This window comes from Drosophila virilis, chromosome 5 (assembly GCF_030788295.1).
Source record: "Drosophila virilis strain 15010-1051.87 chromosome 5, Dvir_AGI_RSII-ME, whole genome shotgun sequence".
NCBI lineage: Eukaryota > Metazoa > Arthropoda > Insecta > Diptera > Drosophilidae > Drosophila > Drosophila virilis.
In genome coordinates this window covers 317213-454221 of record NC_091547.1, presented here as the reverse complement: position 1 = coordinate 454221, position 137009 = coordinate 317213, and the positions used below count along the sequence as shown (strand labels likewise).

General features: G+C 41.1%; 20 protein-coding genes and 1 long non-coding RNA gene across 43 annotated transcripts; 10 read left to right on the top strand and 11 right to left on the bottom strand.

Annotated features, from left to right (window-relative positions):
* Nucleotides 1-32273: 32273 nt before the first annotated feature.
* Nucleotides 32274-44714, bottom strand: egl (Egl_like_exo domain-containing protein). 4 transcript variants are annotated; one of them, XM_070209779.1, is made up of 8 exons: nucleotides 44059-44714; nucleotides 42330-42572; nucleotides 36149-36394; nucleotides 34221-36087; nucleotides 33742-33840; nucleotides 33432-33681; nucleotides 33288-33352; nucleotides 32274-33225 (listed from the first exon to the last, which is right to left on the bottom strand). In XM_070209779.1, the coding sequence occupies exons 2-8, from the start codon at nucleotides 42493-42495 to the stop codon at nucleotides 33003-33005; spliced, it is 2916 nt and encodes a 971-aa protein (XP_070065880.1). In that variant the 5' UTR covers nucleotides 42496-42572; nucleotides 44059-44714; the 3' UTR covers nucleotides 32274-33002. The 4 variants fall into 4 exon arrangements, with proteins under 4 accessions (XP_070065880.1, XP_002059308.2, XP_015024277.1 ...); XM_002059272.4 differs by having other exon boundaries at nucleotides 33288-33376; nucleotides 44059-44713; XM_015168791.3 differs by having other exon boundaries at nucleotides 33288-33376; nucleotides 44422-44713.
* On the bottom strand, nucleotides 38170-39126 carry LOC26530755 (proteasome subunit beta type-4). Its single transcript, XM_015168889.3, has one exon. It carries the CDS (start codon nucleotides 39003-39005, stop codon nucleotides 38262-38264), a length of 744 nt encoding a protein of 247 aa, XP_015024375.1. The 5' UTR covers nucleotides 39006-39126; the 3' UTR covers nucleotides 38170-38261.
* Nucleotides 44715-48338: 3624 nt separating the features above from the next.
* Nucleotides 48339-51551, bottom strand: wun2 (wunen-2). The gene is made up of 6 exons (XM_032435664.2): nucleotides 50508-51551; nucleotides 49404-49555; nucleotides 49128-49343; nucleotides 48889-49068; nucleotides 48649-48825; nucleotides 48339-48580 (listed from the first exon to the last, which is right to left on the bottom strand). Exons 1-6 carry the CDS (start codon nucleotides 51004-51006, stop codon nucleotides 48563-48565), a joined length of 1242 nt encoding a protein of 413 aa, XP_032291555.1. The 5' UTR covers nucleotides 51007-51551; the 3' UTR covers nucleotides 48339-48562.
* Nucleotides 51552-52212: 661 nt separating this feature from the next.
* Nucleotides 52213-64165, top strand: wun (wunen). Of its 2 annotated transcripts, none has more exons than XM_002059270.4 (7): nucleotides 52213-52420; nucleotides 55094-55592; nucleotides 60894-61045; nucleotides 61655-61867; nucleotides 62700-62879; nucleotides 62941-63117; nucleotides 63911-64165. In XM_002059270.4, the coding sequence occupies exons 2-7, from the start codon at nucleotides 55292-55294 to the stop codon at nucleotides 64022-64024; spliced, it is 1137 nt and encodes a 378-aa protein (XP_002059306.1). In that variant the 5' UTR covers nucleotides 52213-52420; nucleotides 55094-55291; the 3' UTR covers nucleotides 64025-64165. The 2 variants fall into 2 exon arrangements, with proteins under 2 accessions (XP_002059306.1, XP_015024252.1); XM_015168766.3 differs by lacking the exon at nucleotides 63911-64165 and adding an exon at nucleotides 63222-63381.
* LOC138911304 (uncharacterized) lies at nucleotides 55791-56678 on the bottom strand. The gene is made up of 3 exons (XR_011416813.1): nucleotides 56418-56678; nucleotides 56098-56355; nucleotides 55791-56040 (listed from the first exon to the last, which is right to left on the bottom strand). It is a non-coding gene; the product is annotated as an uncharacterized lncRNA (long non-coding RNA).
* A 500-nt stretch (nucleotides 64166-64665) lies between the features above and the next one.
* On the top strand, nucleotides 64666-65236 carry LOC6635987 (dolichyl-diphosphooligosaccharide--protein glycosyltransferase subunit 4). The gene is made up of 3 exons (XM_002059269.4): nucleotides 64666-64780; nucleotides 64957-65072; nucleotides 65135-65236. Exons 2-3 carry the CDS (start codon nucleotides 64972-64974, stop codon nucleotides 65154-65156), a joined length of 123 nt encoding a protein of 40 aa, XP_002059305.1. The 5' UTR covers nucleotides 64666-64780; nucleotides 64957-64971; the 3' UTR covers nucleotides 65157-65236.
* Nucleotides 65093-65951, bottom strand: l(2)k10201 (lethal (2) k10201). Its single transcript, XM_002059268.4, has one exon. It carries the CDS (start codon nucleotides 65912-65914, stop codon nucleotides 65234-65236), a length of 681 nt encoding a protein of 226 aa, XP_002059304.1. The 5' UTR covers nucleotides 65915-65951; the 3' UTR covers nucleotides 65093-65233.
* Nucleotides 65952-66123: 172 nt separating this feature from the next.
* Nucleotides 66124-67132, top strand: LOC6635985 (ceramide-1-phosphate transfer protein). Its single transcript, XM_002059267.4, has 3 exons — nucleotides 66124-66326; nucleotides 66379-66596; nucleotides 66653-67132. Exons 1-3 carry the CDS (start codon nucleotides 66187-66189, stop codon nucleotides 66952-66954), a joined length of 660 nt encoding a protein of 219 aa, XP_002059303.2. The 5' UTR covers nucleotides 66124-66186; the 3' UTR covers nucleotides 66955-67132.
* Nucleotides 67133-67288: 156 nt separating this feature from the next.
* LOC6635984 (probable multidrug resistance-associated protein lethal(2)03659) lies at nucleotides 67289-72295 on the top strand. The gene is given in 6 exon segments (XM_002059266.4): nucleotides 67289-67759; nucleotides 68017-68247; nucleotides 68455-70702; nucleotides 70770-70920; nucleotides 70997-71945; nucleotides 72003-72295. Coding segments are annotated over 6 exon segments (3921 nt in total). The 5' UTR covers nucleotides 67289-67682; the 3' UTR covers nucleotides 72268-72295.
* Nucleotides 72296-76884: 4589 nt separating this feature from the next.
* unpg (homeobox protein unplugged) lies at nucleotides 76885-82118 on the bottom strand. 3 transcript variants are annotated; one of them, XM_002059265.4, is made up of 3 exons: nucleotides 78948-82118; nucleotides 77466-77704; nucleotides 76885-77397 (listed from the first exon to the last, which is right to left on the bottom strand). In XM_002059265.4, exons 1-3 carry the CDS (start codon nucleotides 79804-79806, stop codon nucleotides 77023-77025), a joined length of 1473 nt encoding a protein of 490 aa, XP_002059301.1. In that variant the 5' UTR covers nucleotides 79807-82118; the 3' UTR covers nucleotides 76885-77022. The 3 variants fall into 3 exon arrangements, with proteins under 3 accessions (XP_002059301.1, XP_070065660.1, XP_032291571.1); XM_070209559.1 differs by having other exon boundaries at nucleotides 77466-77726; nucleotides 78948-79348; XM_032435680.2 differs by lacking the exon at nucleotides 78948-82118 and adding an exon at nucleotides 78261-78618.
* A 31-nt stretch (nucleotides 82119-82149) lies between these two features.
* Nucleotides 82150-83332, top strand: Nacalpha (nascent polypeptide associated complex protein alpha subunit). The gene is made up of 2 exons (XM_002059264.4): nucleotides 82150-82270; nucleotides 82498-83332. Exon 2 carries the CDS (start codon nucleotides 82504-82506, stop codon nucleotides 83158-83160), a length of 657 nt encoding a protein of 218 aa, XP_002059300.1. The 5' UTR covers nucleotides 82150-82270; nucleotides 82498-82503; the 3' UTR covers nucleotides 83161-83332.
* Dgkepsilon (diacylglycerol kinase epsilon) lies at nucleotides 83320-85671 on the bottom strand. Its single transcript, XM_002059263.4, has 4 exons — nucleotides 85284-85671; nucleotides 84196-85212; nucleotides 83789-84106; nucleotides 83320-83733 (listed from the first exon to the last, which is right to left on the bottom strand). Exons 1-4 carry the CDS (start codon nucleotides 85446-85448, stop codon nucleotides 83596-83598), a joined length of 1638 nt encoding a protein of 545 aa, XP_002059299.1. The 5' UTR covers nucleotides 85449-85671; the 3' UTR covers nucleotides 83320-83595.
* Nucleotides 85672-85856: 185 nt separating this feature from the next.
* On the top strand, nucleotides 85857-88794 carry LOC6635946 (uncharacterized). Its single transcript, XM_070209558.1, has 3 exons — nucleotides 85857-86043; nucleotides 86097-87056; nucleotides 87129-88794. Exons 1-3 carry the CDS (start codon nucleotides 85947-85949, stop codon nucleotides 88592-88594), a joined length of 2523 nt encoding a protein of 840 aa, XP_070065659.1. The 5' UTR covers nucleotides 85857-85946; the 3' UTR covers nucleotides 88595-88794.
* A 144-nt stretch (nucleotides 88795-88938) lies between these two features.
* Nepl10 (Neprilysin-like 10) lies at nucleotides 88939-91180 on the top strand. Its single transcript, XM_015168888.3, has 2 exons — nucleotides 88939-89483; nucleotides 89570-91180. Exons 1-2 carry the CDS (start codon nucleotides 88947-88949, stop codon nucleotides 90917-90919), a joined length of 1887 nt encoding a protein of 628 aa, XP_015024374.3. The 5' UTR covers nucleotides 88939-88946; the 3' UTR covers nucleotides 90920-91180.
* A 2057-nt stretch (nucleotides 91181-93237) lies between these two features.
* Nucleotides 93238-101301, top strand: Dh44-R2 (Diuretic hormone 44 receptor 2). 11 transcript variants are annotated; one of them, XR_011416936.1, is made up of 12 exons: nucleotides 96839-98542; nucleotides 98975-99092; nucleotides 99149-99350; nucleotides 99403-99499; nucleotides 99563-99656; nucleotides 99722-99882; nucleotides 99940-100050; nucleotides 100115-100300; nucleotides 100366-100490; nucleotides 100667-100717; nucleotides 100918-101031; nucleotides 101160-101301. XR_011416936.1 is itself a non-coding variant. In XM_070210091.1 (11 exons), exons 2-11 carry the CDS (start codon nucleotides 98261-98263, stop codon nucleotides 100803-100805), a joined length of 1515 nt encoding a protein of 504 aa, XP_070066192.1. In that variant the 5' UTR covers nucleotides 93238-93557; nucleotides 97882-98260; the 3' UTR covers nucleotides 100806-100823. The 11 variants fall into 11 exon arrangements, 6 of the variants coding, with proteins under 6 accessions (XP_070066192.1, XP_070066189.1, XP_070066191.1 ...); XR_011416935.1 differs by having other exon boundaries at nucleotides 100918-101051; nucleotides 101160-101298; XM_070210091.1 differs by lacking the exons at nucleotides 100918-101031; nucleotides 101160-101301 and adding an exon at nucleotides 93238-93557 and having other exon boundaries at nucleotides 97882-98542; nucleotides 100667-100823.
* Nucleotides 101160-114799, bottom strand: fdl (fused lobes). 2 transcript variants are annotated; one of them, XM_002059260.4, is made up of 6 exons: nucleotides 114473-114799; nucleotides 104641-104823; nucleotides 104035-104582; nucleotides 103239-103974; nucleotides 102857-103175; nucleotides 101160-102770 (listed from the first exon to the last, which is right to left on the bottom strand). In XM_002059260.4, exons 2-6 carry the CDS (start codon nucleotides 104802-104804, stop codon nucleotides 102516-102518), a joined length of 2022 nt encoding a protein of 673 aa, XP_002059296.1. In that variant the 5' UTR covers nucleotides 104805-104823; nucleotides 114473-114799; the 3' UTR covers nucleotides 101160-102515. The 2 variants fall into 2 exon arrangements, with proteins under 2 accessions (XP_002059296.1, XP_015024276.2); XM_015168790.3 differs by lacking the exon at nucleotides 114473-114799 and adding an exon at nucleotides 113161-113192.
* s-cup (stanley-cup) lies at nucleotides 107202-115870 on the top strand. 2 transcript variants are annotated; one of them, XR_011416934.1, is made up of 4 exons: nucleotides 107202-108049; nucleotides 109898-110048; nucleotides 110712-112690; nucleotides 112827-115870. XR_011416934.1 is itself a non-coding variant. In XM_070210087.1 (4 exons), the coding sequence occupies exons 2-4, from the start codon at nucleotides 107676-107678 to the stop codon at nucleotides 111786-111788; spliced, it is 1602 nt and encodes a 533-aa protein (XP_070066188.1). In that variant the 5' UTR covers nucleotides 107258-107575; nucleotides 107665-107675; the 3' UTR covers nucleotides 111789-112176. The 2 variants fall into 2 exon arrangements, 1 of the variants encoding a protein (XP_070066188.1); XM_070210087.1 differs by lacking the exon at nucleotides 112827-115870 and having other exon boundaries at nucleotides 107258-107575; nucleotides 107665-108049; nucleotides 110712-112176.
* Nucleotides 115520-117959, bottom strand: achi (achintya). Of its 4 annotated transcripts, none has more exons than XM_002059258.4 (8): nucleotides 117691-117959; nucleotides 117114-117640; nucleotides 116904-117052; nucleotides 116458-116847; nucleotides 116269-116370; nucleotides 116015-116106; nucleotides 115793-115954; nucleotides 115520-115731 (listed from the first exon to the last, which is right to left on the bottom strand). In XM_002059258.4, exons 1-8 carry the CDS (start codon nucleotides 117803-117805, stop codon nucleotides 115601-115603), a joined length of 1668 nt encoding a protein of 555 aa, XP_002059294.2. In that variant the 5' UTR covers nucleotides 117806-117959; the 3' UTR covers nucleotides 115520-115600. The 4 variants fall into 4 exon arrangements, with proteins under 4 accessions (XP_002059294.2, XP_015024272.1, XP_015024273.1 ...); XM_015168786.3 differs by having other exon boundaries at nucleotides 116015-116094; XM_015168787.3 differs by lacking the exon at nucleotides 116458-116847.
* Nucleotides 117960-118123: 164 nt separating this feature from the next.
* On the top strand, nucleotides 118124-120549 carry LOC6635941 (uncharacterized). 2 transcript variants are annotated; one of them, XM_070210084.1, is made up of 3 exons: nucleotides 118124-118212; nucleotides 118512-119240; nucleotides 119300-120549. In XM_070210084.1, exons 2-3 carry the CDS (start codon nucleotides 118568-118570, stop codon nucleotides 120472-120474), a joined length of 1848 nt encoding a protein of 615 aa, XP_070066185.1. In that variant the 5' UTR covers nucleotides 118124-118212; nucleotides 118512-118567; the 3' UTR covers nucleotides 120475-120549. The 2 variants fall into 2 exon arrangements, with proteins under 2 accessions (XP_070066185.1, XP_032292523.1); XM_032436632.2 differs by having other exon boundaries at nucleotides 118135-119240.
* Nucleotides 120550-120686: 137 nt separating this feature from the next.
* On the bottom strand, nucleotides 120687-122328 carry LOC6635940 (uncharacterized). The gene is made up of 3 exons (XM_002059256.4): nucleotides 121280-122328; nucleotides 121077-121210; nucleotides 120687-121017 (listed from the first exon to the last, which is right to left on the bottom strand). Exons 1-3 carry the CDS (start codon nucleotides 122206-122208, stop codon nucleotides 120827-120829), a joined length of 1254 nt encoding a protein of 417 aa, XP_002059292.1. The 5' UTR covers nucleotides 122209-122328; the 3' UTR covers nucleotides 120687-120826.
* A 117-nt stretch (nucleotides 122329-122445) lies between these two features.
* Polr2E (DNA-directed RNA polymerases I, II, and III subunit Rpb5) lies at nucleotides 122446-123302 on the bottom strand. The gene has a single exon (XM_002059255.3). It carries the CDS (start codon nucleotides 123224-123226, stop codon nucleotides 122594-122596), a length of 633 nt encoding a protein of 210 aa, XP_002059291.1. The 5' UTR covers nucleotides 123227-123302; the 3' UTR covers nucleotides 122446-122593.
* Nucleotides 123303-137009: the final 13707 nt, after the last annotated feature.

Below are 137009 nucleotides of genomic sequence, written 5' to 3'. Positions count from 1 at the left end.
TGTATACAGGGCTAACATACAATATATAAAGTTTTAAAAATAATTAGAATAGACTCTACCAAATATTTAATGGTAATTAGCCATCATCATTCGAACATTCGAAGAGAAATATTGAATTTAGGTAGTTGACTTTTAGTATTTATACTAATATTCACATATACATTAACAGACGACGAAAAGTTGGATATCTTTGTTTAACCATGAAAGAGTTTCTATTGCTATTTTGCTCCTATAGTCAAAAATTTGGCTCACAGGTAGAATATCAAGGTTTGCTGAACGATATATAGCATGGAGCTTAACTTCGTCTTTGCCATATTACGTGAATGTTTTAAAATATCTGAAATAATTAGTAGAATTAGCTATCACATAAGTGTATAAAGACAAAGAAAACGAATGTTTTAAACAGGTTTCCTGATAACGAATACATAAGTTATATACGAATAACCTAAATATAAAGCTTAACGTAGTTTAATGCGAGTTAGCACCGCTTGTACATAAAGCTAACGAGCTATATAGCATTCAAAGATGTGATTTTAACAAATATATATACGTAAACGTATACCCTTGCATATAAATAGTTATACAAAATGGGGATATATATATTTGACATAGATATATGTAGATAATACTTTTGCAAATAGGAACTTCGATTTCATTGTCTCATTTTTTTCTATGATTTTGATAAATGGAACGAACAGTGCAACTCATAGGTGAAAAATGCTCGTATGTCTGTTTATTATTGTATTTACAAAGCTCAAAATATGCGAGAAGGCTGTTAAACTACTTATTAGGTTACGAAAATAGGATAATCAATATAAATAAATCTTTACGTCTGATTAACTTTGTGACTGTTTGCTTAGGACTTCCGTAATTGTAAAAACTACTGTATCTAAGGGGTGTATCACTCAGAAATCGGACTGTATTTATTTAATTTCTTTTTTATTTTAATAAGGAAATTATGGGCAAGTCTTAAGTCTTTTTCCATCTCAGAAGCTCGGCCAAATAAAGCCCGATAGAGGGCAGATTGGGAGAAGATACTCGCGTAGGTGCCACCAAGAATCCACCAAGATCAACGAGTTATGTCGCTTTGAAACGTCATATCATGCGTGGCCGCATGTTGATGTCTTAGCTATGTCGCATCAAAACGACATAACTCCGCCGTTGATCATGGCGAGATCATGTCGTTAGAATGCAGATTTTTGGGTGGCAATCGATGGTCGGCATCCGTACGAGTAGAAAGTGGTATATCATTCCGAAATCGGACTTTATTTAGCCGAGTTATGTGCATTTTATTATTTAATCAAATTTTTCTGCAATGAGCCATTGTGAATAGGTGTTATGTGATCAGCTCGAAAATATGCAATGCTTTGCTTTAGTTCTTCGTGCACAACCACACGATTTTTTTTGGTATATTTATATGGCTATATCTCGGCCAAATAAAGCCCGATAGGGTCCAAAAAGAGATGGGCTACTCGGGGAGGTCCGTAGAAACCGCCAAGATCGACGGCGAGGTTATGTCGCTTTGAAACGTCATATCTCCATGATTTTTGTTAGATCGGCGGAGCTATGTCGCTTTAAAACGACATAACTCCGCCGTTGATCATGGCGAGATCATGTCGTTAGAATGCGGATTTTTGGGTGGCAATCGATGGTCGGCATCCGTATGAGTAGAAAGTGGTATATCATTCCGAAATCGGACTGAATTAAGCCGAGTTTTTTTCATCATATTATTTTATCCAATTTTTCTGCAATGTGCCATTGTGAATAGGTGTTATGTGATCAGCTCGAAAATATGCCATGCTTTAGTTCTTTGTGCACAACCACACGAATTTTTTTGGTAAACTTTAAATGATCTCAGCCAAATAAAGCCCGATAGGGGCCAAAAAGGGAGGGGCTACTCGGGGAAGTTCATAGAATCCGCCAAGATCGACGGCGAAGTTATGTCGCTATGAAACGTCATATCTCCATGATTTTTTTAGATCGGCCGAGCTATATCGCTTCAAGGCGACATAACTCCGCCGTTGATGATGGCGAGATCATGTCGTTAGAATGCGGATTTTTGGGTGGCAATCGATGGTCGGCATCCGTACGAGTAGAAAGTGGTATATCATTCCCAAATCGGTCTGTATTTAGCCGAGTTATTTGCAGATCGACGGCGAAGTTATGTCGCTTTGAAACGTCATATCTCCATGATTTTCGCTCCATGATGTCGCTCCATGATGTCGCTTCAAGGCGACATAACTCCGCCGTTGATCATGGCGAGATCATATCGTTAGAATGCGGATTTTTAGGTGGCAATCGATGGTTGGCATCCGTACGAGTAGAAAGTGGTATATCATTCCGAAATCGGACTGAATTTAGCCGAGTTTTTTGCATTATATTATTTTATCAAATTTTTCTGCATTGTGCCATTGTCAATAGGTGTTATGTGATCAGCTCGAAAATATGCCATGCTTTAGTTCTTTGTGCACAACCACACGAATTTTTTTGGTAAACTTTAAATGATCTCGGCCAAATAAAGCCCGATAAGGGCCAAAAAGGGAGGGGCTACTCGGGGAAGTCCATAGAATCCGCCAAGATCGTCGGCGAAGTTATGTCGCTATGAAACGTCATATCTCCATGATTGTTTTTTAGATCGGCGGAGCTATGTCGCTTCAAGGCGACATAACTCCGCCGTTGATGATGGCGAGATCATGTCGTTAGAATGCGGATTTTTGGGTGGCAATCGAAGGTCGGCATCCGTACGAGTAGAAAGTGGTATATCATTCCGAAATCGGTCTGTATTTAGCCGAGTTATTTGCAGATCGACGGCGAAGCTATGTCGCTTTGAAACGTCATATCTCCATGATTTTTTTAGATCGGCGGAGCTATGTCGCTTTAAAACGACATAACTCCGCCGTTGATCATGGCGAGATCCTGTCGTTAGAATGCGGATTTTTGGGTGGCAATCGATGGTCGGCATCCGTATGAGTAGAAAGTGGTATATCATTCCGAAATCGGACTGAATTTAGCCGAGTTTTTTGCATTATATTATTTTATCAAATTTTTCTGCAATGTGCCATTGTGAATAGATGTTATGTGATCAGCACGAAAATATGCCATGCTTTAGTTCTTTGTGCACAACCACACGAATTTTTTTGGTAAACTTTAAATGATCTCGGCTAAATAAAGCCCGATAGGGGCCAAAAAGGGAGGGGCTACTCGGGGAAGTCCATAGAATCCGCCAAGATCGACGGTGAAGTTATGTCGCTTTGAAACGTCATATCTCCATGATTTTTGGGTGGCAATCGATGGTCGGCATCCGTACGAGTAGAAAGTGGTATATCATTCCGAAATCGGACTGAATTAAGCCGAGTTTTTTGCATTTTATTATTTTATCAAATTTTTCTGCAATGTGCCATTGTGAATAGGTGTTATGTGATCAGCTCGAAAATATGCCATGCTTTAGTTCTTTGTGCACAACCACACGAATTTTTTTGGTAAAATTTAAATGATCTCGGCCAAATAAAGCCCGATAGGGGCCAAAAAGGGAGGGGTACTCGGGGAAGTCCATAGAATCCGCCAAGATCGACGGCGACGTTATGTCGCTTTGAAACGTCATATCTCCATGATTTTTTAGATCGGCGGAGCTATGTCGCTTCAAAACGACATAACTCCGCCGTTGATCATGGCGAGATCATGTCGTTAGAATGCGGATTTTTGGGTGGCAATCGATGGTCGGCATCCGTACGAGTAGAAAGTGGTATATCATTCCGAAATCGCTCTGTATTTAGCCGAGTTATTTGCAGACCGACGGCGAAGTTATGCCGCTTTGAAACGTCATATCTCCATGATTTTTTTAGATCGGCGGAGCTGTGTCGCTTCAAAACGACATAACTCCGCCGTTGATCATGGCGAGATCATGTCGTTAGAATGCGGATTTTTGGGTGGCAATCGATGGTCGGCAGCCGTACGAGTAGAAAGTGGTATATCATTCCGAAATCGGACTGAATTAAGCCGAGTTTTTTGCATTTTATTATTTTATCAAATTTATCTGCAATGTGCCGTTGTGAATAGGTGTTATGTGATCAGCTCGAAAATATGCAATGGCTTGCTTTAGTTCTTTGTGCACAACCACACGAATTTTTTTGGTAAACTTTAAATGATCTCGGCCAAAGGAGGAAGTGCGTAAGGAAGTGCGCTTTGAAACGACATATCTCCATGATACTTTTAGATCGGCGGAGCTATGTCGCTTCAAAACGACATAACTCCGCAGTTGATCATGGCGAGATCATGTCGTTAGAATGCGGATTTTTGGGTGGCAATCGATGGTCGGCATCCGTACGAGTAGAAAGTGGTATATCATTCCGAAATCGAACTGAATTTAGGCGAGTTTTTTTGTATTTTATTATTTTACCAAATTTTTCTGCAATGTGCCATTGTGAATAGGTGTTATGTGATCAGCTCGAAAATATGCAATGCCTTGCTTTAGATCTCTGTGCACAACCACACGAATTTTTTTGGTAAACTTTAAATGGCTATATCTCGGCCAAATAAAGCCCGATAGGGGCCAAAAAGGGAGGGGCTACTCTGGGAAGTGCGTAGAATCGGCCAAGATCGACGGCGAAGTTATGTCGCTTTGAAACGTCAAATCTCCATGATTTTTTTTAGATCGGTGGAGCTATGTCGCTTCAAAACGACATAACTCCGCCGTTGATCATAGCGAGATCATGGCGTTCGAATGCGGATTGTTGGGTGGCAATCGATTGTCGGCATCCGTACGAGTAGAAAGTGATATTTCATTCCGAAATCGGACGGTATTTAGCCGAGTTATTTGCAAATCGACGGCGAAGTTATGTCGCTTTGAAACGACATATCTCCATGATTTTTTTAGATCGGCGGAGCTATGTCGCTTCAAAACGACATAACTCCGCCGTTGATCATGGCGAGATTATGTCGTTAGAATGCGGATTTTTGGGTGGCAATCGATGGTCGGCATTCGTACGAATAGAAAGTGGTATATCATTCCGAAATCGGACTGAATTTAGCCGAGTTATTTGCAGATCGACGGCGAAGTTATGTCGCTTTGAAACGACATATCTCCATGATTTTTTTAGATCGGCGGAGCTATGTCGCGTTAAAACGACATAACTCCGCCGTTGATCATGGCGAGATCATGTCGTTAGAATGCGGATTTTTGGGTGGCAATCGATGGTCGCCATTCGTACGAATAGAAAGTGGTATATCATTCCGAAATCGGACAGAATTTAGCCGAGTTATTTGCAGATCAAAGGCGAAGTTATGTCGCTTTGAAACGTCATATCTCCATGATTTTTTTAGATCGGCGGAGCTATATCGCTTCAAAACGACATAACTCCGCCGTTGATCATGGCGAGATTATGTCGTTAGAATGCGGATTTTTGGGTGGCAATCGATGGTCGGCATCAGTACGAGTAGAAAGTGGTATATCATTCCGAAATCGGACTGTATTTAGCCGAGTTATTTGCAAATCGACGGCGAAGTTATGTCGCTTTGAAACGACATATCTCCATGATTTTTTTAGATCGGCGGAGCTATGTCGCTTCAAAACGACATAACTCCGCCGTTGATCATGGCGAGATTATGTCGTTGGAATGCGGTTTTTTGGGTGGCAATCGATGGTCGGCATCCGTACGAATAGAAAGTGGTATATCATTACGAAATCGGACTGAATTAAGCCAAGTTTTTTGCATTTTATTATTTTATTAAATTTTTCTGCAATGTGCCATTGTGAATAGGTGTTATGTGATCAGCTCGAAAATATGCAATGCTTTGCGTCAGTTCTTTGTGCACAACCACACGCATTTTTTTGGTAAACTTTAAATGGCTATATCTCGGCCAAATAAAGCCCGATAGGGGCCAAAAAGGGAGGGGCTACTCGGGGAAGTCCGTACAATCCGCCAAGATCGACGGCGAAGTTATGTCGCTTTGAAATGTCATATCTCCATGATTTTTTTAGATCGGCGGAGCTATGTCGCTTCAAAACGACATAACTCCGCCGTTGATCATGGCGAGATCATGTCGTTAGAATGCGGATTTTTGGGTGGCAATCGATGGTCGGCATCCGTACGAATACAAAGTGGTATATCATTCCGAAATCGGACTGACTTTAGCCGAGTTTTTTTGTATTTTATTATTTTATCAAATTTTTCTGCAATGAGCCATTGTGAATAGGTGTTATGTGATCAGCTCGAAAATATGCAATGCCTTGCTTTAGTTCCTTGTGCACAACCACACGAATTATTTTGGTAAATTTTAAATGGCTATATCTCGGCCAAATAAAGCCCGATAGGGGCCAAAAAGGGAGGGGCTACTCGGGGAAGTCTGTAGAATCCGCCAAGATCGACGGCGAAGTTATGTCGCTTTGGAACGTCATATCTCCATGATATTTTTAGATCGGCGGAGCTATGTCGCTTCAAAATGACATAACTCCGCCGTTGATCATGGCGAGATCATGTCGTTAGAATGCGGATTTTTGGGTGGCAATCGATGGTCGGCATTCGTACGAATAGAAAGTGGTATATCATTCCGAAATCGGACAGAATTTAGCCGAGTTATTTGCAGATCGAAGGCGAAGTTGTGTTGCTTTGAAACGACATATCTCCATGATTTTTTTAGATCGGCGGAGCTATGTCGCTTCAAAACGACATAACGTTGATCATGTAGTTGATCATGGCGAGATCATGTCGTTAGAATGCGGATTTTTGGGTGGCAATCGATGGTCGGCATCCGTACGAGTAGAAAGTGGTATATCATTTCGAAATCGGACTGTATTTAGCCGAGTTATTTGCAGATCGACGGCGAAGTTATGTCGCTTTGAAGCGTCATATCTCCATGATTTTTTTAGATCGGCGGAGCTATGTCGCTTCAAAACGACATAACTCCGCCGTTGATCATGGCGAGATCATGTCGTTAGAATGCGGATTTTTGGGTGGCAATCGATGGTCGCCATTCGTACGAATAGAAAGTGGTATATCATTTCGAAATCGGACAGAATTTAGCCGAGTTATTTGCAGATCAAAGGCGAAGTTATGTCGCTTTGAAACGACATATCTCCGCGATTTTTTTAGATCGGCGGAGCTATGTCGCGTTAAAACGACATAACTCCGCCGTTAATCATGGCGAGATCATGTCGTTAGAATGCGGATTTTTGGGTGGCAATCGATGGTCGCCATTCGTACGAATAGAAAGTGGTATATCATTCCGAAATCGGACAGAATTTAGCCGAGTTATTTGCAGATCAAAGGCGAAGTTATGTCGCTTTGAAACGACATATCTCCGCGATTTTTTTAGATCGGCGGAGCTATGTCGCGTTAAAACGACATAACTCCGCCGTTGATCATGGCGTTAGAATGCGGATTTTTGGGTGGCAATCGATGGTCGCCATTCGTACGAATAGAAAGTGGTATATCATTCCGAAATCGAACAGAATTTAGCCGAGTTATTTGCAGATCAAAGGCGAAGTTATGTCGCTTTGAAACGACATATCTCCGCGATTTTTTTAGATCGGCGGAGCTATGTCGCGTTAAAACGACATAACTCCGCCGTTGATCATGGCGAGATCATGTCGTTAGAATGCGGATTTTTGGGTGGCAATCGATGGTCGCCATTCGTACGAATAGAAAGTGGTATATCATTCCGAAATCGGACAGAATTTAGCCGAGTTATTTGCAGATCAAAGGCGAAGTTATGTCGCTTTGAAACGACATATCTCCGCGATTTGTTAGATTGGCGGAGCTATGTCGCGTTAAAACGACATAACTCCGCCGTTGATCATGGCGAGATCATGTCGTTAGAATGCGGATTTTTGGGTGGCAATCGATGGTCGCCATTCGTACGAGTAGAAAGTGGTATATCATTCCGAAATCGGACAGAATTTAGCCGAGTTATTTGCAGATCGACGGTGAAGTTATGTCGCTTTGAAACGACATATCTCCATGATTTTTTTAGATCGGCGGAGCTATGTCGCTTCAAAACGACATAACGTTGATCATGTAGTTGATCATGGCGAGATCATGTCGTTAGAATGCGGATTTTTGGGTGGCAATCGATGGTCGGCATCCGTACGAATACAAAGTGGTATATCATTCCGAAATCGGACTGACTTTAGCCGAGTTTTTTTGTATTTTATTATTTTATCAAATTTTTCTGCAATGTGCCATTGTGAATAGGTGGCAATCGATGGTCGGCATCCGTACGAGTAGAAAGTGGTATATCATTCCGAAATCGGACTGAATTTAGCCGAGTTTTTTTGTATTTTATTATTTTATCAAATTTTTCTGCAATGTGCCATTGTGAATAGGTGTTATGTGATCAGCTCTAAAATATGCAATGCCTTGCGTCAGTTCTTTGTGCACAACCACACGAATTATTTTGGTAAACTTTAAATGGCTATATCTCGGCCAAATAAAGCCGGATAGGGGCCAAAAAGGGAGGGGCTACTCGGGGAGGTCCGTAGAATCCGCCAAGATCGACGGCGAAGTTATGTCGCTTTGAAACGTCATATCTCCATGATTTTTTTAGATCGGCGGAGCTATGTCGCTTCAAAACGACATAACTCCGCCGTTGATCATGGCGAGATCATGTCGTTAGAATGCGGATTTTTGGGTGGCAATCGATGGTCGGCATCCGTACGAATACAAAGTGGTATATCATTCCGAAATCGGACTGACTTTAGCCGAGTTTGTTTGTATTTTATTATTTTATCAAATTTTTCTGCAATGTGCCATTGTGAATAGGTGTTATGTGATCAGCTCGAAAATATGCAATGCCTTGCTTTAGTTCTTTGTGCACAACCACACGAATTATTTTGGTAAACTTTAAATGGCTATATCTCGGCCAAATAAAGCCCGATAGGGGCCAAAAAGGGAGGGGCTACTCGGGGAAGTCCGTAGAATCCGCCAAGATCGACGGCGAAGTTATGTCGCTTTGAAACGTCATATCTCCATGATTTTTTTAGATCGGCGGAGCTATGTCGCTTCAAAACGACATAACTCCGCCGTTGATCATGGCGAGATTATGTCGTTAGAATGCGGATTTTTGGGTGGCAATCGATGGTCGCCATTCGTACGATTAGAAAGTGGTATATCATTCCGAAATCGGACAGAATTTAGCCGAGTTATTTGCAGATCGAAGGCGAAGTTATGTCGCTTTGAAACGACATATCTCCATGATTTTTTTAGATCGGCGGAGCTATGTCGCGTTAAAACGACATAAGTCCGTCGTTGATCATGGCGAGATTATGTCGTTAGAATGCGGATTTTTGGGTGGCAATCGATGGTCGCCATTCGTACGAATAGAAAGTGGTATATCATTCCGAAATCGGACAGAATTTAGCCGAGTTATTTGCAGATCGAAGGCGAAGTTATGTCGCTTTGAAACGACATATCTCCATGATTTTTTTAGATCGGCGGAGCTATGTCGCTTCAAAACGACATAACGTTGATCATGTCGTTGATCATGGCGAGATCATGTCGGTAGAATGCGGATTTTTGGGTGGCAATCGATGGTCGCCATTCGTACGATTAGAAAGTGTTATATCATTCCGAAATCGGACAGAATTTAGCCGAGTTATTTGCAGATCGAAGGAGAAGTTATGTCGCTTTGAAATGTCATATCTCCATGATTTTTTTTAGATCGGCGGAGCTATGTCGCTTCAAAACGACATAACTCCGCCGTTGATCATGGCGAGATCATGTCGTTAGAATGCGGATTTTTGGGTGGCAATCGATGGTCGGCATCCGTACGAGTAGAAAGTGGTATATCATTCCGAAATCGGACTGAATTTAGCCGAGTTTTTTTGTATTTTATTATTTTATCAAATTTTTCTGCAATGTGCCATTGTGAATAGGTGTTATGTGATCAGCTCGAAAATATGCAATGCTTTGCGTCAGTTCTTTGTGCACAACCACACGAATTATTTTGGTAAACTTTAAGTGGCTATATCTCGGCCAAATAAAGCCCGATAGGGGCCAAAAAGGGAGGGGCTACTCGGGGAAGTCCGTACAATCTGCCAAGATCGACGGCGAAGTTATGTCGCTTTGAAATGTCATATCTCCATGATTTTTTTTAGATCGGCGGAGCTATGTCGCTTCAAAACGACATAACTCCGCCGTTGATCATGGCGAGATCATCTCGTTAGAATGCGGATTTTTGGGTGGCAATCGATGGTCGGCATCCGTACGAATACAAAGTGGTATATCATTCCGAAATCGGACTGACTTTAGCCGAGTTTTTTTGTATTTTATTATTTTATCAAATTTTTCTGCAATGTGCCATTGTGAATAGGTGTTATGTGATCAGCTCTAAAATATGCAATGCCTTGCGTCAGTTCTTTGTGCACAACCACACGAATTATTTTGGTAAACTTTAAATGGCTATATCTCGGCCAAATAAAGCCCGATAGGGGCCAAAAAGGGAGGGGCTACTCGGGGAAGTCCGTAGAATCCGCCAAGATCGACGGCGAAGTTATGTCGCTTTGAAACGTCATATCTCCATGATTTTTTTAGATCGGCGGAGCTATGTCGCTTCAAAACGACATAACTCCGCCGTTGATCATGGCGAGATTATGTCGTTAGAATGCGGATTTTTGGGTGGCAATCGATGGTCGCCATTCGTACGATTAGAAAGTGGTATATCATTCCGAAATCGGACAGAATTTAGCCGAGTTATTGGCAGATCGAAGGCGAAGTTATGTCGCTTTGAAACGACATATCTCCATGATTTTTTTAGATCGGCGGAGCTATGTCGCGTTAAAACGACATATATCCGCCGTTGATCATGGCGAGATCATGTCGTTAGAATGCGGATTTTTGGGTGGCAATCGATGGTCGCCATTCGTACGAATAGAAAGTGGTATATCATTCCGAAATCGGACAGAATTTAGCCGAGTTATTTGCAGATCGAAGGCGAAGTTATGTCGCTTTGAAACGACATATCTCCATGATTTTTTTAGATCGGCGGAGCTATGTCGCTTCAAAACGACATAACGTTGATCATGTCGTTGATCATGGCGAGATCATGTCGTTAGAATGCGGATTTTTGGGTGGCAATCGATGGTCGGCATCCGTACGAATACAAAGTGGTATATCATTTCAAAATCGGACTGACTTTAGCCGAGTTTTTTTGTATTTTATTATTTTATCAAATTTTTCTGCAATGTGCCATTGTGAATAGGTGTTATGTGATCAGCTCGAAAAAATGCAATGCTTTAATTCTTTGTGCAAAACCACACGAATTTTTTTGGTAAACTTTAAATGGCTATATCTCGGCCAAATAAAGCCCGATAGGGGCCAAAAAGGGAGGGGCTACTCGGGGAAGTCCGTAGAATCCGCCAAGATCGACGGCGAAGTTATGTCGCTTGGAAACGTCATATCTCCATGATTTTTTTAGATCGGCGGAGCTATGTCGCTTCAAAACGACATAACTCCGCCGTTGATCATGGCGAGATTATGTCGTTAGAAAGCGGATTTTTGGGTGGCAATCGATGGTCGGCATTCGTACGAATAGAAAGTGGTATATCATTCCGAAATCTGACAGAATTTAGCCGAGTTATTTGCAGATCGAAGGCGAAGTTATGTCGCTTTGAAACGACATATCTCCATGATTTTTTTTAGCTCGGCGGAGCTATGTCGCTTCAAAACGACATAACTCCGCCGTTGATCATGGCGAGATTATGTCGTTAGAAAGCGGATTTTTGGGTGGCAATCGATGGTCGGCATCCATACGAGTAGAAAGTGGTATATCATTCCGAAATCGGACTGTATTTAGCCGAGTTATTTGCAGATCGACAGCGAAGTTATCTCGCTTTGAAACGTCATATCTCCATGATTTTTTTAGCTCGGCGGAGTTATGTCGTTTTGAAGCGACATAACTCCGCCGTCGATCATGGCGAGATAATGTCGTTAGAATGCGGATTTTTGGGTGGCAATCGATGGTCGGAATCCGTACGAGTAGAAAGTGGTATATCATTCCGAAATCGGACTGTATTTAGCCGAGTTATTTGCAGATCGACAGCGAAGTTATCTCGCTTTGAAACGTCATATCTCCATGATTTTTTTAGCTCGGCGGAGTTATGTCGTTTTGAAGCGACATAACTCCGCCGTCGATCATGGCGAGATAATGTCGTTAGAATGCGGATTTTTGGGTGGCAATCGATGGTCGGAATCCGTACGAATAGAAAGTGGTATATCATTCCGAAATCGGACTGTATTTAGCCGAGTTATTTGCAGATCGACGGCGAAGTTATGTTGCTTTGAAACGTCATATCTCCATGATTTTTTTAGATCGGCGGAGCTATTTCGCTTCAAAACGAAATAACTCCGCCGTTAATCATGCCGAGATCATGTCGTTAGAATGCGGATTTTTGGGTGGCAATCGATGGTCGGCATCCGTACGAGTAGAAAGTGGTATATCATTCCGAAATCGGACTGTATTTAGCCGAGTTATTTGCAGATCGACAGCGAAGTTATCTCGCTTTGAAACGTCATATCTCCATGATTTTTTTAGCTCGGCGGAGTTATGTCGTTTTGAAGCGACATAACTCCGCCGTCGATCATGGCGAGATAATGTCGTTAGAATGCGGATTTTTGGGTGGCAATCGATGGTCGGAATCCGTACGAATAGAAAGTGGTATATCATTCCGAAATCGGACTGTATTTAGCCGAGTTATTTGCAGATCGACGGCGAAGTTATGTTGCTTTGAAACGTCATATCTCCATGATTTTTTTAGATCGGCGGAGCTATGTCGCTTCAAAACGAAATAACTCCGCCGTTAATCATGCCGAGATCATGTCGTTAGAATGCGGATTTTTGGGTGGCAATCGATGGTCGGCATCCGTACGATTAGAAAGTGGTATATCATTCCGAAATCGGACTGTGTTTAGCCGAGTTATTTGCAGATCGACGGTGAAGTTATGTCGATTTGAAACGTCATATCTCCATGATTTTTTTAGATCGGCGGAGCAATGTCGCTTCAAAACGACATACCTCCGCCGTTAATCATGCCGAGATGTCGTTAGAATGCAGATTGTTGGGTGGCAATCGATGGTCGGCATCCGTACGAGTAGAAAGTGGTATATCATTCCGAAATCGGACTGTATTTAGCCGAGTTATGTGCATTTTATTATTTAATCAAATTTTTCTGCAATGTGCCATTGTGAATAGGTGTTATGTGATCAGCTCGAAAATATGAAATGCTTTGCTTTAGTTCTTTGTGCACAACCACACGAAATTTTTTGGTAATTTTTAAATGGCTATATCTCGGCCAAATAAAGCCCGATAGGGGCCAAAAAGGGAGGGGCTACTCGGGGAGGTCCGTAGAATCCGCCAAGATCGACGGCGAAGTTATGTCGCTTTGAAACGTCATATCTCCATGATTTTTTTAGATCGGCGGAGCTATGTCGCTTCAAAACGACATAACTCCGCCGTTGATCATGCCGAGATCATGTCGTTAGAATGCGGATTTTTGGGTGGCAATCGATGGTCGGCATCCGTACGAATAGAAAGTGGTATATCATTCCGAAATCGGACTGTATTTAGCCGAGTTATTTGCAGATCGACGGCGAAGTTATGTCGCTTTGAAACGTCATATCTCCATGATTTTTTTAGATTGGCGGAGCTATGTCGCTTCAAAACGACATAACTCCGCCGTTGATCATGCCGAGATTATGTCGTTAGAATGCGGATTTTTGGGTGGCAATCGATGGTCGGCATCCGTACGAGTAGAAAGTGGTATATCATTCCGAAATCGGACTGTATTTAGCCGAGTTATTTGCAGATCGACGGTGAAGTTATGTCGCTTTGAAACGTCATATCTCCATGATTTTTTTAGATCGGCGGAGCTATGTCGCTTCAAAACGACATACCTCCGCCGTTAATCATGCCGAGATAATGTCGTTAGAATGCAGATTGTTGGGTGGCAATCGATGGTCGGCATCCGTACGAATAGAAAGTGGTATATCATTCCGAAATCGGACTGTATTTAGCCGAGTTATGTGCATTTTATTATATAATCAAATTTTTCTGCAATGTGCCATTGTGAATAGGTGTTATGTGATCAGCTCGAAAATATGCAATGCTTTGCGTCAGTTCTTTGTGCACAACCACACGAATTTTTTTGGTAATTTTTAAATGGCTATATCTCGGCCAAATAAAGCCCGATAGTGGCCAAAAAGGGAGGGGCTACTCGGGGAGGTCCGTAGAATCCGCCAAGATCGACGGCGAAGTTATGTCGCTTTGAAACGTCATATCTCCATGTTTTTTTTAGATCGGCGGAGCTATGTCGCTTCAGAACGACATCACTCCGCCGTTGATCATGCCGAGATCATGTCGTTAGAATGCGGATTTTTGGGTGGGAATCGATGGTCGGCATCCGTACGAATAGAAAGTGGTATATCATTCCGAAATCGGACTGTATTTAGCCGAGTTATGTGCATTTTATTATTTAATCATTTTTTTCTGCAATGTGCCATTGTGAATAGGTGTTATGTGAACAGCTCGAAAATATGCAATGCTTTGCGTTAGTTCTTTGTGCACAACTACACGAATTTTTTGGTAAACTTTATATGGCTATATCTCGGCCAAATAAAGCCCGATAGGGGCCAAAAAGGGAGGGGCTACTCGGGGAGGTCCGTAGAATCCGACAAGATCGACGGCGAAGTTATGTCGCTTTGAAACGTCATATCTCCATGATTTTTTTAGATCGAAGGAGTTATGTCGCTTCAAAACGACATGTCGTTAGAATGCGGATTTTTGGGTGGCAATCGATGGTCGGCATCCGTACGAGTAGAAAGTGGTATATCATTCCGAAATCGGACTGTATTTAGCCGAGTTATTTGCATATTATTATTTAATAAAATTTTTCTGCAATGAGCCATTCTGAATAGGTGTTATGTGATCAGCTCGAAAATATGCAATGCTTTGCGTTAGTTCTTTGTGCACAACTACACGAATTTTTTGGTAAACTTTATATGGCTATATCTCGGCCAAATAAAGCCCGATAGGGGTCAAAAAGGGAGGGGCTACTCGGGGAGGTCCGTAGAATCCGCAAAGATCGACGGCGAAGTTATGTCGCTTTGAAACGTCAGATCTCCATGATTTTTTTAGATCGTCGTTAGAATGCGGTTTTTTTGGGTGACAATCGATGGTCGGCATCCGTACGAGTAGAAAGTGGTATATCATTCCGAAATCGGACTGTATTTAGCCGAGTAATTTGCAGATCGACGGCGAAGTTATGTCGCTTTGAAACGTCATATCTCCATCATTTTGTTAGATCGGCGGAGCTATGTCGCTTCAAAACGACATAACTCCGCCGTTGATCATGGCGAGATCATGTCGTTAGAATGCGGATTTTTGGGTGGCAATCGATGGTCGGCATCCGTACGAGTAGAAAGTGGTATATCATTCCGAAATCGGACTGAATTTCGCCGAGTTATTTGCAGATCGACGGCGAAGTTATGTCGCTTTGAAACGTCATATTTCCATGATTTTGTGAGATCGGCGGAGCTATGTCGTTTCAAAACGACATAACTCCGCCGGTGATCATGCCGAGATCATGTCGTTAGAATGCGGATTTTTGGGTGGCAATCGATGGTCGGCATCCGTACGAGTAGAAAGTGGTATATTATTCCGAAATCGGACTGTATTTCGCCGATTTATTATCATATTATTATTTAATAAAATTTTTCTGCAATGAGCCATTGTGAATAGGTGTTATGTGATCAGCTCGAAAATATGCAATGCTTTGCGTTAGTTCTTTGTGCACAACAACACGAATTTTTTGGTAAACTTTATATGGCTATATCTCGGCCAAATAAAGCCCGATAGGGGTCAAAAAGGGAGGGGCTACTCGGGGAGGTCCGTAGAATCCGCCAAGATCGACGGCGAAGTTATTTCGCTTTGAAACGTCATATCTCCATGATTTTTTTAGATCGGCGGAGCTATGTCGCTTCAAAACGACACAACAACGCCGTTGATCATGGCGAGATCATGTCGTTAAAATGCGGATTTTCGGGTGGCAATCGATGGTCGGCATCCGCACGAGTAGAAAGTGGTATATCATTCCGAAATCGGACTGTATTTAGCCGAGTTATTTGCAGATCGACGGCGAAGTTCTGTCGCTTTGAAACGTCATAGCTCCATGATTTTTTTAGATCGGCGGAGCTATGTCGCTTCAAAACGACATAACTCCGCCGTTGATCATGCCGAGATCATGTCGTTAGAATGCGGATTTTTGGGTGGCAATCGATGGTCGGCATCCGTACGAGTAGAAAGTGGTATATCATTCCGAAATCGGACTGTATTTAGCCGAGTTATTTGCAGATCGACGGCGAAGTTATGTCGCTTTGAAACGTCATATCTCCATGATTTTTTTAGATCGGCGGAGCTATGTCGCTTCAAACGACACAACTCCGCCGTTGATCATAAAGAGATCATGTCGTTAGAATGCGGATTTTTGGGTGACAATCGATGGTCGGCATCCGTACGAGTAGAAAGTGGTATATCATTCCGAAATCGGACTGTATTTAGCCGAGCTTTTTGCAGATCGACGGTGAAGTTATGTCGCTTTGAAATGTCATATCTCCATGATTTTTTTAGATCGGCGGAGCTATGTCGCTTCAAAACGACATAATTCCGCCGTTGATCATGTTATGTCGCTTTGAAACGTTATATCTCCATGATTTTTTTAGATCGGCGGAGCTATGTCGCTTCAAAACGACATAACTCCGCCGTTGATCATGGCGAGATTATGTCGTTAGAATGCGGATTTTTGGGTGACAATCGATGGTCGGCATCCGTACGAGTAGAAAGTGGTATATCATTCCGAAATCGGACTGTATTTAGGCGAGTTATTTGCAGATCGACGGCGAAGTTATGTCGCTTTGAAACGTCATATCTCCATGATTTTGTTAGATCGGCGGAGCTATGTCGCTTCAAAACGACATAACTCCGCCGTTGATCATGGCGAGATCATGTCGTTAGAATGCGGATTTTTGGGTGGCAATCGATGGTCGGCATCCGTACGAGTAGAAAGTGGAATATCATTCCGAAATCGGACTGTATTTCGCCGAGTTATTTGCATTTTATTATTTAATCAAATTTTTCTGCAATGAGCCATTGTGAATAGGTGTTATGTGATCAGCTCGAAAATATGCAATGCTTTGCTTTAGTTCTTTGTGCACAGCCACACGAATTTTTTTGGTAAACTTTATATGGCTATATATCGGCCAAATAAAGCCCGATAGGGGCCAAAAAGGGAGGGGCTACTCGGGGAGGTCCGTAGAATCCGCCAAGATCGACGGCGAAGTTATGTCGCTTTGAAACGTCATATCTCCATGATTTTTTTAGATCGGCGGAGCTATGTCGCTTCAAAACGACATAATTCCGCCGTTGATCATGTTATGTCGCTTTGAAACGTTATATCTCCATGATTTTTTTAGATCGGCGGAGCTATGTCGCTTCAAAACGACATAACTCCGCCGTTGATCATGCCGAGATTATGTCGTTAGAATGCGGATTTTTGGGTGACAATTGATGGTCGGCATCCGTACGAGTAGAAAGTGGTATATCATTCCGAAATCGGACTGTATTTAGCCGAGTTATTTGCAGATCGACGGCGAAGTTATGTCGCTTTGAAACGTCATATCTCCATGATTTTTTTAGATCGGCGGAGCTATGTCGCTTTAAGACGACATAACTCCGCCGTTGATCATGCCGAGATAATGTCATTAGAATGCGGATTGTTGGGTGGCAATCGATGGTCGGCATCCGTACGAGTAGAAAGTGGTATATCATTCCGAAATCGGACTGTAGTTCGCCGAGTTATTTGCATTTTATTATTTAATCAAATTTTTCTGCAATGAGCCATTGTGAATAGGTGTTATGTGATCAGCTCGAAAATATGCAATGCTTTGCTTTAGTTCTTTGTGCACAACCACACGAATTTTTTTGGTAAACTTTATATGGCTATATCTCGGCCAAATAAAGCCCGATAGGGGCCAAAAAGGGAGGGGCTACTCGGGGAGGTCCGTAGAATCCCCCAAGATCGACGGCGAAGTTATCTCGCTTTAAAACGTCATATCTCCATGATTTTTTTAGATCGGCGGAGCTATGTCGCTTCAACACGACATAACTCCGCCGTTGATCATGGCGAGATCATGTCGTTAGAATGCGGATTTTTGGGTGGCAATCGATGGTCGGCATCCGTACAAGTAGAAAGTGGTATATCAATCCGAAATCGGACTGTGCTTAGCCGAGTTATTTGCAGATCGACGGCGAAGTTATGTCGCTTTGAAACGTCATATCTTCATGATATTTTTAGATATATGTCGCTTCAAAACGACATAATTCCGCCGTTGATCATGTTATGTTGCTTTGAAACATCATATCTCCATGATTTTTGTAGATCGGCGGAGCTATGTCGCTTCAAAACGCCATAACTCCGCCGTTGATTATGGCGAGATCATGTCGTTAGAATGCGGATTTTTGGGTGACAATCGATGGTCGGCATCCGTACGAGTAGAAAGTGGTATATCATTCCGAAATCGGACTGTATTTAGCCGAGTTATTTGCAGATCGACGGTGAAGTTATGTCGCTTTGAAACGTCATATCTCCATGATTTTTTTAGATTGATCATGCCGAGATAATGTCTTTAGAATGCGGATTGTTGGGTGGCAATCGATGGTCGGCATCCGTACGAGTAGAAAGTGGTATATCATTGCGAAGTCGGACTGTATTTAGCCGAGTTATTTGCATTTTATTATTTAATCAAATTTATCTGCAATGTGCCATTGTGAATAGGTGTTATGTGATCAGCTCGAAAAAATGCAATGCTTTGCTTTAGTCCTTTGTGGACAACCACACGAATTTTTTTGGTAAACTTGATATGGCTATATCTCGGCCAAATAAAGCCCGATAGGGGCCAAAAAGGGAGGGGCTATTCGGGGAGGTCTGTAGAATCCGCCAAGATCAACGGCGAAGTTATGTCGCTTTGAAACGTCATATCTCCATGATTTTTTTAGATCGGCGGAGCTATGTCGCTTCAAGACGACATAACTCCGCCGTTGATCATGCCGAGATAATGTCGTTAGAATGCGGATTTTTGGGTGTATTTAGCCGAGTTGTTTGCAGATCGACGGCGAAGTTATGTCGCTTTGAAACGTCATATCTCCATGATTTTTTTAGATCGGCGGAGCTATGTCGCTTCAAAACGACATAATTCCGCCGTTGATCATGTTATGTCGCTTTGAAACGTCATATCTCCATGATTTTTGTAGATCGGCGGAGCTATGTTGCTTCAAAACGACATAACTCCGCCGTTGATCATGGCGAGATCACGTCGTTAGAATGCGGTTTTTTGGGTGGCAATCGATGGTCGGCATCCGTACGAATAGAAAGTGGTATATCATTCCGAAATCGGACTGTATTTAGCCGAGTTATTTGCATTTTATTATTTAATCAAATTTTTCTGCAATGTGCCATTGTGAATAGGTGTTATGTGATCAGCTCGAAAGTATGCAATGCTTTGCTTTAGTTCTTTGTGCACAACCACACGAATTTTTTTGGTAAACTTTATATGGCTATATCTCGGCCAAATCTTGATAGGGGCCAAAAAGGGAGGTCCGTAGAATCCGCCAAGATCGACGGCGAACTTATGTCGCTTTGAAACGTCATATCTCCATGATTTATTTAGATCGGCGGAGCTATGTCGCTTCAAGACGACATAACTCCGCCGTTGATCATGCCGAGATAATGTCGTTAGAATGCGGTTTTTTGGGTGGCAATCGATGGTCGGCATCCGTACGAATAGAAAGTGGTATATCATTCCGAAATCGGACTGTATTTAGCCGAGTTATTTGCATTTTATTATTTAATCAAATTTTTCTGCAATGTGCCATTGTGAATAGGTGTTATATGATCAGCTCGAAAGTATGCAATGCTTTGCTTTAGTTCTTTGTGCACAACCACACGAATTTTTTTGGTAAACTTTATATGGCTATATCTCGGCCAAATCTTGATAGGGGCCAAAAAGGGAGGTCCGTAGAATCCGCCAAGATCGACGGCGAAGTTATGTCGCTTTGAAACGTCATATCGCCATGATTTTTTTAGATCGGCGGAGCTATGTCGCTTCAACACGACATAACTCCGCCGTTGATCATGGCGAGATCATGTCGTTAGAATGCGGATTTTTGGGTGGCAATCGATGGTCGGCATCCGTACAAGAAGAAAGTGGTATATCAATCCGAAATCGGACTGTGCTTAGCCGAGTTATTTGCAGATCGACGGCGAAGTTATGTCGCTTTGAAACGTCATATCTTCATGATATTTTTAGATCTATGTCGCTTCAAAACGACATAATTCCGCCGTTGATCATGTTATGTCGCTTTGAAACATCATATCTCCATGATTTTTGTAGATCGGCGGAGCTATGTCGCTTCAAAACGACATAACTCCGCCGTTGATCATGGCAACATCATGTCGTTAGAATGCGGATTTTTGGGTGACAATCGATGGTCGGCATCCGTACGAGTAGAAAGTGGTATATCATTCCGAAATCGGACTGTATTTAGCCGAGTTATTTGCAGATCGACGGTGAAGTTATGTCGCTTTGAAACGTCATATCTCCATGATTTTTTTAAGATCGGCGGAGCTATGTCGCTTCAAAACGACATAATTCCGCCGTTGATCATGTTATGTCGCTTTGAAACGTCATATCTCCATGATTTTTGTAGATCGGCGGAGCTATGTTGCTTCAAAACGACATAACTCCGCCGTTGATCATGGCGAGATCATGTCGTTAGAATGCGGATTTTTGGGTGACAATCGATGGTCGGCGTCCGTACGAGTAGAAAGTGGTATGTCATTCCGAAATCGGACTGTATTTAGCCGAGTTATATGCAGATCGACGGTGAAGTTATGTCGCTTTGAAACGTCATATCTCCATGATTTTTTTAGATCGGCGGAGCTATGTCGCTTCAAAACGACATAATTCCGCCGTTGATCATGTTATGTCGCTTTGAAACGTCATATCTCCATGATTTTTGTAGATCGGCGGAGCTATGTTGCTTCAAAACGACATAACTCCGCCGTTGATCTTGGCGAGATCACGTCGTTAGAATGCGGATTTTTGGGTGACAATCGATGGTCGGCATCCGTACGAGTAGAAAGTGGTATGTCATTCCGAAATCGGACTGTATTTAGCCGAGTTATATGCAGATCGACGGTGAAGTTATGTCGCTTTGAAACGTCATATCTCCATGATTTTTTTAGATCGGCGGAGCTATGTCGCTTCAAAACGACATAATTCCGCCGTTGATCATGTTATGTCGCTTTGAAACGTCATATCTCCATGATTTTTGTAGATCGGCGGAGCTATGTTGCTTCAAAACGACATAACTCCGCCGTTGATCATGGCGAGATCACGTCGTTAGAATGCGGTTTTTTGGGTGGCAATCGATGGTCGGCATCCGTACGAATAGAAAGTGGTATATCATTCCGAAATCGGACTGTATTTAGCCGAGTTATGTGCATTTTATTATTTAATCAAATTTTTCTGCAATGTGCCATTGTGAATAGGTGTTATGTGATCAGCTCGAAAATATGCAATGCTTTGCTTTAGTTCTTTGTGCACGACCACGCGAATTTTTTTGGTAAACTTTATATGGCTATATCACGGCCAAATAAAGCCCGATAGGGGCCAAAAAGGGAGGGGCTACTCGGGGAGGTCCGTAGGATCCGCCAAGACCGACGGCGAAGTTATGTCGCTTTGAAACGTCATATCTCCATGATTTTTTTAGATCGGCGGAGTTGATCATGCCGAGATAATGTCGTTAGAATGCGGATTGTTGGGTGGCAATCGATGGTCGGCATCCGTACGAGTAGAAAGTGGTATATCATTCCGAAATCGGACTGTATTTGGCCGCGTTATTTGCATTTTATTATTTAATCAAATTTTTCTGCAATGTGCCATTGTGAATAGGTGTTATGTGATCAGCTCGAAAATATGCAATGCTTTGCTTTAGTTCTTTGTGCACAACCACACGAATTTTTTTGGTAAACTTTATATGGCTATATCACGGCCAAATAAATCCCGATAGGGGCCAAAAAGGGAGGGCTACTCGGGGAGGTCCGTAGAATCCGCCAAGATCGACGGCGAATTTATATCGCTTTGAAACGTCAGATCTCCATGATTTTTGTAGATCGGCGGAGCTTTGTCGCTTCAAAACGACAAATCTCCGCCGTTGATCATGGCGAGATCATGTCGTAGAATGCGGATTTTTGGGTGGCAATCGATGGTCGGCATCCGTACGAGTAGAAAGTGGTATATCATTCCGAAATCTGACTGTATTTCGCCGAGTTATGTGCATTTTACTATTTAATCAAATTTTTCTGCAATGAGCCATTGTGAATAGGTGTTATGTGATCAGCTCGAAAATATGCAATGCTTTGCTTTAGTTCTTGTGCACAATCACATGAATTTTTTTGGTAAACTTTAAATGATCTCGGCCAAATAAAGCCCGATAGGGTCCAAAAAGAGATGGGCTACTCGCGGAAGTCCGTAGAATCCGCCAAGATCGACGGCGAAGTTATGTCGCTTTGAAACGTCATATCTCCATGATTTTTTTTAGATCGGCGAAGCTATGTCGCTTCAAAACGACATAACTCCGCCGTTGATCATGGCGAGATCATCTCGTTAGAATGCGGAATTTTGGGTGTATTTAGCCGAGTTATTTGCAGATCGACGGCGAAGTTATGTCGCTTTGAAACGTCATATCTCCATGATTTTTTTAGATCGGCGGAGCTATGTCGCTTCAAAACGACATAATTCCGCCGTTGATCATGTTATGTCGCTTTGAAACGACATATCTCCATGATTTTGTTAGATCGGCGGAGCTATGTCGCTTCAAAACGACATAACTCCGCCGTTGATCATGGCGAGATCATGTCGTTAGAATGCGGATTTTTGGGTGTATTTAGCCGAGTTATTTGCAGATCGACGGCGAAGTTATGTCGCTTTGAAACGTCATATCTCCATGAGTTTTTTAGATCGGCGGAGCTATGTCGCTTCAAAACGACATAACTCCGCCGTTGATCATGTTATGTCGCTTTGAAACGTCATATCTCCATGATGATTTGCCTTTGATCATGGCGAGATCATGTCGTTAGAATGCGGATTTTTGGGTGGTAATCGATGGTCGGCATCCGTACGAGTAGAAAGTGGTATATCATTCCGAAATCGGACTGTATTTAGCCGAGTTATTTGCAGATCGACGGTGAAGTTATGTCGCTTTGAAACGTCATATCTCCATGATTTTTTTAGATCGGCGGAGCTATTTAGCCGAGTTATTTGCAGATCGACGGCGAAGTTATGTCGCTTTGAAACGTCATATCTCCATGATTTTTTTAGATCGGCGGAGCTATGTCGCTTCAAAACGACATAACTCCGCCGTTGATCATGGCGAGATCATGGCGAGCTATGTCGCTTCAAAACGACATAATTCCGCCGTTGATCATGTTATGTCGCTTTGAAACGTCATATCTCCATGATTTTTTTAGATCGGCGGAGCTATGTCGCTTCAAAACGACATAACTCCGCCGTTGATCATGGCGAGATCATGGCGAGCTATGTCGCTTCAAAACGACATAATTCCGCCGTTGATCATGTTATGTCGCTTTGAAACGTCATATCTCCATGATTTTTTTAGATCGGCGGAGCTATGTCGCTTCAAAACGACATAATTCCGCCGTTGATCATGTTATGTCGCTTTGAAACGTCATATCTCCATGATTTTTTTAGATCGGCGGAGCTATGTCGCTTCAAAACGACATAACTCCGCCGCAGTTATTTGCCGCAGTTATTTGCGAGTTATTTGCAGATCGACGGCGGAGTTATGTCGCTTTGAAACGTCATATCTCCATGAATTTTTTAGATCGGCGGAGCTATTTAGCCGAGTTATTTGCAGATCGACGGCGAAGTTATTTCGCTTTGAAACGTCATATCTCCATGATTTTTTTAGATCGGCGGAGCTATGTCGCTTCAAAACGACATAACTCCGCCGTTGATCATGGCGAGATCATGGCGAGCTATGTCGCTTCAAAACGACATAATTCCGCCGTTGATTATGTTATGTCGCTTTGAAACGTCATATCTCCATGATTTTTTTAGATCGGCGGAGCTATGTCGCTTCAAAACGACATAACTCCGCCGTTGATCATGGCGAGATCATGTCGTTAGAATGCGGATTTTTGGGTGTATTTAGCCGAGTTATTTGTTATATCTCCATGATTTTTTTAGATCGGCGGAGCTATGTCGCTTCAAAACGACATAATTCATCATGGCGAGATCATGTCGTTAGAATGCGGATTTTTGGGTGTATTTAGCCGAGTTGTTTGCAGATCGACGGCGAAGTTATGTCGCTTTGAAACGTCATATCTCCATGATTTTTTTAGATCGGCGGAGCTATGTCGCTTCAAAACGACATAATTCCGCCGTTGATCATGTTATGTCGCTTTGAAACGTCATATCTCCATGATGATTTGCCGTTGATCATGGCGAGATCATGTCGTTAGAATGCGGATTTTTGGGTGGCAATCGATGGTCGGCATCCGTACGAGTAGAAAGTGGTATATCATTCCGAAATCGGACTGTATTTAGCCGAGTTATGTGCATTTTATTATTTAATCAAATTTTTCTGCAATGTGCCATTGTGAATAGGTGTTATGTAATCAGCTCGAAAATATGCAATGCTTTGCTTTAGTTCTTTGTGCACAACTACACGAATTTTTTTGGTAATTTTTAAATGGCTATATCTCGGCCAAATAAAGCCCGATAGGGGTCAAAAAGGGAGGGGCTACTCGGGGATGTCCGTAGAATCCGCCAAGATCGACGGCGAAGTTATGTCGCTTTGAAACGTCATATCTCCATGATTTTTTTAGATCGAAGCGAAGTTATGTCGCTTTGAAACGTCATATCTCCATGATTTTTTTAGATCGGCGGAGCTATGTCGCTTCAAAACGACATAACTCCGCCGTTGATCATGGCGAGATCATGGCGAGCTATGTCGCTTCAAAACGACATAATTCCGCCGTTGATCATGTTATGTCGCTTTGAAACGTCATATCTCCATGATTTTGTTAGATCGGCGGAGCTATGTCGCTTCAAAACGACATAACTCCGCCGTTGATCATGGCGAGATCATGTCGTTAGAATGCGGATTTTTGGGTGTATTTAGCCGAGTTATTTGCAGATCGACGGCGAAGTTATGTCGCTTTGAAACGTCATATCTCCATGATTTTTTTAGATCGGCGGAGCTATGTCGCTTCAAAACGACATAACTCCGCCGTTGATCATGGCGAGATCATGGCGAGCTATGTCGCTTCAAAACGACATAATTCCGCCGTTGATCATGTTATGTTGCTTTGAAACGTCATATCTCCATGATTTTTTTAGATCGGCGGAGCTATGTCGCTTCAAAACGACATAACTCCGCCGTTGATCATGGCGAGATCATGTCGTTAGAATGCGGATTTTTAGGTGTATTTAGCCGAGTTATTTGCAGATCGACGGCGAAGTTATGTCGCCTTGAAACGTCATATCTCCATGATTTTTTTAGATCGGCGGAGCTATGTCGCTTCAAAACGACATAATTCCGCCGTTGATCATGTTATGTCGCTTTGAAACGTCATATCTCCATGATGATTTGCCGTTGATCATGGCGAGATCATGTCGTTAGAATGCGGATTTTTGGGTGGCAATCGATGGTCGGCATCCGTACGAGTAGAAAGTGGTATATCATTCCGAAATCGGACTGTATTTAGCCGAGTTATTTGCAGATCGACGGTGAAGTTATGTCGCTTTGAAACGTCATATCTCCATGATTTTTTTAGATTGGCGGAGCTATTTAGCCGAGTTATTTGCAGATCGACGGCGAAGTTATGTCGCTTTGAAACGTCATATCTCCATGATTTTTTTAGATCGGCGGAGCTATGTCGCTTCAAAACGACATAACTCCGCCGTTGATCATGGCGAGATCATGGCGAGCTATGTCGCTTCAAAACGACATAATTCCGCCGTTGATCACGTTATGTCGCTTTGAAACGTCATATCTCCATGATTTTTTTTAGATCGGCGGAGCTATGTCGCTTCAAAACGACATAACTCCGCCGTTGATCATGGCGAGATCATGTCGTTAGAATGCGGATTTTTGGGTGTATTTAGCCGAGTTATTTGCAGATCGACAGCGAAGTTATGTCGCTTTGAAACGTCATATCTCCATGATTTTTTTAGATCGGCGGAGCTATGTCGCTTCAAAACGACATAATTCCGCCGTTGATCATGTTATGTCGCTTTGGAACGTCATATCTCCATGATGATTTGCCGTTGATCATGGCGAGATCATGTCGTTAGAATGCGGATTTTTGGGTGGCAATCGATGGTCGGCATCCGTACGAGTAGAAAGTGGTATATCATTCCGAAATCGGACTGTATTTAGCCGAGTTATTTGCAGATCGACGGTGAAGTTATGTCGCTTTGAAACGTCATATCTCCATGATTTTTTTAGATCGGCGGAGCTATGTCGCTTGAAAACGACATAACTCCGCCGTTGATCATGCCGAGATAATGTCTTTAGAATGCGGATTGTTGGGTGGCAATCGATGGTCGGCATCCGTACGAGTAGAAAGTGGTATATCATTCCGAAATCGGACTGTATTTGGCCGCGTTATTTGCATTTTATTATTTAATCAAATTTTTCTGCAATGTGCCATTGTGAATAGGTGTTATGTGATCAGCTCGAAAATATGTCGCTTTGAAACGTCATATCTCCATGATTTTTTTAGATCGGCGGAGCTATGTCGCTTCAAAACGACATAACTCCGCCGTTGATCATGGCGAGATCATGGCGAGCTATGTCGCTTCAAAACGACATAATTCCGCCGTTGATCATGTTATGTCGCTTTGAAACGTCATATCTCCATGATTTTTTTTAGATCGGCGGAGCTATGTCGCTTCAAAACGACATAACTCCGCCGTTGATCATGGCGAGATCATGTCGTTAGAATGCGGATTTTTGGGTGTATTTAGCCGAGTTATTTGCAGATCGACGGCGAAGTTATGTCGCTTTGAAACGTCATATCTCCATGATTTTTTTAGATCGACGGAGCTATGTCGCTTCAAAACGACATAATTCCGCCGTTGATCATGTTATGTCGCTTTGAAACGTCATATCTCCATGATTTTTTTAAGATCGGCGGAGCTATGTCGCTTCAAAACGAGATAATGTCGTTAGAATGCGGATTGTTGGGTGGCAATCGATGGTCGGCATCCGTACGAATAGAAAGTGGTATATCATTCCGAAATCGGACTGTATTTAGCCGAGTTATGTGCATTTTATTATTTAATCAAATTTTTCTGCAATGTGCCATTGTGAATAGGTGTTATGTAATCAGCTCGAAAATAATCAATGCTTTGCTTTAGTTCTTTGTGCACAACCACACGAATTTTTTTGGTAATTTTTAAATGGCTATATCTCGGCCAAATAAAGCCCTAAAGGGGTCAAAAAGGGAGGGGCTACTCGGGGATGTCCGTAGAATCCGCCAAGATCGACGGCGAAGTTATGTCGCTTTGAAACGTCATATCTCCATGATTTTTTTAGATCGGCGGAGCTATGTCGTTTCAAAACGACATAACTCCGCCGTTGATCATGGCGAGATCATGTCGTTAGAATGCGGATTTTTGGGTGGCAATCGATGGTCGGAATCCGTACGAGTAGAAAGTGGTATATCATTCCGAAATCGGACTGTATATAGCCGAGTTATTTGCAGATCGACGGCGAAGTTATGTCGCTTTGAAACGTCATATCTCCATGATTTTTTTAGATCGGCGAATCTATGTTTTTCAAAACGACATAACTCCGCCGTTGATCATGGCGAGATCATGTCGTTAGAATGCGGATTTTTGGGTGGGAATCGATGGTCGGAATTCGTACGAGTAGAAAGTGGTATATCATGCCGAAATCGGACTGTATTTAGCCGAGTTATTTGCAGATCGACGGCGAAGTTACGTCGCTTTGAAACGTCATATCTCCATGATTTTTTTAGATCGGCGGAGCTATGTCGCTTCAAAACGACATGACTTTTGGGTGGCAATCGATGGTCGGCATCCGAACAAATAGAAAGTGGTATATCATTCCGAAATCGGACTGTATTTAGCCGAGTTATTTGCAGATCGACGGTGAAGTTATGTCGCTTTGAAACGTCATATCTCCATGATTTTTTTAGATCGGCGGAGCTATGTCGCTGGAAAACGACATAACTCCGCCGTTGATCATGGCGAGATCATGTCGTTAGAATGCTGATTTTTGGGTGCATTTAGCCGAGCTATTTGCAGATCGACGGCGAAGTTATGTCGCTTTGAAACGTCATATCTCCATGATTTTTTTAGATCGGCGGAGCTATTTAGCCGAGTTATTTGCAGATCGACGGCGAAGTTATGTCGCTTTGAAACGTCATATCTCCATGATTTTTTTAGATCGGCGGAGCTATGTCGCTTCAAAACGACATAACTCCGCCGTTGATCATGCCGAGATAATGTCGTTAGAATGCGGATTGTTGGGTGGCAATCGATGGTCGGCATCCGTACGAATAGAAAGTGGTATATCATCCCGAAATCGGACTGTATTTAGCCGAGTTATGTGCATTTTATTGTTTAATCAAATTTTTCTGCAATGTGCCATTGTGAATAGGTGTTATGTAATCAGCTCGAAAATATGCAATGCTTTGCTTTAGTTCTTGTGCACAATCACATGAATTTTTTTGGTAAACTTTAAATGATCTCGGCCAAATAAAGCCCGATAGGGTCCAAAAAGAGATGGGCTACTCGGGGAAGTCCGTAGAATCCGCCAAGATCGACGGCGAAGTTATGTCGCTTTGAAACGTCATATCTCCATGATATTTTTAGATCGGCGGAGCTATGTCGCTTCAAAACGACATAACTCCGCCGTTGATCATGGCGAGATCATGTCGTTAGAATGCGGATTTTTGGGTGGCAATCGATGGTCGGAATCCGTACGAGTAGAAAGTGGTATATCATTCCGAAATCGGACTGTATATAGCCGAGTTATTTGCAGATCGACGGCGAAGTTATGTCGCTTTGGAACGTCATATCTCCATGATATTTTTAGATCGGCGGAGCTATGTCGCTTCAAAACGACATAACTCCGCCGTTGATCATGGCGAGATCATGTCGTTAGAATGCGGATTGTTGGGTGGCAATCGATGCAATGTGCCATTGTGAATAGGTGTTATGTAATCAGCTCGAAAATATGCAATGCTTTGCTTTAGTTCTTTGTGCACAACCACACGAATTTTTTTGGTAATTTTTAAATGGCTATATCTCGGCCAAATAAAGCCCGATAGGGGTCAAAAAGGGAGGGGCTACTCGGGGATGTCCGTAGAATCCGCCAAGATCGACGGCGAAGTTATGTCGCTTCAAAACGACATAACTCCGCCGTTGATCATGGCGAGATCATGTCGTTAGAATGCGGATTTTTGGGTGTATTTAGCCGAGTTATTTGCAGATCGACGGCAAAGTTATGTCGCTTTGAAACGTCATATCTCCATGATTTTTTTAGATCGGGGGAGCTATGTCGCTTCAAAACGACATAATTCCGCCGTTGATCATGTTATGTCGCTTTGAAACGTCATATCTCCATGATTATTTGCCGTTGATCATGGCGAGATCATGTCGTTAGAATGCGGATTTTTGGGTGGCAATCGATGGTCGGCATCCGTACGAGTAGAAAGTGGTATATCATTCCGAAATCGGACTGTATTTAGCCGAGTTATTTGCAGATCGCCGGCGAAGTTATGTCGCTTTGAAACGTCATATCTCCATGATTTTTTTAAATCGGCGGAGCTATGTCGCTTCAAAACGACATAACTCCGCCGTTGATCATGGCGAGATCATGTCGTTAGAATGCGGTTTTTTGGGTGTATTTAGCCGAGTTATTTGCAGATCGACGGCGAAGTTATGTCGCTTTGAAACGTCATATCTCCATGATTTTTTTAGATCGGCGGAGCTATTTAGCCGAGTTATTTGCAGATCGACGGCGAAGTTATGTCGCTTTGAAACGTCATATCTCCATGATTTTTTTAAATCGGCGGAGCTATGTCGCTTCAAAACGACATAACTCCGCCGTTGATCATGGCGAGATCATGTCGTTAGAATGCGGTTTGTTGGGTGTATTTAGCCGAGTTATTTGCAGATCGACGGCGAAGTTATGTCGCTTTGAAACGTCATATCTCCATGATTTTTTTAAATCGGCGGAGCTATGTCGCTTCAAAACGACATAACTCCGCCGTTGATCATGGCGAGATCATGTCGTTAGAATGCGGATTGTTGGGTGGCAATCGATGCAATGTGCCATTGTGAATAGGTGTTATGTGATCAGCTCGAAAATATGCAATGCCTTGCTTTAGTTCTTTGTGCACAACCACACGAAATTTTTTGGTAAACTTTAAATGGCTATATCTCGGCCAAATAAAGCCCGATAGGGGTCAAAAAGGGAGGGGCTACTCTTGGAGGTCCGTAGAATCCGCCAAGATCGACGGCGAAATTATGTCGCTTTGAAACGTCAGATCTCCATGATTTTTTTAGATCGGCAGAGCTATGTCGCTTCAAAACGACATAACTCCGCCGTTGATCATGCCGAGATAATGTCGTTAGAATGCGGATTTTTGGGTGGCAATCGATGGTCGGCATATATCATTCCGAAATCGGAATGAATTAAGCGGAGTTATTTGCACTTTATTATTCAATCAAATTTTGCTGCAATGTGTTATTGTGAATAGGTTTTTTCATGCGCAGACGAAAAGTATGCTAGAGCAAGCGTGTTATGCAGACAGTTTGAAAGTATGCAATGCTTTGCTTTACTTCTATGGCCACACTTATGCAATGCTTTGCTTTACTTCTATGGCCACAAACACGAATTTTATTGAAATACTTTAAATGCCTATATCTTGGCCAAATAAAGCCCAATAGACGGATGATTGGGATGGGATACTCGCGGAGGTCCATCATTTTTGTTTACTAATTTATGTTAATATATTTTATATGTTAAAAAACTCTCAATGTATATCTTTTACTACTTAAATTTATTTAAAATTTTCGCTCCACATTCTAGTCATATAAATTATAACATGTGCGATCCAGCTAATTAGCATTTAAGTTTTAAAATATGAACGCATATACACTTACCATCAATTTGAAACCGAGTGTTTGCTGTTGCTTATGTTGCAGTCATTTAAATGCAGTCATTTAATAAAATTGTACATATTAAATAGTATAATGCTAGTATTAACATAAAAATTGAGTAAAAGGATAATAAGCCAGATAAAATACGAATTTAAATTGGTCAATAAGATGCTCAACAATTATATTTGGATTTTCCAAATTTCCATGGGATATTGTTTGAGCAAAAATAAAGAGCCCTACGATTAAGATTAGACCTGTGTCTCAAAACAAATAACTTAAGTTTAGTTAAAAGTATTTAAATTAACTTACACAACAAATTCAATTTTACAATATTAGCCTTGATGTCTAGTATAACTATAAATAATGCCTATTAATAAACTTGCTGTACTTGAAATATACAGTAAAACACAGAATTTGTGGAAAAATATGGAAAAATGTCTCTCTCAAACGTAAATTCGCTTAAAAAAGTCATTATATAAATATTATTTACGCGAAAAACAAATGTACATGACTGACTAGGTACAATGAAAAAAAGTTCTTGACAAATTCACTACCACTTAAGGATACTAATACTAATACGTAACAAATATCTTTATAAATGTTTACAATGTATACTTATGCACAAACTTATCAATGTTTTAAGCCTCTTGATGTTTGGTGTTAAATAAAAAACAAAAAACTGAAACATTTTTAAGTTTTTTAATAATTCTAGTCATGCTAAAAGTCCTCCTTCATTGAAAGACGATCCATATTCCAACAGAGGCTGCAAATCCATCATTAACTAACGAAGATTGTCCAAGCAGTCCTTGTCTTTGAAGGAAGCCTGTTTCTAAAATTTGTGATAGTAAGAGCTATCTGAAGCTTTTCACAATTTCTCTCGAGCAGTTTTTCATTAAATGTTTATATACAATTTTTTTTTTATTTAAATATGCATATTTTATAATCGTACAGTTTCAATAAGTTCTCTTTACAATTTAATATCAAATACTTATATTGACTATGCACTTTGTTTATAGGTTAGAAATTTTGATTATATATTTGGGTATATTTAAAATTAACTTGGATAAACGTGTTTATTTTTTTTTTTGGAGGTATTATGATAAAAATACAAAGTTTAGTTTTGATATGGCGACAAGGATATTGGAAACCTTAACAAACTGTTTCTTTAAATTTAAAGGCGTTCGATTTTACACAGATTGGTCCAACGTTTCTTATAAGATTTGCTTAATTTTTATGTAAAATACAAAGCAAATCTTGTTTAAATGTCAAATTTAATACACGTATTTGATTGGTTCGCTAGGTTTTCATTTAATATAATTGTAAGTGTATAAGTAAAGCTTTAACTCAAATTGCTAAAAAATCAGAATGCAACACAAATTCTAAACCATCTCTCGATGAGAAGTGTGATTCGGTGTAACAATTTTGGCTTAGTAAAATGGTTGATTTCATTAATGAGTGAGCAAAATCAATATATCAATATATGTTTATGTTAACACAGTTGAAATAGGAGTAAATAATATACTATATAGCAAGTATTGTTAATACAATGTTCAACATTTAGGCACAAATTATATTGCTTTTCAATAGATAGAAAAATTATTGCATATTTAATAGAGTTGGGCACTCCGTCTTTTACTTCCATTTCAAGTGACGTCTCATCATGATAATAAAAAATAATACATATGTCTGTCTGCACATTTCTCTTCTAGTTAGGAATCGGTTTTCAAAAACTGTTTAAGTTGAAGCCACCCTTTTCGGTGAATTGGCATTGCTATTGGCCAATGCCGTCTCCTTGGCACGCTCGTGTTCTTCTTGAAAAAAGATTTTGGTGATAACTACGTCGCCGGTGCTCAGAGTTTGCGACTCTGCATCCACCAGTTTGACTACTCGCTTGTCATTCCCTGATCTCAAAATGGGCGTTATGCTGCGCTCTCCATGGCAATTACAGTTCTTCATGCTTAAATTGCAATATCATATGATAGTTTTCTTTTCGTTTGCAATAAACGTTTTTGGACTTACTTTCTTGATTTCTCGCGAATGATTTGCAGATTCTCAGTGGTCGCAATGCTGGAGCCCAGTTGTTCCTGCATTGCATTGGAAGTAATAATCTGCAAGAGTTATTTAGCATGGAAACTTATGATTTTAACTTAAAGCTACACTCACTTGATCGCATGGCAATGTAGTTGCAGTCGTCAATATGGCCTCGAGCTTATCAATGCGCGCTATCCGATCCATCGATTTATTTTGCAGTATTTCCTCTAGCATTTGCATTGACTCAGTCAAACTGGGTGGCTCAGAGCTGAAACGTGGAGAGAATGTACCCGACAGCGAATTATCCGAAGGCACCGAATCCAAGCTTGGGAAAAAGTCGTTTTCATTTGGCTCCGCTTCGTCCTCAGAGTCACTTTGATCTCTGCAAGTAAATGTGGTATATTAAAATAGTTATCAACTACACACCGTAAGTGCTACGTACTTATTTGGATTACCAGCAGATTCCATCTTCTCCAACTTCTTGGCCACTTTGTAATAGCCCTTGAGGCGCTCTTTCTCGTCCTCCGTCAAGTCCATATAGCTGTAAGAGAATGACGCTTTTTTTTAATTATATACTAGCGGCATTAGGCTGCTTTCCCATGGTCAAGTTAACCTGAGCTAAAATCATTTAACGCCAAATCTTTTAATTGAAATTTTCGAAAAAATATGGATCAATTTTTGAGCAACACAGCTTTTTGGACGCATCAGAGAGCCGACAGCTTTATAAAAAATTGAATTCTTAATTTTAAAATCTAGGACTTGAGATCGAAATGTATACTTTTTTCTTTTATCGAGAATTAAAGTATGAAAAACATGATTGAGAGTACACAGTATTCGAGGTTTAAAAATTCACCCGTACTTATAGTTTTCTAAATTAAAAGGTACATCTATAATATATATATTATCCAGTATTGGACTCACCGCAGCAGCCGTATCTCGCGATTGGAAAGCACAATACTTTTGCTGGTCTGCGTCAGTTTCTGCTTCAGATCAGACACCTCGGTGCTAACCTTGCGCTGCTTCTTTCGTATCTTGACTTCATTGGGCTTGATCTGCATGAGAATTTGCTCGGTGCACAGCTCGGAGAATAGCTGCCTGTTTTCGGGTTTAATCTGTTGCGCCAGACTGCCAAAGAGCTGATCGTGTATCAGTACAAGGACATCCCCAGCCGCATACAGCATCATTTCACGTGTCAGCGGTCTTTTGGCCCAGAACTTCTGATCTCGCCGATAGATTTGCTTCAGCTGATCCTTAATAGGATTACAGGGCGCATTGTATTGCTCGCACAGCGAGTTTAGCGATATATATTTGGCCTTATACACCTGCTTGCCGTTTTCTTGATACTGTAATATGGCATGCGCCGCTTGCGTGTCAAATACATTGCGCAACAATATGCCAAATTGCAGATACAGATTTACTGCATCATTCCGGCAATCATGAATAACTTTTATCACTTGATCGTGCTCTAGTAGCGTCTTTAAGCCACCATCGCTCACCATGGCGGGGCAGGATTGCACGTCGAAAAGGAATGCCTCACCACGAGCTGTACCGATCTCAATCAGAGTTATCTCACCCTTTATGCCAAGATTTATGCCCTCACAATCGAGCGATATGGCAATATTGCTCTCATCTTTGGCCAGGTCTAGCAAAGCCTCAGTGACAAACGTTGAATGCTTCACATTGGCAATAACAGTGGTATTTTGAAGTACTTTTATCTTCCAGGTATCGCCAACGAAATAGCTTTGACTAGGCGAGGGATTGGCATTATTCTGTGCCGATGTTGCCACAACTGTGCCCGCAACCGTTGTTCCTGCGCTACCTGTCGCTTTGGTGTTGCAACTGTGCACCGGACTCAAGTGTGCGTTCTGATTAGCTAGTGTTTGTTTGTCCTTCTCCAGATTTTCCGCTAGGGTGCGTATGACCAGTGTATTTATGCGCTGCTTCAGTGTTTGATTAACGCTGTTCAAACGCTCCGTTGGCGCCGGTGGCTGTTGTTGCTGCTGCTGCTGCTGCTGTTGTTGTGGCGCTGCTCCTATGGGACCGTAGCACACATTTGAGCTGGGATAATTGTTCTCGCATAGATTCTCTAGTTTCAGCTCAGACATTGGCACATAGCTGTCAAAGCCTGAATTGGGCTCTGACTTGTTTTGGCTTTGTCCGAAACCATTGCCGCCTGTCATATTCGATACTGGCGCATTTAGCTTGAAATTAGGCGATACTATATTGTTATTATTATTATTGTTGTTGTTATTCAGATTGTTGTTGCTGTAACCATTGCTGCGCATGGCTGGCGAATGTAAGCGCTGCTGCACGGGACTCATAGCTGCCTCTGGCTTTCGTGGATTCTGATTATTGTTAAGCGCATTAAACTGCTCACGAGAATGCGCTTGTGCCTGCTGAATATGCGAGTCGTTTAGCTTCGGCTTCTGCAGCAGCGTGACTAGATTGGCTTGTATGTGAAAGCAGTCGCCGAATAGTTTCAGAAAGGAGCTCAAATCGCCGGGCGTCTTGAACATGCGCAGCCATTGATCCTGGGGAAAGTTGAGTGTCAGCAGGTGAAATAGCTGATCCACCAGCAGCGGTCCTTTCATTTCGATACACTGTGCAAAAAAGTCGAGCATTTGCTGTGTGCCGCGCGTATCAATGTTCGATTGAGGCAAATGCAAGCGGTCCCTGGCCGGAAGATCCGTCATATTCTCACTGCCCACCAGCACCACATAGTCGTCTGTTACCTTAAATGTGTCCGTGTGCTTCATCAGAAAGTCCGTAAACTCCTTGATATGCTGCCCTATAAAGTGAAAGCTAACATTAAAGATCAGATTAACCGAAAAATTAATCTGGTCACTCACCCGATATGTGACGCACTTGTGGCGATGCCTGCGAACGATGGCCGAGCAAACTGCGAACTGGGACCTCGGCAGCGGCGCCATATTGGAGCATTTTGTTCTTGAAGTAGTCTTTAGCCTCTTGGATGTAGTCGCGCTTGCCGCCGCTGTTGCCATCGTCCGAACTGCTGTGCTGATAGGCATTCACCTGCACATAATCTCCGTCCACAAGAAATATCGATGGGTATTGGGCGAGAAATTTCTTCAAACCTGTCAGCGAGAAACCAAAGATGTCAATTATAATTAGTAAAAGCCATTAGTGTGGCTCTTTCGCTCTCCCTCTCTATTAATGTATCCCTCTATGCAGTAATGCAGTAAAAGTGTTAACTTAATTAATTCGCCAGCACCCCTTTCAATGTGTACGTGTCGTAAGACATTTTAGTGCTTTAACTGGCAAAGTACTTAATGTACATCGTATATATGTACATCCATATACAACATATATATACATACATATATGTACTCTCCATAGCAGTTGATTAGTTTTTTTGCCAGGAATTAAGCTTTAACTTAAATGCGCACTTGCGCATTGTATAACTTTGCTATCATGCTGCCACATGGGCCCGGTTTCCCATAATTAACTTTATTGTAATAACTAAATTACATATATATCAATGTCTATTCATGTATGTATGTGCATATCTTCTTCAGATGATTGTTGCCGCTTTGGTTGCAAAGTTGGCCGAAGTTGGTTCGGGTCGGGGATGGGCGAGGATGAGCTAACCCTTATATCAGTTACAATTATGTGTATAAAAAGGACTTGATCTGACATATAGTTTTGTTGTGTTTTTGTGCACGGCACAAATAAATATTAATGGTTAAATAGATGGAACATAAAAGTTAACATCCTACACCCAGTGCCACAAGTAAAATATTTCGATTTAAAAAGTGAGCTCGAGCTAGAAGAAGTTGTACATACTTTTTGTAATATTATGAAATTCCAAATTAGTTAATTAATTAAACTTATCTGAAAACGTCTAGAGTAATACTGTTTCAAATATTTATAAAAATATTCAATTTAATTTGTAATATTGATTTAATAAAGATTATTCACCTCAAAAATGGTATGAATGAATTTCAAACAATCTGTTTTACAATGCATCAGCAATTTGTTTACAGTGCACATCTCCAGCCAAATGAAAAGTGAATGCACTCAAGCCAAACTGTGCGAGCTATTTATTTGATAAATCAGGTCATAGTTGCTGACAGACTGCCGTCAGCCGCTCTACACCATTGGTAACCCCTCTGGATGCCTCTCACTCGTCTCGTGACACAGCCTATTGTGTGTGTAATATGACGTGACATGACAAACGCGCAGCATTTGATGAAGCAAGGGGCGGGGAGCAGGGAATTTGTTTGTTTTTATTGTTGCGTGTCGAGGGGGGAGCAACAGCAGCCTCTGCTCCGGCTCCGAGTTGTCATTGTTACTTGTTGTCAAATTGAATTGCTAACAAGTTTTGCTCAAAATCGCAGCATAAATTAATCTAATTGCATTTCTCACCGGGCTTTAAAATGTAAATGAACTAGCGAATAATCAAATTAAGAAATGGCAAAGACATGTGATGAGATTTCAGCCACCAGGAAGATTGCCAATCTGGGCCTACGAATCCATATATCAAGTGCTCAATGAGCCACAAGACAGACAAATGATGTGGCTTCAGCTCAGCCTCTTTCCCGCTTGAAAGTGAAAAAGTGAAATATCGTCGTATACGACGTGTCCACTAAATGGGCCAAGCAACTGGTGCAATAATTCAATTTTTATGTGTCCTTGTGTATTAAACAAATTGAAATTGAAATTTACAGGTGAAGCAGAGTGAACTTTTTGAAAATTGTAAGCCACAAAAATACGAGTCATAAATATTTATCTACCGCAATATAGCCTCAGCAACACGGGACGTGGCACTTCCCTAGTCCACATACACGTCCATCCTATCATAAAAGCAGCTGCGGGGGCTTCTCGTACTCTTAATGGAATGCAATCAATATTTTGAATTATCATTGTTGTATTAAAATCTAAAATATATTCTGTATAGTTTACCGATCTGACGACTGAACAATACAAAATGTTAGAATATATCTAGTAGCCCGAAACGTGATCGGCAATCGCCCAATTTTCTTCAGCTTTGAAGGGACCCTTTATACTACAATTATCGGGCGTACAAATACCCACCGTATACTGAGCAATGCTTCGTGTATCGCGATAATAAAGGATTCTCATGCAATCGCGGATCAAAGTGGATGCCTCCTTTAAGCTGAAATCCCTGTCTATGGGCTTGCGTTCGCGTACCAGAGGCACGGCAATAAGGCGTGCGAAGCCGCTTGCCGCAACGTAGTTTTCGAAGGGCGATCCACGCGCATCCACAGCACTCAAATATGGCCGGCATCCGTCTTCGATGCCGGCAACGATTATCTCGGCTTTGAGGGGTTGCTTAAGTGATCGGCGTCCATAGAGGAGCCGCGTCAGCCAGTTTACCAAAGCCATAGGTTTCATGCTCGCCCCGTCGTCCCGGCAATGATCATTGATAATTTTCTGGTCTATGGTTCGAACAATTGACTGTATATCGGCAAAATCACCGCCGCCTCCAAGCAAGACACTGTCGCTGATCTTGATCACTCGATCGACGTTCTGGTACCGAGCTAGGTTGCCATAGGTGACCAGCGTATCGGCGGACACCAAAATGCCGCCATCAAATCGAATGCCCAGCACCGAGGAGCCAGGAGTGATACCAGATGCGGGAAACCTGGTCCCAGGTAGATCTGCACTCATTAGATTGTAAAACCTTCTGGGTCGACCGAAGCTGGTTAACATATCATTCGCCATTCAAATAAATTTAGAAAGGTGCAGGACAAATGGATGAAACACCCATATCAGCTGTTTATTTAACAGAATAAAAGTAAGAAACAAATTCTTGAAATCGATATAAATGAAATAGACTTTTTCCACAGCATACTACAACTATATTGTGAAAAATAAAATAAACTAGCTATGTTTCAAATCTCGAATACTTTATACTTAACCCCTCAAGTATTTTTTTAGATCCCACCAAAACACTGTGAGACAGAGACAATATTTGTCTGTTTGTTTAGCAACATTTCTTGGCTGGCAAGCAAGAATATTTCGCGGGCAGGTGGGTGAATCAGCCCGTCCCCTGAGGAGCAGGTGTCTGTGTTGTTGGCACATTTTACTCGCCTCATATTGGACACAGTTTTGTACAACGAGAACGTTTTCTATAAATATATATGTATGTATATATATATATATATATATATATATATATATACATATGTATATACTATATATATATGTTTGCTTATTGAAATGTAATCCATACAGAACCTTGCCACCCAGCCAGCCACTCCACAGGGCCGTAGGGCAGAAATATTATACATTCTGCAAGTGGCTTGGCCAAGCAGGTAAAAGGGTTATGTGGCAATAAATTCAAGATTTTATGTGTTCAGTTGGAAAGTGAAATTTGCTTAAAGTGTGTATATATTTGACTTGGAGGTTGGCCTGGCATATTATATGGCCTAAACATGAATTAATAATGGGCTTATTAACTGACGCTTTTGCTCATTAAGCACAAAAGACGACATTAATAAATAGCAAATTAGTTTACTGTTAAAACGTTTTTGCTATTAATACGACGACTTCCACACAACAAAAATCAATGTCGAGCTTAACCGAGTGCCATTTCCAACTCCATTTTGATTTCCATTTCCCTGGCACAAGTCAACAATAAAAAAAACCTTGCCATCTGCCAGGCAAGCTTAACACAAATACAAAACAACTCAACTTGAACGCACAATGCCAACACGCAACGCGGATGGAGATGGAGCATGAGCCCAGGGTGCCAAAGGATTTCAAATGGGCCAACCGACTGCTGTCGGCATAAAATCGTTAAATTTATGCCCTGAGTCTGACACAGGGCCAAAGGAGCGCAAGTCAAACTGAAATGTGTCTGAGAGGTAAATCGAACACGGACGCGTTGAGCATGCTGTGATACGGCAACTTGGCTGTTGTCCGTTAGAGGAGACTTCACTGTATTACCTGCATATTTTGCGAGTTCCCGCTAGTTAAAAAATTTGAGTTCCCATTGACAAATGCGTTCCACCTTCGCTTTGGCAATCGATTACGCAAAAACAAAAACATTTCGTGCTTCACGTGGAGGCCAACCTAAGCCCCGCCAATATGGCATATGTTTGTGTGCAACTATTCAACAACAACATCCATATCCACATCGACATCCACATCGATGTTGTCAGCTGGCAATAAACTGGCATGGTTAAGTTTGGCCAAATGATTCGCACAAAATGCATGCAAAACTTGTTTTTAGTTTTAAGTTTTTAGGCGATCAGTTGTCAAATTAGCAGTGAAATGGGAACGCAGGCATTTGGAAACTGTTTGTCCAAGCCATTATCACATTTTAGTTAATAGCCTTTAAGCTGAGAACTTATGACAGAATTGAGTGTTGGTTCTACAAGCTCTCTAAAAGCTGTTGAGTTAGAGCAAAATTGCTTGTGACATTAATTTTGTAAATGTTTTCTTGTTTGTCTGAAACCCTCGTCAGCCGCTGGGGAATAGCGAGAGACCTTCCCAAGCCCAAGCTCATGCATTATTGAAGCAACAAATGGGTGGCTCTTACCCTCTCCCTCTCTCGATATCTTTCTCAGCATAGTTTGCTATAATATTTGAAATTCAATTGAACATTTCTGTCACGTAATCGACACTTTTCTATTGCAAACCAAACAAGAAAAGCAAATTTACCCACATCATCATTTGGATTCCATATGAAAATATTAAAGGTATTGAGAGTGGGCTACAGTACGCTCTTAACGGCTTATAAGAGGAATAAGCAAAACGTTGACAAGAAAAGGTGCCGCATAAAATATGTCTATGGGCTGGCTGGGGCTTTGGGCTTTGCTTCCAGCTGGAGCTTATAGCTTCGGTATTGCTTAAGGCCAAGAGTTAGCTAAGCGCCCATTAAAGACTGAGGTGCTCGCCTATTCGCCTAGGACTTGGGCTTTGACTCTTCCTTTAAAGTTGATACGATTCTGTTTAAGAAATTGTCAAGCCCACTCTCCCTACAGCCAACTAATTTGGCATATAGCGTTGTGTTCTCCGCATCTGCAAACGCTTCAAATCTGTATTTAAAAACGCACGTCACGAACTGTAGTTTAAAAGACATATGTATTTTAAATGCGATAAGTATTTGTTGAATGCATTTGTTGCACTTATTTTAAGAGTGCAATTAACGGAACCACAAGCTGTGAACAATGTCTGTAATAAAAATGTGCCGTAAATGATAACAATTAACAATGCATGCTAAAGTAAACAGCAACTCAACTATGAAAACACGACAAAAAAGGAGATTGTCGTCAAAGAGTCTGATATGAATTGAATTTCTGCTAATTATTAATCACAACTATGGTAACTTCCTGTAAATATCACTAGATTTCTATTCTTATTACCCGCTAATGAATTTTGGGGCCAATCTATCGCCTTTTTTTTCTGGTTGAAAAGTGCATTGCTCCGACCTCCAGAAGGTGTTTATTTTTAAAGTTTTTGAAGAGTTGTGTATTTTTATTTTTAAAACGCACGCAATTTGTGTTTATGTGTGTTAATTTGTTGTTGTTGTAAGTCAAAGAGCGGACGTACACGTCAAGTGTTTTATATTATTTGGATGAATCCAGTTTTTTCCAAAGACAGTCGCCACAGACAAAACACAACAAAACTACGTCTATTATCGATTGATGTAAAAAACAATAGCCCTGAAAACATAGTTGTCTAATAAAGTGGTTGAAACAGTAAAGCACCTCCGACCTTATTGACTGCTGTTTACAGCCAATGCAGGATATCTTTTAGTCATGCCAGCTCGACGCCTTCAATTTTCTTTTGCGGTTAAAACCGCAGCCTCAGTTGCTGGGCGACAATGGAGACTGGCAATGACATGTGCACTTGGACAAGTCAAGCACTTAAACGACAAGAAAAACGACAACAGGCAGCGGAAAACATTGAACCCGCACAGGTGTACAAATATGTCTAGTATTGGTTTTCACTGTACCTGGTTTCAGGTTGCCCACAGCGATATTAAAACGTAAAGTAAAACAGTTTTCACTTTTCATTAAATGCGATTTGAGCACTCACCAGACTGACTACCGCCGGCGATTTGTCGCATCTCCTTGGTGAACTCCTTATTGCCAAACTGGCAGGAGAGATCGTGCACGGTGCGTGGCTCGCCCTTGTCCAGCAGCCGCTCGAGGAAGAAGAGCAGCGTCATGTTGCGTGCCATTTCATATTCCATGGACTCCATATCGTATGCACTTGCTTATCCTTTTTAATTATTGATGCGAGAATACGTCACGTTGCGGCTATTTTTGTTTCCGTTATCTGGAATAAGCGAGAGAGTTGAAAAGTTTTAGTTAGTTTTAGTAGAGAGCTTTTTCATTCATTTAAATCCAGCGTCAACAAATAACCTTATGCAATGAGCGAAAAGAAAAGCAATGACAAATCAACGGTTTGTCTGTCCTTTTGTGCTTTTAATGCACAGCCACTTTTCCACTTAGGCCGCAGCCGCTTTATGTTATTGCATTCTCGTTTTTTGTCTTTATCTTCCCCCTTCTTTTCTATAGGTTTTTCTTACAATTCTGTCTCTATCACATCTGCTGGCTTAACTCGCACTGAGCGCGCAAAGTCATAAACTCAACTTGCACGTCGGCTTTCCGGTTTAAATAATTGAAAAGCCGCCACGTAAATTTTGGTTGCTTGGGTGCGTAGCTTTGCGGAATTATCCCTGGATATGTCCTTGCGTCGCGCTCGAATGCCGAAAAACAACTGATGCTAGCAGCGCTGTTGCTGCCAACTTTAATGTTAACTAACAGTGATTCCTGACTGCTATTCTACATTCATTTAGGACACATTATAGCTCACATTATGTTTGATTTGAACAATATGTATCTATAAAATGATATATATTACAAATTTAAAATTATTAAATTGATTTGTCTGTGTTACAAATATAAAAATCTGTATCAACGTTAAGCAGTTTTATCTGTTAAAATTTTGACCTTTCAACTTAACATTATGCGCCGCAAAAGTATAAACAAAGCAGAGTTTCAGCTGCTATTTTAGCAGGACACGGAGAAAGAAAAGACGGCGAATGTTGCCCTTTATTTTGAGTTGTTATTGGTTGGCGGTTGGCGTGTGAAAAACAGGTGATTGACACAAAAAAGGTGGACAAGCAACGGGAAGAAATAACAAAGCTACACAGTCTACAATGTTTATTGAAATTAGCTTGATGAGTGTGTGTGTGTGTGTGTGTGTGTGTGTATGATGATAGCCCAAACCCGTTGACAACGTCCACACACATAGACCTAATACAAAATGTATTGAGAACAGGAACGACAACACAAAAGGCATCGAAGAGAACATTCCAAAGCAGCGGCATGTGTGTGTGTGTCTGTGAGTAGCCAAACAAGAAACTTCAAGCACACCAATATAATTCTTATAAGACCCGCTGCTAGTATTGTTGCTATTTCTTTGAGTGTAAAAAGAGATAGCAACATTAAGAAGCAAGTGCAAATTGATGATGACTGTTAAATGTGTAGAAAGGTAAAACAATAAAAAAAAGAGCACAGGGCAGTGAGAAACGATAAAAAGAAAATAGCATACAAAATATTTCAGTACGCTGCAGACAAAACGCTCAAAAACTCTTACATAGCATGCAAAGAAAAAAGCAAAAACAATGTCAATGAAAGAAATGAGCGTACAATATGTATGTTTGTTTGTACACATAGGTATTTTTGCATATTTATGTATGTACGTATGCGTACGTATGTAAAAGCAAAAGTGAAAAATGTCAGTTATGTGTAATTACCTGCGTTATTTTTATTTGCTTAAATGGACTTTGTAATCTATATTTAAAATACACTTGTTTCAATTTGTGGATTGATGCTTTTGTTGTAAATAAGCTTTGTTCACACACACGCACACACAGACACACTGAATGATATTAAGCCCTCTCTCGTTCCCTTCTTGTATCACATTTAGAGACGCGATACTGATCCTCGCGGTAGGGATTTTGGTAGTTTTTTTTTGTTGGTCAGCACTTCTAATTAGTTTTATTTTCATTCACTGAGGCTGAGCGCTTTAATTAAATTATGTGTATGAGCTTAACATTTTTCGGCGTAATTATCTTATTGGATTCAAAGCATAAAGTTCACAACTTGTTGTTGCTTACGTATGCGCTTGTATGCGTGCAAGCTGGCAGGTAAAAACAATATACGTGTGCGCGCGTCGGTATTTGTAAGGCACTTTGGTTGAGAAGTAAAAAACAAGTTGAAAACCACTTGTTGCACAAATTGTTATCACCCACAACAGCTGCGCTCTGCTGGCATAAGAACTTTAGCAATATTAATGCGTATTAAAAGCAAAGAAAAACACACGTTTTCGTGTGTAAAAACGGCAAAATTTGGTGTGCAGAGGTTTTGGAGCGATGATGACAACGCGAACGCGACTTCAGGTGTGCCTTCGATTACGATATCGATTATGAACAGTTTCTATGTGAATGGCAAAACAGCTGTGCGAACTATGTTAAAAACAGTGTGACCAGGGCTGGGGGGCTGTAAATTAACAGTGCCCATTTGAGTTAACATGCTGTTATTTATATTTATTAACAGAGCGAATTAAAGTGGCGCAAAATTCAAATGTTTTAAATTATTCAAAACGATTTGAAACTTATAAGCTAATCAACAAATGCAACAAAGTCAAACGTTGATAGCACACCTTCACTATCTGTAAGAACTAAATATTTGTGTACATATCAATATGTATATGACTGATATAAATCACGCGCTAGGACAGCGAGGAAAAGCGAAGCACGCACAAGAGCTATAAAATGTATGCAAACGTGACACGCGTTGCTTTGCTGATGATTTACAAGCTTCTCAAACCTGGTCGTTAGCTTGGCCAACGTCGGCCTGGCTAATTGACCGTATGCAAATTAATGGAGTTGCCCGATATCGGCGGAAAAGGTGTTGCTCGCGGGCCAGTGACAATTTTTCTGACACCAACATGTGCTCCAGGTTATGGGAACGGGTGTTGCATGGACATGGCGCCGCAACTGCTCCTCCGGCCCATGTCAGGCATAATTGAACGCATCCGTTGCTCGTTTCGCTGCCTTGTCTCGACTTGTTGCCGCTAATTAAAGTTGATCGGATGGGTGGGGGGAGGGGGATCAGGGTGCACTCACTTAATGTAAACATTTATAACTGCTGCGTTTATTCAATTAAAACGCACTGATTTGGTTCGTCTGCTCTTCTACAAATTGCTGCCTTGTAATTGCGTTAAGGAATTTTCATGTGCTTAACCAAATGTGCAATTATTTATAGTACATGTACAACAACTGGCTATTGGCTGATGGAATCGTTGTTCCATTTGATGCGTAATTTCAGCAATCTTCAGCTAGGATTAGCGACTGCGGCTAAGAAGCCTTGCCTGGCAGGCAAGTCAATCTGCCGCACCTTTCGCCAGGCCATCAAAACTAGACGTTGCCCACTTGGCACGTTTCCAACTTACCAAATCTGTAAACACAACCAGGGTAACTGTCCGCAATATTTTTTTTTTTAATGTTTGATGTCCCCCATCTCCAGCGAAACATTCGCAACAACCATGATCTTTACAACGAATCCATTGACCGAGCTCGTATTTGAATTTCAGCTTAAGTCCCAGACGCTAACGAGGCTGAATGCAAATGAGGGGCATCACCAGACTCCAAGAATTTCTAAAAATCAGCCAGAAATTTCTCCAGGCCTCACTAAAATAGTAGAATTGTTTACCTTGCTAACTTATGAACCAGGTAAACATCTTTATCTGCGACAAACTGTTACTATAAATACTCTGGTCGCGCTTCGAAATAAAACTTAAGCGTGCATTCATGGATTATTCCCTCGGCTCTGGGACAGCTCAGCTTGTGAGTTAAGGCCTTGGAGGGGCGTTGTGTCAAAAGAGGCGCTGTCATCCTGCTGTGCGGCATTATGTGCTATGTGTCATGGGGTGCAAAGGAAGGCGAAGGGGTGCCAAAAGGCTTGTTTGTTATTTATGTGACACATACAGTCTTGACAACAATTGTTGGCCAAACGTGACGACTGCGAAGTCGCATTTAGAATGCATTCAAATGGAAAGAAGCGCGAACTTGTAAAAGAGGCCTGGCAAAGGCCTGGTTTTAAATTGTTGAAGGCAACACAAGGCGTTGCTTGAAATTGTTCTAATGGGCACATAAATCCGTTAACTATCTGGAATCTGGAGTTGTTAAATCTAAAGCCAATGCCGCCTGGGCACGCCCAAAAGTGTTGAGATTTATGTACTCCTAGCACCGATCTCTTCCATTGGAGGAAGCTGCTGGACAGCTTATCTTTAAAGCGCTGCCAAGATTTATAGATTTCACTTAGCCACTGGGCGCCATAAATAATGCGCCTATCTAAAAATTGACTAAAGCTCATTATTAAGAGTTTAGTGCCAACCTTAACTGCCATGCCCACTAATTGCTAGCCCTGTCTGCAGGCTAAACAGCACCATATAAATAACAGCACACGTAGCTGCATGTCTGCCACAGGACAAAAATGTACCATGTGACCACCTATTGTGTGGTTGCACAAGCACATCTTGTCCGTGCCACAAGGTGCAAGACAAAAGGCTGCCCACAGCTGCCCAGCGACTCTGATTAAAAAAGTAACCCACGCAAGCTGGGCCCACGTTTCGCAGCCTATGAGACGAAATGGTCTGTTCCCTTGGCCTTTGGGCTGTACTTGGAAAATTTAACGTTTTTCGCGCTGGACATGGCTCTATGATTTGTGGCCCAGAAGTGCAGCAGAACTAAGCCAGAAAAGGTAGGCATGGTCTTTAACAGAGTCTGCTCGAATAAGGAAATACCTGGCCGAGTTCTTGAGGCAATTGATCTGCTTAATGAGCAGATTCTCCTGCTTTTAAATTAAAATTATAATTAATCATGTAATTAAAATGTTACAAAATCGAATAAAAAGCAGTGGGCATATTTTTGAGAATAAAGTTTACCCCTGCTGATCGTGCAAGGGGATATACCCGCTGTATTATTGGGGTGCGGGCAATATAAATCTCTGTCTACCCTAAATGCAATTTTACACACTTTATGCCATAAACAAGAGCGATGGAAATGGGCTGTGCTAATTCTGTTACCTTTGCAATCTGTAATTTTCATGGTAAAATTAATGTTGCGCCTGAATTGGCAGCCAATTTTACGGATAGCCCTCACCGAGTACAGAGCAACGAGTACTGCAAATGAAGGCAACCTTTACGCCTTCCAGCATTTGTCATACTCGTAAAATACAAGTTCCCCCCAGATCCAGCTACAGATCTTCCCCAACTGCAACTGCAATGGGAATGGGAATAGCAGCACGATTTAGCTTTCTAGCGGATAGCAATAGTTTTCGAAATCAACTTGAAGCTGTAGACAGACACGAATCCCGTCAATTGATGGCAGCAGATGCTGGCCGGGGCAATTGAAAGTCGTCTCAATGAAGTGGGGGAACATTTTTTGGGAAAAAGCAATGTAATTGTTCAGATAAAAGCGATATAAAAAATTGTGTTAATTGCCAAAAGGCTTGCGATGAAAATTTGGGGTAATCGTACATGTTGAGTATATCGTATGTCGGAGGGGATCCATATAGAACTCGTTGCCTTTTCTAAGCTCTTAAAGAATAAACGATGACAACATTTCTCTGACAGTTTACAGCGGCATCAATCTCACAGCTTTTCGCTAAGTGCTGATAAGACGTTGTCCACCATCCCAATCTTCTCCAGCTTCAGCAAACTGAGTGGTTGATTGTTGATTGAGTGATCGGCTTCTTCTCAACTCAACTCATCTGATCTCATCTGCAAGTTGAGCGCGTGTCGATGGCAAACGGCCGTAAATTCGATTAATATGCAAATCGCATGCAACCAGCCAACCACTGATCTTTAGCCATTGCTAATTGTAAACTGGCCATAATTCAGAGCTAACTGAAACTGGCCAATTGCAAGTCAAATGCTCTGTCGCTGAGATTATTATAACAATATTTAATGGTGTATGTGAATTTAAATTTGATAATAATATTCTACTATTATTAAAAAACACAGAGCACCTTTTGGACACACATACACTACCAAAATTTTATTAAGTAAAACTAAAGTCAAACACACACAAAGACAGTGTACATTGTACATAAGTAGCATATGTACATTAGTTGATATAGCTGATTAAATAGTTGTACAAATAGAGACGATGGCTAAAAATTTCCCAAATCTGTGCACGAAGAATTTGAAAGCAAAGACCGAAGGCGGTGGGTTTCGATGAGAGATGTTCCAGTCTACCAAATGATCGACGTCTCGAGTAAAGAACAAGTCAATTCAATATATTGATATATTTAATATGAAGAGGCAAGGATTGACTTACCACCACCAGGGCGTAGGTGAGGCCAATGGCGCCACCGGCCAGCACATCCGACCAGTGGTGCTTGTAGTCGGAGACGCGCGTCAGCGCCGTGTACCAGGCGAACATGAGCAGCAGGAACTGCAACAGGTGGCGCAACATTTTGAGGCGCGACCAGTGCATGCGACGCTGCAAATAGATCTGAATAGGAAAACGAGCTGCGTTAAACACCCAAATGACTTCAGTCCAGTTATAATTACGCACCACCAGGTAGACCATGGAGTAACATGCAAAGCTGGCATGGCCACTGGGGAAGGAGAGATGCATGTCCTTCAATCTCTTGGCGCTCATGCTGGAGGCCGTGCACTGAAAGTCCTCGATATAGCGACCTGCATTGATGGCATCATTGCAGTTGGTGCCGTCACGGAGCATTGGCTGGCAGAGCTGAATTCAAAATATATAATGGTTAATCCATTCAAGATTAGGCAAAATGCTCCGCTTACGGCAAAGAAGTGCGGCCGCAGTCGACCAATGGCATACTTGGCTATGTCCGTGGTGAGCTGCTCCACGCCCAGGCCGAACACAAAGGCGCCAATCTTGCGATAGCATTGCAGCACCCATTGCGGTAGCTCCATGTGGCACAGATAGTAGCCGCTGCAAATCTGGCCGTGGGCATACTTGGGCTTGTCCTGCGCCCTGTAGAATTCAACCAGTAAAATCTGTGTGCAGGGCATGGATTAAGCAGAAGATTTGCAGATCAATAATGTCCATTGAATTACCACAGAAACGGGCAGCGCTGCACACATCAGATACAGCATCCAGCTGCGTATAGTTGATTCCTTGTAGGGATGCATCAAAGAGAGATCACCGCAGAAGAATCCGCGCCTGATCGGTTCACACCACAACGAGAAGGCCAACATAGTCAAGCCAACTGTAACAGGTAAAAATGAATCTATATAATACTCTCCTCCACATTGCAAATCAGAAGACGTCTTTATTGTTATAGTTGAACTGGGAAGAATGAAGAAATGTAAGCTGAGTGTGTTGGCTGCACTTCTCAAGGGTGGGCCACAGCTTAATGATGGACATCAGCATTGCCATGTGGTGTCAGATTCTAGCTGACGCACTGGCTCATCGAAACAAGGTCTGCTGATCATGCCCAAATTCGACCTGGGTAAACAAACAGCGCCAGTTCCAATTGAAAATCAAGCTGATGAATGATGATGATGATATTGTTGTTGCTGCTGCCGTTGAGCGGGTAACTTTTCACAATACAATAAATTCACCCCACAAACATTTGCGTAAATTAAGTCAAATATAAATCAGACAACACTCGATGCGCAAATACTTATGTATTTGGGCGCTGATTGAGGCCGCAAATGGCCAGTGGGCCACCATTTCGGTTGGTCTCACATTGGGCATCCTCTACAGCCCCAACAGCAAAAATGCTTATTCATTTGAAAAACATGCCAACGCTGTTGGAAAGCATTTACTCTACGAATCCGAATGTTATTATTAATTAAATGAACGGCACACGGTTTCGATAAAAACGATGGACAAGAGGCGCCCCCCCCCCCCCCCCCCCCCCCCCAGGGGCCAGATAATACATAGTTGCGACTACTAAAATTCTGATACGGCACACACTCGATGAGCTTTATTCACTTTATAAACACAAAAACAGACAAGTTGGACCATTTAAATAGATTCATAAAGAGCAAGAGTTCAATTGGTACAAAACATGATAACAGATCGTATAACAAATTGAAAAGAAGTGTGCAAGTTCATTCCTGTCATTTACATATGTACATACATACATATACTACGGGATCTAAGCTCAAGTTGAGTTTCTCTATTGTGTTGCTTTAGTCGAGCCTGAAACTCACCGCAGCTGAGCAGGCTCAGGTCCATGACGATCCGTCCAAAGATGTGAGCTGTGCCGTGAGCACGCGGCATTGTGACAATCGTTCCAGTGCCGCCTCCGCCCACTCCACCCATTGCCCCCGCCGCAGCCCCAACAAACGGTGGCAGCTGTAAATCAACTTTTACATTGTTGTTGATATTGTTGTTGTTGTTGTGGGGGGAGTGTTGGTGTTGGTGTCGATGTGGGGAGTTGGAGGTGGACGCTGCTGCTGCTGCTGCGGCTGCTATAATGCTCGCCGCGGTTGGCGAAGATGGCTCCTCGCCGCTGCTGCTTTGGCTCTCAAAGCGCTGCAGCGGTGTCGTGTCGCAGACATTTGCGGGCCGCAGACTACTCATGGTGGGCGGAAGCGTGGGTGTGGCTCTACTGCACCTTGCTGCCGATGCGTGTGGGCATATTTTTATCAGTTGAGCAGTCCAAATATTTAAAATGCAATAACGAAGAAATATGCCTTTTTTGGGCATACGCTAATGGACTCGGGTCTCGGAATTCTATTTACCCTGGCTTAGTGGCCATCGAACGCTGCCTTTGCCTGGCTGATAAGCGTCGCCGTTGGTAGCCAAGTTGCGTAAATGAGAACCCGGCAATCGATAATGTAAAATAAACAAAAAATCTGATTTTCGTCAGAGGCGGGTAAAATGGAAATTGCGCAAGTGAAAAGTTAAAATATCGGTTAAATATTGCTGTCAGCGCACAAAAACCAAACAGAAACTTTTCGAATTTTTTTAAATATTTGCACTACTTGAACTGCCTTAAATTGCGTTACTATTTTTATGCAGCACTTTGATGAGCTAGCTTAAATACTATTGTTGATTATTTTGTTTTATAATTCCGTTATTCTTTAAACTACGCCTTGCGATTGCACTTGCAATTTCTTTACACGCCCTTCTTTCGCATGCGCAGCGCCGCCCGCGAAGAACGACGAGAATGCAGAAGCTGGTAAAATAGTAGCGAGCGACCAAGATCAATGCGACCGCAGCGTTCAACAGAACCCGAAGAACTGAGCGCAGCAACCACGGCGGCAACTGTCCAAGCACCTCTGAAGCACCATCAACTGCAGCGAGAGTGCAAGAGAGCTGAAAGCGGCAGCGCTCTTAGCAGCTGGCAGCGTACTATCTCTTTTGATCGATAGGGGAAACGTATTAGCAATTGTTTTATATCGATCAAGCCATAGAGTCTATAAAGCTATCAGAAATTATTTAGTGCTGATCAGAGAAATAGGGCTTTAAATTTAAGGGGTTTAATTCTAGCGAAAAACAACGACTCTTTCGCCTTTAAGATTAAGAAATTTATTACGGATCAAACGAATTGAGCTTTATAAATAAATAAATATATATAGATAAATTATATATATTTATATATTTAAGACAAAATGTCTTGTTTTGGCATTCAGGTCTATCGAGTATTAATTATTCTACGGGACTAGTGACCTCATTATTATCTAAAATCCCCTTTGTTTCTAAATCACATGCATATCTTATCTAAGCTTAGAACATACCGTACCTGAGCAACGCATGTGCGCACATTCCGTGTTATTCTCATCAAGTTCGAAAAGAGCACAGAATTCATTCTCTCTTTTTCTTTCTGCCTGGCTCTCTGTGTACGACAAACACAAGGCCTGTCTGTCTTTGCCTCCATATTTAGTACAATTTACTCAGCGGACGTGTTCGGTCGCCCACTTTGATGAGAATTCGGCGCGGAAAATGTTTTGTGATTTCGTATTTGTTTATGCGCAAGGAAAATGAATAAATAAGTGACGTTAGAAGCAAAGCTGCAAAGTGGTCGAGGAAAACTCGCATCTGGTTTCACCAAAGGAAAAAACATTAAAAAGCGCTATATTCATAAATACGTAATCATTCAATTCATTTTGGGCAAAAGGTAAAATATTCTATCAAAAATATATATGTCCATATGTACATATATTTACATTTATACAATCGTGTTTGGCTCTCTGCATGTGTGTGTGCGTAGATTCGGCAGTTAATAAAGATAATACCTTCCATTCAATTTTTCTATCTATGTTCGAATTCGCTCGACGCAATGAAAACAGGAAAGTGAGATTGCAAAATATCTGCGAGAGCTCAAAGCTAATGCCAAAGTAAACAAACATAAAAACAATTAGTAAACATAGGTGTCCATATTGTGTAATTGCGCGGATCTTGAGGAACGGCACGCAAATGCCTTCTGTGGGGGCGTAAATACTTAAAACATTTCCAATATCGTGAAATCGATTTTAGCAACCATGGATGGCCCAGGGTCAAGGCCAATTACTATTATTGTCCGGTGAAGTTCTTTCCATTTGTAAAACGTTTTAGCTGTTTGCAGCTTTGTTAACTGGTTGGCTCTGCTTATCAGTGGGCTGGGAATGGGGTCTCATAATCAGCTATAATGGGCACTACTACGTTCACTTGCCACTTAACGCTGACAGTTAAATAATTGCGTTTCATGGTGATATTACTTTGATTAGTTTAATGAAGCATCAAATGCGTCACGTTCCCCGTTGTTAATAACATGCACAGACTGGCAGCTGACCAAAATCAAGTCCATAAAAGGTTATTGTAAAATATAATTGCATTGCATTCCATTGCATTGTTTGTGTATTAATGAATGGAAACTTGAGTTAGATTTGAACTTTTCATAATCCATTCTTCCTGCCAACTCAACCTGGTCGAAGCGTCTTAGATTTCAATGTTGGGCGCGTGTGAACGTCATCAAATTGCTGATTTCGGCCCCAACGTGTAAAATGCATTTAATAAACGTTATTAACATGGCAAATAAACAAGCACTTTACATAAGTACATTGACCACGACGAGGTATCGTTTTGTCTTCCGCTGACAGCGTCGTCGACGTAGTCGTCAATAAGTCTGCGAATAACTCTTGCCACCTGCCTTTCGCCAGCCGCAATGCACGTTGCCAATCAGCCTGCCGTGGCCGTGAAATTGAATGCCCCAATCGTCATGGGAAGCCTGGCAGATGGGCAGGGACGGGTATATTGCTGACGGGACTGGGAATCGGATATAATTTAAAATTTTCGATGCTTTCGCTTGGCGTGGCTAACGCCGCACAGTCGTAAATTCCCGCTTATGCGCATATGAAATTATTTACATTTCATTTAATTTTATTTATGCACAATTATATTTTTGTTAATTTCAACAACTCACAGCAGATGCAGCTTGTTGACCTTATTTCGCAGCATGCGCAACTGCAGCGTGACACTTGCCTGTGACGGGGGGATGGGGGCGGGGTAAGGAGCGGCAGGCAAGGTTAACCCAGCTTGTGGTCATTGCCCGCCCATACTCAATATGGCTCAAGAAGTTTATAATAAGCTGCATTCCGCGAGTGAGTGACTAGAAATCTAAGGCGACAAAGGTTTATAAGATTTATCAATCATGATCTTTTCATAAGTTGATCAGCAGCAGTTGATCATAAGTTTGGCCAGCTGTGCTTACCCTTTTAAAGAAGCCGCATTCGTTTAATTGAAAACAATCCGGCAAATATACCGAGTACTCTTGTACTTTCCAACCATTCAGCCAGTCAAGTCAGAGATACAATCTTTAAAGTTTCTGTATTTAATTAAGACGCAGTTTTGTCAGGAAAACATTTTTTTAACTCCCCGTTGGAAAGGAAATTAATCATTGGCATTTGAGCATGGAAATCAACTGGTTGGCTTACCAAGACGTAGAGACAACCGTCTTTCGAGCCATAGTAATTGTTCTTAAGAGCAGGCTGGAGCTGGTTTCGCTATCTATAAATAGGTCTTGTCTGCCAAGCTGCACAGCGATTCGCTGGACGGTTGAATCCTTGTTGGTCATATTTGAAGCTGATAACTGCAGATCTACTGTCGATTGATCGCAGCCCAGTGCAGCTTGGTATTCTGCTGCTTTTTGATTGACGGTTGGCACTTCGTCGGATGGTATATCAAATTAGGAACTCGGCTGTTGCTCCACAGGTTCTGGTTTCAATTGCAGCCCATGCAGCTGCTTATTACAATGCTCCATTTGCGGGTAAACAAGTTAAGCAACCCGCATTAAATTATAGAGGTTCTGACCAAGAAACTATTTGCACAGCGAATTGGCATAATTCTGTCCAAGAACGTAACCATTGGCTACGAATGCTGTGCTGCGATTGAATCACGACTCACTGGGCTCTGAGGTGATTACGTCCCATTACAATCAAACTATCCCTAGACTTACAACTATATTTGAGTAGATAAATAGGAAGTGTGCAAGAGAGAAATTCCTGGACAGGTTAACGGGTCGACGAGGTTTAGTTTAAGTTTAGCGTTCAGTTTGAATTTTTACGATTCGTTTTTATTTAAATTTTTTTTTGGTTACTCGTTTAAACTTTTGAAGTTAATTGGCTCTGAACGATATAACGAATCCCAATAATGAATCACAGTATGAATATTTCCGAGTAAAGTCGTCATAGCTGTCTTTAATTCTAAAGGGAATCCGCGGCATTACTCATACAAAGATACATACATACCTCAAATGCCGTTGTATAAACCAAGATTTCTGTTTTAAATTATAATTTTGTAACCCTCTATTCAGAAATGACGTTTTTATAACATCAACATTTTACCTGAGCATCAAAGGTGAGCAGAACAATCTTAGCTGCTTGCGACGCTAAAAAACCCAAGTTCATTATCAAGTGGGCAAGAGAGAAGAGCGAGCGAGAGAGAGAGAGTGAGCTTTGGTAAGCTTTTTCCAACATTTTAAATCACCCAAAAGCATTTAAGCGAATTGGAAATGAGTAACGAATCGTCAGCGAGCGAGACAACACCGCTGCGTCGGCCGGAAAGTCAGTTGAGTGCAGAATCAAGCGCTAACGTGGCTATTAACAACAACAACAAACACGTCACCATCGTTGGAGTTCCACCTGCACAGACAGCGTTGACTATTCCGAGCAACAACGAAAATAACTTCAGTATTGAGGAGCGTCTGCACAGCAACAACAACAATCGCGACCAACAACAACAAAACAAAGCTATGGACACAAACAAGCGCATTTTGTGCCGAGTGGGACTCGATGTTTTGATTTTACTCTGCGGTGAGTGTTGCCAATTGACATTTGTCACATTCGTTTCTCCAATAATACATATATTTATATGAATCTAAATATGTATGTCGCGCGTACGTGTGTGTGCGTGTTCATGCGTATGCATATGTGTGAATTTGCCGCCTGGTTGTTGTCGCAATGTTTGTTTTGTGAATTTCTTTTTATGTAATTTTCATGTACGTCAGTGTGTGTGTGCGTGCGCTCCACACTGTTGGCTTCGTTCAGCAGAGCTTTATCTCACTGAGAGGCACGCTGTTGCTCTCTTTAGATGGGCGCTTTCGAACAGCTGAGCGGGCCACATCGCTTATTCCAAAACACAGTTTGATTTTACAATCGCAATTTTGTTATTTCCGCGTTAAATTATTTATTGCGACCACAAAACTTAGTAAACCATAATAAATAACCATTTTTATTCGGAGCATGAATAATTTACATAACACTGAAAAGGTAGTTAGAATTTATCGGGCACCCACATACACAAGCAATTTCTGCTTACTTAGCTAACTTATCCAATACATATGTACATGCATATACACATACATAGCTGGCGATGCATTTTGCTTGCATTATATTTTCCCTTACTGCGCCTTTTGTCAATAGTTGCAAGCACAGACGCGGAATTGTGTCACCGAAAAGGGAACGTTCCCGACTGTACAACTCGTCGGGGGAGTTATAATAAACGTTTGTAGCCCCACAATATCAGCAAAATCATATTTCAGCTGTTATCAGCAATCTTCGAAAAAACGTGTGTGTGCTAAGCAATACATAGTTTCTTTAATTTTTAAAATTTAAAACCCGTTCTCAGGCTAGCCTCACCTGAAGTCTCTAGATTTTAAAAATATTGGCCATGTATTGTACTCCCAGCTCTCTCTCCAAATATGTGAGTCACCAAATTCGATTTACCTGTTTTTAGATGTTTTTGCAATTGGCAACTGCAATAATTGAGCACAACACCTTTTTTCCAACATAAAGCGAAATGTCGCCATGTTTGTTGCTTTCGACCTCAAGCTTAATTTACAGCTTTTTGTGCCATTTACTTATTTGAACAGTTGATATCTATTTGTAGTGCATATATGTACATGCGTATATAAGTATACATGAATGACTCTCATAAACCCCAGATCTTTTGACATGGCCCCATCACTCAACACACACACACACACAAACATGCTTAAATATAAATAAATAACTGTAGATTGGGATCAGGTAACTCAGGTTGACTCATCCGCTTGTTGGGCTTATCCTAAAGCTGCCGCAGTGCGTGATGAAGCACCAGTAGATACAATAAAAGAAAGCAACGAATGTACAAAAAAAATAATCCTTGATGAATCACTTTACTCTAAAACATGTGCGTGCTTATCTATTTCGCATTTGGCAATAAGTGGGAGCTAGTCACCTTTGTCAGTAATAAATATATTGACACAGAATGGTTAAAAACAAGGGAATTTACAGGCAAAGCTGTAGGGAGCTATCTGGTCGATAAGAACAAATAAAGTATACAAATGACTTTAATTATTTCAACAATGACTGGCGACATAATCAAGAAATCGTATCGTATTGATTTTTCGACCCAAATGAAAATAAAAGCCCTCTCACAGAAAAGTTGCGTCCATAAATAAGAGACGCTGTCATTAAAAGGAGAAAACTTTTACCAGCTGCACACTTAATTAAATATGTAAAAAACTCAAAAAAGTTCTATCCATATAAATTCCAATTAGTTGAATTTTGTAATATACGAATCAGATTGTGTGCGGCCTTTTGAGAGTAAGAAACACCTTTTAAGATTGTGGCCAGAGTCTTTTGTGGTGCTGTCGGATGTGATGCACATTTCTGTCTGTCCTCTACTAATTTGGGGGTACATTAGATCTGACGCAAGACGCTGATAAAGTGATATATCCAAACCGAGAGAGTGTTCGTCTATCTCAACTATAGTGATCTTCTGGCTGGTGTCTTTTGACAGCGGCACCTACCTAGTATCTAAACAAGAAAACTCAGTTGGAATAAACTTGAAGCGTGTCTGACGTTAATTGAATGCGAACGAGCTGTGGCACAGTTGAAACTGCCTCCAACTTTTGTGGGCTTGTGGATAAGTCATTAAACTCATAAAAGAGAAAAAGAGAAAAAGTGCGCACGCACTTCAATAATTTATTGTCCGTGAGTGCGCGGGGGAGTTGAAACCTCCGTTCAACTTAAAACTAAGTAGAAAGAAAAATATTTATGTTACGCATTTGGTTGTCACGGCCATGGAGGCAATCACTTTTCCAATTCTTTCTCCCAATATTGTTGTTTATTTTCTACCCAAAAGGCCGCAATAACAAACAAAGCGAGGGATACACATCTACAAGTACAATTAATGACAGTGGTGCTTATACCCTGAAATAATAAATGCAAGGGATATTCATTTGTGTGTTATCAATGCTAGATCAGCATCCAACTTTGATGGACATAAAGCACCTGAGCATTGCTCATTGGCATTGGCATTGGCGAATTAAACCTAGAACCCATTGTTAGCATAGAAGTATTTATTTTCTTATTACATATTGTAGGGTATCTTGCATATCTGTCAAATCGTTGTATATCTTCTTTTATATTTTTGCTACGTTTTTGTGGGCATTGAAAATGTAATTACCTGTGCCCCGTTTGCCCGGTACTCATCAGTCTGGCTCTGATTGTAATTTTCTTTTCTGTTCATGACCTGCCATGACTTATGGGACAACACACAAAGGCGTCGCATCGTGGCCTTACCTGGTGGACACCAGCAGAGACACCTTTGCCGGTTCTCTGGGAATTTCTAGTAGTGCTGCACATGTGCATTGCACATTGCACTTAATGTGCCGCCTCCCGGAGAGTCTGCGGCATTGTCTCGAAAACTGATTTGGCGCAGTAAAGCGCGAAATTGCCAAAGAATTTGCTATCTGATGTCTGGGCCTGATACATGGGAAAAACGTTGCTGATCAATCAATTGTGAGCTGTCAGTCATCCCAGAGCTTCTGCCGGAGTCTGAAGTCTACCAACGGGAGAACGAGTCTGCAGTCTGCTGTCACTTGGCTTGGAGGTTAAGAGTGCAAATCTTTGGCATTAATTGCCTTTAATTAAACTTCCGTCTTGCTTAATGAATGCTATTAGAATTTAACGGCCAGACAAGTCATTGTCTTGCCCATCTACTGCATATGAGATGAGATTTTAGTTTTGGCTTACGTTATTTCCAACTTGAATTAATTGCTTGTAGAACTAATGATAAAGGCACATTTCTAACGTGCCGCCCAATGTTTGTAAACCAGCTTAGCCCACAACTTGAAAGAGTGCGACATGGAGATACAAAAGCGTACAACAGATACAAAATGCAGTTTCCCAGTTGCATACACTGGAAACGGAGATAAGTCAAGAATCAAATAGATGTGTGTAGGCCGGTGGCAGCAGCGGCTCCCTTTTGGTCTCAATTCAAGAGCTGAGGTGGGGTGTTTACCTAAGCATCTAGAGCGTTTACCTCTTTGTTTATCAAATAATTTGTTTTTTTTTTTTGAGGGGGAATCAACAATTTCGTCGGCTGTTTATGCTTTAAGTATTATTGAAATGGACTTGACACCAAATGGACGCAAAACACTCTCAATAATATCAAAATGCGACAGCTTCTGTTCGGTTGAACTTGCTGTGACACGATTTGAGGTTTGCCTTTAAACGAACTACTTCCGCCCCAGGTTGCCAGCCTCTATCAAACAAATTTTTTAACCCATGCCCCACCATTTCGAATGGCAATCTCATAAAAAGAACCACAGCAACATATTCAATCTATTTAGCTATGGCTGGTATATATATATATATATACATAGAGATGTTCTAGCTAGCGAATGTCGGATTATGCGCTCTATTTCGAGACGCAAAGTCATAAAATCTACCACCATGCCATCGCAGATACAGTAGATAGGAGCTACCGTTTTAGGCAGAGGATGAACCGCCCGCATACAAAGGCCACTTGCTGTTGTAATATGACTCTAATCTGGCAACAATGCCTGGGCCATAACTTTCCCAGCGCAGATCGTTAAGACTCCACACAATTGTTGCTTTACTTTTCGCTTTTCATGTGTCTTAGAGATCGAACCTGTTCTCAATGCAGCTGCTTTCCCTGCTTCATTTTCATTCAGTGTCAACCTTTGTCCTCGATCCCCGATTGCCTAACTCAAATGGTGTCCCTTTGTCTGGCATTGGGTGGTAAAATTAATAACCAACTCCAAGTTGAAAAGTCCTCCGTCTGCCTCTGCGGGCAATCGTCGCCAGCGAGTACTCTACATAAGATTCTGGCGAGACATCGGCATCTAGCTAATGAGCACTTGGCTCTATAAATAGTCGGATATAAATAGTCAGATATAGTGAGGCAAGAGTATTCTCTCTTGTGACTCACTTACGAAAGTAACCTCGAATTTAAGGGCTCTGGCTTTCCAATTTTTTAGCGCAGTGCTGGCCATCTTTCACGCAGGTAATACGCACGATTGCAATGGCAATTAGGCACTTTCTAACTGTAACTGCAACTGTAGCATGGAGTGCTGTTCCGGCTGGTGGGCATTTGTGAGCCTTAATCTAATTTTAATTAGATACTCGTACTTATATACGATGCATTATAATTAGCACAGTGTGCGTGGACTGTGCTCAAAACAAACATATTTCAAGTGTCGCTGACACTTTTGATAGCCACGTTTTGATGGATGAGTTCGCTTGATCAATCAATCAATCAAAATGTGTGCTGTTCACAGACCATTTGTCTAGCCGCGCTATTTGCATGCCTTAAAGTTGTTATTAATGGCAGTGCATTTTTAATTTAAAAGAGAATGTGGGTAACATGTTGATAGCTCCATGGCTCTACAATACCCTCCAATTCCCCATGACCCCTCTCCGCTCCCCCCTATACGATATGCTGCGTGCAGCTGTTGGGCCCAAAATAGTTGGTCGTCGTGTTGTCTCCCTACGTATTCGGCACGCCGCACAAGAAGTCGATTGGTAATCTTATCAATAGCTTAGACATAAGTCAACAGTGTCATTCATACCAAAATTTATATATTTTTGGGGGGGAAGGGCTGGAGGGTGGAGGTATAGTCGGCCGATAATGCCACATAATATTCAACGCAAGTCCCAATGACCTACTAAATGCATATTGATAGATCTATCTATAATATACTTTGTGACACAAAAGTTGAAGCTACGGCAACTGGGCACAACTTTAAAATATTAATCGTCTAAGTAGTTACCTTTTAGATTAAATTCCTATTTATTGATCAAATCTATATTTTCCATTTGTAGTTGGTTTTCCCATACTTTTGTTCTTTCTGCTTGGGGATCCATATAAACGCGGCTTCTTTTGTGACGATGAATCGCTGAAGCATCCCTTTAAGGACTCGACCGTGAGGAACTGGATGCTGTACATTATCGGGCTGGTGATACCAGTCGGCGTGGTAAGTACAGAAGAGAGAGAGAAAGCACAACTCAAATGGCTTTTTGGGCAATATAATTGAATTGAATTGAATTAAATCGCGTACTGCTTGCTGCGGGCAATTGGGGGTGGAGGAGCTCTTGGCACTGCTCCCAAGTGGCCACCCATGTTAAATGTGTCAAACATATGTCAGTCTTCAGTCCCCAGAGCGCATTACACAATCATTTCAAGTTCACACAATTGCCGATAACGTATTTAAAAAGCTAGAAAATAAAACTCTTCAGTGTGCTCCAGTTTTAAGCTGATGCAATACGCCAGTTGCCAGAGATCGAGACTAGTCATCTGCCACATGGTGGCTATTCGACGGTCCACATGTCGACAATGAATCCAGAGCAACATCTGTGCCATCGTAATGGGCTATAAAACTATGGCCCTAATTCCTACGAAGCCTAAATAAAACAAATCACAAATATAGCACAAAACGAGGTCGAAGGCAACATCGTTATTTGCATACCTTTCCATGCCTATTTATTGTAGCTATTCCTAAGAAAACACTCTCGACGAGGTGCTAAAAGGAAATGTCCACTGATAAACGCACTCACCGACATTTCCCTCGTTCACTCTTCTACAGATCCTCTGCATCGAACTGCTGCGCTCGCGGGAAGAAAGTGCTAATGGAACGGGAACGTCTAGGCGCTATGTCTTCATGTCATATGAGATTCCCGACTGGCTGATCGAGTGCTACAAAAAAATGGGTGTATTCGCCTTTGGCGCCGCCGTCAGTCAACTAACCACGGATATAGCCAAGTATTCGATTGGCCGTCTGCGTCCACATTTCATAGCGGTAAGTTGCCTAATCGGATGGCAATTAAGAAAGTCGAGTTCACATTTGACATCGCCAATTAATTTTAATATGCAACAGATGCTACAGGACATGTGATAGGAGACACACACGAAGAGGCTATTAATAAGTGCATTTAATTTAAACATTGACATGCGTCGAGCTCCAAATGACAATTTATTTTTATTTTCTTTTTTAATGTTTATTTCACCCATTTTGACTGCTTCCACAAACTGTTGCGGTTGCAACAAACGAGGGCCGTTTAAGAAATCAGTAACAATTTTAAATTGCTTGAAGGAATATTCGTTAGACTTTGAATAGGGGCATGAACTGCAGCATTAATTTGCCATTAACCGAATCTTGACCAGGATAAGTTGACTAAAGAACAGCCCCACATTAAGCTGAACCGAACTTTAATTAAAACTTGAACCAAATCAAAAAAATTTCATAGTTATATATATACACATATATATATATATATATATATATATATATATATATATCTATATATTTGTTGCGCAGTCCTCGCATTTTCGCGTGTCGCCAACAACTTTGGTGGCAAGAGTTGTCTCTGGTGGCGGGGCACTGCGTCGTCTTGTTATGGCTCCCCCAGCTGTCAAACAGTACAGAGACGCCCTATTATTTAGTGAAGTGCGGCAACAGTTGTGCAAAATTGCGCATAAAATGTGTAGCAGTTGCCTTGTAAATGTGCAGCACATGTTGCAAACAGGGGGGAGGGACTAGGGAACATGGGACAGTAACTAAGCAGCTTTCATTGAACTGCTTTCCGGCTGGGTTTTTAATAAGTGTGCGTTTGCTCCTAACATATTCACAGGTGTGCCAGCCACTCATGCCCGATGGCTCCAACTGCGATAATGCGACCAATGTCGGCAAATACATAACGGACTTCAAGTGTCAGGGAGTTGGCTCGTCGGCGCGCATGCTGAAGGAGATGCGCCTATCGTTTCCCAGTGGACACTCTAGCTTCACCTTCTATACCATGGTTTATGTGGCGGTAAGTGTGGCGCCTTTGTTTACCATCTTTGCCTTTTGCTTATTCGAATTTTCACTTGCAGCTCTACTTGCAATCCCGCATGAACTGGAAGGGATCGAAGCTGCTGCGCCACTTTCTACAGTTCCTATTTATTATGATCGCCTGGTACACGGCACTGAGCCGCGTCTCGGACTACAAGCATCACTGGTCGGATGTGCTAGCCGGCTCAGCCATTGGAGCAGCCTGTGCGCTGATCGTGGTAAGTTCAACTGTGCTGCCTCTAACATAGTCCAAATACAATATCTGATTGTCGTGTCATATGTACCACGCTTTACCATACATCACTTGATCATCTTTTTCTAGTGCTACTTTATGCCCAAAGCTTGTTTCAACTTGCAATCTGTTTGGCTCAGCAAATATGGTAAAACCCAGTGAATTCGCTCAGAAGCATTAACAGATCATAGATATTTTTCTGGTTAATTTAAAGCATTGTAAAGCAGACTCTTAGCGATTAAAATAACTTGAATTGACATACACAACTTGGCGTTTCCTTTAACTCGTTCTGCCTAATATCAGAAGTTCGCCATTCGTTTTATCAAGTCATGCCCCTAATTGACCCGGTTTAAACACCTTCCTGCCATATTTTTGCAAATTGGCATGTGGCACGCAATCGTAGAGTTGGTTTCAAATGAATAATGACCAGCTGCACATTGCAACTAGATACATATATATATAAAGATCTGCAATTTTATGCTGCATTATGTTTGACGGATATTCACAGCATTTGAACTGACACACAGGCCACATATAGAGATATTTTCATGCCCATTAGGAGTCATTGAATATTGAGGTAAAAGCTCAATTTTCATGCACATAATATCAGAAAGTAATTAGTCTATGGATAAATATTATTTTTTATTTTAGTTTAGCCATTAGTTTATGTGCCTAGGATCATTTATATACCATACCATACTTTTAGGAGCTTCCTAAAATATTATCACGCAAAAATTGAAAAATGTACTTTAATAACCACAAACCCTTTTTACTTTCAGGCCAACTACGTATCGGACTTGTTTCCGACAAAGCCTCGCACGCAACCGTACTTGCCTCGGAGCTCACAGGACTTAAGCCAGACACGTACATCGGTTGTTCTTACAACAAATTAACCCACAATTTATTGCAATAATCGTTTTAGTAATCGTTTAGGACACAAATTCCATAATTTATAAGCCAAACAGGGATCTGCAAAATTGTATCACTTGATGTAACGGTTAAAACAAAGCCAAGCTTATGTTTGTTTTTAGTTACATACATATATGCAATTTTAAATTAATTTAATTTAACTAGATGAATAGCATTTTATGTGTGTGTATCGTGGAAATCCACTTAATTTTACCTCGTGACTGCATAACTGTGGTCAGACATGGTAATTTAATGGACTGATCGCAGGCAAACATATATATGTACAACTTAATGTATTAGTCTGAGATATTCGTTTAGGTATGCACCGTTTATTCAGGCCTTCGATTGTTGTTGATGACTATAACCACTAAAGTGACCTTAAGATTATAGAAATCTCGATTTGCTATTCTGGCAATCGTTAATTAGTATTATATTAAATTCTGTCTAGTTTTTGAAAATTTCACAATATGTATAGGTCGTTCAATAAATCAAAATATTTTATAAATAACAAGTGTTTTGAACTTGGCAGGTAATTGGTATTTTTAGTTCTCCTATCGGTGTTGAAGTTTTTAAACATCGATAGATAAATATAACATATTCGATTATAAAATACTAGTACTGAAACTTGTTTATATCGATAGTGTCATAAAATCAACTTGATTTGGAGGAATCGATAGCTATTTAGCATCTCTGGCTAACTTAATAAGTCTAAACAAAACCGGCTTGTTTTTTTACAAAAAGTAAATATATGATTAAAATCATGTTTCAAGAGTCTGTTTGTTAACTTAAGCCGCGTAATTAATGTCGTGCAATTTACTTTATCTGCACTTTATGTGGATATATCAAATTTATACACGGCCTCTTGACACATGACGTGTCACCAGCGTTCTGAAAAATACTAATTTTCTTTTTTTAGAGGTTCAGCACCAAAATGATCACCGACGTGCAGTTAGCCATCTTTTCAAACGTTCTGGGCGTTTTCCTTTTTCTGCTCGTTGTTGCTTACCATTACATCAACGCCAACACGGGAAAGTAAGTATTAGTCGAAAAAATCTGACCCTACAATAACAATTCATTTTATTCTCGATTTTCAGGTCCAGCATCAAAACAAAATAATCATCACGTTTCCGCAAGTTAATTAATACAAGTATCTTATAAAGCAAACTTCGTGTAATAAAATGGCAACATAAAGCTTAGTCCATGTCTTCAAGTGCTTCTTTCATTGCCTGTACATCGTTCAACGCCTTGTCAGAGCCGCGTTCCTTGCGTGTATTGAAAGTTCGCTGTGTAGGATGCCCAAAGCTAAATGCCTTTATGTAAGGAAGTTTACCCACGTTGGATGATGGCACATTATCCACATCCATGGCATCCGCATCTTTCTTCTTGCGACTCTTTGTTTTAGTGATCTTTTCTTGATCAAAACGATAGTTCACCGGAAACTTGTGCAGCGTGATGCAATGGTCCTTACGCTCACTTGGCATATAGAATTTCATAGTACACTCTTCAATGTAGCAAGCGTATAGAGGCTTATCGCCGCGCTCCACGCTTGCCGCAAAATACAAATCGTGCAGTTCGGTGATGTGCAGATCCAATAAATGTGCAGTGGGAAGTTGGCGCCGACATTGAATGCAGCTGTAGTACTGGGATTGTGTCGTCTTAGCATTTACGATATTTTTGTATGTGGGAACTTTCGTTGCTTTAGCTTCTACAATTTCATCAAAGTCAACGAGTACGCCAAGTTTTTTGTATTGAGGCAGAATTGGTGTAGTTGTAATTGGTTCTGCGGACGTTATATATCCCGCGGTCAGCTTGGCTAATATGTTTTGTAATTGTTCTTTTGTGAGCAAAAGCTCGGAAGATGTTTCTAAATTCATTTCGCACTTGCTTTTAAAACAGATGATATTATATATCGATATCAACAAATACCGATAGGATTTTATGTATTAAATATGCCAAATAATACCACGCAAATCGACTATCGTATACATACAAATTTAGCCGACGCGAACGCATAGCTAACTTATCGAAAAACATAAACAGAAACCTATAACGTCGTATCGATATTTGTGTACCGATACCGATATCTGATATTTAATTGTTTTTATTGACGACAATAGAAGCTATACTGCATGAGGATATATTAAAAATGTCAGCTGTAGGCGATTCTGTAGCTGGAGAAAATTGTTTTGATATTGAAAAAGTTTCAGAACTATTTGAAGGTAGCCTAATTGATGATGATGATGTTCGCATGGAAGACTATCTGGAGGCATACGAGGAAATCATGAAGTAAGTCAATAAGGAAACATCAATACACAACAATTAAGAGCTGCTTCCCTAGATTCTTTTTGCTAATGGGCAGCGTGTTCACATTTGTGAGCAGCGACGTGCGCACCAAACTGGATATTCTCTATGAGCATCGACAGCAGGACACCGGGAGTGAAAAGCACTTCGACAGCATCAAAACAATGATCCTGTATGAAAAGGGTGCCAGCCTACTGCGTCAGAAAGGCTACGTGTCTGGCAGTCGCACTTTATTGCGCCTACATCGTGGCTTAGGTAGTTGCTTTACCATAAGATATCATCTTATCGTTATCTTATATTTTTATTTGCAGAGTTTGTGTACGAGTTTTTGAACCGTCTGCGAGACGTGGCCGATGGCGAAAGAGCGCACCATGTCTGCAAGTCAGCATACAACGACACGCTAGCCAGGCATCACCCATTCCTTATACGCAAAGGTGCCCAGGTGGCAATGTTTGCGATACCCACGCGCGGCGAGCTCTTCAAGCGCGTCTGTCACGATGCGGATGTGCCGCGCGCCATTGAAAAGCTGCCAGATATGTTGCATCATATGCGTATGGTATACGATCGCACGAATCAACTTTATACGCTAGAGGAGCTGCACGCTCTACCTTAGAATTCCAAAGTCAGCTGAAAAACTAGATTGACATCTATTTGTCGTATTGTGGAATGTCTTAAACTATTGTTTTTTTTTTAACTCCTACTTCAATATTTGTGTTACTGTTTGTATTTATAGCCTCGCCCATTGGCTGTGCACGTGTATGTCTTATTAAAACTTAGCATCAACTGAACAATGGCTTTCATCTATTTTTATCGTACATATTGCCGTAAAAATAGTTGTAGGCAACTTATCTGTGACGAAATTTATAACGAAATAGCATTTAAATTCGCCATGATTAGATTGTACAACCTCAAACAGCTGTCGGAGAACGTTGCCCCGTCCAAAAACAACGCTAATCATTTTTATCACTCGAGGCAAAAAGCCGAATTACCAAAAAATCCCGAAGATTTACAGGGCACGCTTAAGTAAAACAAACTCAGTTGCAATTTGCACTAAATGGCCGCACAAATGGCCGGCAATTTTCTGCGTTATAATGCTGTTGATTACGCATTTGACTATACTAGCCACAAGCATCAGACAAGTCCCATTGGCCAACTGACCGCCACTTTTATCAGCAGTTTGCAGTGTGCCAAGTGCAAAATACGTTTAAGTGTGTTCTGATGACGGTCTGGCTAGCACTTCAAACGAACACAAAAATTAGTTATAAGAGGTGGTATAGACACCATACGACGCATTTTTAAATCGGCAACCGTAGATGGTAGTAAAAATTCGTGAATGGCGCTATGAATAAGCAGGCAAACCAAAAACGCGAAACAAATCCCTTTCTAGAGGCAAATATTTTTTCAAAGTGGTTTTTCGTGTGAGTTCAACATAAAATCGCAATGTGTAAAAAAATAATTCATGATTGACAACCCAGTTAAGCTCCATATCTCCTGTCTGACTCGATAAGGTGGTCTGCAAAATATTTAACCTTGCATACATTTGATTACTCGCTCCAAATAAATCATTGGTGAACTAACGAATCTGTGTATTGTGCCTGTTCACCAGCACGTTGCTTCAGTCTAACAGATATGACAAACTAAGACTCGGCGCTTATTTGTTATTTTAATACTTTAGATGGATGCGTCATGTGTTCGCTAAAGGACGCCGAGAAGAACTATCGGACAACGAGCTATACGCCAATCTGCCCTCCTTCGACAGCGATAAACTGACGGAGGATTTGCAGCAGCCCTGGATACGTGAATCGCAACGCAAAAGGCCAAGTGTGCTACATTTGATCTTCACATTTTACGGCTGTCAATTCGTTCCTGTCTGTGTGATCTACTCAACGCTGGAGATCGTTATACAGTGAGTGTAGCTTGGAGTGTGGGAGAATCCACTCTTAGTTGGTATTTAATCAAGCAATTTTATAGCCCCTCTAGAATTCAGTAGTTCAAGAATTTTAAATATGAGTAACTTACCAAAGGATATAGCCTTTAAAATTGCGGGTTAAATGCGGTTTAACAATCTATTTCACTGATGTGCCGACTCTCAACCTTTCTTTTTTTAACGCAGCGCCTTTCAGCCAATATTTCTGGGCGGTTTGATCTCTTACTTTGCCGAGGGGCAAACTAGAATCACTAAGGAAGACGCATACATGTACGCAATGGGCATTGTTCTGTGCTCGCTAGTGACTTCACTGGTGTTTCATCCATTTATGTTTTATGTATTTGCCGTGGGTACACGTATCCGAGTGGCCTTTGCTGGGCTAATATACCGAAAGTGTTTGCGGGCGGCAATAAATGGCAGAGATGGACTGGGCGCCTTGGCCATATCAGTAATGTCCATCGATCTGCCGCAGTTCGATTTGACATTTTATTTCTTTCACGATCTTTGGAAGGGCCCTGTGGAGGCGTGCATCTTTGGATACATTATGTACACACAGATTGGCTGGACGGCTCTCATAGGAATTGCCTTTATTGTTCTATTGATTCCGTTACAGGCCTGGGCAGCCAAGGCGGCAGCACAATTTCGCACAAGATCGGCGGAGCAGCGAGATCGGCGTGTCAAGCTAATGAACGAGATTATAGGCGCCATACAGGTGATTAAAATGTATGCCTGGGAGTAATCTTTTGCGAAGATAATAGCCACTGTACGCAAACTCGAGGTTAAAGAAATACGCGGTTCCATGAGCATCTACGCTGCGCTGCAGTGCACCAATATGATATCGAAGGTCTCCCTATTTCTCAGTCTCATCGCTTACGTGTACACCGGCGACGTGGTCACTGCACAAAAGGTGTTTATACTCTCGTCTTACTACAGTCTTTTGAATGATTCACTGCTCCACTTTTGGCCATTGGCCATCACCACCTGGGCACAGACTGTGGTCAGCGCAAGGCGTGTAACGGAATTTCTGCAGCAGGACGAATCACCCACTAGTAAAAACTGCTCCAGTTGTCGTGACAATCCCATAATGCAACTCAACACAGACGCTTCGGCATCAGCCAAGCCATTTTCTGTTGGTCGACTGCATTGTGTGGAGAGCGATGTCAGGTCTCTTACTTTTAGCAATGTCAGTGCGAGCTGGAACATGCCAAACACACGGCAAGCGCGCCGCGCGCATATTGAAGGCATTAGCTTTGAGCTTCGAGCGACGCAAATGGTGGGCATTGTTGGGAACGTAGGCTCTGGGAAAAGTACCCTCCTGAATGTTATTTTAGGCGAGGTGGAGCTCATGCAAGGCCGCGTGGAACTGCTCGGCAAGTTGAGCTATGCACCGCAAGAGCCCTGGATCTTTCAGGCCAGCATTCGTGAGAATATACTCTTTGTAGAGCCATACGATGAGCAGCGTTACCGTGGAGTGGTGCATGCTTGCCAGCTGGACTGTGACCTGGCGCTGCTGCCCAGTGGCGATGCAACTGTGGTGGGTGAACGGGGTATCAGCTTAAGCGGCGGGCAAAAGGCGAGGATAAGTCTTGCGCGTGCTGTATATCGTCAGGCAGATATTTATTTATTTGATGATCCACTAGCTGCAGTAGACTCAAAAGTGGGTAAACTGCTAATGGAGAAGTGCTTCAATCGATTTTTGGCTGACAAGCTGCGGATATTGGTGACTCATCATGTGCAGTTGCTGCAGCAAGTTGATCATTTATTGCTACTAGAATCGGGCCGTCTAACACATCAAGGCAGCTATGCGGATCTTCGGGATATTATTGAAAAGCATGCAGCACCAGATTTGGATGCTATTGAGGTTGATAAGATGCAGGTGAAGCGAGTGCTTAGCCAAGTCGACAGAAACTCCAAGCTATTCCAGGATCCTGCAAAGGCTGTGGATGGGCAGCCAAACAACGGGAACGACTTCGCAGAGCGGCAGCATCAAGGCGCCGTTGGTTATGACATCTACAGGGACTATTTCCGTGCTCTGGGCTCTCCCATCTTGGTATGTTTGGTGCTCGCCCTCTTTATACTTGCCCGAGTTTTGCAAGCACTGATGGACATCTTTATATCTCGTTGGGCGACTTGGGAGGAGAATCGAGAATACGAAACATCCGAGCAATTCGAAGAGGCGCGCACACGTATGGTCACTTGGTACTCAGTCCTCCTGGTGTGCACCCTGGCATTATATTTGTTGCGCACTTTTGGATTTTTTCTCCTATGCCTGCGTATTTCACTTCGACTACATAATCAACTCTTTTATGGGATAATTCGTGCCCGCATGTTCTTCTTTAACGCAAATCCCTCGGGACGTGTGCTGAATCGCTTTTCCAGCGACATTGAGAATGTGGATGTTGCGCTGCCACAGGCCATGATGGACTCACTGCAGGTTAGTCCCAACTAAAAAAGGCAAATATAATAATTGGTTTTTAAATGTTTTTCTCAATTTCTTACAGTTTTTTGTGGATGTGGTGGCAGTGTTAGTTATTGTGGCTATTGCCAACTATTGGCTGCTAATTCCAGCGGCTATTATGGCGATTCTAATGTTTCTGTGCCGTTCCTTTTACATAGGTGCCAGTCGCAGCCTTAAACGTATTGAGAGCTTAAGTAAGTCAAAGAAGCAAGGCATAAACCTAGCTCACCTCAACTAACGACATACTCTTTTGCACGTTCTTCTTATCAGCTCGTAGTCCAGTTTATTCGCATGCCAACCAAACGTTTCAAGGCTTAACTACAATTCGGGCCTTAGACGCTATGCCACAGCTGGAGCGTACTTTTCATGGACACCAGAATACCAACTCCTCTGCGCTATTTCTTTATACGAGTGCCAATCGCGCATTTTCCTTTTGGACGGATCTTATTTGTGTAGTTTACATACTGGCCGTTACATTCAGTTTCCTGGTTATCAATCAGAGCTTCTACAGCGGCGATGTGGGTCTGGCTATCACCCAATCAATGACACTGGTGATTATGTGTCAGTGGGGTATGCGACAAACTGCAGAGATGGAGAATAAAATGACTAGCGTTGAGCGCGTGTTGGAATATGCCAATACGCCATCCGAACCACCACTTGAGACATCAAATGCGGTGAATCTTTCGGCTAAATGGCCACAAATGGGTCATTTGCGCTTCTGCGAGCTTCGTATGCGCTACGCACCGGATGATACAGACATCTTGAAAGGCTTGAGCTTTGAGACAAAACCTATGGAAAAAATTGGAATTGTGGGACGCACGGGTGCTGGTAAATCCTCCATAATACAAGCCCTGTTTCGGCTAGCTGTCAACGAGGGACTCATCGAAATCGATGGCCAAGACATTGCCCAACTGGGCCTGCATGATCTGCGTAGTCGCATTTCAATCATACCACAGGAATCTGTACTGTTTTCTGGCACTTTGCGTTTCAATCTCGATCCGTTTGGCGAAAAAAACGACGAGGAGCTTTGGGGCGCTCTTAATGATGTAAAACTCAAGAAATATGTTGCCAGTTTGGAGGGCGGCCTCTCCAGCCACATGCAAGATGGCGGCTCAAATTTTAGCATGGGCCAAAGGCAATTGGTCTGCTTAGCGCGAGCCATACTCCGTAATAATCGAATACTCATTATGGACGAGGCTACGGCCAATGTAGATGCCGAGTAAGCGATCATGGGGCATCGGTGAATTGCTTTAATTAATATATTTTGTTGTTACAGCACCGACAAACTTATACAGGAGACAATACATACCAAGTTTTCCCAGTGCACAGTGTTAACCATCGCACACCGCCTTCACACAGTCATGGACAATGACAGCGTCCTCGTTATAGATGCAGGAAGGATAGTCGAATTCGGAGCACCGCATGAACTGCTGCAGAGCGAGGATGGTGCGCTCTTTAAGCTTGTTAGCCAAAACGACAAGACCACAGTTAAGCATCTCAAAAAAATAGCAGAAGATAGTTATACGCGTAAGAACAAATAAACCGAAATAAATTTTAAGACTGCGTACATTTTTGCGACTTTTTAAATGAACAGTTACTCCCTCCCGGGTTGCATTTACATTCAAGAGTTATCGATAAACTAACGCTCACTTACCAAAAGCTGACTGCTACGGCATATGTGGAAAACCAAATAAAGCAGTTGTAATTTGAAAACAAAATTTTACTAAATATCAATTCCGAATAATACATTGCGCTTATGCTTGTTTACTTGAGCTGAAATGTGTTTTTTTATTATATTGTCCAGCCACAAGCCACCGGCATCATTTTAGTAGCGCGACAATGAATGCCACAAAATTTGACCGCCTGCTGAGCGGTGGGCGTTGCCAAACGATTGAGTTGTGGCACAATCTACGTCATCACTTTTTTACTGGCAGAGGAGGCAAGTGGCCACCACACTCGGTGGGTGGTTTGTAATTATGGACATGCGCCACCCATTCCGTCACATTGCAGTACATTAAGCGCTTGCTAACCAGCGTTGAAAGCGTCCAAATTATAACAACAAAAAAACGAGACTCACCGAGAGTTGGCACTTATGTGGCCGGAAGCCGGTGGGCGGAACTAGAGCGCGTCCAGACAGACACAGACGAGAGCCAACTGTGTGTGGGTCGGTGGGCGTTGCAAAAAAGACGGTTCCCAAATTGCTAGCCAGGAGATGACAATGATGTGCTTTTTGTGCTGCAAACTTTTTTTTATTATTCCGAGATTTTTCCTTTTTTTGCCAACTCACCAAAAATCATATATATATATATATATATATATATATATATATATATATATATATATTGTTATAGCATTTTCTGTCTCTTTCCCTTCCTGTGGGGGTGCTGCCAGTTCCGAATGCTGTGGCATAAATTGTCCGTCGGTTTTTAGTCGCCACATCCACATGCTGATTGCTTTTGCGCCTAGTGCTCAGCGGGTAGCCGGTAAAACTTGACTGTCGACAGGAATATCAATTACTTAACTGAAACTCTCATCTTATCTGAGCAGTTTTATCAATTATCTGACGTCTGCACGTGTCCTTTGGATGGGTAACCAGTCAATAAAAATTTTACAGAGCACGTAGATTCGATGGCTGGCCTCGTAACTCATCCTAAACGATCTCTCTCCGGGCAGGACCACACACAGTGCTTTAAAAACCCAACAATTCAGAGTTTTTTCGGAAAACGTGCACACGACCAAATTTGCTTTATTATGCGGTCAGGATCATGCGATCTATGCGGTAGGGCGGAAGTACTTTCGGATAACAAAACAGTGATATATGTCCCTATGCCAATTATGCAAAAAAATACAATGGAGGCAGTCGATCATTTCTATAATCCACACGTTCTTACATTGTAAAGTATTAGGTAACTTGTTTTGGAGCTCTGTTAATTTTAGATCCAAGACTAGGTCACAAAATAAAATATTTATATTTAATTAGCTTGCACGAAATATCTAACAGTGTTTGACAAATGGCTTCCTTCGTGACCAAAACCCGAAAAATAATAGAAGTGCAGCCGCCAGCTGTGAAGTGATTTCAATATTTTCAAGGTTCAGTAATTCTTTTCTATGAATATTATTGAATTATTAATCTAGGCACATGCAGTCGGCGTTTTGTTTGTTTTCATGCCCTATAACTATTGAAGTTACTAAATAGGGTATAACAAAATGCCATATATTATAATTATATATTCTTAATGAGAAATTACATATTTTGTTTAAAAATCTTAATTTAATTTTATTTCTAAATTAAGACCCTTATCCTTGTCTAGCCTCATTTCTTAGCTATGATGACCACTTTATGATATATGATATGTGTAATGTATTGAATAATTAGGAACACCGTCGTTTTTGTCGCCCATTAATAAATAATTAATAAATAAATATTAGACCTCAAGCCTGGCAACAAATATTTTAAAATATAGTAAATATTTGCAATTTGATCTCGTGGATAGAGAGTATCTCATAGTCAGCTCTTTGACTCGGCATTCTAGCTTTTTTATTGTTATTATTACAAAAACAACAACAAATGTTTGCCCATAGTAATAATTATATTCAAATTGTTTGTGGAAATGTCAACCGACGGTCACTTCATTCGGGGGCGTTCAGCGTGAGTGTGGGCGTGGCATTAAAAAGGTGCAACGGCGGCAGCCAGACAATAATGAACATGCATTGTAAATAATGTATTAAGACATTAAATCGCTCATTGAGGCAATTTACATTCATTATTATTACGAGCTCATCGTACGTGCCCATAAGCCATGGGAATTGGGATAAGGATTGGTGGGTGAAGAGAGTAGAGAGCGGAGAAGGAAACGGAGACGGAGCCGGACCCGAGTCGGATTCGAATACCCGAGTACTGTAAATGGCCGTTTCAATCACTTATTTGTTGGGAAATTAATAAAATCATAAAAATGTAATTAATTAATTCACAAGGCAGAAGTGAAAAAAGAATAAAGAAAAATATGCAACACCGCCGGTAGCTGCCAGTCTGCATCGTGGAGTTGGTCTGGACTCCGATGGTCGTCTAATTCATTAGGGATTCAGGTGCGTGAATGCATTTTTCGGTTTTCAACAGAATTTTAACTGGCAACCGTGACAGACCCCAACGACAAGCCGTGGGTGCCTATAATCGACGAGGGGACTGCCGATTGACAGATCGCAGGCACAATACCAATCCAAGTGGGCAGCATTGCGATTATACGATTGCCAGGGCGGCCCGTCTCTTGATTGCGATTTCTACTGCTTGTTGTTTTCTGCCCACGGAGCAGTTCTCCCTCCTTCTGCTATGCATGCCACAGTGCAGTGATTTCTGTGACAAGAACAACGGATTATAAGTCGGTCTCGTACTCTTTGATATGGAATCGGGTCTAGTCGGCAACAATCTTGCACGAAAACTTAAGTTTGAAAAACATGCCACATGTTTTCAGTTTCCAGTTTCAGACTGGGCTCAACCGATTCTGCCATGGACATAAGCATAGAACTAAAAGGGACACAAGCAAATGGAGGGCGTGTCCACGCCTTATGACAAATTATGACAGCGAGCATTTCGTATTTGATTTATGAGCCGCTGCATTCAACTATGACCCCCTTTTTTCGAATTGGCCGGACTATGCTAACAGATTTCCTGTTGCCGAGATTGCAAAAAATTGCTCATTTTTTTAGTTTGAATATTTTAAATTGAGGGCACAATAATATTATTGATAAACTAAACTTAACTTCAAATACTGCACGTTCGGACACTAAACTCTTATTAAAGAGCATTTTAAATTATTATACTTTTTTAATCAGTTAACACATTTCTAAGGGTATATAAACTACGGTGCTTTAAATACAAATTTGTATTAATGATTTTAAAGTGATTTTTAACGTGGTGCATTATGGCTGTTTAATAGCTCAACACGACATAAATCCGGATATAATTAATGGCGTTATAATTTATAATAAAAGCTTTGCTCCTGATCCTGTGCCAGCTTTCCTGCCCGCCTCCCTGCCTGCCTGCCTCCCTGTTACTGGGCCACACAGACACTGACTTTAATGCTGGGTGAGGCTGAGACGTTCTTTAAATGAGCTACAATTCCAGTTTATTCCGTTAAAAGTCTGCTTTTACACATCTGTTGTATGACTCGCTGTCCAATTGAAAATTAGTTATCACAGAATAATTTGAATTTGTTGTGCAGCTCACACAGCAGCCACCGTAGCCGAACCAAACACTTCCTTTAGGAACATCAGCAGCAGCAGCAGCAGCAGCATCATCCAGTAGCACTTTGTTCATTTGCCGCAATTCTGATTCGGATACACAACATAGAAGAAAAAGAGCAGCAGTCAGAGCCGTATTCGCAGCCGGCACCAAATTGCCTGCAAAGTGTTACAATAATAAAAACTCATGCTTGGAGGCGTGTCCCAACATAAAACTGCAAACGATACGAGCCGACGGACAGAAGGAAGGATACAAGGGTGCCGGAATCATGCTTCCCCTTGCGCCCGGCTACATTTACAGGGTGGTTAGTTTTCTGCGCACATACACACAATTAGAGAGTTTTTTTTTTTGAATCTGCAAACAAAAGTCAATTGTCGTGGCAAATAAGTCGCTAATGCAATTAACAATTCACACACATACACAGAGCAGAGCCCCTTTCGTTTGGGCATTACAAAACTAATAACTCACCATGCGTGCGCCCTCCTCGCGATTCTGCCGTGATCCTGGGCCTATGGCTGTTTCTGTTCCTGGCTCTCGCGCTGAAGAGGCGTGACACGTGAGACACCTGGAGTGATTGTTTGATGCGGCCTGGAGGAGTCGTTACCAACTCTCATGCGACAATTTGGTGCGTTAAATCACAAAAATTAGTCACACTCTGAGAACTGGGAAAGGCTCGACGAGTTGCTGCGACATTTGCCTCCAGGGCCTCCGTGCCGAATTGCCCAAATTGGTAGTTTAATTGTTCCAATTGACACCGAAACTTGTTTGTCCCTCGAGTGGCCCAAAATAAATGGGCAATGCGAGCTGATTTTGTCAGCTTGTAGGCGTAAACGGTTGGCCAGAAATTTATTGTGGTGGTTAACTGTAAATTATGATCAGCATTTAAGCTGTTAAGCATTAAACTAAATCCTTGGCTCAATTCAATTGTGTTTATTTACAAATCTTGGTCTCTACACTTAAGTCAAATTAAAGGGGGGGGACAATTCGTATGTACAAAGATAACTCAGCAAAAAACGTTAACAAAAATGTTTTTGGTGCAACTTTGGGTCGTACTCCTTCAATAAATACTACGCGCCAGGGCCAGAGAGGCGGCGGGACTTGGCGCTAGTGCGCCAATCGGTGGCATACCGACTCCCATGGCCACGCCTACTCCTACGGATGAAGAAGCAGGGCCAGCGCTGGCATTGAACTTCTCAAAGCCACTAATCGCTTCCGTTGATAGCTTCTTGCGCAGATCCGGCTTGGGTCCGCTGAGGCACATTTTCTCCAGCTGCTGGTGCTGGGAGCGCACCGCAAACCGATTTACATGCACGGGTATGGGCACCACGATTTTAGTGCCGCTGGCACTGCCGTTCCGACCCAATCCGTGCGACGTGAGTCCGGCCTTGACCCGTTTCCATTTGGCTCGACGATTTTGAAACCAGATTTTCACCTGGGCAAATATAGAGAAAGAGAGAGGTATTAAGTGTTTGTTTTGGAGTCGCATAGTCGTAAACCCACCTGCACTTCACTCAATTTCAGACTTGTGGCTATTTGACTGCGCTCTGTTAGGCTAAGATACTTTTTGGCATGGAACTCGCGTTCAAGCTCGAGCAGCTGTTCCGATGTGAACGCCGTGCGCCGCCGTCGCGACTTGGAGCTGTTGCTGCTACCGCTTTGGGACTCCTTGCCGCCGGCCTCATGTCGCGAGTGGCCGCCATCGTCATCACTGCAATCCTCACTGTCCGAGTTTGTATAAGCTACGCATTTAAGGGATGAAGTCTTTAACAGATTATTTATGAATTTGCGTTGTCTTATGCATCGAGTTGAAAGTTCTCCTAGGTCTATCTATCCTTTGGCTTCAACAATATATGTATTAACAATAATTGAGTTCCCAAACATCCTGTATACTCGTATTTGGCCTTCGCATTGAATTCGCCCATTAACAGCCCTTAACAACTTCTGATGCTGACTTCTGCTTCTGGCGTAAATGGGCTGTGTCATAACTTGCGGCAAACATATTTATTTATAACTGGATACATGTGTGTCCACACTTGACTTGGCCGACCGACGGCTTCCATCCCAATTTAACAACAACAACAAAGCCTCACTTGAAACTTAATAAGCGTTTGTTTTTCATGTCTGAGTGTGAGTGTGTGTGAGTGTGAATGTTATACGTTCCACTGACAGAAGCCGAGGTTGAGGATAAGGATGAGAGTGAGGGTGAGGGTGAGGGTGAGTGTGAGAGCAAGTCGTTCATCCCTTCGGTATGCCTGATTATTTTGGTTAACGCTTAAGCGCTTTTTTAACACTTACACGCTTCAGATATGCCTATTGCCAGCGTTGTCACTGATTTATATGTGCCCTCATCATCTTCCCACTCCCGGGGGTAGATCGCACCAATGAGCTCTCCCCCCAACATAACATGAAATTCAGTTATGAATACATTATATGGCAATTCGTTACGCCCAACTCCACTCGTACACAAGGAGACTCCATGGGCATGGATGTCCGAAGGATATGCTGAGGACTCATTAAAATGCGGTTTGCTAAAAGTTTTCTTATTCGTTACGTTTTCCATTTCAATGACTAAATCGTTACGTTTGTCAAAATGTCAGCTCCATTTTGATGTTATTGTTGAGCTCTCTCTCCTACTCTCTCTCTCACTCTCTATCAGTCTGTTTTCTCCTCTGAGCAAGAGTTGAGAACTTTGCAGTTTTGATTGACACCAAACATTGGGTCGTAATGCGTTTTATGCTAATTTTGCCTATGACTTGACTGCGTCATTTAAATTACCATGACAAAACCACTTTAGTCCGCAGACCGTAAGGAGCCGCTGGGGTTACAGAACATGATAATTATGCCCATGATTAAGTACTAGGTTTCACGATTGAGTTTAAAAGATAGCTCTTATTAAAAAATCAGTTCAGGCCTTTTAGCCAAGATCATATTCCTTATGAACGTGTCAAATACAAAGAAATAATCTATAATTTGTGCACTTACCTCCGTTCCGACTTTTATCAAGCTCTGCAGCGTAGTTTTGGGGGGACATCGTGAGGCTGATGTCGCTGCAGGAATCACCGCTACACTCGTAGTCCTCGTCCATGCCCACATCAACCGCTGGCTCCGTGGGGCTATGAGGCTTTGAGGGTGATGATTGCTGAGACGACGGCTCCTGCGTCGAAGCCAGTGCCAGTGGCTGATGTTGACTCTCGTCCTGGTCACGCGTAGCAGCCATGTGCTGGAGTCGCGCATGTACGCTTAAATTGTGAACATAATCCTGATTCATGAGTTCCGCAAGGCGACGATAACTTAGATCCGATGTCGTCGTGGCAGCTGCAGCAGCATTGAACGGCAGAAAACGGGTGTCCAGTGGATGCGCCAATGGCAGACGATGCGTCAACTCAGCATCATTGGGCTTTGTCGGACTAAGGCTTAGGCCGTCCAAGGCGTGCGTTGGTTGCAGTGGCAGTGGGGGCGCTAGTTGGGGCTGAGGCTCCTTACCGTTAAAGGGCCCGCCCAGGTAGCCGCCGCCGGCAATCAAATGAGTGAGCCGCTCGTGATTCTGGGCAAAGTAGCCATGCAGCCAGGGATTGTAAAGTGGAAACTGGGTCAGACCCAGGGCAGAGCTGGCCACCAAAGCACGTGCATTTAGCTCTTGATTACTATTCCGTTCCCGTTCCCGGTCCAGTTCCGTTTCTCTTTCCCTTTTCCTTTCCAGCTCGACATTGGAAGAAGGAACAACAGCAGGTGTTTGATTCGCAATTAGACTCTCAATGGAGAAAGGTTTCGGAAACGGCTTGCTGACCAACTTGGTGCTGCTCTCCACCGGTGGTAGCAGCGCCGTGTGCTCGTTTTGCATATCAACTTATTATTTGGCCACTTGCTTAGACTTTTTAAAAAGCGTCACGTGTGCGCGCAACGTTGACGCAGTGAACCGTTCAAAGATCTGCGCGCAAATGAAAGCCAATACAGCCACATGCACTTCACAGCACAGTCGGGCACCCAATGCTATCAAACAAAGCAACCACCACTGCACATACGCACACGATCTGGGCGCGAGAGCAAGAGAGAGGGAGATAGTCGGAGAGCAAGAAAGAGCTAGCTCCGCCTCGTTAATGGCCAATATGGCGCGCAGTGTTTGAGCGCTGCCCGCCTGTGATTGGCTGAACGATAATTGCTGCCAAACCGGTTGAGCTTGTCTGTTTTCTATTTGTGTTGGGGTTGTTCTTGGGGCTAGAAACACACACATACACACACACACACACACACAAGCGTCTCCCTAATCGCTTTCAAGTCATGCGGTAATCAGACTCAGACTCAGATTAACCATGGGGGAAGAGAATAATTCGCCGATTCTTCTACTTGGACCAAGCTTAGTTTATGATATGATTGGGTCGACATACGAGAATCTCGAGTGGCATATTAACGGAGCAATTTCGATTTAAACGTGAGTGCAGATAACAGCAACACTTGCATATATTCTAGAGTTTTGCATTACTCATAAACGCTGGTTTTTTATCTATTTATATATGAGTACACTATATGTGGATTAATTTCTATGAATTAAAATAACTTGACTAAATTCATTTGCTGAAAGAATAACATAAGGGACAGCAAAGCAAGCCAAGGCTAGCACAGCAAAAGAAAGTGACCCTCTTTCTTGGGGCTTGTTTTGCGAAGCCTAAAATGTAATATAATTTTATCTTAAGGAATAATGCCTTCCGACGCTTGGATAGTGTGTTATCCATGTTCTTCCAAAAATATCAGTAATGTGTTCAGCTCTTGAACCCTTTCTTCGGTCGTAGCTTAATTTGCCATAATATATCAATTCGACCCTCACACTAATTGTTATGCTAGCCACACTTCACACGGTTGTCAATTTGCATATGTGGTTTAAATTGGCCATAATTGACCAAATTTTTGGCAATCGAAAAAAAAATGTATTTGTTTGCTGAAACGCAAGCTATTGAAAGCAATTAAAAAGCATTTGGTCACGTTTGAGTGTTTGAAATATTTTACGAGCTTTAAATTGCAATTCGAGTAGATTGAGTTTCTTTAGTTTGCATTGGGCATAAATTACAATATAATTATGCGCCTTGTTGGCGATTATTGTTATTATGACAAAAGCTTGTGATTTTTTGGCATTGCGTCAATTAAACTTGGCAGAGAATTCTGTAAGGAAATTTTATATATTGTACATACATATGTGTTTAAACGCATATACATTTTGAATTTGCAAGACCCCTCTTTGCGGAAAACGGACAAATTAACGAAATCCAACGAAGCGTATCATGCGCTCAAATAAATCAGTGCTCTGTTGACACCCGGGATGTGGCCTAACCAAGACGACTGACTATAGTGGCCCCAGACACAGATGCTGAAATACAACAACGTCGCGCACAAATCGAAATTATTTACTGACAAATTGTTGCGAATGCTTCGCATAGCTGGGACTCGTTTGCAGTGCTTAAAAATGCGCACAAAATAAAACACAACAATTACAACTGCAGCCAGACGTGAGTGCATCAATTTCTGTATGATGAAAACCAAATAGTTTACTAGAGACTTGTTACATTGTGTGTGCCTGCCAGCCCCTAAATTATATCGTTCAGCTAATACAAATTTAATAATCATTACGTTTTGGTTCTGAAATGCGAAGTCGAACATGTGTTCGCTGTTAACCGCAACACATAACGAGAGCTGTCCAATGTTTACCCAGCAATTGGCACGCCCACTTTACAATTTGTGCACAGGATCCTGCATGGGCACAGCAACTGCTCTCCATAATTGTGTCATTTTAACCCTTTATACAGCCAGAACTTTGTTGCCGTAATTGTAAAACTGTAATTATGACCTGTATATCAATTGTTTATACGGTTTAATTGGAAATTGGAAAGTAATTACAGTTATTACAGTTGATACATGTCTACTTGTTATGTGGAGGCATTGTTTATACAGAAATAGATTTGAGTATGCCCATAAATAAAAAAATATTTGATCTATTGACATTTTGGTATCTCGTATTTAAAACAGTTTATTTGTACCTTTATTGGGGGATTTTGTCCTCAATAGCACTGTCCAAAATAGCACTTCGGCCTGGTAATTATAAACAATGCGCTGAATATCATAGCAAAAAGCTTCCAACAGATAGCACTCGTATGTCGATTTTCCTTAAATCATTAGTTATCGATTACGCTGCTAAACAATGAAAATGTTCAGTAGTGGTTGCCACTATAATGCCTATCCCAGCTTTCTACCAGGTGGCAACACTTCTTTTTCACTAAAAACGTTTTGCGATTCCGTGGTGTAGCCGCTTTTAATAGGTAAATAATTATTTATTTTACCTGACATCACGTTTTTAAAGTATGAGCTGAGAATTCCATAGAAAAGAGCTTGGCTTGAATTATAATATTTTATATATATTGCAATAGTTGTTCCAATAATTTCAGAGAAATAGGTCTCGAAAAATCGATGGCAAAATGTCCCCCATCGCCGACTTGTAAAATATTACACTTTAAATTTAACATCGTTACTTTTGTGTTTTTGATAGGTAAACATGCCTGAGCTCACTGAAATCAAAAATGAGGCACCTTCGACCTCCGCTGAGGCGAAGCAGTCTGAGGACGTTGATGTGCGCGTCGAGGATGATGGTAGCGAGAGTGATTCGGATATAATACCCGAATTGGAGGAGGCTGACACAGGCACCACACAGCTGGGCGGCGGTGCCACAGGTCTGCCCATCGATGTTGTCTCCAAGGCAAAGCAATCACGCGGTGAGAAGAAGGCACGCAAAATCATGCTCAAGCTTGGCCTAAAGCAAATTCAGGGTGTCAATCGAGTCACCATACGCAAGTCTAAAAATATTTTGTTCGTCATCAACAATCCGGATGTGTACAAGAACCCACACAGCGATACCTATATTGTTTTTGGTGAGGCTAAGATCGAGGACTTGTCGCAGCAGGCACAAGTAGCTGCCGCCGAGAAGTTCAAGGCACCAGAAGCGGCTGGCGCTGCTGATAGCGTTGGTGCCACCACTTCAGTGGCTCCAATTGCAGAAGAAGATGAGGAAGAGGTTGATGACACGGGCGTCGACGAAAAGGATATTGAGTTAGTCATAACGCAGGCGAATACGACGCGTGCAAAGGCCATAAAGGCACTGAAAAACAACAACAACGACATCGTTAATGCCATTATGGAGCTTACTATGCTCTAAGGGCCACGGAGGAACATCGCTGCTTTCGTTGATTACCCGCCTTTCGATAAAATACAAATAAACAAACCCAAATCCCAAATGTTATGTGCATGCGTCTCTGCATGTTAAACACCAGTCGAACATTTAACAAATTAACAGGAGAAGAATAAAGTGACATGCTTTAAAAAGTCAATATCTAAAACATTTTACTTAATTTTTTAATCCCAGATAGTATCTGGATGTTAATCTTATGTTTTGGTATATTGTGTAGAGTTGGGTGGCTTAGTTTCGCTTCGTTTTCTAATTAATTAGAAATTTTAAATTCTGGCTAACTACAATCTTAAGCGAGTACCTTAGGTAAGCTTAGTTGGGAAAGAGATTCTAGTAAAGCGAAAGTTAAGTACAAGTTTACATCATCCATGTGGCACAGGGTTATTTTATGGTTTAGCATAGTTGCTACTGCAACTGGGTGGGAGTTGGTGCTTCTGCCTTTAGCACACGAGCTTGGCTGCGCGCCTGTAGGCGTATATCCGCCGGCGCCTGCATCCAGGGCTCGCCGTCCGCCTGCATGGGCACCGTGCCATTCACACGCAGCTGCAATGAGATTTAATTAACCTAAATCTTTTCAAATATGCCAGTGATCACAAACCCGTATCTGCTTGGCCTGGCCGATGCGCACGGGCTTGCTTATGTTGCACTGAAGCTGGGCAATATGAAATGATGAGACTATGCCAAACACTTCCATCATGCCATCAGATATTGAGTTTACAATTCGCACGTCGCCATTGGAATTGCTCAGCTCGCATAGTTTGCACCCAGCGCCCCATGAATCAATGTTTAGAAACACCAGGGATTGTAGTTGCGGTAGTTCGATTAGCCTATTATCTAGATGGAGTTCCAGTTTCTGTTCAATGCGTTCACAATCCGGTTGCATGACCTGCTGTGTGCCAAATGTGAAGTACAACAACTATGCGAGAGGCAATGTACGAAAATGGGAAATAGAAATATTTCAATAAAAACAAAATATGGAAACCTAAATCGTTTCATGCGGCGCACCTTATTAAATATGCGACTGCTGAGCAGATAAAATCGAGATTCACGCGTTTTGTGAAAGTTGTACGTAATGTACGCATCCACACCCACGCTAAAATAGTTATAGACGTGTATGGTCTTTGTGGGATGTCTTTGTATAGGAAGGCGATAGTGCAACTTCTCAATTTGCAGATCATATCGATCAAGATTTACAGATCTTGCGCGTCTAACGCTACGCAGTATCTGTAGCGGATCAATAACGGAGGGAGGCTCAGCGCCCCAGCCTAGCACGCGTGACAAATCGTTTCCAGTGCCCAGTGGAATAATTGCCACGGACGGTTGAGGCTTTATGTTTAGCGTATAGATGGTGTTGAGCACCCAGCCAATCGTTCCATCGCCACCCGCGACTAGTATGCGACAAGGGCGTGGACTGGTTTTGGCCGCCCACTGCAGCGCATCCTGCGGACCTCGTGTGCCAAGTTCCATGACCTGCATTGGATGCAAATAACCACGCAGCAACGACAAGACATTTGAGCCCGTGCTACTTCCAGATTTTGTATTGGCGATTACTATCAACGGCTCCCAATTCTCAACATCAGGCGGCTTGATGCCTGCGAGATGCAAACGCACAGATTCACGTGTCCTGGCTGCTACAATACTGTAGGGCGGATATATCATGTCCCGAAACTCGCCAAAGTCACACTCGGCCTTACTATCCACGTTCTTGTAACAGTTGTCGTGGTAACACCGTTGACACCAGGCACATCTCCAGCCATAAAGACCTGGATCAGAGCTGCTACTATGATGATCCAGTTCTGCCTCCTGGCCACATTCTGCGCAAATGTAGTTCATTGGCAAATTTCCACGCACCCACAAATGACGCACTGTATTTACGTTTCGCAGCCATTTGTCCTTACAGTGATACCGAGCGTCCGCCTGCCGCTGACACGTCGGCTCAGAATGCGTGCAAATACCGCAACAGTCGCAGAAGAGGCCCGCAGATGGCGTCAACAAAATTTCACACACATTACAAAAGCAGGCCTACGCACAGTTATAAGATATAATAGTAATAAGCACCGCTGATGTTTTTTTTTTAATTGTTAAGTGCTTACCTGTTCAATTATTTTTATTGATTTCCAGCTGTGACGTGTTTTGCCTGATATGCAAATGACAACATCTTCCGCTAATATGCTGCGACAAAAAACGAAGAGCACACTCAGCGCTACAAGCGAACCAATGAGCGCCTCCACACTCAGCTCAATGCTGGCGATATCCATATATAAGCAATCACTGTATTACACAAAATGCTCTAAGATGGTTACATTATCCCTGTTTTTGTTTAATTTTTAATGGATGGCCTAGCTAATTATAGCCAGTGCTGCAAAATGCATACATATACGCAACTAACGTAATTTGAGACAGTCCATGTTTCAGAATTGGCATTGGCGATTTCTTTATTCAAATTATTGTTTATTTATATTTTTTTTCTTTTTACTGTTTTGCTACATATATAATATAATCAGATATCAACTTATGGTATCCAAGATCTATGAATATTTGGACATATGAAGATCAAAACAAGTTTCGCTCTAGGGACAATGTCTGCAATTTCATATTTTATACGATAGTTTCGATTTCGATTAATATTGTACCGTCCTATATCAAAGAGTGACCGAGCAGTGTTGCGAAGCTCTGTCAGAGTCACCGCACGTGGAGGCACACATTGTTTAAAAACATTTTTTCGCTAGCGAAACGTGAGTTGGAAGGATTTAAATATGGGACGCAAAGCAGAATATAGTGAAAAACAAAAGAAGGGACCCGGTCGTAAGGCCCGAAAACAGGGACCACCCAAGTTTCCAAAGAAATCATTCGGTATTGTAACTACGCTAATGCCGTTTAGCAAATATTAAATTGTTTATTTGCAGCACCGCTTGACGATGAGGACAAGCGACTGTCGCACCGTCAAAAACAACGTGTGGCTAAACGGGAACAAAAGAAAGTAGTGCAGAAATCTAAATTGAAGGAGAAACGTACTCACCAGCCCCGTAGGCAAAAGGAATATAACAGCGAAAGCGAGCCCGAAGAGAAGCAACAGGCGGAGTCTTCGGACGAGGAAGTCCCAAAACTTGTGCCAGTCAAAAAAAAAAATTCAAATGGTTTCACAGATGATAACAAGGACTGGCTAAAGCTAAAATCAAAAAAGCAACAAAATACGATTAAGAAACATTCAGATGAGGAAGATCTAGATGAAGAGCAAGAGTCTGAAAATGAATTTGAAGCTGATTCAGATGGGGAACTAGAGGAAAAGGATAATGAAGGGACAGATGGGGAAGAGGAAGAGTCTATCGATGACGATGATGATGATGATGCTCAAGTTGGTAAATTGGACGATCTTTTTGATGATGACGAGGGCAACTCCGAACAAGATGTAGACAGTGAAAATGATGAAGAATGTGCCACTGATGATGATGATGATGACGATGAGGATGATGATGATGATGATGATGACGACGACGACGACAAGCTGCCAATTGAGCGCGCCAACAAAAAACTGAAGAAGCGTCAGGACAAGGATGCAAAATTGGCTCATGAGGAGATGCAAATGTCTGTCGATCAGGCTGAAGTGTTCCATTTGCCTGAACCCGGTGAAGACGCTGATAAGGAGTTGTCATTACAGGATGTTCAGCAGCGCATTAAAGATATTACACAGGTGCTCGCGGACTTCGGCAAGTTTCGGGAGGAAGGTCGCTCACGCAGCGAGTATGTAGATCAGCTGCGTCAGGACCTGTGCTTGTACTACAGCTACAATGAGTTTCTCATGTCCAAATTAATGGATATATTTAAGTTGAGCGATCTGATGGATTATTTAGAGGCTTCAGAGGTAGGTTATCAAAACCGTTACTGTAAGCCTGTGTTAATTCCACATCTATAACCTTTTCGTTCTTTCTTTCAGGTAGCGCGACCGTTGACCATCCGCACAAATTCGTTAAAAACACGTCGCCGTGACCTCGCTGGTGCGTTAATAAATCGAGGTGTTAATCTTGATCCGCTGGGCAAGTGGACAAACGTCGGCCTTGTAATTTTCAACTCAACGGTTCCGTTGGGCGCCACGCCTGAGTATCTGGCAGGACATTATATGGTTCAGGGCGCCTCCTCTATGCTGCCAGTAATTGCGTTGGCTCCACAGGAGAACGAACGGGTGTTGGACATGTGCTCTGCACCAGGCGGCAAAGGTTCACATATAGCAGCCGTTATGAAGAACACGGGTGTGCTGTTTGCGAACGATGCAAATAGGGACCGCATCAAGGCCGTTGTGGCCAACTTTCACCGTTTAGGGATTGTGAATGCGGTTGTCAGCTGTGAAGATGCCACTAAGTTCAGAAGTATAATGACGGGCTTTGATCGAGTGCTGCTCGATGCGCCCTGCACAGGCACCGGCGTTGTCTCGAAGGATCCGAGTGTTAAGACTACCAAGTCAGAGATTGATGTGCAACGTTGTTATAATTTGCAGCGTAAGCTTTTGCTCACTGCCATTGATTGTGTGGATGCAAAATCAGCCACTGGCGGATATATAGTGTATTCCACTTGCTCCGTCCTGCCCGAGGAGAACGAGTGGGTCATTGATTATGCTCTTAAGAAGCGTAATGTAAAGCTAGTGCCCCTTGGAATTGATTTTGGTGAGCCTGGTTTTACCAAGTTCCGTCAGCATCGCTATCACCCAAGCTTACATTTGAGCAAGCGGTTTTATCCACATACAAACAATATGGATGGCTTTTATGTGGCCAAGCTGAAAAAGTTTTCGAACACCATTCCTATAACCAAAGAGGAGCAGGAAGCGGATGAGAAGCAACTTGACGACGCAATTGCATCAGATCAGGCCGAGCCAAATACGGCAGCAGATAACGAGGAGGAGACAATAGCCCCTGAAGCACCACGCAAAACGCTCGGAAAACGAGCTGGAAAGCCCAGCCTAACAGATGTGGAACAAGACCTAAAAAAGAAAAAGCTTGAAAAAGCTAAGACAAAATATGTAGCCAAGGTGTTTGAAAAGCCCATCAAAATGACGAACAAGATAAGTAAAGAGTCAACGTCGCCTGTTGCAGATACGCCTAAGGTCAAAAAAGAGCAGACCATTTCACAAGAGTCACCATCGAGCAATAAAAAAGAGAAAAGCGTAAAAAAAGAACAGCAACCGGACGCCCAAAAAAATGGACAAAAGCCAAGCAGCAAGGCGCAGCCGCAACACAAAACTAAGCTGACTAATAAGCTCTCACAGGCGCCGCGTATGGATGTGGATGAACTACCATTACTGGAGGGTAAGCCCATTAAAAGGCAAAATAAACTTAAGCAAAAGTCCAAACAGCTGGGACAGTTGACAAAATCCAAGAAGCCAGTGGACAGAAAACAAAAGTTTAAAAAATAAGCATAAATCATTCTAATTTCTATAGTTTAATTGAAATATTTTGTTGGGTGTCAAAGCTTTTTAAGCTGTACATATCCAATTATTTGTTTTTATAATAAGAACAAAATAGTTGGATTTTAAATATATTTACAACCATCATTACAGCTGTATGTATTTTATTAAAGCTTAACATTAAACTGTTTTATCACAATGTTTCTTGACCGGCTTTGTTCACATATGTTGGGGGCAATGTATTTTAACTTTGAAATCCAGCTCTGATTGTTGCAACCACAATCATTTACGCGAGCTGAAAATTAAATTGAAGCTCATGCAAGCTTGTTGATAAGGCTGTCGCTGGATGTGGATGGGTTGAATGACAAGTTTGGTGTCCAGTATGAGACGGGAAACTGAAATGTCGAGTGTACTAATGGGCTTGCTGTGCCTTGTGCCGGCTTTGGCCCAATCACAAGTGGATATTAATGCGGCCACGATGCAAAATATTTATTCAAATCTGGATGCTCGTATCTCACCCTGTAATAATTTCTGGGCGTACGCATGTGGAAATTGGTCTTTTAACTACGTGGACAACTTTGCACTGGCGGAAGAGACTTATGCCAATGAAATGCTGAGAGTGCTGAGAGACAATCGCCTTATTCAGCGGGGGACAGCACCACGCCTATACAATAATATGTTCGACTACTTTACCGCTTGTGCTAAAAATCAAACTGAGGAGCTCCAACTGCCTCATGAACTAACCTTTTACTACTTCGAATGGATACGAGCAATGGCAAGGCTGCGCAAATATGGTTTGAATGGTGTTTTTTTCGAGGAGACGGCGGATGTGGCCTACAACGACTCGCTACGTTTTGTAGTACAGCTGAAAATGCCAGCCGCTCAAAGCAATTATATGGTAAGTTAATAAACAAATTATTTAATAAAAATTCAATGTTTGTCCCAATACCAAATAATAATTATGCCTTACCCCGTATCTTTTAGCCCATATTGCTTTTTAAGCCTGAGATTCAACAATTGGAAAGAGATCTACGTGCATTGTACGAGAAATATCGCAGAAACGAGCCCCTATTGCAATCCTGGACGCTGGGCAGACTCAAGCAGGAAATACCTCAAATCGACTGGCAAATATACTTTAGAGAGCTGCTGGAAGTGGAGCCAAGTGATACCGAGCTTCGTGTAGAGGTCAGTGATGTGGAGTACTTACGAGCCTTGGGCGAGCTGCTGCGGCGCTGCAACAAAACTAGCTTGGAACTATATCTACGTGTGCAGTTTGCCAATTTTGCAAGAGAAGTCAATCCCAGTTCGGGGCATGCTCCAAGAGTTCATAGTTGCATACATCATATGCGCGCCCTACTGCCGCTGGGTATGAACTACATATACGATCGATACATATACAGGACCCGGTCACAGGACACGGGGCAGCTGCAAACTATTTTTGACAGCTTACGTGGTATGTTTGGCAAGTACTTGGATTGGAATCGATTACAGTTGAGTCCACAGCAAATACAATATTTGCATGCCAAACTTGCGGTCATGCAGCTGAAACTGGGTAATCTACCGGATGCGACAACGACAGAGGATTTCTTCGATAGCCATTATGCCAGTGCCAGATTTTCACGTTCCGAGTTCCAGCAAAATCTATGGCAGGCTTTGCGCCTGCGAACGCGTCTGCAGCATGCTCCTTTGCTGCAGCCTGGAGCTACTTTGCAACTGAATCACTACTATGTCAACGACGATCTGTTCAGAGCACGCAATGCACCCTACTTTGAGCATGAACGCAATACGCTGACGGTGCCTTTGATCTTTTTGCAGTGGCCGTTTTACGATCATCGGCAACATTCAATTTTTCAACACAGTCTGATGGGGTTTATTCTAGCACACGAGCTGAGTCACGCCTTTGAGCAGGACGGCATACTCTTCGATTTCGCCGGCAACGAGTCTCCACTGGGTATGCACATACGCCAAAATTCAAAATTTGAAAATGCCCTACAGTGTGTCCTGCAGACGCCAACAAAATCTCTGAGGGAGCGACTAGCGGATTTAAACGGCCTGCAACTGGCATATGATACGTTCTTTGGCATGGGCCATGACTCGCAGCGGTTTGAGTATCAGCCGTATGCATTTGAAAAGGAGTTTCCGGCTCCGCAGCTGTTCCATTTGAACTTTGCGCAGTTTTTTTGTGGCCGATTGCCACCAGCCATTGGGCATGACATGGACGACGTGCGAGTCAACGAAGCTGAAAAAAATTTGCATCAATTTTCTATTGATTTCAGGTGTCGGCATCAGTCACCTTTGAGCAGCTGTGAAATGTGGCGCCCAGCAAGCATTTAAATGTATAGTCCACTTGGAAACTATATATATAAAGGTGTATAAAAAAACGAGTTCAAGCCTCAAGGGTGAGCTTTTTCAGGCTAAACTTAACTAGGTGTTGTACGTTTACCTTAGGTTTGACAACTTTATTCGACTTATACATATAAAAAAAAAAATATTAATAATTTTTCAGCTCAATATACACACAACATGCAAACATGTGTGTATTGAAATACGATTGTCATATTTGTTACTTCTATTTGAAAAATAATAAAACATGGCTTTACATGATAATACGTACCAGTTTTTTCAATGGCTACATTTAAAATGTATGCCGCCGCCACCGTCAAGCCCATGTCACCTCCTCCTCCAATATTACAGCCGCCACTTCCACCATTGCTTCAGCCGTCGCATACTCATGCATTCCGCATACATACATGCATACATATAATCACACGCGCACACACACACACACACACACACACACACACACACACACACACACACACACGCACACACACACACACACACACACACGCACACACGCACACACGCACACACGCGCACACGCGCACACACACACACACACACACACACACACACACACACACACACACACACACACACACACACACACACCACGCACACACGCACACACACACACACACACACACACACATGCATACATACATACATACATACATACATACACCTGCATACATACATACACCATACATACATACACCATACATACATACATACACCTACATACATACACCATACATACATACATACACCTACATACATACATACACCATACATACATATATGCCTACTTATCTACTTACCCACACCACCGCCCTCTGGTCCACCGCCTCGAGCTGCTCCTCCACCGGCCGCTGGCGCCAACGTTTCCTGTATTGTTGAATTTCAGCAGAGCCTACATGAATTTTTGAGAATCGAGGAGGAGAGCTCTTGGTAGAAATTCGTTTTATTTAAATTTGCAGCACAGTGACAAATAGGCTTTGTCTGCGTTTGGTATTCGAAAATAAACATGCACGCAAACATATATACATAAATACATACAAACATGCATGCATATACTAGGACACACACGACCGCACACATACATACATACATACATACACACGCACGCAAAAGCATAATCTTTTGAAAATCGGATGAGATTTGTCCGAGTTATGGGGGTGGGAAACTTTCATCTATTTCTATATCGGATATTTAGGACTACCATTTCCTCATGAATTTTGACTTAAAATAGTGTTGCCAGATTTAGATGCAGAATCGATCTAGAGGCCAAACCATGAAGACCTTATGACCGAGCTATGGGGGTTGGAAATGTTGACCTATGTCTATATAGGATAATTAAGGGTAGCATTTTGACATGAATAAATTTGAACAAGAGAAAATTGCCATTAGGTTCGGTTTTTATGGACTTCCACGAGCTTGAAAAAAAATACCCCTTAAAATCGTACTTAATACATTCGATTTAATATATTCATTATAGCAATTTGAAATTTGTAAAAAGCTAATGCATTTTTTTCATCTTGGGCAAATATAGTCCGACCAGGAGAATCCATGTTCATGCCAATGACGACTTCAAACGATATATCTTAAATAATAATGTAAACATTATAGTTCTACAACAATATTGCATATTGCTTGTTGTTACGGTTTTAGCACAGGGCGCTTATAAGTTGTCGTAGTAATAAGTAAACGACAAAAAGTATGTAACGGCCCATTCAGTTTGATTGTCAATTGCAGTTATCAGATTAAGGCATTGACAACGACATCGTCATATTCAAGGCCAATTGAATGCAAATGCTGAAACTAACCACTCAGAAAATTGTACCGAGTAGTAACAGTGTGTGAGTTACTCTGTTCTTAGTGGTACGTACCTGTACGATAGCCTTAGTGGGTCTGTTATTAAATCTTAACAGTTTTAATAAGTGGGGTGTGTAGGAGCAGGTATATATAAGAATTTTGTTCTGTCATAAATAGTACCCGAAGATTGCATTTTTTAGATAAGACAGACGGACACAAGCCAATATACTCACTTGTTATATTGGGGAGAGTGTATGAAAAATGCCGGTCTCATCTAAGCGAAAGCTTTCTAGCTTTCTGCAGCACGAACACAAAAACTTACACACTCACACACCTAATCGGGTTGCCATCGCCACAACTTGTTGCGAGCGTCCAACGTATCCTGTGTTGTTTGTGGGCGTCGTCAGAGCAACTGTGCTCGTGTGTTTGTGTGGGGTTTGCTCCCGCACCGAAAGCAAGACAACGCTCTGCGAAAGCTCACGCCAGCAGTTCATCGCTGTCAGTTGCCGTTATTAGACGTGAGCTTTGTACGACATTGTCGGTTGAATTCATTATCTTGATAGTGAATTTCGTCGCAGCCTCCGAAAACTTTTTAAAAATATATTCGCAAACGGATTCACAAAACCCAAAACAAAAACACTGTAGTTGTTACTACTATATTAATCTCGCAACTTTTTATTACTTCCGGATTGATGGGATTGATTTAAGTTGTATTTGAATACGCAAATAATATTCACATTTCAAGTTTTGCTATCTGCAATAAAAAATATTGTATGTTTGCGTGCGATCAAAAGTTGAATGTGTTCAGTAGCAACGCGTGAGTTTTGAGTAAATGTACATATGTGTATATGTGAGTTAAGTAATAAAAATGATAAAGGCGATAAACATTTAAAGCTGACAGCACTGACATTCGGCCATGTGAGCCAGTGAGTAGATGTGGGTGAGACGGTAAATTAAACATTTGTTCCACCCATGACATGATTCTGACTTCTGACTTTTCAGTATGGGACTATGCGACTGATTTCACACTTGAATTATAAAAAAACAGAATTGCCTTAATTGTGAATACACTCTGCATTAGCACATTGGGATAATAAACAAGCTATAAAAATGATATTTTCTTAACCAAGTGAGGTCGAGACCCCAGGCAGGCTGTTGATCACTTAGTAGCTCGCGCCCCATTGGTACACAATGAGACTTTTAAATTGAAGAATAAACGTCTGATTAGACGCATCACATAAACAATTTGAAAGTACACGAGCAAAACAAATTGAAGCTTTTTGAATACTGCCAAAATTCTTTAAATGCTCTTTCTTACCCTTCGTTTCTCCCATGTAATTTGGATAGCAGGTCTGTCTGTTGAAGAAGAACCTAAAATTTCCGGTTAGGCAGGTTCTGCACATATCATTGAAAAATATATCTATGAGGTAACATTTTGCAACCTGAATCATCAATACATATTCAATAATTTTATGCTAATATATATGCAGTATATAATATATATTCAGATATATAGTAGAGGCCCTCCTACGTGCTTGATTGCACTGGCTTTTTATATTTTTTATTATTTCTGTTGACCAAAGATAAACATTGTAACATTTTGCAGTGCGTTCATTTGCCTCCAGTGCTGAAAATAAATATTAAATACGAAATAGAAAGATTAGAAACATTAACAACACAAGTAGACAAAACACCAACAACGATATTTAAAATTAAAAGAGCAGCCAAGAAAAACAAATCTAAAAGGGTAAGGTAAGTCAACTGTAAGTTACCCTGTTTGCTCTGAGTCGGTATGGAAATATCTATGAAATGTTTGAATGTATTTTTTTTTTATCCCTCTAAAAACATAGTTTCCATATATTTTTCACTAAAAGCCCTCTAGACTCGAAAATTCACACATTTTGGCATCTGAATTAAATTAACAAGTAAACGTTACCAAACATAGCTAAAAATAACAAAACTTCGCTCAAACTGGATACCGTGGCAGGAATAATTTAAGGTCCTCTAAAACATGCATGCATTTTATGCATTGTAAACGAAATTTCTCTTTTAAATAGGGTATTTAAGAAATGTAGCACCATCTTATTGTTTATAGCTCTAGAATTTGAATTGTTAGGTAAATAGAAAATTTTAATTACACTTAAGTGGCAAGGGAAGCAGTTCAATAAGATAGCCAAATGGATTTCTGAGTGCGAGTGGAAATCAGTTCCAAACTGCGTTAGCTGAGATCCACTTTCTGAAGAGCAGTCAGTGCAAATAATTATAATATGCAGTAGCTGAACTTAGCTCTAAAGGCAGTATTTTCATGCCACACCCACATTACGCTAATTGATTTCAATAGTACTCCAAAAGCTGCGTCATTGTTTTTAGGTGAAATAGGAGTCGTTGCTGTGGCTGTAAAAGATTGCAGGCCACGTATTTACACATGCATATAGATATTAAAACAAAGATAAAACAAACGTATATATAAACTCATGAATTTGTTTAAGAAATTACATATTGCTTATGGGCTCTTTTCTGGCTACGGCTTGGATACGTACATATTCAGCCAAAAGGCAATAAACATGTCTGCAGCTTCTTTTGAAATTTATATATTAATTGCAAATTAAATTTTTGCTTTGCCCACTTTCTGTTTCAGATAAAACAACTTTACACAGGGTCACCCCAAGCAGCCCTTACCCCACTTAACGCAAATTGTTTGAAGTTTAAATCGTGTTTAAATATTTGTTATGCCATTGCATATAAAATTAAGACAGATGAAAAGTTGAGATCTCTGCGTATACTTAATGCTGCTGCTGCTGGTTCTGATGAGGGCAATCGCCCATACGCCGCGTGGGCATCAATTATTGAGTCTTAACATTTTTCCTGTAGTTTGTAAACTTATGGCTATATAACCACATGCACATCAATACTAAATGTTGCTTGTTTTGTTTGGCTTTAATTTGTTTGCCTTTTGTGTGTCGACTCCACCGAGCCAATTGGCCACGGGGACTGCGTTGGGGCAGGAAACCAGCCATTCAAGCAATCGGGCAGGCAGTCGAGCAGCTGGACAGGCGACTGTCCAGCGCGCAAACAAGCTATTTATTTGCTTTCCGACATCCATAAATATCGGTCAACTCGCCTGACTGCATCTGGTTTTGATTTGCGCCCGTGCGGACGACGTCTCCAGCTCCAATTCCAATTGGTTTCACTTTGTTTTCTTCATTCATAAAATTTGCTGTGTGACCTTTTAGTTTTTACGTGGTTTTTATCACGCTGAAACGGTCATACAGCATATGGCATGTCCAATAAGCAGCTCATTTAGGCCGATAATAGCCTCAAAGAGACATATAATTGATAGGGTCTCATGATATCAGCGAGTTGACGTTTTCTTTATCATAATACCCCCGTACTATATAGTTATATGGTCCCATATGTGTGAAATGCCAATTAAAGGTTTACCTACCTATTGTTTTCATTTGTTTTGACACTTTATGAATCATTTAAAGATCGCATCCAGCAGCCTGGTAAATATTATAAATAATAATATTATAACGCTGATCTGAGTCGTTGCAGCCATCAGGAGAATATTTGCTCTATTTACATTGAAGGCAGCTGCGATGCCTGTTTATTTGCATTTCGCTTTAGCTGTTAATTGTGCGCATTAGCAGCCAAATTAGCTGCTTTAATGGAATGGTTACCACAAGGCTTATTAACCAACAAAATAAAAATCATAATCTAACGCACCCGTACAAATATTGCGCTTGTTTGCCCTTAGCATCATAAATAAATCGCAGCTCGCCAAATATTTGAGCACGGCATGCGCCACTTAGTGGCACTTGTCCGATTGGTTACCCCGTTGGCGTATTAGCCCAGAGGGGATCTGGTTCTGCACTATTGGCTCTCCGGAAATGCATGACCACCAAGTTAAATAATTTGTTTGCAATTTTTGACCTCAGTCTGTCAATGTGGTCAAGATCAAAGTTAATAGGCGACTGCGGCTATTGCACTGGCCCCTCTGCCAACTAAATATATACACATATATTATTTGTGTATTTCTTAAAATGTATTTTTAATATATATATATCTTTTTTTGTAGTTCACTAACTTGGGTATTAGGTAATTAACATGCTTCGTTCGGCAATTCCCTCGTCGAGGACAGCAGCGCAAACATTATAGAGATGTCCAGAATATCCCCAAACTTGCCTGTTACCTATTCGTTGGTGTTGTTTTGGGAAATGCTTAAGTCCCAGTATGTGTCTCCACTTTTGAATAAATGTCTAAGGCATAAGAAGAGACTCAAGTGCATATATAAATACCCACCTGCAGTATCTTTATATAAAATCATCTAGGTGGGCAACATTCTCTCCTATTTTTATAGCTTTGTTCTGTGGAAGGAAGTTAAGGGCAAATTTTCGTTATGAGAATATTTGAAATCAGCTTGGATTTTATCCCACTTACAACAATTAAATGCCATTTCAGGATTCAGTTAAATGTGAATAAGTTCCCAAAATAAGCTAGATTCGTATAGCTCGCGAACGACACGAGTGTAATAATATAATGTTTCGTACAATTAGTAGCACAATTTGCAGATAATATAAACGAAGGAGAGATTATCTCAAATGTGTTAATAAGAGGCAAAAAACGCCGACAAGAGCAACCAGTTTTCACTAACAACTAGTTGTCATCAGATTTTGTAATGCTGGTCAGGTATTCTATGGTTTCTAACTGGCATGTTAACACAGGGTATACATACATATTACTGAAAAGGTATACAATTAGAGATATTCCCTTTGAAATCGGGGTGTATGGTAGTCACAGTAGCCCCGCCCAAAGTGTAGGGGCCATAAAGATTGTTGTTTATTTATCTGCATATTATCTGCACATACAGACAACGCCACGTGATTTAAGCGTGTATTATTTGTACAGATTTTTATAAGTTCTACATATATGTACCATATATACAAATCAAATAGCACAACTCAGCGGCATATCTATCTAGATGTGTGTGCAGTATACATATGAACATATGCTTATATGTGTGCCTCTTTGAGAGGGCCTTGCAAATCTCTCGAGTGGGAGCTTGAATAGTGCGTGAATAAGTCGAGTACTTGATTTTATCAGTTAAGCAGATATCACCCAGAAGTTTTTTCACTTTTCAGCTCATCAACATATTTGCGCAATTTCTGTCTAAAGTGAACCGTTTAATTGCGCAGCGCAGCGTGTAGCACGAATACGAAAGTGTGCCCCGGGTTCAGCACCCGCCGTCCCCTGTCCACACTCACATAGACACACACAAATGACGTCCTGCTGGCATGTTCACCGTCAGGAACAAACAATATAGCGATTGTTATAAAAAGTTCGTCGTATGGTTGGCACTTTCATCTGGCTATAGATAGACGGCAGACGGCAACAGATGTGCATCAGAGCAGTGCAACAGTGTACTTCAATACGTTAGCTGATTGAAGGCTGAAAATACACAATAACCAATTACCAAGCAGTTAGCCACATTCTTGGTAACTTAATTTTGTGGCAAGCGCTATGGCGGAGGACGAGTTGCAAGCACTTGTGGAACGCCTCGATGACGCCTCGGCGGAGAACATTGCCAATGCCATTGCCAACTTCTCGCTAGAGATGCTGCAGAGAGCCAGCGCGCTAATTGGCACCCAACAGCCGCACAGCGGTGATATACTCATTAACCGCACCCTGGAGGACCAGTGCAAGCAACAGGCTGAGCAGCAAGATGCCCTATACTCAAGCCCGCATTTAAGCCACACGGGGATAGACCAATATAGCAGTAGCAAAGCATCAGCTGACAAGCCGGTGAGTTGAGTTAATTAAAACGTTGACTAGGATTTTTTGTTGCTTAATTTTAAATACAACAACGACCTAATGTACGGAGAATCGAAACATTTCTTTTTTAATCGAATCAAAACATAGTGTGACATCAGCAAAAGTTAACTGACGTGCCTGATAAGGCCAATTTCAATTTTAATCAAAACGTTGTTGCTGTTGATGATGCACCAAATTTTTTTTTATATTTTAATTCTGTTTTATAAGTTGATAACCAAATATTCCGTCATATAAATAGTTAATATAAATGTTTGACTATTTATTTTTAATGGCAGGCAATCAAAAAACTACTCGTCCAGCATTTGTTTATATTTTTCTATAGTCGCGTATACGTATTTATTTTTGTATGAGTTCACTAAAAATTATTTTTGAATTTTTATCCTGTGATTATGTCGGTCGCAGACCTTGTATTGTCCCACCTCCTTTGATTCGGTGCTCTGTTGGCCTCGCACCAGCGCCAGTACCTGGGCTATTTTACCCTGCTTCGAGGAGTTCAAGGGTGTCCACTACGACACAACAGGTGAGCATGGGATTATGAAATAAAAGAATGGACTCTATGCCCTTTCCCGTTTACAGAGAATGCAACGCGCTTTTGTCATGCGAACGGTACGTGGAATCATTATTCCAATTATAGCAGTTGCCATCAGCAATTGGGCTCGGTGCCTGTTGTTCCAGACTTCTCAGCCAGCGTGGATCTGCCGGCGATTATCTATGCTGGCGGTTATTTCATAAGTTTTGCAACTCTGGTGGTGGCGCTTATAATATTCCTAAGCTTTAAGTGAGTTTTATGAACTGGTTAAAAATATTCTATTCATTTGTCTTTGCTGCAGAGATTTGCGCTGCCTAAGAAATACAATACATGCGAATCTATTTCTAACATACATCACCTCAGCGCTTCTGTGGATCTTAACACTTTTCCTGCAAGTGGTCAGTAAATCTTCCTATAAATAATTTTGCCATAATCTCATTTGGTTTCTAATTGCACCACAGATAACAACTGAATCTAGTCAGGCTGGCTGCATAACGCTGGTCATTATGTTTCAATACTTTTATCTGACTAATTTTTCCTGGATGTTTGTTGAAGGTAAGCTCAATATCTTTTATCTTAAATATAAGCCATATATCAATTTTAAAATTAATTCTTTGCAGGTCTCTATCTCTACACCTTGGTCGTGCAAACATTCTCTAGCGAGAACATAAGCTTTGTTATCTATGCATTAATTGGCTGGGGCTGTCCAGCGCTCTGCATTTTGTTTTGGTCCATTGCCAAGGCATTTGCATCGCATCTGGAGAACGAGCATTTCAATGGTGTAAGTGCGTCATCAGTTTGGCTTTTGCAATTGTTGATAACTAAATAATTAATGTAGCTGGAAATTGAATGTACCTGGATGCGTGAATCTCATATTGATTGGATATTCAAGGGGCCGGCCTCATTGGCGATTCTAATTAATTTAGTATTTCTTATACGCATTATGTGGGTAAGCGTTTAAGCATTTGGAGGTTTTTGATTCTTTTTATCCATTCAAACTTTCCATTATATAGGTACTCATCACCAAATTGCGTTCAGCACACACATTGGAAACGCGACAGTATTATAAGGCCTCCAAGGCTCTTCTTGTGTTAATACCCCTCTTTGGTATTACGTATTTGCTAGTGCTAACTGGACCCGAACAGGGCATCAGCCGTAATCTCTTTGAGGCAATGCGAGCCTTTTTACTCAGTACACAGGTAAATGAATAAAGAACCCACCAGGTGTAACCAACATTTCTCCTAAGATCTGTGTTTATCATTAGGGTTTCTTTGTGGCTCTGTTCTATTGCTTTCTGAACTCTGAGGTGCGCCAGACGCTGCGGCATCGCTTCATAAGATGGCGTGAGAGTCGAAATATTCATCGCAGCAGCTCCCTTAAGAATCGTAGGTGCGTCAACAAGCTGAAATTCTTTTTAAATGGGTATTAATACATAAATTCATATATACATTGAAGCATTTAATTTGGGGTGTTGTTGTTGTGATATGTTATATGTTTTACGCAGTGCATTACATTTTTTGCTGTGGCTCGCTGTTGTCGCTTAACCAAATTAATTTCCATTTCAGACATCGCACATCGAAAGACTACTCGCAGCGCTCGCGTACTGAAAGTCTACGGTGCGTATACGCTATGCTCCTTCCTTGTAGTAGCATCCTTCGCCTTTCTCACCTTTTGTTTAAACTAATTCTACTAAGAACTGCATGAATAAATATGTAATTTTTGATATTCTCATATTTTACGGGTTTTTCTTTGATATTCTGATTTCCGGTTTTAATTCTTTTTATTTATTACTTTACCACTTTTATCATTATTGTAGACTTACTTCGTCAAGTCCTGTGCCCGCCGGACATTTTGAATGATCAATATATTTGTACCGAACAACACGTATACGCCATTGAGATTTCTGTTTTATAATAATATTAATGTATATGTATGTATGTTTATTTGTTTGTAAGTATTGTATTGAGCAAAATATTAAAGTATTACCTTTTGTAAATAATTACACACGGATTTATTTACTTAAATCAATTTTCTCAATTTCATCTCGATCTCTTACAGCACCGAGGAGTGTGTAATCTGTTTGCGGCCGTCGCTGCACACACGTGTTGGCTCGTTAAAACACTGTCACAGCATTGATCTTACCGATTTTGTTTAGACAAAACTGATATTGATATATATGTACGCTCTCAACAAAATATACCAACACACACCTACAATTGTTCTCATGTTACGATAACCAATCAAACAGTTTTTTTTGTGATTTATAATACAACAATTTTAAAACTCGATTAGGATATGATAACACTTCATTTGCCAACTTTGAAACGTGCATTTTTTTTTAAATACCAAAAAAAAGTTTGCGTGCTTAAACTTGACTTGAAGTTTATTTTTGTTGAAAAGGTTTAAAATTAACGTATTTTTGATATTTAGTTGCAAAATCTCTTTTAAGTACAAAATAATATTAAACATAATTTTTTGGGTCAACTAAGATTAGACTTGTTCACAGTGCAGCTTCAAAAACAGGCATTACAAATATTTCAGATGGAGGTGTACCGAATATTGTGATCGAGTTGTTCATTAGTTGCACAGTGGACAGCTTTACTACAATTATAAAAAATTAGCTATAAGTTTTCTAGTTTTTGTCAAATACGTGCCAATGCGTGCAAAATTTGTTGTTACGATTACATATGTGTATATTAACCCTAGTTTTTTGTATTTTTTAAATTTTCATTTGTTTTTTGTTTGCTTCCTATTTATTTATTTTTTTATAAGGTCACATTGTTTGTATCACTGATAATGTAATTTAAAATAATCCTAATACAAAACGAAACACAAAACGATTTGCTGTCATACAATCTATTCTTGTATGTATACTAAACAATATCATGTTTTTGTTTGAATAAAGCTTTAAAATTATCAAAAGTACATCCTATATGCTCATGTTTATCTTGTCCATTTTATTAATTCTCTAAACTAAGTATGCCTTACAAAGTATTTACCTGTTGTGTGCATGTGAGTATATGAAATCTATAAATTTCCTATATTACCTAAAACTATCACTGTCACTCTTACTAAATACATCCTCAATCGCCAAAATGCTAGTTATGTTATTGTTTGGGTATTTACGTATGTGATTTATGTGTGTGCGTATGTTTGAGATAATTAAATAAAAATTAAATTAAAATTAAATAATGAAATTCGTGATTACGCATGGCTGATCTGCCGGAAACCACTTGGTCGCAAAATGTCTTTGAAAAAGTCGCCTCGTTAGCTTATTTTGCTTTCTTTTGCATTGTTTTAGTGGACGCTTAACGCTTAATATGTATTGCGATAATTAAAAATAACAATTACACTATAAACTAATTAACGCACAGAGTGGGAGCGGGAGTTGCGCCTCTTGTCTTATAGATAATATCAAATGCACTCGCCGGGATTCTGTACACAGTACTTGGGAAACAGCGCCTCGGCTTTGATGCCCAACTCTACCAGGCGATTTCTAAACAATGAGATTCGTCGAAATACTTCTGGTGGTACAATGTCAAAGTCATGATCATCATTTGGATCCGACCACAGGCGTTCGGCCAGCGCTGCCGCACGGGGCCACAATCGATTGTCCAATTGATTTTCGTCCACTTGTTCTGTCCATAAGCAGGCCTCACCTCCCAGCACCTGTTAAAAAGGCCTTAATTATTTTCTAGCTCTACAAATTGAGAGCATAATTGATATACACACAAATATTTATATTTATAGTTTACCTGTTTTCGCCGCTTATTATCTAGTCGCATGCGTTCCCAAGGACGATGCTTGTACACATTCTGCCAAGTGCGGTAAGGCGAACAGGCGGCATCACCTGTTGCACGCCAGCTGCCAAATCCACAATCCAAATACCAAGCATCCACATGCGAAAATATAACATTGTAGCCATTGTCCAGGAGGTCATAGTTTTCCTGCCAGGTACTCCCACCCCAGACCTGCACCACAAATTGACTGTTTGGAAGACACTTGGTGTTTGTCAGCGCACTGGACCAGACAACAACGTGCCTGAGCGCTTCATTGCCATTGGCCAGCTTCAGTCTGCGTACCAAAATACGTCACAGCGTGCTTAAAAAGATTATCTTAAAATGTGTGCAGCATTACCTTGCATTAGATTGTAGCATGAAGTCGCACCACAGGCCGCGAAGATCCGTGTCATTGAAGTACTGCGCCCAGCAATCGAGATTCACTTCATCACCGCCTAGGTGAAATATATCCGTGGGCCCGGTCAGCTTTAGAAACTCTTCGTACAGGCGCTGCAGTATGAGGTAGGTGTGGTTATTCTTCGGATTCAACTGGCCGCAAGGCGGTTCGCCACAATAAAAACTCCAAGGCTGCTGATTGATGCACAGCGACAGTTCGCCAAGGCCACGCTTAGGTCCCCAGTCCCAGCCATTTCCTGCATGCGCAGGCGCATCGACTTCCAAAAGTACTTGTACGCCAAAAATCTTGGCGAACTCGGTGACCTCGCGCACATCCTGTTCACTGTATGTTTCGCTCTCAGAGTACGCACCGTGCTCTGCCAGTTCAGGATAGTTTCGTGAAATATACGGGAAACTTTGGGCATCTGTTATATGCCAGTGAAAGCGATTTAACTTGGCCAGGCCCATCGCCGAAATGGTGCGTTTAATGGCATCCACGGAGAAGAAATGCCGAGATGTATCGAGCATTAGGCCGCGATATCGAAACTTAGGCTCATCGTTGATCAGCGAGCTAACATAGGTGCGCAGCAGACGCTCCTCATCGTCATACCAAATGAGTTGCTGTAGCGTAGACAGTCCGTGACGTGCACCAAAAAAAGTTTGCGCTGTGATGTGCACCAATATACGCCGATGCTCATCTGCCAGAAGAGATCGAGTTAATGAAAGAGTTAGGAGTCGTTAATGATTTAATTGCTTACAAGTTGTGCTTAATTTATAACTTTCGTCATTGTCCAGATTAAAGTTTAGCTGATCTGACCCATGCACTGATAGCTTCACCTGCAGACTATCCAAATCGCCAACGCGATGTGATCCAAAAGTGGCGCTAAAGAGCGATCCAGCCAGTGGGGATTCTGCCACGTCTGTGTCTGTTTTGTGTAGCCCCAACCTGAACGAGGGCTCGCTGACTGATGCTGCTGCCATTGATATCTCATCTGTATGCGATGCATAATCCAATCGCTGTATTTGTCGCAATTCCTTAATAAACCAATCAAAGGCCAATTTAAGCTGTTTGCGCACGTCGCGATGCGGTGAATCTAAGCGCAGATGTACATCTTCCACGGAGAAGCGCAGTGTGTGAGCACTGACCAGAGACTTGGAAGTGGGATGTGGCCAAATATTGATATCTCCACAAGTCATTGAGCAGCTGATGAAGGAGACACGCTTTGCGTTGTCTTCGTTCTTGTGATAATTAACGCGTACACATCTATCATGGTCGCATTTATAGGTCCATGACTTTTCCAACGGTCTGAAAGTGGTTAGAGCATTTTGACAAAAAAGTCTTATAACTGGCATACTATACTTACATGGGATCAATATTGCGATCCCTTTGAACGTGTAGCCGCGGCTGTGCTTCGCTGTAGGCTTGTGTCTTGATCACGCCCTGATTCCAATACAAAACTGTCAGTATGAATATGGCTCCTGAGAGAAGCACCAGCAACGCACGGCGTAACGAGACGGCCAATGACATCTTGAAGAGGTAACGTAGGCTATTTACCCAAAAAAAGAAAGACTTTTAGTAAAAGCATTTTGACAAAAAATTTATTAATACTATACTATCCGAACACGTGACGCATACACAGAATTGGTAAATTTTGCTCGAAGCTATGAAATAGTTACCCAAACGGAAACAATACCAAAAAAAAAGCCTACTTGTCATTGTTATCATTCGAAACTGCGACAGCAAAAGGACGACCCCATCGCACTTTAATTAACGTTTGTAATTTGGATGATGAAACTAAATCGAACTGGGCTTAACAATCAACAAAAATCAAAGGAACCCCACTCTGCTGCTATTGCTCCTTACCAGGCGCAGGGAACAGGACGAAACTTGTTGGTTTTGGATTTTACGGCACAAAAAACTCATGGCCGAATAGTTTTTCTTTCATATAGCGTCCGAAACGCAATAGAAAGAAATTGAAGCTAGCTTTGAGTCTCATCATACTATAATGAATATTCAACCAAGAGCTTCAATACTTTAATACAATTACACTGAGGATACTAATCAAGACATTTTTATATTCAGCAAGTCTTTTACACCTACGCCATTGCTTGTCAATTTTCCATTTACAATTTAGCAAAAAGGCAACATCAATGGTAAGGGTCCGACTTTAAAGCCTCCCAATTGCAAACATAAAACAACCATGCGAACACACCCATGTTAAGAGACAAGACCTTGCGACGTTAAGTCTGCAGACTGATGACTAATGCTTTATGCTGGTACACTTTTATATTGTAGGTAGTTTCTGGACTCTAAATAGCCTATAACAAATTGGCGCACCCTGTGCTGCAAGCTTTTTGTGTATCTTACTTAAATATAAGTTGAATAACATTTGAGAATATGAAACATTGACTTGCACAGTAAAATATAGCATGTCAAAAGCCCTCACACGTGCCACATAGTCTACAATTTTGTGTGTCCTGTCAATTTCAAAGCGGTGCTTGCTGGTTAGAAAAAACGTTTTATTGCACAGCACGGTATATTCATAAATAAAAAAGTGCAGAAGATGGCATAAAACATCTTCTGTCTGTCATCTTCATTATTCTTGATAGTATACATAGTATACATACATAGTTAATGCATCCGAAATATAAGGTTTGCTAGCTTTCAGCGGTGGCTCATTAGATAAATCTAATTGTGGCACAGTTACAGTCACAACAACGTAGCATAGAATTGAGCACGGGCTGCGACCTGTGCTTACCTGCAGCGCGTGCGCAATGAAGAGCTTAGTGAGCAAAAGCGCCGAAAACTATCCATCATCACAGAGGACAATATGTGGTGGGATTCGTCTGTGGAGGAGAGCCTCATCTGTGACAGCGATACACAGAACAATCTAATGAGTCGTGTTGTCCTATGCCAACTGTTAAAGGACTGTTGCCACAACTACAGCTACTGGTCTTATGTATTTTAATGGTAATTTTTTCTAGAAGGCCACACAAAACTATAAATAAACCACACAAATCAAGCATTCCGCACTAAAAAGTTGAAACAAAAAGTGTGAATACTGGACGTGCTCCTAACGGGAGCGCGCGCGACTCTCAAGGTGTAAGTAACTACTATGAACACGACTCGTACGGATTTTTCAGCCTTTCAAGATTTTTGCTGGCTGGCAGGTGGGTTTTGAGCTGGTCCCAAAAATGGCGTGCAAGTATTTACATAAATTGTTGAACCACCTGCCAGCGTTTCTGAGCTGCTGGACAAGGATACAGTACAGTATTAGAATATTGTGCGCACATGCGGCGTATAAGCAATATACTTATGAAGATTGACGTTGATAAATGCGCCCTACTTCCTGTCCTGTTTTATGGTATAGTATGTACAGCCAAATAAAATTAACAATTAGAGTAAGTATACATTTTTTCTTTACAAATATTGCGTATTAGACCAAGTGCACACATCGCATACTCAATATGCAGTGCATCGACTGTGCCTTAGAGTCGCGTTATTATTTATGGTCGCATGCCGCGAAAAACGACAGTTGGCGACAAGTGTTGTTCAAATGGCATGCACGGTTGCCACAACAACAACAGCAACAAAAACAACAACAATCATGCATACAACAAAAGCAGTTGGCGCTCAATTTGATGTGAAACGTGCAGGAACCGCACACATGCACATAAAAGGAGACGACGAAAACAGTCACACAAAAAGGAAGCTCAATACAAATGGCTGTGCTTGGCCGCCATTATTGCTGTTGAAAAGGGAAAGCAGCCTGAAAAGCAAGAGCAAAATGGCGGCACAAATTGTAACAGGCGCACAGTGACAGCAACAGCAACGGCAGCAGCAAAAGCAACAGCAACAGCAACGGCTGTTAGCCGAGCAGCAGCCGAAGCTGATTCGTTTTCGGTTGCCTAACAACTTCGTCGTGACATACAACAAAAGGATAAGCCAAGTCAGCCTGCCAGCTAGTCAGCAAGTCAAGCCGGGACTCAGTTGCAATAGCGCAACGCATTCGCTAAGACGCGAACAGAACGCGACGCGGCATCACTCAACAAAAAGTTACTAAATAATCAGCGAATATATAGAAATAGAAACACTTGTACAAATTGTTGGTGGCAAGTTACCTTGGCCATCGATCGCACCTCTCTAGTTCGCATGCCAGGCTGGCGTACATTACGTGCACGAGGCTAGAACTAAGTAGGCAGGGCCGATGTCCTTGGTTTACTCTAGAGCTTGCAGCGTGTGGCAATGGTTATACTGATGTGCTGAGCACTGCGTGCGTCAATTAAAGGCCTGTACAGGTGTGTTGTGTGTGCGTGGGTCAGTGTATTTGTGTTATGGGCACTATAATACGCCTTGGCTAATTGTTATGCAATCGTCTAACTTTAAGCCAAAAGGGATATGTCTTTGAAACGTTATGCAATAATCGCGGCGGTAAGTCAGCAGCAGCAACCGCAGCAGCTGCAGCTACACAATGCAACAGTCATGTCAACAGCAAGGACAACGACAGCAACAGCCTCAGCAATAACCTCATCATCTCAATCCGGCAGCGAGGAAGAGCTGCAGCATTCCCAAGAGCTTGCCAGCAGCTCCTCCATAACCACCTACTACAATGGCGGCATGGGCCTCTATAATCAGCAGCGTGGCATTGGCGGTGGAATATCACTGCTCAATGGCGCAGCCGGCTCCGGCAGCAGTCACGGGACGAGTGGTGGCAGCAGCTCACAGACCTACGCTCACGTTGTCAATGGCAGCGTGAATCTTCTGCTTGGCGGGTGAGTGATGCTGGCAGGCTGGCTTCTCCGATTCCAGCTCCTTTATTCACTTGCAATTATTCATTTATATGCTGCAGTTCGTAAAGTTGGCAACTGACAGTTTGACAAGCGCATAATTGTAAATTAATAAAATACAACCGCTGGGAAGTTTAGAGGCAGCAATAGATTTAATGAAACTTGGAATAATTTCTATATTGAATTAACTTTAAGGAATCCTCTATTATGTTTTTAAAATCAAGTTGAATCAAATTCCTTTAAAACAACTAGTGAACGTTGACGAGTATATGTTTTTTGCAAGCAATACAAATTTAATGTAGAATGCATATTTGCCTTTCAATTAAATAAAAATTCCGCTGATACACGCAGTTAAAAAAAAAAACTTCTACTCATGCCAGCGTCAATTTTATGGACTGTTTAATCTAATATACGCATTATTGAATTATATTAAATGAGGTATTTTCATTGTTATAATGGTTCATTACCCCATACATGTATAATATTTCATCATCCCACAACGCTGCTACTGTTACTGCACCATAGATCATGTGCAAAATGGTTCTGCTTATGATTTATGAGAAAGCAGCAAATTAATAACATAAAAAATTCATGCAAGTCTGAAGAGGAAGATATTAGGATGTCTGTTCCTTTGCCTAACTCTGACATGACAAAGTAACAATATTCATAATTGGTCCCATTTCTTTTCTCCGTCTTCAGATAAAAAATTGTAATGTCAGCTATTTAAATTACTTTTTTTTGTAACACCAGCTCAGATCAGTAAGTACTGGAATTGGGTGGCCTAAAAAATGAGTGTTAAAATAAACGTTTAAAGTGCCGATAAGAACGTTCATGTCTGCAAGCAACACGCGCCATGAACACCGTAACTTTATTTTAACCACATTTTTATCGATTGTCTACATGTCAATGAAATTTAACAAAATATAAATAAAGAAAAGGCTGCACATGCCGCTGATAGTTTTAGCTACTCCCCACGTTATCGAACGCTTTTGGGGCCATTAATGAACTGTTGACATGCGAGGAATTGCGTGAGCCGCAACGGAAAATGAGCAAAGCAACCAGGGCGTGGCAGTGTGGGAAAGGAGGCGCTGAAAACAAGTCGGAGGACAAAGGACAAGCACCGCATTATGTTGGATTTAAAGTGGATTAAGTGACATCATTGATTTGTGTGACGTGTCACAGATTTGAGGAGCAGATTAGTCAACCCTACAATTACCCCACTAATATTTGTATAATCTAGGTTGCATGGGGAACTTTGTGATAACAAATTACGTATACGTAATGATTTTCCGTTATTCCCGATCTTCTCCCAATTAAACACATTTGCGACAACATGCTATAATTACAAAAGTAATACAAAAATTTGTTTTTACCCTCAAGTGACACTGTATTGAATAACATTTGCTTTTCGGGATATTTTTTTATCTATTTGTAAACCCATATGGTTGCGTGCTCTTCGGGACGATTACGAAATGTAATAACACATATGTATGTATGCATGTTTTTGTTAAAATTTAATTGTTACGTTAATTAATTCAACAGAATTAATATAGGCCAAATCAGAGTCGAATTTCGTCAGAAATTCCTGACCATAAACATTGTAATCAGATTGTACTTGTGAAAAAATGTACATTATACAGTCCTTCTTGACAAAAGTTTATAACAAATGCTATAGCTATAGATATTGTCCAAATATTCTGCTTGATTCATATATTTCTCGGGACTTCTCGCTTCACGGTTATAGATCTGAGGTAAAAGGGCTTTTATTCAAGGGTATTTTATATTTGACTAAGAACAAAAAATATTTATGTCTATCTCATTATTGATTTGTAGGTCTATGCTCTGCCTGGTGACTACAATTTTATGTGTAGTTTGCTATTGTTGCCATCGCAATATCAAAAAGCGTACTGAGGCCGCCTACAGGCAGCAACAACATCAATGGCTGGAGAATGATCCCAATATGGAAATTTATAGTGTTGAACAGGTAATATAAAATACCTTTAATACTGAGATTGCTTTTAAAACATTTTAATTTGCTTCCGGGAGCCCAGAGATAAAGTTTTATGTTGTGCTTAATGCTGTAAGTCTCAAAACCAGAATTTAGCACGATATTTTATTTGTTTGTGTATTTTTGGCGCCAAATGCGTTTCAACTTCTGCACCATATCTAAAACATGATTCGGTAATGTATGCTACCGAAAAGCATTTACAAGGTACAACCACAAAAAAACGGCTAGCTTTGGCGGTACTGTAAGCTCCCTTTAGAAGTGGACATTATGCTCTACTTTGCTATGGGCCTTAATAAGTTGTTGGGCCGCTGTTCATCCCACTTGCACAATAACACAGAACTTATTGTTGTTTGTTGGCCCTGTGGGAAAAGACGTAGTCGCCATCGCCAGCGTAAATCAACGGTTACTCGGTTCATGTCACCTAAAGTTGTCAACGGCAGTATGAGAATGGGCTACTGGAGAAGAACTGTTATATCGGAGTTACCGATATAAGTAAATTTATGATGTGTGTGCAATTTAAACATTTTTATTTGTGCAGCGGTTATTTCCTTTTTCGCAATATTATTTTTGAGAAAGGCACAACTAAAGGCCTACAATCGCGCCTTGACTTACCTAACTAGCCATTTCTCTGGTTTTCAGTGCTATGAGACTTCGGGTCTCTTTTTGGGGGATTCAACGGACGGCCTAGCCACCTTGCCGGCCTTGCATCATGAGCCGCCGCCTTCCTATGACGCTGTTGTTTTGCACGAGCAGCAGCTGTTGCAACAGCAACAGCAACAACTGGAGGAGCAACAACTGCAGCTACAGCAACAGCAACTACTTTTACAACGAGTCTCGCCGCCGCCTGGATATCGCTCCACGCTGGATATAAGCAACGTGCAGCAAGTAATGGGGGTGTCAAGTGGCGATGGCAGCGCCGATGGCATTACAGGGAGCAGCAGTTGCAGCAGTAGTGCCGGAGCTGGCGCACTGTTGGTTAACAAGCAATTGCAGCGCACTTTAAATGCTCAATCCTGTTGCTCTCTGCAGCGTGCCGAGGTGGAAAACATGTGGAACGCAGCCGCAGCGGCAGTGGTTGCGCGCAATGGTCATTGCCAGGAACTGGACACATATATGCCTTCGCCATCGCCATCGCCTTTGCCGTTACCACTAGCACTCCAGGCACGCAAACATGCCCAGGCGGCCATGCGGCTGAATAGTTTCGGGAGACGTTACTTGCAGTACAGCCAACATCATCAGCAGCAGCACAGCCACTACAGACGCGGCTGTCCATTGTGCGGCAAGTTTCGTTACGCGTCCGAAGACGAGGCGTTGACGGCATCTGTGGAGAGTGTCCCGGAACAGTACGATGCCAATGACAATTTCGCAAGTGCTGAGCAACAGCAGCCGCAAGCGGCCATAGAAGCTCCAAATCGAATTGATGCTGATGCAGCAAATGGAAATGTGGTGGACAGCACAACTGAGGGAACGTTAGCAACTGATAGCGACGTAGACGAAAATGACAATGCAGAAGCGATGTCAGTAGCAGCAGAAGTGGCAACAGCGACTGCAATTGTAGCTGTGGTTGCTGAAAACGGCCACCTGGACGCCAACCTGGATATTGACAATATCAACGAGAACGGCATCGTCAGTCTGGACATGAGCAAAATCATTGACATATCGGGCCTACCCACATACGAGGGCGCCCTAAAGCTTGAATCCAGCGGCTATGTGTGAAACTCAAATGTTTCTTGGCATGCATAAGTTCAAAATTTACAATACGATATATATCACATATGTGCTTTATTTTTTAAGACAGTTAAGAGCAGAGAAATCAGTCTGCGATGTGTGTTGTTCTGGCCGATGCCTTGAGTATTCTTAGTATTAGGTAATTTCCCCGATTTCTACCAACTATTCTTTAGCAATCTTGATCTCGGGTTGCGTGATTTTTGCATTTGCCCCCAAACCATTAAGGTTCCTCTGTAACACACACAAATGTATTGTTAATGTTAGCTGTTAGTTCTAAGCATGCATATCCCAGATGAAAAGGTTTGCTGCTAGCAAGTTATAAACAAAAATATCAATAAAAATGTACTTGAGCAAATTTAACTGAACCACTAAACTTTGTGGAACCTTAACCGTAATACTTTTGCCTTTACGCTCATCAAAGCTAATCTGATTGATTTCGCATTAAATATAACGATTGAGTAGGCCAAGAGTGACATGACGCCTAACAAGCGGCAAGAGTATTACCGTTAACCGTGAAAAGGGCCCCTATTCGGGAAAAGACTTATATATGATGGTGTAGGAGGCACACACCTACCCACTTACCGACCCACACACACGCGTTGTTGTCTCTGCCGCGTTTTGCTCGTCCCATGACGGCAATAAAGAAAATATGGCCGCAAACAAATCGCCCGTAATGTGAAGCCAGGCTTGACAACAGAACTTGGAGAAAAGCCAACAAATAAGTTACATACTAAAAAATGGTAACAAGCAACTTGTTAGAAGCTCTCATTATTTGTGGCAATTTCGAATGTATAGGCGGCTGCTGAGAAAAAGGGTTCGCTTGGAACAAAAACTTGTATTGTCGACACACTTGCAAAGGATGACGGACAGGAGGCAGCAGCTGTGCCCAGGTAATGTAGATGTAATAAATCTAATTATGCATGCATTAACTGGCACCCTACGGCCCGCACACACTCGAATATATTCCGAAATGCACTTTCGCCAAGGATTCGCCATATTGTCTTTTTTTCTTTTATTTTTTTGCAGAATCAGAACAAGAGTTCAGTTTTTCTTACTCACTTAGTGCACGAAACACTAAAAATAGTTTTAGCCCAGACAGGCATTGCCCCCGCCCAACTCATACGTATATGGGCTGTTCAATTTGCAGTGTGGCTTATCGTGCGCATTATGATCTCATGACCCAATAGCTAAGATTGCGGCCGCTTAAGATGGATGGGGGATAATCCGGCTAGATGGCGCGTGTGTGACCCAAATAGAAACGTATGCGCAATGCCAGTTGAAGTTGTTGTCTAATAATGCCTAACAATCCGCACAGCAATAATAAATTGAGAATTTATCGTTTAACACCTGCAACACATACCGTCGGAGCAACAGCATTTCGATCAGAAAACTTGTAGACATAAGAGCTACAACAACAAATGCTTATTGCCATGCTAAAGATATGCACAACATTTCAATTTGCTTTATTTATATTTATCCCGCATAGTGCGGCCTATGTCCAATAAAAACTTGTTTAAAATTCACACAAAATTCAGTTGGAACCCGTGTGGCTTATAATTGCAACTGAAAATGATGCGTTGCGTTGGTGGCACAACAAGTGCGGCATCCAAACAGGCAGCCACTGCTGAGCAAATAGAGACTACGTCAGAGAAAGAGAGAGAGAGAGAGAGAGAGAGAGGGAGAGAGAGGGAGAGAGCGAGAATTAGAGAGACAACGATGCTAATACGCTAGCTAGACAAAATAGAGCGTAGACTGAGGCCTCTATATAAAAGAATTCCGAGCTGAGTGTGACGGTATGGGACGATGCTCTGATGTAGACGAAGGCGAAGGCGCAACTAACTGCGCAGCGGCATCGACAAGCATTTGACCCTTTGCTGTTGGGGTTGACTTCTCATTATTGTACTGAGAGGTGTTGCTTCCTTTATTAATTGGAATCGAGTGATATATGAAGACGCATCCTTAACAGCCACAGCTCCACAGGCTGTGTCACTTATTATTTGTAGTAATTTTTTTCCAACTGTAACAAATTATGAGCTAAAATTTAATTTACTCTTGGCTGTACGTCTACGTTTAAGGGTAATCATTGCCTGAGTAAAATAGGTCTGAGTGTCAACGGCACGTGCTTAAAAATAGCCAGTGGGGTTAATGGGAGAAAAGCAAAGCGCCAAATAATGTGAGCAGCTGAGTGAAAATAAGAGAGAACATTTTAATTTATCAAGTGCGAATCTACAAATCATATACGCATATATTTTATAATGTGAAATGTGTTTATATCATTTTTTCATGTAGTATTTATATTAGATGACATTCTGAAATAAACCGACAACATAAATTAAGACATAAATTTTAATAAGATTACCGGATAAGACAGCCGAAGAAAACTAGTATGAAAATTTGCACTTATTCGATTATCAGAGTGGAAAACAAAATCATATCTGAGACTCGGAGCGGCAGCAACAACAAAATGTTGAGTGAATGTTCATACATATATACACATATATTCAAATGCAAGTACGACAACTACAGCTTTGGTGACGCAAGTACTGACACAAAGAAACGCAAACGAAAACTGAAAGTATTATTCCAAATAGCCGAAACGAAATGATGCGAAGACGACCCAAGTACACAGTTAACTTACAGACGAGCATAAAGTACACATTTTAGATACTGACCCACACCGCAATGTGAAATGCTCTTTGCATGTCCTGAATATGCTCTGTGCCACCAAAGTCTCCTCTTCAACAAAGCCGCTATCTATCAAAAGCGAAAGATTTGTTTTTGTGGCAGCAAGCGGTGGAGGCGGCGCGACAGGTTAAAAGTGCGACGGCCAATGGTTGAACGTAGTTTAACTCACTAAGGAAACGTTTGCTGCTTCGTGGTATTGTGCGTTTTGCGAGACTTACAGCATTCAATATTACACATTCACATTTTAATATATTATTATTTACACAAATTCCACTTCGTCTGCCCGTAGCTTATTTTTACCAACACTAATAGTTGTACATACAGCTGTGGTCACCCAAAACCATTTAAATCCTAAATTGTAACATTCGATATTTGCAGTGTGGCCGTTCAACAGCAATTTAAAGATACTGACATTACGAATGCTACATATCGAAACTCTTGCTATCGCGTTTAGTCGGTGCGTCGCTACATTAACCGTTAGTTTCCGGGCAAAATATAAGTAGTGCAATATGTGTAAATATATTAAAATGTGAATAATGAATAATAATGTAAGTCTCAAAGGGCGCACAACCATGAGCAGCAAACGTGTTCGTTGTAAATTAAACTGCCTTCGCAATTTTAACCTATCGTGCCACAAGTGCGTCGGTGGATTAACCGTTACTTTTCGGGCAAACATTAATAAGTGGAATTTTGTGCCAATATCAATATATCAAAATGTGAATGCTAAGTCCCGCAAAATGCACAAAACCACGAGGCAGCAAACGTTTCCTTTGTGAATTACACTGCGTTCAACCATTGGCCGTCGCAACTTAACCTGTCGCGCCACCTCCACCGCTTACTGCCACAAGAACAAATTCAAGGTATGTTAATGTTATACATTTAATTGCATGGGCAGATTGTCCGTCATATTCAACAAATTGTTTATGTTGAACCCTGTCACCTAGGATTAAAAACAAGATTTTTTTCAATATGTATTTGTGAAGTGTCTCTGCAAACGATACGTAAGCAATTAGAAAATCGCTAACGCGCTTCAATAAGTTTAACAAGCGCAAGCAGACGCTTGAATTTAAATCAAATACTTGATAAATATGTACAGTAAATCTTTGATTAAGAGGTTAGTTATTCAGATAGTTCCCCATGTACGCAAGTTCTTCATCTTGGCCGCTGTCGCTCTGACGCACAGCCATAGCAGTTTCCACAAGATAATAAAGACATTTATATTTATCGCGTTCCTCACGACTTAAAGCTGAAAGTAATCTATTGTTATATGCAACGCATCTATCTAATCTAATTCAATATTACTGCACCTTGACGTGGAGGTGTTTGCGCTTCAATTTGTGTATTATCATTATCTCTTATGGTAGCATTTTCTTCCTGCTCTGGAGCACATGCAACGCCATCATCTGCATTCGAACTCGTCACAATAGTTGCCTCGGCGCCTAACATATGATCCAGTAGTTGCTGAGTGCCTATAATTTTAGAAACGGCGTGAGAACTATAAATTTTGATATCTCGATAGACATACTTACTCTCACTCTTAATCTGCGTGGGGACTGGATCACAATTGGAAGCACTAGCATTATTTTTGGTGGTGGTCACTTCCTCGGTGCTGAAAACGGTCCTGCATAGCATTAAGAAAGTGCATAGGTAGAGAGCAAACAGTGTAGTTTTGTTTGTACGCATAGAAGTTTTTGGCAACATGTATAACAGGGATCACGGTTGTACGTCTCCACTCATTACGTCTAGCGTCATGACGTGTTGCACTTAATCTAGAAATACTTACTTGATGACACTCTGCCAGTCATCAGAGGTCTCAAAGCGCACTTCTTCCTCGCTGACCTGCTCGCAGGACTCGTAGTCATGGCCGCTTTCCTCACCCTCAGATCTATGAATGAAAACGTGGCCATTAATTGCGACAGTTGACGGCAAGCTCCTATCAAACTTATAAGCTAAAACTAAAGCATGAAGCTACCTAAGCGCAGCCACAAAACCATTGCAATCATCCTGTTTAGAAAATACTTCTGCTTTAGACAGATACAGTTTCTGTTGGTCCCCTTGGGCACGTTCCTGCTTAATTATTTTATTTGCCACAGTCTCGTTCTTGTTCAGCTCGGTCTGACGTTTGCGTCCGCGCTTCCTTGGCTTGTCCTCATCGAACTCGGGTGGCAGTTGGCCATAAGGGCTATATGATAACATGGAATTGCTGGCGCTATAGCTGCTGCTGCTGCTACTGCTGGTACTACCATCGCTCATGGCCGCCTTGCGCAACTGATAGCTTTGTATCTTATCGATTATGGTAGCTTGCAACGATGTGTGCAGCCTCTGAAAGCCCATCGGATTGTTTGCTATTGCTTGTTGCCAACTTGGGGGAAGGGTTTTTTGGCTACAGGCTAATTACTTAAGCAACCTGAGCATTACCTGTAAATAACACTCTCATCGAACTCTGGCTCCATTTTGACTATCTGGCCATTGGGTGCACGCACATATTCATCGAAATTGGTGAGTACATTGGCTATTCCCTCATGCATTTCAGCGGCACTGTGCACCTCCTCTGTAGCGCCAACAACCTTTGGAAGAAATATTTTAAGATGTATGAATTGATCAATCGTGATTACATATAAATCTCACCACTTCCGAGGCAGGGCTGCCTGTAATGGGATTTGGGGCGCAGTTAATATTTAAACCCATGGAACCCGAAGAGTTTGGGCTTATTTTTTTACCACGGCGCGAGATAGTAAAATGCAAAGGATCATTACCCTCGCGGCGTATCATCTCTGGCAGAATGCGCCGACGAGCATTTATGAACCAGTTGCATACTTGAAGCACGGTTAGATTCGCCTCCTGGGAGAGGGCAAACTTCTCTGCATCACTGGGATACGCATTGTAGCGATGCTCGTAAAGCCAGCGTTTCAATATCTTCACAGAGTGCTTTGGCAAATTGCCGCGACGTTTTCTAAGCGAACCATTGACATCAATGTGCGTTTCTACCAGCATATCATGAAAGTTCTGTATTTCCTGAACCGCTTGCTCAGAGTCTTGGTCCTCTTCGACAATCTCATCTGCAGATAGGGTGCCCAGCACCGCCATTGTGTCCTGCTGTAAATGATCCTGGTCGATACTGGATTCCGAGTTGTAGCGCTCACGTCCCGAAACGCCTAAATCGAACAGTCAATAGGTCACATATAGATTTGATGCCGGTACTAACCTTCGCTTTCTAACAAATTCGCTTGTACATCAGCCTCGTGCATCATGTCCTGAATATTCCGGCGCACTTGGCGATCCAACACCAAATCAACTTCATGCTGTTCCGGCGAGATCATGATTACACACAGCAAACACCAACAAAAAAAAGGAGTACAAGCACGGAATGACTTGCAGCTCCTCAAAAACTTTTTTCACAAAAAAAAATAGTAAATAAATATCTTCTATATATTTTCTAATTTTCGTATTTTTGTGTTCACAGCACCGGCTTTGAAATTAGACTAACTTTGACTAGACGACATTTTCAAGCTGCCACAAATTTATCATGGCCTCCTACTGCATATTTATTTATTTTGAAAATTCTCGCCTGAAAATTTGTTTGTTATCGAAACCTACTGTGATATCGTCTATCAACAGCTCCTAGTATAAGACTTTACCTAAGACGTGACAGTATAACATGTCAAATTGACATTGCCAAGCAGAATTTTTGACAAATCGCTTAATACGCGCGCTTAATTCACACAAGGTAAACACTACAGTTGTTCAGTGATTCAATATTTTACGTTGAAGTTTAAATGGTTTATAGAATTGTCTTCTAACCTCCCTGTGGGAGCTGCGCTTGGGTTGCTTTCTGCGTAGTATTTTATGTATTTGAGAGTGTTGTTGTTGTTTATCTAAAATGGTGTACACGTGCCGCCAGTGGATGTATCGTTTCATCTAATTTATATATACACGTACACCGCAGATTTAGTTTAGCGAACAATTAGAATAGCAATGTTTTGTTTAGCTGCTGTTTTAATTATGTTTTTTTTTTGATTTGATAAGTACACACTTACGCGAGCATCAATTCGTGCACGCAGCCAACTTCACTTAAGAGTAAAATGTGCGCACAGCTAACTTCACGGTATACAAAAATAATAAACAACGAATGGTACACAATGGTTGATAGCGACGAAATGGCTTGCGTCTTAGACGAGCAGCTATTGTTAAACACAAAAAGCAGTGGCAATAAGCGCAATAATCACCAGCGAATGGATGAGGAGAATTTAGAAATGGATCTTAAGACTCCAGTCGAAGGGCACGCAGATCCGCTGCAGGAAACATCTTCGTTGTCATCTAACTTTTTGTGGCTTTTTAATGATGAAGACATTTTGCTAGATGCACAGCTCTCTGAGGAGGTACTGATACCTGGCAAAGGTCGTGGTAAACGTGGGCGGCCTTCAAACAGCGGCGTCAGTTTTTATTCTTGCAGTGGTCACATCTGGAACGTGGATCGTGATGTGACTCCTGTACAGGAGGAACTGATGGTTCCTAGGCAGCAAGCTTGCGGTAAAGGGCCGGCAAGATCCGTTTCCAATGCTGTGGAGTCTTGGATGCTATTATTTGATGATGAAATGTTGCGCATGCTGCTTCGCCTGGTTAACGAGCGGATACGTAAGCGACGAACCAGTAATGCTGCAGAGCGGTCCGTAGATCTCACAGAGCTGCGCTCTTGGCTGGGCTTAAGTTATTTGTGTGGCGTTTTTCGTAATGCGCAGTACAATGGACCGCTGGGTAGTTAAACAGCTATCACGTATAATTTATCCGTTCTCTCACCCTTTCGCTTTTAACAGAGGAGCTCTGGACGCTAGAGCTAGGAAATGCCATCTTTCGTGCTGCAATGTCGCTCACACGCTTCGAGTTTATTGCAAATTGCCTTAGCTATCAGAGTGATAGCAGCTGGAACGATGCACAGCGCCTGTGGCAAAAACTACTTATAAACTGTCGCTCTTATTATGGACCCAGTGGTTGGCTTTGTGTGGATGAGCAGCAGTCTCTTGATAATGTGCTCTTGGCACTCTGCTGTGATGCCAAGACTCTCTATATGACCAATGCGTTACTTACAAAGCCAGAGTTGAAGCCCAATAAGGAACTGATGCAGCTCATTTGCGATTACAAAACCACAGGTCGTAATGTAACGCTATGCTCGGACTTTGTCAGCGTGAACCATTGCGAACAACTGCTGCAATGCAATTTAAGTAGTATTTGCACATTGCCCTCCACTTCGTTGGACTATCCTAAAGCTTGGTCAGGTGGAACCCTTAAAATCGGCTCTAAGAAACTATCCCAGCAATCTGGCGTCGCATTGCTCAGCTGTGGTTTGAACAGTCAATTAAATGCCTTGCAAACGCAACTACACACTTTCCAAACCTGCAACCAATTTTTAGAATTGTCCAACAGATATAGTACAGCTCTGTCTCTGCCTGCAAGTCTGGCGGGAGCTAAGCCTGGCTTATTCCTGCAGTTGCTGCATTTGATGCTCAATGTGGCAGCTGTTAACGCATGGATATTACTCCGACTATCGCCAACCGGCGATGCCAATATGGAGCAACGCGACTGCCAGCGCCAACTGGGACTCTTTTTAACTCAGCAACGCTTACAACGTCGCCTGCATCGTCGGTCTACGAATACATCGCTTGTTATGCGTTTGCAAATTTGTGAGATTTTGGGTCAATCTAGCCAGCGGCTGTTAAGTGAAGCATCGAACGATGCAAAGCACTCAAATGGAATAGGCGTTATTAGTGTGGCTAATGCCATGCTACCCGAAGGTGTCACTTTGGTTAGTCGTTATGGAGATAGGTATCGCCGTTGCAAACCCTGCGCTCGCAACAAGCGTGAAATTAAAGCGCGTTCTCGTTGCCAACAGTGTCAGGTGCATCGATGTGGCAATCATCTAATCTCACGCTGTTATGAATGTATGGGACTTGAAACGTCGCAGTTACCTGGTGGGAACATCAAGGACATTTAAAACTGTCGACATGAGATACCCTTTGAATAATAATAAAATAGTTAAGCAAAAATAGTCTAAAAAAATTGCAAAGAATTTGGTTCAAATTTAGTCAAAGGCTTAATAGTACGTATTGGCCTTAAGTAAATATAAATTTGGCAGCTTGTTAAAGTGATATTGAATAATTTTTTTTTGCCAATTGTCCATTATATTCGTGAGCAAAACTAAAAGTGTTAAAGGTATATAACGTTTATTAAAGGTTTAAAGGTATATGTGCATATTGCTGTAATGCAATAACGGGATGATTGTTGTTGCATCATTTGGTGCTCTACAATTATAATTACGGTTTCAGAGAGTGCGAAACTTATTGCCTCTAAAATTTGTACTGGAACGATTTTGTCTTGTACTTGGCCGCACTACGATTGCCAGCTGCTGTCTCAAATGGATCGCTTTGATCAAGGAAAAGACTAAGGAACTGTTCATTTTGCAGCTCATTCAATGGCATTTCAAGTTCGCTACAGGATTTTACAATTTCAGCACACGCACGCAGGTCCTTGCGCAAGTCTGTAAAATATAAAAATTAGTCATATATCCAGTATAATTAAATAAAGTATGACCCATACATTGATAGTTGAAGAGCAAACTTAAGCAATTTCCACATGCGGTTCGCTGATTGTGCTGCAAAAATACCTCTATTAGACGATGAACGGCATCAATGTTGTGGCGACTCAGGAACGAGGAGCAGAGAGGACTGGCTCTAAAAGAATTATTTTAAGAATTTCGAATATCAATAAAAAATTGGTGGATTAATCAAATTAGTACGCACCTGCGATCCACAAGTTGCTGCAGCTCCTTATAATGTTCGAATAGTTCGCCTGCAGATTTTTGATCACAAAACCAATCACTGGCAAAACACTGTTTCCACACGCACGCCACCACAAATATGTCCTTGTGCTCTCGGTATATGTCACGCGCGACTTCTATAAGAGATACAAGTACTGCTTCGCTTTTCTGGGCCAAAGTCTCCTCTACAATGGTACGAAAGGCAACGCGAATCATGCGTCTGCCCTCTTCTGTATTAAGGCTTCCGCCATAGCCGCGATGCAGCGTCATTAACGCGACATCTGAGTTGCCATTGTGCCATAGGGCAATAGCCTTAAACGGAGCCAGATCCGAGTAAGTGCTTGCAAAAGGATGCTTTAAGTGTCGGCATGTCTCTGTAAGCGATTCCAGCTGCTGAATACGGCCCAATGAGCTCAAATACTTTAAGCAGGAGATAAAAACTTCGTTGCAGGGCAACTGCTGCCAGCGTACGCATTGGCGTATTAAATAGAGAAAGTCAACCTTATTCTTGATCTCCAGCGTGGCTAGGAGCAAATTGTCCAGCTGCGGTTGCGACAGAGATCGTATGTCTAGGCCCAGTTGCGGTGAGCGTAGCGTTTTCAAGTCGCTCATCATACCTTTAGACATCAGACCGACATTCTGTCCAAAGTTCCCTCCGTAATTAGAATCCTCGACAACGGGTTTCATCAGATTTTCTCGCAGCTCCTCCCATTTTTGTGTCTTACGGTTGACCAACTCGTTGGTAAAGCAATCAATGGCATCTAACTGCGTAGAGGACTTGCGCTGCTGTCGCTGCGAAGCACTCGGCCAAAGGAATGCGGTGAGGTAGTTTTGAAAACGTTGCAAGCCCTTTGGCGAGCCGGGTGCTACCGTTGTCGTACCGCTGCTGGTCAGGCGCGTTAGCATGGCCATCTCAGAATGGACGCCACTAGCTGTTTAGCAGACCAGGCACAGACAACACACCTCAGATTGTATAATTGTATTTTCTGTATTTGTTTTTTCTCTTCGCACACTGTTATACCTTTACACTTATCGACAGAATATAAGACTATCGATACATCAATTTTTTGTACCTTTGTTTTATATTGCGAATATGCTAAGTGTATGGAAAGTTTTAATAACTTCTGCAATTAGAAAACGTAACTCATATTTACTGATATATTGATTAATTAGGGTTTATTTTAAAATTATATGTAATTATTTATTCATTTTAATTGAATGCAAGCTTAAAAGAAAATATATATTTTCATTGCGCTTGTTTGATTTTACAAGAGCTGTCAGCCGGTCTGCAAGTCGCTCAGCAAACCAATCGATATGATATATATCTACCCGCTGTTTCAGAGGAACGTATAATTTTCACTACTTGGCCACGCTTCAGGCCAAAGTAGCGTGCGACAGGATCTCCCGCTTGGATCCGCATCAACATGTTCTCCTTTAGCTTATATCTACTAAGTAGCTCTTGTTTATCCTCCGCTGTCATTACCACATGCTCCGGCACCAGCTCGTGCTCTGTAATGTTGATAAGCAGCTCAGACTCCAGAAACTGTTCGAGTATATACTTGGGTGCCATGTCGACCAACGATTGCTTGGCCGAGGGAGTCATGCCACCTTGCACCACGACGATGGCTCTATGAATGTTTTCCTCCTGCATGCGGGTACAGTACGTCTTTATGGTTTTGATGCCAATCTTCGGTTCCTCGGGAAAGAAGACAAACATCTGGTCAGTAGGATCGTCGTTGTGGGCCACCAATACAATCAAATCTGAGCGCGACGGGCGCTTGTCACTGGGTTTGTCGCCAAACATTTCCTTAAACTGCTCCAGAGTCTGGTCCAATTCATCCTGGGTCACAAGGTACCCACGATCGTGGCTTAGTTGCATGATAGTCTTGCGTATTCGCCAAAGTTTATAAGTTTCCGCCTCATCATCCATTGTTATTGAAGTTTTTTATTAAATGTCAGTAAATCAGAGAACCACGCCGCACCAGCGTGGAGGTTGGTCGACTTAATAGTGACGAGATACGATATATCGCGCTATATGGGAGTGTTGCGCAACGCTTAACATTCTTAACTTTGAGCGCGCTCCTATCGAATTTCAAATGTGGTGGAATATTGTCCTATGTTGTCAGTTAGTTACCATGTCGCATAGTCATTGCTCACTGTCATTTTTGTATAATGTCACGTATTGTATTTAATTCATAAGCACACGAGGTATTTTTCTTAATATTTTACGTGTATAATTCAGTTACCGCCAGACTAAAACACGTGCAAAATTTGTAGTATTTCAATACCTGTTAATGTGCTGTCCTATTACCTGCGTGCATGAGGAGAGTGATTTTTAGCTAATAACTAGATTTGTCATTAATATTTTTTGTTATATTATTTACTTCCTTTCTATCTTCTTATTCAGTCATCTCTGCTTATAATGAAATTCCATAGACAATTACGACTGAAATATATTTTGAGTAATATACAGGGTATATTGGTGGTGACAATCTCACAATGTTCACGAGGGGTTCACAATAATTTGAAATATCATAGTATGACTTTCGTATTGGGGCGCCTGGGCACACGTTCACGTTAGCCCTGTCGCCAATGTCACCGCAAAGGACTGACAGTTTATCTAATAGAAAATTTTCTGCACGTTGTGTTTCCAAGACACTTAGTTTCCCCTTTCAACAAATTGTGTGGAAAATATGAATATGAATGTTCACCAATTTTTTATTAATAGAATGCTTATAATATATGCACAAACCTAAAAATATCTCTATAAATAAAACTGTTTGTCCGGGCTGACTGACTGATTGGCGATCAACGCATAGCCCAAACCTTAAGAGCTGGGAAGCTGAAATGTTCACTGTAGTTACCCTTTTTGGGGGTGACGGGGAATTCCACTCCATGTGTGGAAAATCACGAAAAACGTTTGTATGAAACTTCTTTATTTGCTATTTATTTTGCATAGCATCGACGAATAGGCTTGGTCTTTGTTTGATATTAGAAAATAAACATGAATGCATACATCTATACATAAATGCATATATATAAATACACTAGAACACACACGCACACAAACACGCACATACACATATGACAATTATATACTTTCGTATTAAATACTTTATCATTATACTATCTGGTATACATAAATGGTATAACATAAATTTTCTAAAAGAACTTTAAAATAAGTTTGAAACCGGTCTGACGATAAGCCAATTTACTTTTTAGATGCTGATCCAGCCAAACCTTATGAAAATCAGTTAAGTTTTGACCGAGTTATGGGGTATGAAATATTGACCTATGTCTGTATAGGATATTTGAGGGTACAATTTTCATATGCATTTTGACTAAAAATTGTGTTGCCAGATTTAGGTGCATAATTTATCTAGAGGCCAAACCATCAACAAAAAGCCAAACCTTATGAATATCGGTTGAGTTTTGATCATGTTATGAGGGTGGGAAATGTTGACTTTTGTCTATATAGGATATTTGAGGGTACAATTTGCACATGCATTTTGACTAAAAATTGTGTTGCCAGGCTAAGATGCATAATTTATCTAGAGGCCAAACCATGAACAAAACGCCAAACCTTGTGAAAATCGGTGGAGTTTTGACCGAGTTATGAGGGTGGGAAATGTTTACCTTTGTTTATATAGGATATATGAGGGTACAATTTCCACATGCATTTTGACTAAATATTGTATTGCCAGATTAAGATGCAGATTGATCTAGAGGCCAAACCATGAACAAAAAGCCAAACCTTATGAAAATCGGTTGTGTTATGACCGAGTTATGAGGTTGGAAAATGTTGACTTTGTATATATTGGATATTTGCGGGTACAACTTTCACATGAATTTTGACTAAAAATAGTGTTGCCATGCTTAGATGCAGAATTGATATAGAGGCCCAACCATGAACAAAACGCCAAACCTTGTGAAAATCGGTTGAGTTTTGACCGAGTTATGAGGGTGGGAAATGTTGACCTTTGTCTATATAGGATATTTGAGGGTACAATTTTCACATGGAATTTGAGTAAAAATTGTGTTGCCAGATTAAGATGCAGAATTTATCTAGAGGCTAAACCATGATCAAAAAGCCAAATCTTATGAAAATCGGTTGAGTTTTGCCCGAGTTATGAGGTTGGAAAATGTTGACCTTTGTTTATATTGGATATTTGAGGGTACAACTTTCACATGAATTTTGACTAAAAATAGTGTTGCCATGCTTAGATGCAGAATTGATATAAAGGCCCAACCATGAACAAAACGCCAAACCTTGTGAAAATCGGTTGAGTTTTGACCGAGTTATGAGGGTGTTAAATATTGACCTTTGTCTATATAGGATATTTGAGGGTACAATTTGCACATGCATTTTGACTAAAACTTGTGTTGCCAGGCTAAGATGCAGAATTTATCTAGAGGCCAAACCATGAACAAAACGCCAAACCTTGTGAAAATCGGTGGAGTTTTGACCGAGTTATGAGGGTGGGAAATGTTCACCTTTGTCTATATAGGATATTTGAGGGTACAATTTTCACATGCATTTTGACTAAAAATAGTGCTGCCATGCTTGGATGCAAAATTGATATAGAGGCCAAACCATGAACAAAAAGCCAAACTTTATGAAAATCGGTTGAGTTTTGACCGAGTTATAAGGGGGGGAAATATTGACCTTTGTCTATATAGGATATTTGAAGGTTCAATTTTCACATGGAATTTGAGTAAAAATTGTGTTGCCAGATTAAGATGCAGAATTTATCTAACGGCTACACCATGATCAAAAAGCCAAACCTTATGAAAATCGGTTGAGTTTTGGCCGAGTTATGAGGTTGGAAAATGTTGACCTTTGTTTATATTGCTTAGATGCAAAATTGATATAGAGGCCAAGCCATGAACAAAACGCCAAACCTTGTGAAAATCGGTTGAGTTTTGACCGAGTTATGAGGGTGTTAAATATTGACCTATGTCTATATAGGATATTTGAGGGTACAATTTTCACATGCATTTTGACTAAAAATTGTGTTGCCAGGTTAAGATGCAGAATTTATCTAGAGGCCAAACCATCAACAAAAAGCCAAACTTTATGAAAATCGGTTGAGTTTTGACCGAGTTATGAGGGTGGGAAATGTTGACCTTTGTCTATACAGGATATTTGAGGGTACTATTTTCAAATGCATTTTGACTAAAAATTGTGTTGCCAGATTAAGATGCAGAACTTATCTAGAGGCCAAACCATCAACAAAAAGCCAAACCTTCTGAAAATTGGTTGAGTTATGACCGAGTTATAAGGGAGGGAAATGTTGACCTTTGTCTATATAGGATATTTGAGGGTACAATTTTCACATGCATTTTGACTAAAAATTGTGTTGCCAGGTTAAGATGCAGAATTTATCTAGAGGCCAAACCATCAACAAAAAGCCAAACTTTATGAAAATCGGTTGAGTTTTGACCGAGTTATGAGGGTGGGAAATGTTGACCTTTGTCTATATAGGATATTTGAGGGTACAATTTTCACATGCATTTTGACTAAAAATTGTGTTGCCAGGTTAAGATACAGAATTTATCTAGAGGCCAAACCATGAACAAAACGCCAAACCTTGTGAAAATCGGTTGAGTTTTGACCGTGTTATGAGGGTGGGAAATGTTGACCTTTGTCTATATAGGATATTTGAGGGTACAATTTTCACATGGAATTTGAGTAAAAATTGTGTTGCCAGATTAAGATGCAGAATTTGTCTAGAGGCTAAACCATGATCAAAAAGCCAAACCTTATGAAAATCGGTTGAGTTTTGGCCGAGTTATGAGGTTGGAAAATGTTGACCTTTGTTTACATTGGATATTTGAGGGTACAACTTTCACATGAATTTTGACTAAAAATAGTGTTGCCATGCTTAGATGCAAAATTGATATAGAGGCCAAACCGTGAACAAAACGCCAAACCTTGTGAAAATCGGTGGAGTTTTGACCGAGTTATGAGGGTGGGAAATGTTCACCTTTGTCTATATAGGATATTTGAGGGTACAATTTTCACATGGAATTTGAGTAAAAATTGTGTTGCCAGATTAAGATGCAGAATTTATCTAGAGGCTAAACCATGATCAAAAAGCCAAATCTTATGAAAATCGGTTGAGTTTTGCCCGAGTTATGAGGTTGGAAAATGTTGACCTTTGTTTATATTGGATATTTGAGGGTACAACTTTCACATGAATTTTGACTAAAAATAGTGTTGCCATGCTTAGATGCAGAATTGATATAAAGGCCCAACCATGAACAAAACGCCAAACCTTGTGAAAATCGGTTGAGTTTTGACCGAGTTATGAGGGTGTTAAATATTGACCTTTGTCTATATAGGATATTTGAGGGTACAATTTGCACATGCATTTTGACTAAAAATTGTGTTGCCAGGCTAAGATGCAGAATTTATCTAGAGGCCAAACCATGAACAAAACGCCAAACCTTGTGAAAATCGGTGGAGTTTTGACCGAGTTATGAGGGTGGGAAATGTTCACCTTTGTCTATATAGGATATTTGAGGGTACAATTTTCACATGCATTTTGACTAAAAATAGTGCTGCCATGCTTGGATGCAAAATTGATATAGAGGCCAAACCATGAACAAAAAGCCAAACTTTATGAAAATCGGTTGAGTTTTGACCGAGTTATAAGGGGGGGAAATATTGACCTTTGTCTATATAGGATATTTGAAGGTTCAATTTTCACATGGAATTTGAGTAAAAATTGTGTTGCCAGATTAAGATGCAGAATTTATCTAACGGCTACACCATGATCAAAAAGCCAAACCTTATGAAAATCGGTTGAGTTTTGGCCGAGTTATGAGGTTGGAAAATGTTGACCTTTGTTTATATTGCTTAGATGCAAAATTGATATAGAGGCCAAGCCATGAACAAAACGCCAAACCTTGTGAAAATCGGTTGAGTTTTGACCGAGTTATGAGGGTGTTAAATATTGACCTATGTCTATATAGGATATTTGAGGGTACAATTTTCACATGCATTTTGACTAAAAATTGTGTTGCCAGGTTAAGATGCAGAATTTATCTAGAGGCCAAACCATCAACAAAAAGCCAAACTTTATGAAAATCGGTTGAGTTTTGACCGAGTTATGAGGGTGGGAAATGTTGACCTTTGTCTATACAGGATATTTGAGGGTACTATTTTCAAATGCATTTTGACTAAAAATTGTGTTGCCAGATTAAGATGCAGAACTTATCTAGAGGCCAAACCATCAACAAAAAGCCAAACCTTCTGAAAATTGGTTGAGTTATGACCGAGTTATAAGGGAGGGAAATGTTGACCTTTGTCTGTAGAGGATATTTGAGGGTACAATTTTCACATGCATTTTGACTAAAAATTGTGTTGCCAGGTTAAGATACAGAATTTATCTAGAGGCCAAACCATGAACAAAACGCCAAACCTTGTGAAAATCGGTTGAGTTTTGACCGTGTTATGAGGGTGGGAAATGTTGACCTTTGTCTATATAGGATATTTGAGGGTACAATTTTCACATGGAATTTGAGTAAAAATTGTGTTGCCAGATTAAGATGCAGAATTTGTCTAGAGGCTAAACCATGATCAAAAAGCCAAACCTTATGAAAATCGGTTGAGTTTTGGCCGAGTTATGAGGTTGGAAAATGTTGACCTTTGTTTACATTGGATATTTGAGGGTACAACTTTCACATGAATTTTGACTAAAAATAGTGTTGCCATGCTTAGATGCAAAATTGATATAGAGGCCAAACCGTGAACAAAACGCCAAACCTTGTGAAAATCGGTGGAGTTTTGACCGAGTTATGAGGGTGGGAAATGTTCACCTTTGTCTATATAGGATATTTGAGGGTACAATTTTCACATGCATTTTGACTAAAAATTGTGTTGCCAGGTTAAGATACAGAATTTATCTAGAGGCCAAACCATGAACAAAACGCCAAACCTTGTGAAAATCGGTTGAGTTTTGACCGAGTTATGAGGGTGGGAAATGTTGACCTTTGTCTATATAGGATATTTGAGGGTACAATTTTCACATGGAATTTGAGTAAAAATTGTGTTGCCAGATTAAGATGCAGAATTTGTCTAGAGGCTAAACCATGATCAAAAAGCCAAACCTTATGAAAATCGGTTGAGTTTTGGCCGAGTTATGAGGTTGGAAAATATTGACCTTTGTTTATATTGGATATTTGAGGGTACAACTTTCACATGAATTTTGACTAAAAATAGTGTTGCCATGCTTAGATGCAAAATTGATATAGAGGCCAAACCATGAACAAAAAGCCAAACTTTATGAAAATCGGTTGAGTTTTGACCGAGTTATAAGGGGGGGAAATATTGACCTTTGTCTATATAGGATATTTGAAGGTTCAATTTTCACATGGAATTTGAGTAAAAATTGTGTTGCCAGATTAAGATGCAGAATTTATCTAACGGCTACACCATGATCAAAAAGCCAAACCTTATGAAAATCGGTTGAGTTTTGGCCGAGTTATGAGGTTGGAAAATGTTGACCTTTGTTTATATTGCTTAGATGCAAAATTGATATAGAGGCCAAGCCATGAACAAAACGCCAAACCTTGTGAAAATCGGTTGAGTTTTGACCGAGTTATGAGGGTGTTAAATATTGACCTATGTCTATATAGGATATTTGAGGGTACAATTTTCACATGCATTTTGACTAAAAATTGTGTTGCCAGGTTAAGATGCAGAATTTATCTAGAGGCCAAACCATCAACAAAAAGCCAAACTTTATGAAAATCGGTTGAGTTTTGACCGAGTTATGAGGGTGGGAAATGTTGACCTTTGTCTATACAGGATATTTGAGGGTACTATTTTCAAATGCATTTTGACTAAAAATTGTGTTGCCAGATTAAGATGCAGAACTTATCTAGAGGCCAAACCATCAACAAAAAGCCAAACCTTCTGAAAATTGGTTGAGTTATGACCGAGTTATAAGGGAGGGAAATGTTGACCTTTGTCTGTAGAGGATATTTGAGGGTACAATTTTCACATGCATTTTGACTAAAAATTGTGTTGCCAGGTTAAGATACAGAATTTATCTAGAGGCCAAACCATGAACAAAACGCCAAACCTTGTGAAAATCGGTTGAGTTTTGACCGTGTTATGAGGGTGGGAAATGTTGACCTTTGTCTATATAGGATATTTGAGGGTACAATTTTCACATGGAATTTGAGTAAAAATTGTGTTGCCAGATTAAGATGCAGAATTTGTCTAGAGGCTAAACCATGATCAAAAAGCCAAACCTTATGAAAATCGGTTGAGTTTTGGCCGAGTTATGAGGTTGGAAAATGTTGACCTTTGTTTACATTGGATATTTGAGGGTACAACTTTCACATGAATTTTGACTAAAAATAGTGTTGCCATGCTTAGATGCAAAATTGATATAGAGGCCAAACCGTGAACAAAACGCCAAACCTTGTGAAAATCGGTGGAGTTTTGACCGAGTTATGAGGGTGGGAAATGTTCACCTTTGTCTATATAGGATATTTGAGGGTACAATTTTCACATGCATTTTGACTAAAAATTGTGTTGCCAGGTTAAGATACAGAATTTATCTAGAGGCCAAACCATGAACAAAACGCCAAACCTTGTGAAAATCGGTTGAGTTTTGACCGAGTTATGAGGGTGGGAAATGTTGACCTTTGTCTATATAGGATATTTGAGGGTACAATTTTCACATGGAATTTGAGTAAAAATTGTGTTGCCAGATTAAGATGCAGAATTTGTCTAGAGGCTAAACCATGATCAAAAAGCCAAACCTTATGAAAATCGGTTGAGTTTTGGCCGAGTTATGAGGTTGGAAAATATTGACCTTTGTTTATATTGGATATTTGAGGGTACAACTTTCACATGAATTTTGACTAAAAATAGTGTTGCCATGCTTAGATGCAAAATTGATATAGAGGCCAAACCATGAACAAAACGCCAAACCTTGTGAAAATCGGTTGAGTTTTGAGCGAGTTATGAGGGTGTTAAATATTGACCTATGTCTATATAGGATATTTGAGGGTACAATTTTCACATGCATTTTGACTAAAAATTGTGTTGCCAAATTAAGATGCAAAATTTATCTAGAGGCCAAACCATGAACAAAACGCCAAACCTTGTGAAAATCGGTTGAGTTTTGGCCGAGTTATGAGGTTGGAAAATGTTGACCTTTGTTTATATTGGATATTTGAGGGTACAACTTTCACATGAATTTTGACTAAAAATAGTGTTGCCATTCTTAGATGCATAATTGATATAGAGGCCAAACCATGAACAAAAAGCCATACTTTATGAAAATCGGTTGAGTTTTGACCGAGTTATGAGGGTGGGAAATGTTGACCTTTGTCTATATAGAATATTTGAGAGTACAATTTTCACATGAATTTTGACTAGAAATTGTGTTGCCAGGATAAGATGCAGAATTTATCTAGAAGCCAAACCATGAACAAAACGCCAAACCTTGTGAAAATCGGTGGAGTTTTGACCGAGTTATGAGGGTGGGAAATGTTCACCTTTGTCTATATAGGATATTTGAGGGTACAATTTTCACATGCATTTTGACTAAAAATAGTGCTGCCATGCTTGGATGCAAAATTGATATAGAGGCCAAACCATGAACAAAAAGCCAAACTTTATGAAAATCGGTTGAGTTTTGACCGAGTTATAAGGGGGGGAAATATTGACCTTTGTCTATATAGGATATTTGAAGGTTCAATTTTCACATGGAATTTGAGTAAAAATTGTGTTGCCAGATTAAGATGCAGAATTTGTCTAGAGGCTAAACCATGATCAAAAAGCCAAACCTTATGAAAATCGGTTGAGTTTTGGCCGAGTTATGAGGTTGGAAAATGTTGACCTTTGTCTATATAGGATATTTGAGGGTACAATTTTCACATGCATTTTGACTAAAAATTGTGTTGCCAGGTTAAGATACAGAATTTATCTAGAGGCCAAACCATGAACAAAACGCCAAACCTTGTGAAAATCGGTTGAGTTTTGACCGAGTTATGAGGGTGGGAAATGTTGACCTTTGTCTATATAGGATATTTGAGGGTACAATTTTCACATGGAATTTGAGTAAAAATTGTGTTGCCAGATTAAGATGCAGAATTTGTCTAGAGGCTAAACCATGATCAAAAAGCCAAACCTTATGAAAATCGGTTGAGTTTTGGCCGAGTTATGAGGTTGGAAAATGTTGACCTTTGTTTATATTGGATATTTGAGGGTACAACTTTCACATGAATTTTGACTAAAAATAGTGTTGCCATGCTTAGATGCAAAATTGATATAGAGGCCAAACCATGAACAAAACGCCAAACCTTGTGAAAATCGGTTGAGTTTTGACCGAGTTATGAGGGTGGGAAATGTTGACCTTTGTCTATATAGGATATTTGAGGGTACAATTTTCACATGGAATTTGAGTAAAAATTGTGTTGTCAGATTAAGATGCAGAATTTATCTAGAGGCTAAACCATGATCAAAAAGCCAAATCTTATGAAAATCGGTTGAGTTTTGCCCGAGTTATGAGGTTGGAAAATGTTGACCTTTGTTTATATTGGATATTTGAGGGTACAATTTTCACATGCATTTTGACTAAAAATTGTGTTGCCAGGTTAAGATACAGAATTTATCTAGAGGCCAAACCATGAACAAAACGCCAAACCTTGTGAAAATCGGTTGAGTTTTGACCGAGTTATGAGGGTGGGAAATGTTGACCTTTGTCTATATAGGATATTTGAGGGTACAATTTTCACATGGAATTTGAGTAAAAATTGTGTTGCCAGATTAAGATGCAGAATTTGTCTAGAGGCTAAACCATGATCAAAAAGCCAAACCTTATGAAAATCGGTTGAGTTTTGGCCGAGTTATGAGGTTGGAAAATGTTGACCTTTGTTTATATTGGATATTTGAGGGTACAACTTTCACATGAATTTTGACTAAAAATAGTGTTGCCATGCTTAGATGCAAAATTGATATAGAGGCCAAACCATGAACAAAACGCCAAACCTTGTGAAAATCGGTTGAGTTTTGAGCGAGTTATGAGGGTGTTAAATATTGACCTATGTCTATATAGGATATTTGAGGGTACAATTTTCACATGCATTTTGACTAAAAATTGTGTTGCCAAATTAAGATGCAAAATTTATCTAGAGGCCAAACCATGAACAAAACGCCAAACCTTGTGAAAATCGGTTGAGTTTTGGCCGAGTTATGAGGTTGGAAAATGTTGACCTTTGTTTATATTGGATATTTGAGGGTACAACTTTCACATGAATTTTGACTAAAAATAGTGTTGCCATTCTTAGATGCATAATTGATATAGAGGCCAAACCATGAACAAAAAGCCATACTTTATGAAAATCGGTTGAGTTTTGACCGAGTTATGAGGGTGGGAAATGTTGACCTTTGTCTATATAGAATATTTGAGAGTACAATTTTCACATGAATTTTGACTAGAAATTGTGTTGCCAGGATAAGATGCAGAATTTATCTAGAAGCCAAACCATGAACAAAACGCCAAACCTTGTGAAAATCGGTGGAGTTTTGACCGAGTTATGAGGGTGGGAAATGTTCACCTTTGTCTATATAGGATATTTGAGGGTACAATTTTCACATGCATTTTGACTAAAAATAGTGCTGCCATGCTTGGATGCAAAATTGATATAGAGGCCAAACCATGAACAAAAAGCCAAACTTTATGAAAATCGGTTGAGTTTTGACCGAGTTATAAGGGGGGGAAATATTGACCTTTGTCTATATAGGATATTTGAAGGTTCAATTTTCACATGGAATTTGAGTAAAAATTGTGTTGCCAGATTAAGATGCAGAATTTGTCTAGAGGCTAAACCATGATCAAAAAGCCAAACCTTATGAAAATCGGTTGAGTTTTGGCCGAGTTATGAGGTTGGAAAATGTTGACCTTTGTCTATATAGGATATTTGAGGGTACAATTTTCACATGCATTTTGACTAAAAATTGTGTTGCCAGGTTAAGATACAGAATTTATCTAGAGGCCAAACCATGAACAAAACGCCAAACCTTGTGAAAATCGGTTGAGTTTTGACCGAGTTATGAGGGTGGGAAATGTTGACCTTTGTCTATATAGGATATTTGAGGGTACAATTTTCACATGGAATTTGAGTAAAAATTGTGTTGCCAGATTAAGATGCAGAATTTGTCTAGAGGCTAAACCATGATCAAAAAGCCAAACCTTATGAAAATCGGTTGAGTTTTGGCCGAGTTATGAGGTTGGAAAATGTTGACCTTTGTTTATATTGGATATTTGAGGGTACAACTTTCACATGAATTTTGACTAAAAATAGTGTTGCCATGCTTAGATGCAAAATTGATATAGAGGCCAAACCATGAACAAAACGCCAAACCTTGTGAAAATCGGTTGAGTTTTGACCGAGTTATGAGGGTGGGAAATGTTGACCTTTGTCTATATAGGATATTTGAGGGTACAATTTTCACATGGAATTTGAGTAAAAATTGTGTTGCCAGATTAAGATGCAGAATTTATCTAGAGGCTAAACCATGATCAAAAAGCCAAATCTTATGAAAATCGGTTGAGTTTTGCCCGAGTTATGAGGTTGGAAAATGTTGACCTTTGTTTATATTGGATATTTGAGGGTACAACTTTCACATGAATTTTGACTAAAAATAGTGTTGCCATGCTTAGATGCAGAATTGATATAAAGGCCCAACCATGAACAAAACGCCAAACCTTGTGAAAATCGGTTGAGTTTTGACCGAGTTATGAGGGTGTTAAATATTGACCTTTGTCTATGTAGGATATTTGAGGGTACAATTTTCACATGGAATTTGAGTAAAAATTGTGTTGCCAGATTAAGATGCAGAATTTATCTAGAGGCTAAACCATGATCAAAAAGCCAAATCTTATGAAAATCGGTTGAGTTTTGCCCGAGTTATGAGGTTGGAAAATGTTGACCTTTGTTTATATTGGATATTTGAGGGTACAACTTTCACATGAATTTTGAATAAAAATAGTGTTGCCATGCTTAGATGCAGAATTGATATAAAGGCCCAACCATGAACAAAACGCCAAACCTTGTGAAAATCGGTTGAGTTTTGACCGAGTTATGAGGGTGTTAAATATTGACCTTTGTCTATATAGGATATTTGAGGGTACAATTTGCACATGCATTTTGACTAAAAATTGTGTTGCCAGGCTAAGATGCAGAATTTATCTAGAGGCCAAACCATGAACAAAACGCCAAACCTTGTGAAAATCGGTGGAGTTTTGACCGAGTTATGAGGGTGGGAAATGTTCACCTTTGTCTATATAGGATATTTGAGGGTACAATTTTCACATGCATTTTGACTAAAAATAGTGCTGCCATGCTTGGATGCAAAATTGATATAGAGGCCAAACCATGAACAAAAAGCCAAACTTTATGAAAATCGGTTGAGTTTTGACCGAGTTATAAGGGGGGGAAATATTGACCTTTGTCTATATAGGATATTTGAAGGTTCAATTTTCACATGGAATTTGAGTAAAAATTGTGTTGCCAGATTAAGATGCAGAATTTATCTAACGGCTACACCATGATCAAAAAGCCAAACCTTATGAAAATCGGTTGAGTTTTGGCCGAGTTATGAGGTTGGAAAATGTTGACCTTTGTTTATATTGCTTAGATGCAAAATTGATATAGAGGCCAAGCCATGAACAAAACGCCAAACTTTATGAAAATCGGTTGAGTTTTGACCGAGTTATGAGGGTGGGAAATGTTGACCTTTGTCTATACAGGATATTTGAGGGTACTATTTTCAAATGCATTTTGACTAAAAATTGTGTTGCCAGATTAAGATGCAGAACTTATCTAGAGGCCAAACCATCAACAAAAAGCCAAACCTTCTGAAAATTGGTTGAGTTATGACCGAGTTATAAGGGAGGGAAATGTTGACCTTTGTCTGTAGAGGATATTTGAGGGTACAATTTTCACATGCATTTTGACTAAAAATTGTGTTGCCAGGTTAAGATACAGAATTTATCTAGAGGCCAAACCATGAACAAAACGCCAAACCTTGTGAAAATCGGTTGAGTTTTGACCGTGTTATGAGGGTGGGAAATGTTGACCTTTGTCTATATAGGATATTTGAGGGTACAATTTTCACATGGAATTTGAGTAAAAATTGTGTTGCCAGATTAAGATGCAGAATTTGTCTAGAGGCTAAACCATGATCAAAAAGCCAAACCTTATGAAAATCGGTTGAGTTTTGGCCGAGTTATGAGGTTGGAAAATGTTGACCTTTGTTTACATTGGATATTTGAGGGTACAACTTTCACATGAATTTTGACTAAAAATAGTGTTGCCATGCTTAGATGCAAAATTGATATAGAGGCCAAACCGTGAACAAAACGCCAAACCTTGTGAAAATCGGTGGAGTTTTGACCGAGTTATGAGGGTGGGAAATGTTCACCTTTGTCTATATAGGATATTTGAGGGTACAATTTTCACATGCATTTTGACTAAAAATTGTGTTGCCAGGTTAAGATACAGAATTTATCTAGAGGCCAAACCATGAACAAAACGCCAAACCTTGTGAAAATCGGTTGAGTTTTGACCGAGTTATGAGGGTGGGAAATGTTGACCTTTGTCTATATAGGATATTTGAGGGTACAATTTTCACATGGAATTTGAGTAAAAATTGTGTTGCCAGATTAAGATGCAGAATTTGT

Coding starts and splice junctions, on each gene's coding strand:
- Nepl10 (XM_015168888.3), top strand. CDS start 88,947: ATGACAAGTTTGGTGTCCAGTATGAGACGGGAAACTGAAATGTCGAGT. Junction 89,484..89,569: donor CCGCTCAAAGCAATTATATG/GTAAGTTAATAA, acceptor CGTATCTTTTAG/CCCATATTGCTTTTTAAGCC.
- egl (XM_002059272.4), bottom strand. CDS start 42,495: ATGGAGTCCATGGAATATGAAATGGCACGCAACATGACGCTGCTCTTC. Junction 36,395..42,329: donor CGCCGGCGGTAGTCAGTCTG/GTGAGTGCTCAA, acceptor TCTCGCTGACAG/GTTTGAAGAAATTTCTCGCC. Junction 33,841..34,220: donor CGCGAGATACGGCTGCTGCG/GTGAGTCCAATA, acceptor ATTCTCTTACAG/CTATATGGACTTGACGGAGG.
- LOC6635987 (XM_002059269.4), top strand. CDS start 64,972: ATGATCACCGACGTGCAGTTAGCCATCTTTTCAAACGTTCTGGGCGTT. Junction 65,073..65,134: donor ATCAACGCCAACACGGGAAA/GTAAGTATTAGT, acceptor CTCGATTTTCAG/GTCCAGCATCAAAACAAAAT.
- LOC6635946 (XM_070209558.1), top strand. CDS start 85,947: ATGGGACGCAAAGCAGAATATAGTGAAAAACAAAAGAAGGGACCCGGT. Junction 86,044..86,096: donor GTTTCCAAAGAAATCATTCG/GTATTGTAACTA, acceptor GTTTATTTGCAG/CACCGCTTGACGATGAGGAC. Junction 87,057..87,128: donor TTTAGAGGCTTCAGAGGTAG/GTTATCAAAACC, acceptor TCTTTCAGGTAG/CGCGACCGTTGACCATCCGC.
- unpg (XM_002059265.4), bottom strand. CDS start 79,806: ATGCAAAACGAGCACACGGCGCTGCTACCACCGGTGGAGAGCAGCACC. Junction 77,705..78,947: donor TGATAAAAGTCGGAACGGAG/GTAAGTGCACAA, acceptor TTAAATGCGTAG/CTTATACAAACTCGGACAGT. Junction 77,398..77,465: donor TGAAATTGAGTGAAGTGCAG/GTGGGTTTACGA, acceptor ATATTTGCCCAG/GTGAAAATCTGGTTTCAAAA.
- Dgkepsilon (XM_002059263.4), bottom strand. CDS start 85,448: ATGGATATCGCCAGCATTGAGCTGAGTGTGGAGGCGCTCATTGGTTCG. Junction 84,107..84,195: donor GCAGTCGCATATTTAATAAG/GTGCGCCGCATG, acceptor CCTCTCGCATAG/TTGTTGTACTTCACATTTGG. Junction 83,734..83,788: donor GCCAGGCCAAGCAGATACGG/GTTTGTGATCAC, acceptor ATCTCATTGCAG/CTGCGTGTGAATGGCACGGT.
- Nacalpha (XM_002059264.4), top strand. CDS start 82,504: ATGCCTGAGCTCACTGAAATCAAAAATGAGGCACCTTCGACCTCCGCT.
- achi (XM_002059258.4), bottom strand. CDS start 117,805: ATGATCTCGCCGGAACAGCATGAAGTTGATTTGGTGTTGGATCGCCAA. Junction 117,053..117,113: donor GCAGCCCTGCCTCGGAAGTG/GTGAGATTTATA, acceptor TTTCTTCCAAAG/GTTGTTGGCGCTACAGAGGA. Junction 115,732..115,792: donor GCAAACACCTCCACGTCAAG/GTGCAGTAATAT, acceptor GATTACTTTCAG/CTTTAAGTCGTGAGGAACGC.
- s-cup (XM_070210087.1), top strand. CDS start 107,676: ATGTCTTTGAAACGTTATGCAATAATCGCGGCGGTAAGTCAGCAGCAG. Junction 108,050..109,897: donor GTGAATCTTCTGCTTGGCGG/GTGAGTGATGCT, acceptor ATTGATTTGTAG/GTCTATGCTCTGCCTGGTGA. Junction 110,049..110,711: donor AAATTTATAGTGTTGAACAG/GTAATATAAAAT, acceptor TCTGGTTTTCAG/TGCTATGAGACTTCGGGTCT.
- LOC6635985 (XM_002059267.4), top strand. CDS start 66,187: ATGTCAGCTGTAGGCGATTCTGTAGCTGGAGAAAATTGTTTTGATATT. Junction 66,327..66,378: donor GCATACGAGGAAATCATGAA/GTAAGTCAATAA, acceptor CTGCTTCCCTAG/ATTCTTTTTGCTAATGGGCA. Junction 66,597..66,652: donor GCGCCTACATCGTGGCTTAG/GTAGTTGCTTTA, acceptor TTTTATTTGCAG/AGTTTGTGTACGAGTTTTTG.
- Dh44-R2 (XM_070210091.1), top strand. CDS start 98,261: ATGGCGGAGGACGAGTTGCAAGCACTTGTGGAACGCCTCGATGACGCC. Junction 98,543..98,974: donor AAGCATCAGCTGACAAGCCG/GTGAGTTGAGTT, acceptor TGTCGGTCGCAG/ACCTTGTATTGTCCCACCTC. Junction 99,657..99,721: donor TTCCTGGATGTTTGTTGAAG/GTAAGCTCAATA, acceptor AATTCTTTGCAG/GTCTCTATCTCTACACCTTG.
- LOC6635941 (XM_070210084.1), top strand. CDS start 118,568: ATGTGCGCACAGCTAACTTCACGGTATACAAAAATAATAAACAACGAA. Junction 119,241..119,299: donor GCAGTACAATGGACCGCTGG/GTAGTTAAACAG, acceptor CGCTTTTAACAG/AGGAGCTCTGGACGCTAGAG.
- fdl (XM_015168790.3), bottom strand. Junction 103,975..104,034: donor TTATAAATTAAGCACAACTT/GTAAGCAATTAA, acceptor CTCTTCTGGCAG/ATGAGCATCGGCGTATATTG. Junction 102,771..102,856: donor ATAATAAGCGGCGAAAACAG/GTAAACTATAAA, acceptor CCTTTTTAACAG/GTGCTGGGAGGTGAGGCCTG.
- Polr2E (XM_002059255.3), bottom strand. CDS start 123,226: ATGGATGATGAGGCGGAAACTTATAAACTTTGGCGAATACGCAAGACT.
- wun2 (XM_032435664.2), bottom strand. CDS start 51,006: ATGCCCAAAAAAGGCATATTTCTTCGTTATTGCATTTTAAATATTTGG. Junction 49,344..49,403: donor CAGCGCTGCCCGTTTCTGTG/GTAATTCAATGG, acceptor CCCTGCACACAG/ATTTTACTGGTTGAATTCTA. Junction 48,826..48,888: donor ACTCCATGGTCTACCTGGTG/GTGCGTAATTAT, acceptor TTTCCTATTCAG/ATCTATTTGCAGCGTCGCAT.
- LOC6635940 (XM_002059256.4), bottom strand. CDS start 122,208: ATGGCCATGCTAACGCGCCTGACCAGCAGCGGTACGACAACGGTAGCA. Junction 121,211..121,279: donor CAGCAACTTGTGGATCGCAG/GTGCGTACTAAT, acceptor TAATTCTTTTAG/AGCCAGTCCTCTCTGCTCCT. Junction 121,018..121,076: donor TTTGCTCTTCAACTATCAAT/GTATGGGTCATA, acceptor TATATTTTACAG/ACTTGCGCAAGGACCTGCGT.
- wun (XM_002059270.4), top strand. CDS start 55,292: ATGAGTAACGAATCGTCAGCGAGCGAGACAACACCGCTGCGTCGGCCG. Junction 61,868..62,699: donor TGCGTCCACATTTCATAGCG/GTAAGTTGCCTA, acceptor ACATATTCACAG/GTGTGCCAGCCACTCATGCC. Junction 63,118..63,910: donor CAGCCTGTGCGCTGATCGTG/GTAAGTTCAACT, acceptor TTTTACTTTCAG/GCCAACTACGTATCGGACTT.
- LOC26530755 (XM_015168889.3), bottom strand. CDS start 39,005: ATGGCGAATGATATGTTAACCAGCTTCGGTCGACCCAGAAGGTTTTAC.